This window comes from Varanus komodoensis, unplaced genomic scaffold (assembly GCF_004798865.1).
Source record: "Varanus komodoensis strain SLA01 unplaced genomic scaffold, ASM479886v1 scaffold18_3, whole genome shotgun sequence".
Classification (NCBI taxonomy): domain Eukaryota; kingdom Metazoa; phylum Chordata; class Lepidosauria; order Squamata; family Varanidae; genus Varanus; species Varanus komodoensis.
The window spans coordinates 9698354-9837904 of NW_025335549.1; the positions used below are offsets into that span (position 1 = coordinate 9698354).

A 139551-nucleotide genomic window follows, 5' to 3' on the forward strand; every position below is an offset into this window, starting at 1 on the left:
CGCGTCGTCGTCGCCGGGACGGCATCTTCCTCCTCCTCCTCCTCCTCCCCAGGCAAGCGAGGAGTGCGCAGAGCGACGCCGCTGAAAGGCAAGCAGAGGAGCGGAGAGGAGTCAGCCCAGCCAGGCGTCCTGTGCGCCGGCCGCGGCGCCCAGCTTGGCTCCGTGGGCGGGAGCGCGTCGCCCGCCTCGCCTGACCAGCCGGATCGGGGACCGAGCGTGGGAAAGCGTCCCTCGCCGGGCCCCCGCCCGCCCTGTCTTTTCGGGCTGAGCGGCGAGAGCAGGTGTGTCTGCCTCGCTCTCAGCGTGGCTCTGGGTCCTAGCGCTCGCCTTTTGCAAGACGCACGGACAGACCCGCCGCTCGTTCCCGACGTGTGGGTGTGGAGCTTCTCGATCCGCGTCCAGGTTGCCTCTGCCAGCCGCCCCCGCCGCCTGTGCCTTTAACAGCGGCGAGAAACGAGCGTACGACCTCGGGAGAGTTTCACCTGTTGAATTTCGCTCTGTCCAGCGTTAGAGGCACGGGTGGGCTGGAAAGAGGGAACTGGCAAGCAAGCCCTTCCGAGCTCTTTCAAACATAGCGCACCTTGCAGATGCTAGGATCCAGTTTGCTTTCATATGTTAACATCACTCAGAAGGCGGAAGAGACCCGGTTGGGAAAAAAATGGATAGTTTCCCCATTCTTGCTACCGACCTAAGGAGTGCAATTTTAGATTGCTGCTGCATCTAAAATATCTGTTGTCCTTTATGTTCAAGAAAGGCACACTCTGCCCAAATGCCTTCAGAGTGCAATTCTCCATACACTCACCTCGGAATACGTCTGGGTAGACCAAGTTGACCTACTAGTTCCAGTGGGAGACACTGATCAAAGCTATTGGAATGGATGGGACTTTCCGGATATCTAAATTAGGCAGTTTGGGCCAATATATATCCTATGCAACCCAGTTCCTCACAGCTAGCTTTTGAGCGCACCACCATCTGTGAAATGGGCCCTGCCTAATTCTTGCAGGCTCTGTTTGTGGTTGGCCATTTCCGCAGCTGTTTCATGCTGATAGCTGCCTGCTGGTTCCTGCCAGAGTCCTAAATACTCTTGTGCAAAGGAGTATCTCTCCACTGAATTGACTTACTAAACATGCTCAGGTTTGAAACTGTGAAGAAGGAAGAGATGGCGTGTGCACAAATGATGCAGAGATGGAAGGAGAGAGGGGGAGAAAGGAGAAAAGAAAAGGACACTCCAAAGTGGCCGCCGTGTTTCTGTTTTTTACGGTTCCCCTGTGAAACAGGAAATTACCTGCCCCTGAAGTTTGTCCATTGCCACACCGAGGCTTAGAAAGAGCTGTGTGCTGGTGGTCATGACCGTGCAGCAAGAGCTCCTTCCTCCACATGCCCCATGACCTAACCACACAACCCTTTGCCACAGAGCACAGTTCAGCGCTGGCTCATAACGAGGCGGTCCTGGGTGAGCGGTCTTACTGTGAGTGAGCGGAGTGGGAGGGAGTTCAGTGGAGAACTACAGAACCTGCATGAATCCGGTTCCAGTCTGGGACCTGTGCTCTTCAACATTTTTATTAATGGCTCAGACAAGGAGGTGTAGGTAATGCTGATCAGATTTGCAGATGGCAGAACTGTGCGGGATAGATAATACCTTAAAAGACAGAAACAAAATTAGCTCGGTCTTGATAGACTTGGAGCGCTGGGTTGAAAGCAACAGAATGAAATCCAACAGGGACGAATGCCAAGTTCTAGACCAAGGAAAAATAAACCAAATGCAGAGTTACAAGATGGGAAATACTTGGCTCAAAGTTACTAGCAGTGAGAATGATTTTGGGATTGTACATCACCAGCTGAATACAAGCCAACAATGTGACGTGTTATTGCTTTGGAAAAAAAAAGCAAATGCTATTTTGGGTTGCATTAATTTCAGATCACATGAGGTGCTGGTTCCCCTCTATTCAGCAGTATACAGGCCCCACCTTGATTAATGTGTCTGGTTCTGGTCTCCACAGTTTAAGAAAGATGCAAGTAAATTGGAAAAGGTTCAGAGGAAAACAGCAAAGATGATCTGGGGACTGGAAACAAAGCCCTGTGAGATTGAAAAAAAAACTGGGCACATTTAGCTGGGAGAACAGAAGACTGAGGGGAGGGCTGGCACAGAGAGGAGAGCCAGAATATCTTTTCCATCATGCCAGAGTGCTGGACACAGAATGATGGGCTCAAGTTGCAGGAAGACAGATTCCTGCTGGACATCAGGAAAAGCTTCCTGGCTGTTAGAGGAACCAATAACCCAGGGAAGTTGTGGGCTCCCCCACACTGGAGACACCCATGAGGCAGCTGGATCTGTCAGGGATGCCTGAGCTTGGAGTCCCTCAATGAGCAGGGTTGGACTTGGTGGCCTTATAGGCCTCTTCCAGTTCTACTAGTCTATGAATATTTTAAAAGTTTTAATTGTATTAAATGGTAATAGAACATATTTATTGTATAAAACAGGAAAAGACAGGCCATTTACGGCTGGGGGCACTGGGCTTTGTGGGGCAGGAGCTGCACTGGCTGCCTAATCATGTATGCACTCAAAAGTTGAAGCAAATACTCCAGTCAGTTTCTTTTCTCATGTAAAACTGGGAATGGATGTTGCCCTGCCTAAAAACATAAGGAAAGCCCTGCTGGATCAAAGGCCCACCTAGCCCAGCACTCTGAACACGCGGCAGCAAACCAGCTGCCCACAGGATCCCCCAAGCAGGGTTGGTGCAGGACCTCCTCCTGCCAGGCTCCTCAGCCACTGGTGCAGGCAGGCAGGCCACCTCTGCTCAAGGGGAAGCACACGGCCAGCAAGGCTAGCAGCCACAGATAGCCTCCTCCCTCATGAATCCATCCAGTCCCTTTTTAAAGCCATCCAGATTGGTGGCCCTCACCATTCTCTGTGGCAGCGAATTCCATACTTTAACTGTATGCTGTGGGAAGAAGGACTTCCTTTTAGTTATCCTAAACCCCTCCCCAATCAGCTTCATGGTGTTATGGTTCAAGTGTTACGGGAGAAGGAGAAAAATGTTTCCTTCCCTACTTTCTCCACACCGTGCATTATATTAAACACCTCTGTAACTGCCTCCCCTTATTTGCTGTTTTCCTAAGATGAACAGTCCCAGTTGTTATAGACGTTTCTCAGAGGGGAGTTGCTCCGACCCCCCTGATCATTTTTGTTGCCCTTCTCTGTACTTTTTCCAACTCGATAATGTCCTTTTTCAGGTAAGGTGACCAGAACTGAACACAATATTCCAACTGTGGTCTCACTCAAGATTTGCATAATGGAAGATTTTGGCAGTTCTATTTTCTAGTCATTTCCTAATTATTCCTCGCATGGAGTTTGCCTTCATCACAGCAACTCAGCACTGAGCCAACTTGTTCATCAAGCGGTATACCTCTACCCCAAGATCCCTCTCTTGCTCAGTCAGCACTCGTTCAGATCCCATCAGGGTAAGCTGGGATTTTTTTGCCCCAGTTTGCTTATATTGAACTGCGTTTGCCATTTTGATGCCCATTTTCTCAGCTTGGAGAAATTCCTTTGGCATGCCTCACAATCTCTTCTGGTTTTAACCACCCTAAAAAGTTTAGTGTCATCAGCAAACTTGACTACTTCACTACTTCCTCCTAATTCCAGATCATTTATAAATAGGATGAGAAGCACTGGTCCTAACACAGAACCCTGTGTTCCGCCATTGAGACTGTTTACTGTGCCCCCAGCACTCGCAGTTTTGCCCACACACACACCTTGGCCGTGGAGGTTCTGAACTTCAGCTCTGAAGTCCCTCCCTGTTGCACCACTAATTCAGGGTGGAACCCCAAGGGGCTGGTTGGGGGAAAACGTGCTAGCTTCCATGAGAATAACAGGGAGAAGTGAGGAAAGTGGAAAATGATTCTCCAGTTTTATTTACTTTTAGACCTCACTCATTTATTTAAATAACTTATTTATTCGTTTAAAAACAACACCTCCTTTCCACTTACTAAAACAGCAGCATGACTGTTTACAATCATTTGCATCCAGTTTCAGCCATATCTTGGCAAAGCCAACTGAAATCAGTGGGACTTGACTCAGTGAAATAGAGTTCGGTGCCTAGTTTAGGTATGACTTGACAGCTGTCTGACTGTATAATAAGCTCCCATTGACTTAAGTATGACTAACTCTAGCTTCAGCCCGGAAGCTTTACCCATGTTTTCCCTAAATAGAAGTAGCATATACTTTTCAGTGCTCTTCCTCCCTGAAGCGTAATGCACAGCAGTTTGGCCTGGGCGTAGAATGGAGGAGCCCTGCGGTTCTAAAAGAGGAAAGTGGGCGTTTGTTTAAATATTCCCTTGCCTGCAGATCAGTGTTTGGGTTTCTTTTTTCTTCTCTTTTGTCGGAGATAATTTCTCTGAAAGAAAAAGAAGACGGTTGCCCAGATCCTCTTAAAGAGCCAGGCAGCTCAGAAGACAGGGCAGGCCTGTTCTCGCTCCACTGCAGCCAGAAATGGGCTGTGCTAGGACCCCAGGGGAAGCCTTGCTCGGGTGGTCAAGTGCCGCATGCAGAGATGTGATGGTCCCCTTCCCAAATATAGTCATGAAAGGGTCCGGAGGCAGCTGGGTGCCTGAGGGGAGGCAGCAGCGCAAGCAACTAGTGGCAGACCTGTGTGAAGTTGCGTCATCCTTCCTCCAACGGGCTTCAGCCTGTGGATTTCCGTGGATTTCCGAAGGGCAACAGAAAGCCCACTCCCTAAAGGCAGTGGCTGTGAGAGCGTGCGCTTGCATGCATGCACTTCTCTGAGAAACAGGAAAATGCAACTAAGGGAAGGGGGCATGTTAGAGACCCATTAAAGCCTGGGCGGTATGGATAGGGAGAAATGTTTCCCTGTCTTGTCAGGGCAGCTGCGGCCACCGGTGCCGGGTCCGGTGCTGTTCTCACTGCCAATAGCGCCATTTGCCCTTCCTCCTCTTCCTCCTCCTCGCTCGCACTTATGTGTGTGACCAGCAGAGAGCCAGGGAGCGAGCTGGCAGGGCCATCTTCTGCTTCCTCTCACCATTTCTGTTGCCTGGGCCCTCGTGTGAGATGGCTGAGTACACGGGCTGCAACAGTGAGGAGGAGGAGGAGGCGTGTTCCCGGGGGCTCTTGCCGTGGGTCCCTTCTTGGATGCAGGAGCCCAGCCAGGCCTGCTCTTGCCCGGCTGGCCCTCCCATAAGATGGGGTGAATCCCTGCCGGAGGCAGAGCAGCAAGAGCAGGGGCAATTTTCTTTCCTCCCACCGGGATGGGCCACCATAGGGGCTGGGCAGGTGGGTACTGAAAGGGTTCCTCTCCCGGTGTGGCCTTTGCCAAGTGGGAGAGCAGGGGCAGCTGGGCTGTCTGGCTGCACTGCCCAGCCAGAAGCAGGGCATCTGGTGCTCCAGAGAGGCTGCCTTTTCCAGAGGCTCTCCCTCTGTAGCAAAGCAGCACAGAGACACGGGGCTCTCCAGGGATGCCCTGCCTTTGCGCCTGACTCCGAGAAGGGACCTCAGGAGGCACCCTTCAGGCTGCTTCTCTGACGGGTGGCCTGTGCGGCTTTTTGGAGAGCCCATCCATGCTGCAGCTCATTCTGGGAGACCCCGCAGAGCAAGCCAGAGGGTGGGCGGATGGGCAGGTGTCGGCAGGCACTGGGTCAAGGCAGGAGAGGTGGGGGCCGTGGGGGGAGACTCAGCGGTGGGCAGCTGTGGTGGGCCAGATCCCCTGAAGCCCTGCCTGCAGCCACCCAGTGGGAGGGGTAGATTCAGGGCTGGCAAAAGGAAGCGCCGTTTGGCACGGAGTGTTCCGTGCTTATGGAACTCAGCGCCACAAAGTGGGGCAACAGCCACCAGCACGGATAGACTTCTTTTTTAAGGACCAGCCTAGCCTTCCCCAACCTGGCGCCCTCCAGATACATCGGACTACAACTCCCATCACCCCCAATCATCATGGCCCATGTTCAGGGATGGTAGGGTTTCAAGGTATCTGAAAGAGCATAGGTTGATACTAGGTCTATGATCAGGCTGCCATCCTATTCCCAATTTCCTGGGACTTGGAGGTTTTGAGCTGAATGGCTGTGCTTGGGAAGCTCAAGCAGAGGATGCGGTCACTGACTATGTCAGCAGAGCTCCTTATCCAGTGCAGCTTTTCTTTTGATCTTCACAGGAGCTGAACTCCTTCCCCAGAGTAATCTCACCACCATGGGCCACCATAGTTAGCTCCTCTAAAGCTCAGAACAGAAATTACAAGGGATAAGGAGAAATAGCCTTCCCTGAGCATTGGGTTGAGTGTCACTGAACCACGGGTTGCTGTGGTAATGTGTTGCCTGAACTCAGCTAGGGAAACAAACCATGATGACCATTCCATAGTTCACAACCCAGCAACAAATCATAGGTTCTCTTAATGGGCTATTCATGATTAACGATTTGTGGCTGGCTTCAGACAACCTGATAACCCACATTTCAGTAACAGCCTATGATCAAACAACAACTGCTTTCAACCCATACTAATTCCTTGAGTCTGGGTTATCAAGCTGTACTAGTCAACACAACTTTGGGTATATTTCCATGTATGTTTAGGCAGAACAACCTCATGCAGCTCCCAGCATTTCTCAGCCAGCTATGCTGTCGTAGGATTTTCTTGTCTGAACTTGTACAGAATTGTGTCTTAGCTACTTTCAGAAGGTGTGTATAGAAGTGTACTATGAATGACTAATCATCTGAAGCATCCTGTCTAGGTTGAATTTGCATACAGGTAAAAACAATATTTCTGAGGCATAGCTTTCTCCCACTTCAAATCAGGGATGAGAAACATGTGGCCCTCCAAAAGTTCTAGGTCTGCAGTTCCCATCAGCCTCAGCCATCATAGCTAGTGGTGAGGCATCATGGGAGCTCCAGTCTGGCAAGGGCCAAACGTTCCATGGTCCTGCTCTAAGGCAATATTCATTCAGCTTATAAGACCCAATGAAAGGCTGTTGATGACCCTGAACTGCTGAGGAGCAAACATGGACAAGAAGACCAAGTGATGGTCAAAGGAGAGGAGTCAGAGGCTGCTTCTCCTTTCTAGACTCACACCTGAATTTGCTAACCAGCTAGAGAAGAACTAGCCCGATTTGTTCCTGTGCCTTTCATAGCAGCTTACACTTGTGAACCTCCCAGAGAGCTTTGGCTACTGGGAGCTATGGAAGACACATCAACAGCGTCACACCTTGCACGGCACAGAAGGAAGCATCACCCTCCTTGCCGAGCAGACCGCCTAGTCAGCGGACCAAAGGGCTGTCCGAGTTGGCAGCCCTGCGCCCGCCGCCTCCACCTCCCCTCACCCGCATTCCGAGCAGAAACCAGAGCCTGCCAACAAACGGGCACAGTGAGTCAGGCCCAGTCTGCGGTGGAGCGCGTGGGTCCCAGCCAAAGGACGGATCCAAAGTGCCATGGCCAGCACTGCCTTACCTGCCAGGGAGGGAGAAAGCAGCATTGGCAGCCCTCCTTGGCTGCTTCCTCCAGTTCTCCACTCACGCCGGAACACCGTGTGCCCAGCCAGCACAGCCCCCTTTGAGGACTGCAGCTGTGCCCACCACGCGCCCGAGAACCTTCTGCAATCCGTGGCTGATTCTGGGGTGTCCTTCTTCTCTGCCTGCTCCGTTTGTGAGGGACGCTGGGACGCTGGTCATGCAAGATATAAATACAAAATGAATGGCATAAGAACAGTGAGAATCTAGACTGGCATGGGGGAACTCTGGGTTGCTGTGTGGACCTCGTGGTGCTAACAAACCAGGGTTCGAGAACCACAAACAACCCACAAGAAGAATCCATGGGTTGTTTTGGCATGGCAGGCTCATACAGGTGGCTAAACAAGCCACAATATGTCTCATTAGTGCAGCTGGGATGACTCACCATAACCGTAGTTCAGTGACACCATAGTTCAGCGACAAACTGCAGTTCAGCAACAAGTCAGAGGCACTGAAGGGCATATGATGGGATGTGCCCACTGCTTTAACAGATCTAGTTATGGTTTTGAAAGAACGGACTTGTCCCGGTTGTCTGTTTTAAACGTTTATACTGTATTTTATTGTATCTGTTTCTGTGTTGTATTTGATTCATGTATCGGTGTTTTGTGAATTGTTGTGAACCACCCAGGGAGCTTCAGCTATTGGGTGGTGTAGAAATGAAACGCAGTGGAATGGAAGACGTAGTCACGGTCCTCACTCGGCCAACACCCTGCTCTGTATTTTGTGGGAACCGGGTCCCTGAGCCAGCCTGAGGGGCCACCTCGCTCAGTGCTGTGGGCAGACATGGCTCTCCAGGGTTCTGCGCAGGATGACTTCCTGGCCCCACCCCACCTAGAGAGGCTGAGCTTTGAACCCAGGCCTCGCTGCACGCAGAGCGGGGCTACACCACAGGCCGCAGCTGCTCCTCCCTTGCCTCCCGTGATGCTGCGCTCGCCTCTTCACAAGGCAGGGATGCGGAGCCTTGTGGCTGCAACCGCCTTCAGCCTGGCCATTGGCCCTGCTGGCTGGGGAGGATGGAGACTGGAATCCAACAACATCTGCAAGGCTACATGTTCTCTACCCCATTAAAGAAACTTTTAAAAACAGCAGCACTCATCCCCCCTGTTTCCCCTGTTTGCAAAGAAAACGAAAGCCGATAGTCTGGCCCCTGCATGGCTTAGTGGAGAATGATTGTGATGGCAAACCTGCCCATTAAGTTCAGTGATGTTAGATGCCAGTTCTAAATAAGTCTCTAGAGGACATGCCCCTTTTAAACATGGTGTGAAAGTTGGGATTATTTTCCTGGCAGGTTTTCGTTGCTTTCTACAGATGAAAAGCAGGCAGATATTCAAAAGGGTGGTTGTTTTCCACTGCAGGGGTGTGTGTTGAGAGGTTAACTGTTGTGCTATATAAATTCTGACTGTTTTATGGCCTCTGCAAGAACAGAAGCCCCACCTAAGGCATAAACTAGTGGCTTCCTGATAGGAGAAGCATTGATGAGTCCTCCTGTTCAGTGGTGCTAACAGGGTAGGACCTTAGGGCAGAAAGCCAGGTTCCTCTCAGAAGAAAGTTCAGGAGACTTGGCTTCTCCCAATTTGGAGGACTTTTGTGGACTGATGAAGTGGACCGTGTCCACAGAAGCTTAGGCCAGAATAAGCCCCATCATCTCTAACCCAAATCTCCTTGTTTTCCTTTCTAAAAAGACCTTGATCTGTGGGTGGCCACACTGAGGCACATACCACGAAGAGCTTCACTGTCCGAATTCTGCAGCTCATGGAGCTTGTAATTCTTACCCTTAACTGAGTCCTAGTTTACAGTAAGGCACAGAAGCAGGTCCGACTGGCTTTCTCCAGCTAGTTGGCAACCCTGCAACACTTTGGGAGCAGGAAAAAAACACAAAAGGAAGAGAATTACTCTCTTTCAAAATATTATTCAAATCAGAACCAAAATATTATTCCAGTCCAGTCAGAGGAATGCTTGGGGACTGCACTTTGGGGGGGGGGGAGGACAAAGAGTTTGGAATGGAGCCAAGGGGAACAGGCAGGTCCAAAAATTCCCCAAAGGGACAGCATATTTTAGTCTCAAGTGATCTTGGTGCCAGTGGCTAATCCTTAAGAACCAGGGCAGGCAGGGGGCTGCAGGGAAGCCAGGAAACCACAAAACCATTGGTGCTTGAGGAAAAAGGGGTGAGAACAGGAGAATGGAATGTGTCTTTCTGGGCACCTGCGATGGGCTGGATTTGGCCTTCTGTGCCCGAGACTCCACACTCCTGATCTAAGTAGATCTACAGAAGAGAGTCATTGACAGCAGACCGAATACTGAAAACGCCGTGATATCATCCCCTTTGGATCTGGTGTCAACAGGAACCAGGATCTGTCGGTTACTTGCTTAGACATCAAAAAGGCCAAGCTAAACTTTAACTAAGTCCCTTCATCTTGGTGTTGTTCCCCTCTGCTTAGAGTAGACTGGTGGCAGTTTGCTCCTTTCGATATCGAAGTGCTTATCAGAAACCTCCTCCCCAGCCAGCTGGGTTTCCTTCCCTGGCAAGAGGCAACCCTTTTCATGCCGGCCCAGTGTTGTTTCTGTGTAATTCTCAAAACATCACTGCTGCATTATGCAAGTTATCATGAGCTGAGGCTCTGGAGGTGGGCAGGGAAGGGGGAGAATAACAAGCAGAAGCATTTAAAGGGGCAGCTTCACATGTGCTTGCACCTAGCTGAAATTGAACAGGCACCCTTTTACTGAACAACAATGGGAAACGCTTTTCCTTGGACTTCTTCTGAGAAGGCACCGTATTGTTAAAATGTAGCCTGGTTTGAGAGTAGCATCCCTACTTTGCAGAGGATACCCCTCTTTTAGAAAAACCCCCAGTTTATTTCAGGCATGGACAGAGAGCAAATCTCCAAATGAGCACTGGCCATGGAGGCAGGGGTTTCTGAAAAAAGAAAGAAAGAAAAAGCAAAGTGAAGCCAAGCTGCAAAGTCAGAGGAGAGGCCATAGCAGTATGACATCATCATGAAAAGGCTCTGTAAACTTCCATGAGTGAAGCGTAAACACACAATGTGTGGGTTCACATTGGGTTGTCATTATGTGTGAACCCGGCAACCATAGTGAAGTATGGCACATTTGGTCTCCATGGAACCACGGAGAGAAACGACATCTTCTGAGGTTCCCAGACTTCACCATGGCTTGTTTTCACATCTGAACCCAGAAACAACACTTCTGCGTGGTATCTGTGTTTTATAGAATTTTGCAAGCTCCTGCTTGGATTTGTTGCAGTCCAAAACTTCCTAGCAACTGTTGAGTTGCAGGCAGCAGCACTCTGGTCACCCTGCACTCCTTTTCTGCCTCGCCAGCATGCTGTTTTCAGATGCCCAGCCAGGATGATGGGATCTGGCCAGCATCACAGCATCGTGCTATGCCACCTCCAGCAGCAACAGCCTCGAACACAGCCATGGCTGGCGCTCTGCTCTGGTGGCTGCACTTTATTGGAGTGGCATCTGGAAAACCTCTGTTTGGACCACGCTGGGAGCCAGTGCTTTCCTCTTGGGGTGGGTGCCTATAGCATCCCTGCATCTCTAGATGCAGCAGCACCAGGTTCACCCTAACAGTCCTTGTTTGTGTTCCCCTAATCAACACAAACCCAAGCTCTCTCTCCACCCACACCAGCCATAGGGCGGAGCTACCTTTTAAGTGACCCTGCGTTGCATCACACCAAAACATCCGAGCACTTCTTCTGTTTCATACAGAAGAACAGGGATACTCCCAAGGCGCCCCAAGGTGGCCCTCTGCTCTCTGAAGCCACCTCAGGGTGGAAAGCCTGTAGGAAATGCCCAAGGGATCATAGAGAGATGCTCCTCTTTCATCCAAGCTTGTCAACAGGGAGCTTCTTTCTCAAGGAAGGGAGTGAATTCTACCACAGAGGATCTCCCTGGGCAACCGTTCCTATGGAAACCTGGAACAGGTCCTGCATCACCAGGCAAGAAAAAAGGACCAGACGACATTTCTCAGGAGAAGCCATGGGCCAGATCCATGACAGAGTTAATGAGGATGTGAATGGGAAACAACTGCCAGCCTTCTCTGGGCTACTCTGGAAGATTGCTTCTTCTAGAGCCGAGAGTGGATCATTACAGCAGTGCGCTTGCGGAAACCGCAACTAGAGATGAGCCAAGATACTTATCTCATCGATCTCAGCAAAGAGGCTCAGCTGTGTAAACTGATGCATGCTCAGCCTGTGTTCCAAATTAGGCTCACAAGCAAAATCGACACCACTTTTACTAATCATACAGAAAGCGTATTTAATTTGATAAGTCCTGAGTGGTCTTGATTGCAGTCAAATCAACCACGAATCATCACACGGCCTTTTAAGCATTACCCAATACATTATGGCATGAGGTTTGGTTTGTGCCTTTTCTCAAATGTGCAATGCAGTCTTTAGAGACTATTGTACAAAGCTGATGAAAATGGACTTGGTATCATGACTGGAATGCCTTGGGAGATCTGTGTTCCAGTCCTCACGGTCTGAGAAGCTATTGGAGGCTAGTACTATCAGTGGGGAAATCCAGTGTTCAGACTGCTGGGACAAAGACATCCATCTATTTCTGAATGGAGCCACCTAAGCATCTAGTCCCGCAGAGGCAAGCGCCTGCACAGTGTAGTTGTCAAACCAGTTTCCCTGCATGGTTCCTCAGTCAGACATATTTGCATGTTTAAGTAGACACACCAGCTGACCTGAACTGTCAAGAATTTACCAGATTGACATATCAATAAAGCAATCAGTAATATTTTCCATGCTATGGTTACCAGTATTTCTGATCAGTTTAGAGCATTATGTCATGCCTAAAGACATCAAGGTGCTATTGTACCAAAATTATCTGGAAACTTAACACTCTGCACTGGTGTATGTGACTAGGAGGTTATAAAAATGTCTGTATATGGGAAGTGATTTTGTAGTTGAGTTTGCCTCTACTTGGTAATGCATTATCGTTAGTGACTGCAGGTACTGGGCCACTGATCAATAAAGCCACAGAGGCTCAAATGTCTGGACTTCCCCATGAATCTGAGTGTTCATTCCCTACAAATTGAAAACCGAGATTCTGTCAACACCATCAACCCAATCCCCTGCTATCCAGGGGTACTTGGTGAAATAAAGGGCTGGGAGCCTGAAGATCTCTGGATTACGCAGCTCTGGTTCACTTGTGCTCCCTTCTGAGGCCTAACCTGTCCTTGAATCTTTCTGCCCAAGGCTTTTTTCTGAAAGCAGATGCCCTCCTCTGCCCATAATTCTTTTTTCCAAACAGGGCCGTCTTTAGGAGATACAGTTCTTGAAAGACACACAGAGAGAAACAGAGACAGTCAGACTTTAGAACATATGTCAATTAACCCATGCCAATTGATGAGGTCTTTTTTTTGGGGGGGGGGGCTCTGGACCTGATTCCCAGATCTTTGTAGTAACTAGCAGTGCCCTGGGATCCCCAGATCCAAGATCAGAAATAGTGCTGCAAGCTCAGAGCTGCAAATTAGAGCACCAGCAATCTTTCCTCGCAGCCAGTGTGGAAAGAACTGGGCCCCCTGTTCTCCCAAGAGACAAGAAGGGGTGAAAAGGGGGGTGTTTTGGTGAGCCAGGGGGACGGAGAGTAAAGAGGCCAGCCTCCTTCCCTCCCACTCCCATGCACTCCAGCTAGACCCCAAACAGCCTGTTGTCAGGGAATCCCCGTTTTGCAACCTGCAAGAATGTACACACAGATCCACAGGAATACGGCTCTGTTGTGAACCTCAGCAGTTTTACTGGTGAGCACTCACAGGAAAAGCCACTCAGCAGAGACAAGCCTTTACACCAGTGCTGCCAGGCAGAGGTGCACAACCCAACCACAAGCCCCCAGAACACAGACAGAATTTTTCATAAGTTGCGAGTCAGTTTCAAGGCAGTGATGAGATTCTGAATGGGTGAGAAGGCGAGGACAATGGGGAATATTATCGAAAGGCTGAGAAATCATTAAAGGCATCAGGAAAAAGTCTTGGGTAACAGATATCAGTCAGGAGTTGCAGAAATCTAACAAGTTTAAAAGTTTTGCAAGCAGAGGTACAGAATTCCTTAAGGCAAAGGTGGGCTGCCTGGGGTTTTTTTACATTAGAAAAGGAATGTGCTTCCCCCTGTGGCTTGTCTGATTCTGCATGAATAATGGGACCCCCCCCCCCCCCCGCGGCCAGGGCCACCTGCTTTTCCCAGGCGTGTGGAGCGCAGAGAAAAGTTCTAGTCCCTTTGAGTGGAGAGGAGAAAGGGCGCTGCTGCTGGATTTTATTTCAAAGCACATGCAAAAGCACCTCTTTTTACTTGAGGATTTATTTGGGCTTTCCCAACACTGGGGGGGGGGGGGGAATGCAGGGCGGTGGAGATCACCACCAGTTGGAGGAAGCGTCCAAGTTCTGAGGCATCACCCTAGGACTGTGTCCAAAATTAGGTTGCTGAAACAAGGGAAGCTCAAGACACCCTTCCCCAGCCTGCAGCCCTGGGACTACATACCCAGCATTCCCAGCCAGCATGCCTGGAATGCCCAGGAATGGACCTCTGTAGGAAAGGACTGTGAGCTCATATCAGTTCCATTGCAGAAAACAAAGCCCCAGGTTACTCAGCACCTCCAAGGCTATCAGTGGCACATGATAAATAAACATGTGCCATTGTAAATATTCAGCTGCCCAATAATCACTGAATCCAATTGTGATTTATTCTGAGTCAGGATTTATTCTGATTCTCAGCATTGTACAAACTGGCCTTCAGGATGTAGTTCCATGCATATTAGACTGAAAAAGGCCTAAAACTCCAAGGATCACCCCAGCCAGTCATGATTTTATTTCCCGTCTAAATATGTGTAGGATTGCAACCCAAGCATATAACTTTTGTACTTGCTACTGGCTTGGGGACCAAAGTAGATCTGACAAGCCGGAAATGTGCACATTTCTGGCTCTTGTTGCACAGCTGGAGATTCTTCCATGTTCTTGTTCCTTATTTTGCTTTTCTTTGATTCTCACTGCTCTTGTCCTTCACCATTGGAGCCCTTATCTAGGACAGCAGCCTTAATCTGTACAAATCCGCCTAGGAACTTCCACAGTATCTGCGGCATTTGTGTGTCTCGGTTGGCCACCGTTCTTTACCGTTCTTTAACACTGGCCTGCGGGGTGGGAAATCACACAGCCCAGAGTCTTGTTCTTACAGTGCAGCAGCCACATAATTTTAGACCCTGGATTTTAGGTCTTTGTGCTTTCCTTCAGTTGTGCAATGCACAGCTAACATTTCTCCCCATCCCATGCTTCACAAATGGTTTAATCTTCTTGATACCTGGCAGCAAGAAACCAAAGTATTTTTGTAAATCCAGTGTGCTCACCCTCTCAGCAACATTTTGAGCATATGCACTTTGATATCGACGCATTTAAATCAAAGCACGATCAGGATCAGAAGAATAAATGGAAGTTGCTGCCGTGACGTGGAACACATATACTTGGGAATAAGCACCACTTGGTTGCGGAAAAGGGAAATATATATCATTATGTAAGTAAAAAGAATAAATGAACATATGTACCAGGAACATGATGCCTGGCTAGCTGCCACCTGATGATGATGATGATGCTCAGGCTGGCCTAGGTGTTGACACTGTACCTGAAGGCAACTGCCCACTGCTGGCACTTTCTGGTGGCCACTAGAGCCTTTCCTGGGCTGCAAGACCCGCTGTTCCGGCTGCAAAGTCCTGCCCTGGTTTTACCATTGGGTCCCCAACCTTTTGGGGCCTGTGGACATACTTGGGAATTTTAGAAATTGCTGTGGGCACCATCACAAATTGCCCAATCAGTGGATTGCTGCCTTAGCACCTACTGGGCGCATCTGTGGATCGAAGGTATTCTTTGGACACTGCGATGTTTCTTTAATAGGAGATTGCCTAATGCGGCTCTAAGTGCACATAATTGCTTCTTTTAAACACATATCTTGACAATGTTCGGTAGTGGTATAAACTTGGGAGGTATTTATTGTGAGCCTGTCATTAGGCAGAATGTTCTGCTTCACTACAGACAAGCTCTACAAACAAAAGAGCAATTATAATGATGCTGAGGCTAAAACAGGCAAGTGCTCCACCAGAGCTCCTGCAGGTGCTGAATTGGGGCCCAAGGAGCAGCGTGAGCTTGTCTCTGTCCAGATCATGCAAAGACTCGTCTAGACTGATTCGAGATCGTTGCACATGGAAAACTGCATGCCGAGTAGAAAGGATGCAGTTGAGACTTTTCTGTGCCGTGCTAGCTTTCTAAGAATAGGACTGAATTTTCATGGGTCACCTATAGTCCAAAGTGGCAGAGCGGGACCATCTCAGGGAGAACTAGACTGAGAAGCTGTGCTTACCTTATTCTGAGGGCAGGTGGTGGAGAGTTGTCCAGAATGATTTGCATTTAGAGATGACATTAATAGGATTAGGAACAGGAAGGCCGTGTTTGGATGATAACACATGATATTAGAGCAGGTAAAGAACATGCAGGACAGCAGAGAAAGGAGATGTAAGCTGCCTGGGTTCCCCCCAAGAGGGAAAAGGAGAGATACCATTCATAAATGCACACATAAATATAAATAATTAGTTGCTGAATAAGGAACCACTGTTTTATATTATGACAAAGATTCTCACTTAAAGAGCACCAGTTTTCATGGATCAGAGTGATCTGTGGTTAGTAGATATTTACACAAGCAGATGGGGTGTGAGGGGAAGAATTGTAAACAGCAGAGGCTAAGGGAAAATTAAATGCAACAATATGACATGTGCCAACGATGTTAAATCTTAAAGGGATGTATGTTTGTTACATTCACACAGCAATGTCAATACCACAAGCATTCTGACTTTCCTAAGTCAGTTAAAATCTGTTTTAGTGGGAAAGTTAAGCTATTACATCCAGGGAGGCCAAATGTGATTGCAGAGGCAAATATAGTTGAAGCGCTGAAGGTGAACAGACATATATAAAATACCAAGGTGACTATTCTATTCTACTGGAACTTCAAAGGGAGACTCTAGTATGAAACTGCTGAAATTCAACGTATCAAGAAGTTCAGTTCTGTGGGCTAAACTGAGATAACATCTTTTATGTTTATGTGATAATATCTTTGTGTGTTTGTTTATGCCTTTGCCTTTAACTGTTTATAAGCGCTGATGGCTTTCGCATCATTGCTCACATGATATGCCGTAATACATTCTGCAACAGTGCACAAGAAAACCTCAAATATGCCTCAAGTACAGCGACCCATGGAGAGTTTCTCCGGAACGAGAAAGAGGGAAATGAGACACGTTTAATCGCTTTATTCTAAAACTACTTCTAGAAGTTAGTTTGCATTGAGGGATCTGAATGGCCCAAGGACTCTGTGGAGATTTGATCCAGGCCTCTAATTCCAGCTCACTTTCCAACTTCAACTTCCTATTTCCAGCCAACCACGATGATTCACAACAATGAGGAAATGCCTGTGCATTTCAGCAGCTGCAGGTCAGCCAGTTCTGGGATTTAACCAACACATGACTCCACTGCGAGGTGATTCATTACAAGAGATTTGGTAAACCAGCCAATTGGTGTGTCCCATTTACTAAAGCCATTTTAAACCTGTGACAGATCTGATTGCCACCTTCCTCAGATGCTGCAGACACAGCAGTGAGAAACCGGATGTCCTTCTTTCTCTCATTTCCATTTATCAGTGCAGACGTAGGTTCTGCAAGATGACCATTCTTAGAATTTGCTACATTCCTCTCTCAAACCTTTGAAATTAAAGAAACTCTGCACGGTGTGTACATGAAGTGCAAGTTAGGTTCAGTGGAATGCAGGAAAAACTCGGATGGGGAAGAGAAGAGTATGAACTCAAGAAACAGGTGAGATTTTCTATTATAATTGTACCCTTTGAACTCAAAAAGGAATATTTAAGTTTGGTGCAGGTCCTGCTGGACAGACGAGTTCTGCTGCTTTCAGACTAGGTCAAGAAATATTGCATGGGATGACAGAGGCCATGCCTTCCTATTAAGTTGGATTGCCTGTTGGGAGATGGGTTTTATTACTTCAGGATGGAAGGACATACCCAGAGGAAAGCAAGAATGAAGGAATCTTATCTGTGGAACCAGGCCTTTTCCCTGTAGCCAATGCCTTGCAAATGTCTAGCAGAGAACAGGAATGGCAAGAATAGCATAGTCGTTTTTTTGATTCTGGGATAGTACCTACATCAGCATCTGTCCCAGCCAGTGCCAGCCCCAGTTTTTGGAGGGCTCATGGGCCCACTCCCTCAGCAAGTTTAATCTTAATTTTTCTTCGGATTTGTTTGCTCTTGCTGCAGGTGTACAACTAGAAAAAGGTCTGTCCATTGCAAGGAAGTGGATTTCAGCTCAACACTAGGAGAAATGTCTCTGTTTGACAGTGGGACAGTTGGGCTTGGTAGATATTTATTCAGCAAACAGACAGGGCTCCATCGGGGCTCTTGCAGCTGTACTGAGCAGGGGGCTGGACTAGATGAGGTCCTGTCCAGCTCTTAAATATAATACTGAAACTGTTCTAAAGTTGCTCTTTTACTACTGTGGAAGCCACATGGGATCTATGAATGGCAGGAAGAAAGGGAAAGAAGCGTTCAGAAGTGCAAGAAATGGAAAGTTAGGGACTAGGTTAACTGATGCTTGATGAAGGCCAGAAGTGTTAGCAATACCCAAATGTCCCTTTTTCATTCTATAAAAGCTGGCAGATCCGCACCTGTTGTTTTAGGACTTTCTGATTCTAGGTCTGGAGTTAGCCCCTACAGTACAAATAGCAAATTTGTTATCTGGGTTTGAATTCATAATGTAGCCAAAGCAAAGCCATCCATGCACAAGAAGGAGGTAACTACGTGTTTGTGGAAGCTCAAGGTTTGCAGAAATTCATCAATAAAAAAAAATGAGAACAAAAAATGAAACCTGTGGGAGAGAGTCCCAAAATTAGCACAGTGAAGATTCAGCAGCTAAGAATGCTTGCTGTTGCGGCGATGGGAAGGCCCACGAATTAACATCATTGGGGTCATCATGGCAAAGCTTTTTAAGTGGGAGCATCATGGGCTCACTTTAAAACACAAGATGGCGGTGAAGACCAGTGCCCTGGAAAGGTTTTGCCCCAAGGAGGAAGCTCAAAGGAGATGCAAGCAGGAGCACAAGCAGGCTGCCCCTTGGCAAACCAGCCCCAGCCGTAACCTCCGACTTCTGCCTGAGCACGTGTCACAAGCAAACGCTCTCAGGACAGCTTATGTTGGTAAAACAGCAATTAAAATGAGGGTCTCATGATGCAATTCTTACCATGTTATTCTTTTTCTTCAAGGGCAGAGGAAAAACACACACCAGGAACTCATCCCACATCTGCTAAGATCCAGTGGGATGTTTCACCTCCTCTCTACCTGTTGGTCTTGGCTGCAGGCAATCCAAGAGCCAATGAGGTAAATCCCAGGAACTTTTAAATTAATAATATTATTATCGGTTATTTGTCAACCAAGTTGATCTTCCATTCTATCTCCCGGCTTCCTGGTTTACTGTCTTCCTGGTGTCAAATGTTCAACTGCAAGCTCTGAGAAGCAGGAGCCTCTATTTTGTTATTCCATAAAGTACCACCACATTGCTGGTACAATAGGATATGCCAGATGGATAATAAATAATGTCCCACTTTATGGGCTCCCTAAACTTTCTGTGTAATTTATAGAACAGCTCTGAAAGGAGCATTTCTCTGAAATTTTCACCAGCACGAACTTCCACAATAGATCATGGGAAATCATAAGAAAAATGATGTGGACTCTGAGCCTGTGCAGAATACCGTTTTCCCTCTCGCAACAGGTAGCCTTAGTCATTTGGCTTTCTGCGACGGGGGCAGCATAAAAATGCTATAATAAATAATAAATAAATAAATTTGCAATACAACATACCAGGGGCTCCCAGCCACAAAGGCAGGGCACTTGTCTGTTTTAATCTCCGTATCATTATCGTTGCTCTTTTGTTTGCAGAGCTGGTCTGTAGTTAAGCAGAGCGTTCTGCCTAATGACAGGCCCACAGTAAATATCTCCCAAGTTTATACCAGCCACAGAGGTTTGGGTTTATTTGTGCCGTGCAGCAGAAAGGTTACTAAGGCAATAAACTGAAGCCCAGCAGGTTGCCAGGCAATCTTCTCCTCTCCTCATTCCCCCGCCCCTGATTCTGCCTTTCTCCGGGCCTGAACCCCACAGAAATTCCCATAGCAACACTGAAGGCCAGCTCAGCGCCTGCCACCTCTGAGCGGAGAGCGGCTCCTGGCATCCTGCTTTCCAGCACAGCAGCACTGCCCGGTGACGGAGAAAAGATGTCCTTGATGAATTCGGCCCGCTTCGCCGCTGTTCAAAGGACAAAGCTTCCCACCCATTTGAGAAATGGCAGCTCTGTTGGGTCACGCACCGTTCTTCTTCCCAAACTGCAGCTGCTGAACAATTTTTCAACAGACCCCTTCCTTGCTTCTCTGGAAGAGGATTTGGGGCCCACAGCGAGCGACATCAACTGCATTGCATTGGCTCATTTTTAAAGCAGGGCTGCCGCTGCTGTTTCCTGCTTCTTCTTGGCCAAGAGCAGGCACCTGTGTGTCCATGCTGGGATTCAGGGCAGGATGGCCGTGTGGGAAGGCGGCTTACAAAGGCACTTTCCCCATTTCCTTTTCTCCTGCTGCAAATACCCCCACCCAAAAGCTGTTATTTTGTGCCCAAAGTTCCAAAGCGCCATCAGCTTCTCCTGGTACTGCTCTGGGTGCTTTGCAGTAGCTCAACGATAGTTTGCACAGGGCAGTCATTTAACCCTGGCAACCAAAGGCTTCCCCAAGCCCACGCCCTGCAAAGATCAAGCTTGTCGCATCCCTGATCTGTAGTAACTCATGGGGCACTGTGTCAAGTTGGAACCACCCCTCTGAGCCACCTGGCTCTCGCTGCGGGACTTTAGAGGGCTACTAGGAAACAAAGCGTTTATTCTAAGTGTTTTTATTCTGTACCTGGAGTGGCTTATATACAAGACATGACACACAAGGAGCATATGTTGGGGAGGGAAAAGGAAAAAAAATCTTTCCACCCGTCTGGTGGAATGATCCTGCTTTCACTTTCATCACCTTCTGTGCAGCCTGCAGATCCCACAAGCCAGAGGTCTGTTCACACTAGTGCAATTGGATTGCAGATTAACACCATCTCCCTTTCTTTATTATTAGGAAAGTGACCATCCTTGTGCTTGGTCCAGGTGGAGCTGGGAAAAGTTCCCTAGTCAAAGAAATCCAGAGAGGTGAGTTGAAGAGCAGAAGTTACTTTGAGATAAGACTTGCCTGATGTTCCATGTCAGAACCCAATCTGAGGGCATAGCAGGGTTTAGCATGCAGTAGTAAGGGGTGAGAGTGTGTCTAAGCACGTGCAAAGGGCTTAATGCTAAGTATCACAGCCAGCCTCAAACAGATGGGATAAGAGCAGAGACTAGCTGTAAGGTACAGCTAAGGGTGGCCCTATTTAACGGCCAAGTCCAATTTAAATATAAAGAAACATAGGCATGGAGAGCAAGGGCCTTGAAGCTGCCCATCAACAGTGCCTGGTTTTTATTTAGCTTATTTTTAAACATTAAGCCCCCTTTAAGATTGAAAAGTGGAATAACTGGTACACTGGTCACCAGTGAATAATTTCTAAATTTTGCAATATATAAAATTAGCGTCCCCTTCTGCTTTCTTTTTGATGATGCATTTTTTTGGCAATGGGTAAATGGCCACTCCAGCTGATTTCAGCAGAGAGAGATAATCTCAGGTGTTATTCAAGAAAATCAGCTCTCAGATATTTAAGTGTTATTGTTATTTATAACAATATATATACTGTAGCTATAGTAACTACGTATACTGCTACTACACTGTATAGTAACAGTAACTATAACAGTAACTAACTATTCTAAACAGTACCTATACAGTTACTGCTAAAAACAGCTACTATGACAACAAACACAGCCATGAAGTGTATGCCTGCGACTTCATGTCTTGCTTTCCCTGCTTTATAGTTCTTTCCTGTGAGCTGCTCCCCACCACGAAGCCCAACCAGACAGAGCTCAGGGTGGAGAGGTTTGAGGTGTCCCTCATCGACCTGCCCGGGGGGCAACAGTCATGGCGAACCTGGAAGGACCACTACGGCCTGGCTCACGGGATTATCTTTGTGCTCGACTCCAGTGATGTGGCAAAGATGGATGAGGCCAAGAAGACCCTTTCCCGTGTGTTGGGACACCCGAAGGTTTCGGGAAAGCCTCTTTTACTGTGAGACCTTCCTCCTACACGCACCTTCATGTCCTCTTCCTTTGCAACTTGTGATAGATGGGCAGGGTAAAAGTCTGAATTTGTTCCCACCTTCCAGTTCTTATCAGACCTCCAGAAAACCAATACCATTCCACTCAGTCCATTTCCCCAAGCAGGGAAATGTTCTGGAGTGCAGCTCTTATTTGGTTTGACTTTCATGTCAACTGGTACGTAGCTTCTTGGTGGGATAAAAATACTTTATTTATTGGGTTTATTTATTATATTTATTTATATCCCACCTTTTGTCCTTCCAAGGAACTCAGGGTGACTTACATAATTCTCCTCCTCCTCTCAGCCTTATCCCCAGAACAACAACCCTGTAAGGTAGGCTGGGCTGAGAGTCTGTGACTGGCCCAGGGTCATCCAGCTGGCTCCATGGCTGAGTGGGGACTCGAACCCAGATCTCCTGAGTGCCAGACCTGCACTCTTAAAGTTCAGAAATACTAATGATTCCTTGCAAGAGGAAAAGATGAAGGATATGAATATAAAATAATAGTAAGAAAAATCAATGACAATATTAATAAATATACATAATCACCACCATCTTTATATAATATCTGCTGTTCTTGAAGGTCTCTTGCTTTTCCTCATTCTCTAGCCAGCCACAAAGCTGAACAAAGCTTTAATTCCAACAAAGGGCTTTAAAATAAGTAGGGTCTTCCCTTTTTTTCTTTTTCGTCTCTCTATGTTCTCCTCTGCTTTCTGCATGAACGGTTCAAGGCTGGCAAACAAGCAGGACAAGGGGGAATCTCTCTTGCCTTCTGAGGTCATCGAATGCCTGTCTCTGGAGCAGCTGGTGAATGAAAGCAAGTCCCTGTGTCGTATCGTAAGCACAAGACAACTGTCTTTGCTCACATGGCAGCTTGCATGGAGTTCTTTTCTGGGAAGGACAAAGGAAATTGTTCCTGCACAGCTTCACAGCAGGAGTGCTGAATCCTAGGCCTGCGGGCCAAATCTGAGGACCAACTTCCTCAATTCTCAAATTCTAATTGAGGAAAATGGGTCCGATGAATATGGCTTGTCTTCATCAGCCCCCGTCAGAGGTCCTCAGTATGAAACCCCCAGTAATTCCAGTTATCTATGCATTCCATCCTGCATCTCCCTAGAGAGGAGGGTAGCATCCCTTTCACAGGATTCCAGGGATTTGCAGGTGTAGGGGATAATCCGACTTAGGAGAGGGTGTGGGATCAAGCACAGGGGCCACCTGGATTCCCTAGGAGGGTGTTCAGTTACAGGGCATCCTCCTGAGCATCTCTGGGCAGATCAAAGCCTAAACTCTTTTTGGGGAACTGCAGAGAGCCAAACTAGAGGTGAGAATAAAGGTTAGGGTTTGGGTGTCCCTAACCTCAGGAGAGATGAGGGTTAGGGTGTCCCTAGTCCAAGGAATGAGTTAAGTAGGGGTCAGTGGTGCTCTGGAGGAAAGTGAAGACTGGGGCACGGGGTGCATGGAAGGCACATGCTTCCCCTTGCAAGTCACTTGCTCTCCAGTTTCACTGTCACTTCACGCTTCACTTTGTCTGCCTCCAGGAGCTCTGGTTCCTCCACTGAGGAAGAGTCTTCCTCCAGGAGCACAACTGGCTGCTTCATGTCACCAGAGGGAGGCTGACCTTATCTGACCATACATAAAATTCAGAAATCCATACCAGTACCTCATCTTTATTAGGGCAACCCAAACATCCCAAAAATCACATGTCTCCAGGTCTCTTTATGAGCAATGTCATAAAAAGCACAGCTGGAAATACAGAAGGGAGGAAAGCACACTCGATTCGTAGTCTGAATTTCCTTCCCCTCCATTATCTCCTCTTGATGGTTTTTGGTTCTGCTGCTTGCTTTGAATGGGCCTGAGGATTCAAGCTGACTTAATCTCCCTCTCACAGGAACCCTGCTCAGCTACCAAAAGACTCCCCAAAATCCAGTGCTGGAGCATCGTCCAAGGAATCCACTGGCTCTTGCGCACCATTGCCGTGAACTACGGCACCCTGTGTGGCCGCATCCAGGAAGACGACCCCGAGAGACAGGCGTCAGCAGAGCAGGAGAGGATGGAGAAAGCACAGCGAGCCAGGAGTGGGCCGCAGGGAGACAGGTGCCCATTCACGAGCACATGCCACATCTTTCAAATGTATCACTGGCTTGACCAAGATGGAGCATCACTTTGGTCCTGAGATGAGCGCTCCAATGTGGGCTAGAATCGCATCACAGTGCAATGCTCGTCATAGCCAGCACCAAGTTCGGGATGGTCGGGCATGTGCCAAGGGCCCAGCAGGAGCCCACCAGCCAGAGGCCCCTGGACTTGCTCCTCCTCTCTGATGCTGCAGTCTGATGCCTCTCTCTCTGGTCCAGGTAACAGGGGTGGTGAGAAGATGGAGTGGGAGATGCCACTGCCTGCTTGCTCGCTGGATCTCTGTGGGTCCAGTAAGCAAGTGGGGGCAGTGGTGAGGAAGAGGAGGAGCTGCAAAGCCGCTGATGGCAAGAGCGGTGGGAAGGCCGATTCAGTGAGTGAAGGGGTCTCTTGAAGGTGCTTTGCTTGAGGACCCTCAAAAGCCTGGAGCTCGCTCACAATTCATCTCTGACCCACCCACCATCCTATGAGACAAATCATTCCTATTTACAGACTGTGAACTGAATCTGGACAAGAGTGGTTTCTTGAAGTGGCCATCAGTGGGTCCATAGCCGAGCTGTGTTTGAAAATAAGTTCTTCAGGAACGATGTCAAATATTCTGCTTGGAACTCATTAATAGCCTTCTTCATTGCCTGGGAAGCTTGCAAGGTGGCAGGACTGTCCTTAGCAGCATCGCTTGGTGATTAAATCCTCAGGCTGAAGGAAGAGACGAGCAAGCAGATGGATTGTTTTGTGATTCCTGTGTCTGCTTTTAGGGAGTCACGGACCAGAAGGAAGAGCTGCCCAGAAGAAAGTGCAAAGACAGAAGAAAGAAAAACCACAAAGCTGTCCCAGAATATTTCTGCACAGGTAACCAGCTACACTGCGATATTTTGCTTTTAAAAAGTCCTGCTTCTAGAAATACATGGGTTTGCTTTAATTAGTAGCATGAGGATGATACAGTGCCAGCCAAATAGGCCACCTGGAAGAGATACAATTCTCATCAAATCTGCACCATGACTTCATGTCAGCCTTTCCCCACTTGTATTCTCCCACCCACCGCAATCTGCTTTTTGTAACATCTTGCCTGATGAAGAGAACTGGAGAGTTCAAAAACTTGCACATTTGATTTGACTAACACATCACATTAATTTGGATGTTAGTTAAAACTAAATTTAAATTTGTAATTAACTTTATTCATGTGGTTAGCATTAGGGTTGGAGTTATGCATGCATGCAGAATTAGGGATACAATCCTATGCCAGTTTAGTTCCGAAAAAGACCTACAAATTCTGGCATGTCCCAGCCAGCATAACCTTCTTCTGTCTAAACTTGCACAGGGATGCATTTTAGTTGTTTTTCAGGCCATCGTTTTTCCTTAAAAGCTAAGTAGTGCATAAGAAAGGTATACAACTGAGTTATCACATCTTAAAATATTTACAAATTTGCCTATAAAAGTAATTTCCAAGGCAGCTTTTGAATTTGCATCAATATAATACTCCAGGTACACAAACAGGGCAATGCTATACACGTCTACTCAGAAGTATCCGGTTGCAGCCAAAGTGCAGCCCATTGACTTTTTTCACCCTTTCCTAATAAAATATTCATATTCAACAACTCTTGGTTACTGGGGAAAATTCATTTGAGATGTTTATACAGGATGTCAAATTAGCATTGCTTAGTTTTAAAAGTGCTGCTTCTGGGGAAAATGCATCGAAGAAACATGCTTAAATAGTCATCCATCAATTTGGGACAGAGGAATGCTTGGGGGAAATGTTCCGGTTCAATTCCAGTTTTCCAGAGTGGGAAACCCGCATGGCTGCACTGCAGTCAACCAGGCCTTCTTGGTGTCAGACTTGTCTATTGGGATCCAGCAGTGATGTGCTGACCACCCCTACAGCCAGAACCTAAACACAGACACTGGGCTCAGTGCTGGACCTCATGGTTTGCCACTCCCCAGGAGAAAGGCACAAAAACAGGGGGCTACATAAGTCTCTGGACATCATGATTTTCTCTGCATGAGGCACTAAAACTAATGGTCTGGGAAGCCCAGCCTTCTTTGCCACAGAACAGTCTGGTCCTTTCAGCTCTTTCATGGCCTCCTCCCCCCAGAAGCATATCAGGTCTAGAACCCAGCCTGGAATGCAAGACATAGATCAGCCTTCCGTGACCTCCAGATGTTCTTGGCTAGAGCACCCAGCATCGCTGAACCATTGGCTGTACCGAGAACTGAACATCTGGAAGCCACCAGGTCGAGGAATGCTGAGACAAGAAGGGAGAGAGGTTGCCAACTGAACTTCAGCCTAGCTGGAAGCAGGAGCTGTGCACAGGGAAATGCCCTTGTTATTTGCAGCCTGTGATCCGTTCTCTCCAATCTTGTTACCCCCAGTGGGATTCCTCCTCCGGCCCTTTCCTCAAGCCCCTGCAGCCTCCAGGCTTGGTTTGGGGAGGGAGAGAGACCTGCAGAGGAAGCCCAAACCGTAACAGGCCCATGGGCTGAATGCGGCCTGCAGTTTGTGGGTGCTCCATCTCTGCTCTAGCAGAGAACACAGAGCTATGGCTGAAGAACAGACCTTAACATGCAGGTCACTCATGAAGGAGTTAGCCCCAGAGATTCCCAGGACCCAGGGCAGGTAGGGAGTTAACAGTCAATACCTGTAGCTTCCATTGTCCCAGAAACAGCTCCTGTAGTTTTTTCTGGAGGGGTCAGCGGGGGGCTCAGAACAGGCACTTCATGCTGGAGTAAGAAGAGTTTGGACAGCAAATGGCAAACTTTTGAAATTGCCTCCAAAGGTAGAGCTCCCTGCCACCTGGTCATTTCTATTAAATTTGGGGGGGGGGGGGTATTTTTTGGATAGAAGGAGGAAAAAGCCATTGCATCCAAGAAAAGGAAGGGGAGGGTCAAGCTGAAGATGAAAAAGAAAAGCTTGGCCCCGTCTGAGGACACCTTCACTGCGGACGAGAGTGGCAAAGCAGCAGTGGGCGGGAGCAAAGCTGGAGTGGTCCCCGGCCTCCTGCACAGCAACAAGGTCGCCCAAGAGAATCTCAGGAGTCTGGATACCCCTCCACCCCCACCAGGTAAGCCTGATTTTCTAGCCAAATTTTCAGTGGAGCTGAGACTGATGCATGTAGTATTTTTATACTGCTTTTCTTGTTGTGCCACTGGGACTACAAGGAGCAACTCTGCCACAAACAGCAGATTTAGGAAAAGGCAAAGGATGAGATAGAGAGGGCCAAAACTTCAAAGCTCTGGGTTCAGATCTCACCTCTGCCAGGCAGGTTTGTGGGAATTCTCCATTTCTCAGCTGCAAGGCCATATCTAAAAAAGGAAAGTAATCATTTACTTCAGCAGGGACTGCAAAATGCATCATTAGTTAAATCTACCTTACCAATACTAAGATTTGCAAAGAGATAGGCACTGTTTTAAAAACAATGTTAGTGATAGTTTATTCTGGAAGCACCCATTGTTGGACATGTTCAGAAACAAAGTGGTTTTGCCCTGCTGTGAGATCTTTCCCTTTCATGAGGAGGAGGACAGGAGGTGGCGGGGCAGGGGGGGGGGGCGGGGTCCCTTAGACTCTCTGCACGTGCAAATGTGGTATATCCCTCTTCACCTGCCATTTTCGACTTCTAAATTCATGACTCTGTTTATTGTGCTACTATTGTTTAATTATTTCATGGGCAGCATAGGAAAAGAAAGATGCAATATAAAGGAGGATGCTGGCCCGCACGTCTTTCTTTCTTTTTATATTTATATCCCTCCATATTTCCTGCAAGGAGCTCAAAGCAGCTTACATAATCCTCTTCCTCATTTGCAGTTTTATCCTGGCAAGAACTGTCTGAAGTAGGTCAGGCTGAGATTGACCTATGAGTTTCAGGGCCAAATAGAGACTAGATCCCTGGATCTCCCAAGTCCCAGTCCTGCACTCTATACTATAACTATTATATACTATAATATATATTATATTATATACTATATTATTATTATTATTATTATTATTATTATTATTATTATTACATTTTTATACTGCCCATAGCCAAAGCTCTCTAGGCAGTTCACAGCAATAATCATAGAAGCATACACTCAGGTCACCCATCCCACTTCTGCACAGGCCTGACCCTGCTTAGCTTCCAAGATTAGGCAGTATTATATTACTATAATATATAAGTACTATAACATGCCGGCTTTAGAGACATTTGTCTAGATATTACTGCTGTAGCCCAGCTTTCCACCAAGGAGCTCAAGGTGGCAGTCTTGGCCCTCCTACCCATTCCTGCTGTGTGCTCACTGCAACCTTGTGAAGGAGACTAGACAGAGAATGATTGGTCCATGCTCGCCTGGTCAGCTCCTTATCCAAATGGGGATTCCAACCTGGATTGCTCCAATCCTGTTCCAAGCCTCTAACCCAGGGCTGTTGAACCTCACTTTCAGCCTGAATGGAAGTTTGGAGAAGTTCTCAGGGCTGCATTCAGTGGAGAGTGAGGCCAAAGATTAACGGGGAGTCAACATTTATTTTTATTTTAAGACATTTTTATGCTGCCCCATTCGCCGAAGCCTCGGGGCGGCTTACAACAATAAGTTAAAAATACAAATACAATAAGTTAAAATACAAACATTAAATTATAACCTTAAGTTAAAATGTTTGTAAAATGTAAACATAAAGTTAAAACACAAAAATAACAATATAAAATAAGTCGCCCTGGCCAGAAATACCAGGCAGAAATACCAACATAGCTCTGCTTAAAGCTTTTAGGGCCTGCAGCTAAAATTGAGAAGCTGCATTTCAATGCTTTGGAATTGGGTAAAAACCGCACTCATGCTGGGAACCCACCAAGGTTCAGCCGTGGAGTAAATGGGGTGGAATGGGGTCTATCCATTTGGGGAACCCCGCAGGAATGGATTGGGAGCTGGCTGGGGAGGTCTGGCCTGTGGGCAGGAGGGTCTGTGCCCTACTCTAATTACTGCACTGGACCCAGTTTGGCTCATTCCAAATGCTGAGATTTTATGATCCACTTGGAGTCCGTTGCAGCTCAGTTGGACGAGGGGGAAGGACGAGGGAGAAGAATGGAAGAAAATGTGCTGGCCTTCCTGGAGATTCACGCTGCTATGAGAATTTTGCAGCGTGCTGTAAAGGCTGCCATTGTGTAAAGTTGGCATGTTCCCAGACAAAGTTTCTATAAATCATTCACCCACAATTATACCAGCAAGAAAATAAACTACGCTAGCAAATGCCAGCATGATCAGTATCTTCAACCTGCCAGCTGGCCAATTCTTGCTACTTCTAGCAGGAATATCTTGTCCCCGCAGATCTGCCTATCCAGCTTGCGCCCCCTGCTGCAAAGAGGTTAGTATGTCAGGGGCTATTTATTCTACCTCTCTTCTCTGTATTTCACATCCATTGTGTGATAGTTTTCTCATGTCCAAGAAAAACGGCTCATTTCCATCAGGAGCTTCAGAAACACCATGTTCATCGGGGGTTTTCAGGGCCCGATGACAATTAAAAATGTAAATGAGCAGTATTAAGAAATTGATTATATCTGTAACAGGATCCAGTAGACCATTCGCAAGCATTCATCTCGTAAGACTGCTTACTTGGGAGTATTTTTCACTGAACTCAGTGGGGCTTCTGAGTAAGCAGGGACAACCAGACTTTCAAGGTTGCTACCATGGAAGGTTCCTTGTAGCCTGATTTTTGCAGGTCTTCAACAAACAGACAACCCCCTTTTTATTTCAACAGGAACTTGTCCTATGGCGTCAATTTGTTTTCCCTGCTTTCTGTTTTAGAATGCATTTTTATTTGATACATTTTAAAGTGGCTGCCATTTGTATATGTATTTATTTCTTTAAAGCAATAATATTATACTCTTCAGAAGCAAAACTTCCCAGAATGTCTCATAGACAGATTTTAAAAATCAAGACAATCCCTGCTGTCAGCATTACAATCTAAAAAGTCATGACACAAATGGAAAAAAAGAATGAGGAGGGCAAAGGAAAACGAAGTTCAGGCAATAGATCTTAATGTTACAAAGGTCTCATAATAATTAGCTTTATTGCATTGTTGGTATTTCTAGGAAGGAAAGGAAGTGAATCAAAGGTTGGAAGAGTCAAAAATTACGTTAATAATCTTATCTTGCTTATCTTTTCATCTTCTCTTGGCTGAAAGCATGGTTCATGGATGAGAATTGGGGCAGAGGCTTATCAAGACAAACCTGCCTTCTCAGACAAACTAGTAGTAGCCCTGCTTTATTTCTTAATCCAATGATGTTATATTGCTTGTCACTTTTTACTGCATATTTTCCTGGAGTTGTCTGCCAAATGAATAACTAGGAATGTACTACAGATCAGACTATTGAAAAAGAAGACAAGAATTATAATTGACTGATACTGCTGTGACATTTTCATTCCAATTCCTGCTCTTTTTTCTTCCAGGACAGCGAACAAAGAAGAAAAATAAAATACTAAAAAATAAAATAAAAACTCAAGAATCGTTACAGCTGCAGCCAAATGAGAACCTGTCAAGTACTTTTGGTACATATTTCCAAAACTGGGAATCGGGAAAATAAGTTTTGGGGAGGGCTTTCCATATTTTGATATGACTTCTTGTACCAATAGATTAGGGTAGCTTTCCTCTTGGGACTGAATTGGCCTTTTGAGAACAAAGTTCTCATGGGTTATTATCTGGCACAAATCACTTATTTAGCTGTCTTGTGTGACCTTGGGTAAGCAAGCAGGGTATAATTGTTCTAAAATAAAAACAAATCTCTAAAGGTACTAAGTGTCAGTGCCAGGCGCACCTCTCTGGGGAGCATATTCCATAACTGGGGCACCAGCACAGAGAAGGCCCTTCTCTGGGTAGCCACTCTCCTGATCTCTTTCAAAGAGGGCTCCTGGAGAAGGACCTCCGATCCAGATCTTAGTGGGGAGGCAGATATGTAAGGAAGGAGGCGCTCCTTCAGAGATCCAGGTCCTGAGCCATTTAGGGCATTATACATCACTGTCATTAATACCTTAAATAGGGTATTTCCAGCTCCAAGGTCAGAACACTGCCTCTGACCTCAGATCTGGGGATGGCAAACAGCCTCTGCCCACCCTCAGAGGCCACCAAATTGCTTCCTCTGTCTCCAATGTATATCCCATCTGTTTTGGGACAAAGGATTTGCATTCTTTCAGTATTCATAGCAACAATGACTTTTAAAGAAATCTCTTCTGAGCTATCCTGCAAGTGTAGGAAGAAAAAGAAGGAAGATGCTCCTGTAACAATCTTAGACATGGCTAGAGGTAAATAGGACAAGGTACTCGGAGAAAGATGGAATTTAGAACCCCAGGGTGCCTATACTTACCTTCCCCAACCTGGTGCCTTTCCCTGTCTGTTGGCCTACAATCCCCATAATCCCCAGCCAGCATTGTATACCAGGGAGTCTAAGCCCAGTTGACCAAAATGAAACTTACTTTTAAAGAAATCTGCTTTGTGTTGCACAGCAAATATTTCTGTTCATAATATTGAAAGGAAAATGCCCAAAGCATGAGTCCAAATGTTGCATTTGTAACAGCTAGACTAGTATATGCTAAATACGGAAAGACTGCACGAGCAAGAAAATGGTGTGCAAAACCAAGAGAATTTGTGTAAATCAAGAGAATGGTGTGTGAAATTCTGGGATATGGCTGTCTTGTGTCAATAATAAGGGCACTCAGTGAAAAAAGGAGCTCATAATAGAAATCTGTCATAAAAGTACAGATTTGCCAAGAGGTAAAAAAGAAGGGCTGTTTCAAAACAATCTTAGTGATCTTTTGGGGAAGAAATCATTGTCTCACATGTTCAGAAACAATGTGTTTGTTTGCAGTGTTATTTATTTCTTTTGTGAGTAGATGTGATTTAAGTGTCTCTTAAAAAACTTAAGGGAGCATGCTAATACAGTGGCAGAGGGATTGCTTCAGGCAGTGATACATTCTTAAGAGCAGGTGCCTATCATGACAGTTCCCATAGACAGACCCCCAGGATGACCCCCAAAAGGCAGGCAGCTGTGTTGGTTTGTATTGCGCTCTCCGCCTGGGAATTGCCTAAGCGTGAATGAGCTGATCACAACATTATATTGTTGCTGGGAAAAGGTATTCCTCCCCTTGCCCCGAAGCTACTCTGAGACTGCAGCTAAGCTCAGAGGGGTGGCAATTACATCACAGTCCCTGCTCATCAGAAAGCCCTGGTACTATGGCCCTGTGTACCCTCACTCCACTATCCACCTGGTTCACCTGTGTCTCTTTGTCTTCAGATTTGTATCGGAGAGCCATGCTAGCTCTGAAAATGCAGCAAGAGAGACAGAAGCCACAATCTGCAGCTATTCCCTGAACCATGAGCCCGGGAATTCAAAACAGGTCTCTTGGAAGTGAAAATGCAGCAGCCAAGGACCTAGTTCTGTGGTGTTCCTCTTCAAAGTGTGACATTGTGATATTCAAAGAAGAGGCAAACGGGCTGAATCTCAGGAAGAGTGGAGATCTGAGAAGCTAGAACCCACTGCTGAGATTTGCAGGCTCATCCTAGGGAGAAGGGGAGCCACATTTGCAAAGGAAATATGAGGTTCTGAGGCAGTACCAGAGCCCCCTCTTCTGGCCAGAGGCCAGAATAGCAGCCCTGGTGGTTGCAGGACCAGGCCCGTGGTCAACCGCAGCTACCTGGAATGTCACAAGCACCACCGGGGAGCCCTAAGCAAAGAGCTATATAAGAACCGGCTCTTCCCTTCAGCCGTGGCCTCACCAGCAAAAGTCGCTGGTGGTGTTGTTGGGAGTGCTCTGTGCCTCCTGGAGATTGCCTGTCGCCTTGCTCCTGCCTCTGGATCATGCCTGGGGTCACCTGCTCCAGCTTCCACTCCAGTCCCAGGTATCTGCTTCTCCTCGGCTTGTTTCTTTGGCTTTCAGTGCCTGACTGGCATTGACTGCTCTGCTCTATTTGGATTGGCCTACCTTGCACTTCTGTTGCCCACCTGGACCTCTGGACTGCCTGACTGTGATTTGGACTGGGCCTGTACAGTGTACTGGTTGTCTGGGTCCTGGTGCCCCGACCTGATACCCAGGTGCCCACGCCCTGGATGCTGACAGGCAAGAAGAACGGCCCAGTGGCTCAGATCCTTGGAAGTCACCTGGTTCTCTTAGGGGTGACTAATAGGCAACTCCTTAGCAGTGACACCTGCATCTCCTGCCCATTTAGCAAAAGTGCAGTGCCAGGAATCCTCCAAGACTGGAACTCCCTTCTGGAGAGTCACCAAACCTTAGTCTGTAGAGTTTCCTGCCATAGTCTAAATCTACAATGGCTACATTCTTGTTAGCATGAACAATCCTGTTATTCTTAAAAAAGAAAAATAAATGTTCTTTTGAAAGAACATGTTTTAAAGAAAACCTGAATTTACACACACACACCTTCTTCAAAAAAGGAAAGAGCCCCTTGAAATGTGCATACACATGAGCCGGGCTGAAAAATAAAGAGCAATGGTCCTTGCATGAAAAGCCCAGGGGTGACCCAAACTAACGCAGAGGCACCTGGCAAGATTCAGAAGAAATTCTTGTCACTCTAGCCAAGCTGTTGCCTGACAGGCACCCCCAAAGTGCCCAGGCAGCTCAGCCAGGGCAAAAGCAGTTCCCCATCCAGTTCTGCAGCTGCTCAATGGAGGCCGGCTTGGACCGGGGGGTATGCTGTGAACTCCCTTGCAGGGCTTGCCATCCAAGTGGCTGTGGTGCTGGGCAGCCTGGTCTATACCATGGGCTGGCACTGGAGTTGATCTCGGCGGAGGTGCCAAGCACTCGCACCATGGCTCTAGAGGCCTACTCATGGGTTGGGATGAGGTCTGCCAGGGGTCCTTACTCCCCCGACAAGAGCTGGTGGCAGGGTAGGACCTGCAGTGCTCCCAGGGTGCCTCATCCAAGGCTCTGCTAGGTGCATCGTGGGGAGGGTGGCTTATAAGGCAGAGTGCTGACCTGCATCTCTCTATCCCAGTGCTCTGGAGCATCAGCACAAGGCCGGCACGCCCCGTCCGGCCTTTCTGTGGCCATGGGGCTGCCTGCTGCAGGCTGGCTAGACCTTTGATCTGATCCAGCACAGCTTTTAAATTCTTAAAAGCCTCCAAGGGTCGGTTGCAGAGCTTCAGATACCCGGTCTGAACAGCCACAGGCAGGGAGGTTTGGTTTGCTTCTCTTTTAGCACTGCCAAATGAAAAAGCTGCCTTCCGATGTCATCTTTGAGTGCAGTGATTTGGAGCGCAGACTCTACCTTATGCCTAGTTTCTTAGGATTATCATTATTATTTTAGCCTCACCAATGAGCCTTCTCGGGAATGGGTGTTTTGTGATCTTATTTAAGTATCAACGTTAGGATTTGTGCCTCTTTAAGAAAAGGAGGGAGGCGGAGACCACACGGCAAAGGGCGGTCCCGGGTTTGATCCTGGCTGAGAAGTAGGACGGGCGAGCTCCTGATACTCTGGAGAAGCCGAACTGGCCGAGGACAACCTCCGGAGCCGCCAGGTATTCTTTAACCCTGCCTGGGTCCAAACGTACCCTGTGGGTAAGGTCGCCGGCGCCACGCACCCCGGGCTCACCAGGGTCCCTTCCGGGAGGCTTGGGGCGCCGTCAGCAGGAGGCCCGCTAGGACTGGGTTCCTCCCAAGCCCTGAGCCTTTCGGTGCCCAACAGTGGTACCCGTGCCCGAGGTGGGAGCGCAGAGGAGCGCCGGCTTCCGCGCGCAAAGGCGCATTCCAGAAATCGGGCGAGGGCGCCGAGGCGCGGGGAGAAGCTAAAACCGAGGGTGACCGACCGGTGGAGACGTGCAGGTGGCTCCGAACAGTCCGCCAAATATTTCGCATCGCGGGATAGTGGCGAGCCGCACACGGCCCTTCAGGGACTCTCCGTGTCGCCAGCCTGCGGGGCTCTTGGAAGGCGCTGGGCGGCGCTGGATGCCGCCGCCGGGGGGGAAGTGCGCGGCTCTGTGCGCATGCACACGTGTTTGAAAGCTGGCCACAGTGCTGTGCGTTTTCGCACGGGAAAAAGTCCTACAACTCCCAACGTTCCGGCTGAGAGTTGTGTGGCTCCCCCCGCCCCCCCCCCAACACACACACGCCGTCTAAACATGCATCGGAATGAGCAAGGGAGCCATTCTGTGCAGGTTTAGACACGTCGGCTGGACATACTGGGAATGGGTCGGCCTTTTCTTCTGTCTAAACTGGCAAAGGATTGCAATGCTTTCAGTTTCTTTCTGTTTGCCGCTTAGAAGTGCAGCTCTTGTCTGCTTGTGGCCGTCCCTAACTGCTCTGTGCGAGCAGGGCGTCGCTGGACGTTCAGCTTGTGTCCGTCCTTTTCTTCGGGGACGCTGGGGCAGCAGAGACCTTCCCTGTGCACAGGGAGCCATAAACTCGCAGAACAATAGAGCTGGAAGGATCCAGCCCCCCGCCCAGTGCGGAACTCCGAGTTAAATCTCAGTTAAACCCACTGAAAGGATTGTCCAGCTGCATCTTGAATGCCTGCAGCATGAGAGAGCTCACAGCCTCCCTAGGCAATTGGTTCCACTGTCATACTGCTCTGAGGGTGAGGAAGTTCTGATATCAAGCTGGAATCTGGTCTCCCTAACCAGATGCCTGTTTCCTCAAGCAAATATGGGTGAACTTTTGCAGCCTGGTAAGGGACCTGAATTCTAGTCCAGAAATTTCTCAGTTCAAATTTTCTTTTTTCTTGTGGCTTGGAAGTAGCTAAATGGCCTTAAATAGGGCACTGTTGCTTAACTTACCATCTTCAAAATGAGTTTACTCATATTGCTCTACCTTACAGGGCTGCAGCAAAGATTCATGATCTGCTATACACCAAATATGTTGAACAGTCTAAAGAGCTATCAAATGTGACATATTCATTAATAGTAATAAACAATTTCCCTGTTTGTTCCTTATGGGGAGGAAATGTAACCTTTAGATGATCACACATAGAAGTTTTACCAAACAAAATGTTGTTTTCTCCATGACCTCAAGTGATCACAACAATGTAGCTTAATATGTTAGTTAAAAACAACAGTTAGGGTGAAAGGCTGCTTTAAAACAGACATGTCGGCAGCTCCCAGAAGGTTAAAAAAAAAATCTGTATTCCCGTTGTATGTTTTTGTTTTAAGTGGAATCCTTATGAGTCCAAACAAGGTGATGTACCTGAGGGACATAAAGGCACTTTTATCACCTGGAGGATTCCAGCCCCTTGTCTCCAAGGAATGGCAGTCAGCTGTGGACAGAGATTGCTGTCCTGCTTGCAAGCTAGCCAGCCAACAGCTCTGAGAGGGGCACTTCTTGCAACAGTTCCTGAGGACTGGAAACAATTCACAGATAGAAGGAATGAACCGAAGACGTTTCGGTGGAAAGAAAAGCAACAGAGGCGAAAGGACGGCTCCTGTGGTCTGGATTCTTCCTGGGAGGAGAGGTAAGAGGGCCTTCAGTCAATGCTAATGTACAACATGGTAACCCACCCTCAGGAGCTGAATAAGGGTTGAGTGTGGGCTGTCATTGAACCATCAGTTATTGTGGGTTATAGCATTGTCTGAACCCATCTCTGCTACCAAGCAATGCTTCTCAACCACAAACAATCCAGCTTCCAAAGTGGAATTCGCTCCTCAGGTTGAAAGGGCCTTGAGGACCCAGGCCTAGGCAAAAAATTTTTACTTCTGGGAAGCAAGCTGAGTTCTCTGTCTTTCTCACTCGGCTGCACTGTGTTCACCAGGTTGTCTGCTGCTGCTGCTGCTCCCCTGTGTGGACTCTCCTACGAGGAGCAACTGAAGGTGAGATGTGCTTGCACAGAGTTCATGGGCCAGAGAACCACCCTGCTTCTTGAAAATTAAGTCCCTCCTCAGCCTAGAGCCCTTACAAGGCAAATATGTCTATGGCAAGACAACCAAACTGGCTGATGCTACCGACCAAAGCAGGGGCCTTCTGTAGAGCAGGTCCTAAGAAAGCGGTCTCTCTCAAAGCATCCCTTAAACAGGACAAAATGAGGACCAGAGTGTCTCCGCCAAAGCCTTTATTGAATTTGAGGTGATCCCTCTTAGCCCATCCTGAGCTAGCGGGGATCCGTCTGTCCAGTGGAGACAGACAGAAAGTTCCCACCACTGCTCAGCTGAACCTCTTTGCTCCGATTCATCTGAAAGGAGGGCCCGTAATCCTGCAGGGTCTGCCTGCCGAAGAAGCTCGGTTTAGTCTCTGGATTGCCAACTAAGAAGAACTTGGATAGCAAGATGCCAAAAGAAATTGCTGCCTGTAGAGAAGAGGATGCTGCGTGGCAGAAGCTGATTGTTTGCTGCCTTACGATATATATAGAAACAACGTTAGCCATGTATCCCTTTAAAATAAAGCAACCTTAAGACCTCCCAATTCCCACTTTCCAGGGACAAAGCTATTGGCCGTCACCATCCTACGAAATGCAGAAAAGCTGCCAGGCCCAGCTTCTCCAACCCGGGGGCCTCCAGTTGTCCTGGACTTCAGTCACCATCAGCCCCAGGTAGCATGCTCAGAAAAGCGGGGAATTGTAGTTTGAAACATCTGCGGGGCACCAGGCTAGGAAAGGCTAGTTGGAGGGAGGGCAGTCCCAGGATTGCCGTTGATTAGCTTAGAAGCAAAGCCACTGGGTCTGTGTGTGTGTGTTTTGACAATATCGCTTTTAATTGTGTATCAGCTGACTTTGGGGAGCAAGAGGGTGCCCTCTTTACCCTGATCATGGGTAGGAGAAGGTATGGCTGTGGGGGCCAGCAAGCCAGCAGAGAGAAGAGGGGCCAAATAGCTCACCGTTACCCCCTCTCCTGGCCTCTCCTCCAGGTGGGGGTTTCCTGGCAGCCGTAGGAGCCAGTGCTTGGGTCTGGCGCTCCTGCTGCTGAATGCCAGCTCGGCCCAGAACAAGACCAGCCTCTTCCATGACATGATCATGGATGAGGGGCTGCTCTGGCTTGTGTTATGGAGACCTGGGTGGGGGAGCTGGGATGGGTCACTCTCTCTCAGCGATGACCCCCTGGGTGCTCCACTCCAGGCCAGGGAGAGGGGTGGCCGCAGTCTGTAGGAACATGATCCGGGCATCCTGTCCGCTCGAATGTGGTCCTGAGTGCTTGCACCTTGTGTGGGCACTCGAGACCAGTCAGGGATTCTGCTGGTGTACCTCCCGCTGCACTGCCTGAGCCGACAGAGGTGCTCTGGACTTGGTGTCGAAGACGCCCAGGATGATGGTTCTGAGGGATCTTTACGGAGGCTGCTGTATCTGGGGGTGGCTCAGGACTTCACGGCCGCCATGACAACCATGGGACTGCCTCAACAGGCTTCCCTTGAAACACCTCACACGCAGGCCTGCCTCGCAGGGTTGGCGTGCACCTTCGCAGCATGTCACATGTCTCCACTTAACATAACTTTGCCGTCCTTTTCCTTGTGTGTCTGCCAGGTGAAATATGAGAAAGTGAAGGTGGTTTTGCAGGCTTTGGCGTCTCTCCTTGAGGAGCTTGGTGCAGATCTCACGCAAGCAGAGGACGGACTGTGCTGCCCGCTGCAGCCCGTCATTCCTTCAGTGAGTACTTGGAAAGGAACTGGCCCTGTTGGGCCTGTGACACGGGGCTGCAGCCACCCCGTGGAACCCCCACAGACGTGCCCTGAGCCAGCCAAGGCTGGCCTTCAGTCTCCGGAGGCCTCTGGGTGGAATGGCGCTCCAGCAACCATTCTGAGACAGATGATATTCCACACTGGCTGCAGGCTGATGAGGCCCTCAGCAAAGTGCCACCTGGAGCATCTTCCTGGAAGCCAGCGCCGTACAGTCCCTGCAGCTGCCCAGAACACTTTCCCCACGGCCTTTCCTTGCTTCCTGGTTTCACTGCTGCTTGTTCTCTTTTCCAGCCTGTTATCAATGGTTACAGAAACAAGTCTACATTCTCTGTGAACCACGGACCAGATGGAGACCCCAAAATGGTGGGGTTATATGTAGGAACTGGCAGAGGTTAGTGCAATGCCATGCAGCTCTTGCCTTAGCCCCGGAAGGAGTGTTTTCCCACCTAGCCTGCTACGTCTTCCGTGCTTTGCAGTGTATCTCCTGTTTTTCAGCCAAGAGAGGGGAAGGTCTTTCCTGTCACCTGCTACCTGATCGTTTATTTAATTTTTTATTAAAGGATTCTAGAGATCAAACCAGACCTTTCTGTATGCAAAGTGGGTACCCCCCCCCCCCAAGGCTACCACTCTCTACCTTTAGTTGTAGCTTAGAGCAAAAGACCAGCTCCATCTCTCCTTTGGATGGGGAACTGTTCCAGAAATTGGGATTGGAGGGACACAGAGACTTTCCACCAATTGCACTTGTTTAATTGCATGCCAGTTGCTAAAAACAGTGGTACTTTGTGAAACCATCAGATGGATCAAGTGTGTCAGGTCACACATTAACAAACAATGTTGCGATTCTGCCCTTTTGCTTCAAAACAAAGCAAAACATTCAGAGTTTCTTCTGGAACACTCACAAGGACAAAGTATTAGCCTCTCTGCAGAGATTACTAAAATAAGAGCACTTAAATAAGTTAAATAAGGAACTGCAGAGCACCAAACTGCGTCTTGTGGTCCGTGATATTGATGCTCCATCCACACCGACTGTCTGAGGTTTTTGTTTCGAATGCCTTTGTTTGGTCCTGTCACTCTGCCTGCTGTAATCTCCTTTTGTTCAGCTTCTTCTGAGGTTCTTCCTATCCTCCCTTCCCATTTCCACAGGCAGGGACATGGTTTGTGTGCGGGCCAACCACTTGTTGAACATGCCTCAAGCCCACTTCCAGGTAGCCCAGGTAAGGATGGGGGGGGGGGACGTGTCGGTGGAAGGCCAGTGGGGTGTTTGATTTGTGGCAGAACACCACCTTTCTGTCCCTGTCCTGAAACCAGGAGCATCCTTTGCTGGGTTCAGCCAAGACTAGGGAGGGGCTGTGGCACAGTGGCAGCACCCCTGCCTTGCACATGGAAGGTCGCACGTTCATTCCCCACTGTCTCAGCATGGGGCCGGGAAGGGCCCCTGCCCAAAACCCTGGTGGGACAGTGCTGCCGATCAGTCTGGCCAGGACTGAGCTCGGTGAAGCGAGGGGCTGCCTCCACAGGAGCGTCTCACGCCCGTGTTCCGGTGACGTCGCTCATCTGACCTCTGTTCTCAAATGCAGCGCTACGAGGAGTTCCTCCGTCAGTCCCCGCCGGATTCCTGCCTCCTGTTTCACACTGGGGGCCACTGGCGGGAGGTTGTTGTGCGAAGCAACAGGAAAGGAGATACCGTGGCCATCATTGCCTCCCACCCGCAGCATCTGAGCCCCGTGAGTAGCCGGAGGCTGGGAACAGATGAGAAAGGTTGGCGTGGTGGAGGGACTGAAACCAAGTCCTAAGAGTGAGTCTGCGGGCAGGAGAGGTGCCCGATTTGCAGCCTCCCAGGGTTTTTAGCGCATCATCCCACTGGTGTCCAGACCCCCTTGCTGCTGTGAAATACCCCACACACACTCACACAAACAAGCTAAGTGCATGACCTTTGAGCGGAGTAACCTCAAAGGTCTTCACATGGATTGCTCGTCTCTTGGAAGCTGCTAGCAGTGGAGAAAGAGTCCTGGGCAGTGTGCATTGCTGGGATGCGTGCCTTCAACCCTGCGCATGCACGTGTGTGTGTGTGTGTGCATGTGTGCACACACAGTCTCTTGCTACCATTGCCCGTGGTCCCTGAACTGGAAAGTCTGGCACTCCTGGCGTGCAGGGACCTGCGATGCATTGGCCTCCTTGCCTGCTCAGGGGCAATTCACTCACTCCGAATACACGCTCAGCTTGGTCTTGTTGTGGCTGAAAGCAAGCGTGAGCAAATGCATTTCCTCCCCACTGGCCCTTGTTTTCCATGGGAAGACACTACCAACTAAGGTTTGCACAATATTTGCATTTTCCTGGCAGATTTTCTTTCCTATTGTTCAGCTCAGAAGGCTCCACAGCTCTTTACATGTTTAATTTCCATTTGGTGGCGTTGTATCCTGTTTTTCAAAATATGGACAAACGCAATGTAACAGTTCAAAGCCATGTGTCCAGAATGTGACCAGCCCTCTCCCTGCTCTATAGCTTTGGCCATTTTGCCTAGCTTTTCATTCTTCCTTTGCTTCTTTCACCTGCCCCCTATAAATACATGCCTGTAGCAAATTTGTAACAATGAAGGTTGTAATGCAAGCCTAGATCTCTGTCCAGGCCTCTTAATTCATTGGAAGCCATTCCAGTATCATTCCATGATTGCTGTTAGGCAAATAACATTATTTCTGGTTAAATGCTTTGGCTGCAAACTTCAAAATAAATGTGTGGCTGGTTATTTTGAATCTATATGTAGAACTTAGCCTTTCATGGTTCTTGGCCATGGGCATCTTCCTCTTTGCCCATTTTCTGTCCTCTTTGTTGGCCCCTGTCTCTGTCCTTTTCCTCTTGCCAATGGGCAACCCCTTCTAAGCAGCTTGCCTCCTTTAGGCCTCCTTTCTTGAGTTCCTGCTCAGATACTTCATTCCGTCTGAAGTCTGAGGAATAAAACTAACATAAATCAGTGCTGCTAAGAGCTTGAAGCTCTAGCACAGCAACTGCAGTGTCACAAGTTTTGGTATAAGCAGTATCCATGGATAGAGTCTTTATTCGCTCCATTTTCTTTGTTTATCCCAGGAGGAATGTTGTGCTCAGAAAGAATTGCTGAAGGACTTCTTCACTCATGGCCCAGGAGCAGCCTGTTCTCTGACCTCCCTTTATTTCCAGGAAAGGTAAATGACCTCCACACTGTGTATTGCTTTATGTCCCAGAGCTTAGAAGCGTTGTACTCTCTGTGGCAACTCCAGAATTTGATCCTCAGCCCATTTACTTCGATTGAAACCAAGTTAGACCCATGGAAATCAAGGAACTGGCATCCACGATCTAAACATGCTAATGCTCTCTTCCAAGGACCTTTGAAGCTTGCAGGGGAAGTTGGAAGTAAATTTAAGGCCAGAATGCAACACTGAGGATCTTCCTTGCTCACATGTGCACCCTGTGTGTGTGTGTGTGTGTGTGTGTGTGTGTGTGTGTCTCAGCAAGTTTCTAGCTTTTATGGTTTTGGAGGAAATCTTGAAAACACTCAGCATGAAACAAGGGGCAAAGCAAGCTGAGAACCTCACGCTGCTGAATTTTACCTTTGATGCCGATTCCATACTTGATCAGTAAAATGCAGCCCTGGCTTAATGGGTCTCCCACTTCGGCTTCCCTCTAGCACCATGGTTTGTGCCTCCCATCAGCAGTCCCCTTTCGAGCTGCTCTTTGGAGAACCACATATTTTTGAAGAGATACTGAACCTGAAATTTCGCATCTCTCCAGACGCTTTTTTCCAAGTCAATGCGGCTGGAGCAGAGGTTCTCTACCAGACCATTGGGGAATTGAGTGGAGCAGACAGGAAAGCTGTTCTCCTTGATATCTGCTGTGGAACCGGTGCGTGCTGGTCAGACAGTGGAGAAGAAGGGGATGTAGGGAGGGGACATGGCTCAGTCCAGTAGAGCTCCAGCTTGCATGCAGGTCCAGCCCTCAGTATCTCCAGTTGGACATAGGAAGGCACCCTGCCTGCGACCCTGGAAACTGCTGCCAGTCTGGGCTGACAACAATGCTGAGCTAGATGGAGCGTTGTTCAGACTCCATGGGCTCCATATGTTTGCTGTTACGTGTCTTGGACTTAGAGTGACCCCATGAATGCAAGTCCTCCAAAATGTCCTACCATGACTATGGGGTCAAGCCATCTCATCATTTGTCCTCTTTTAACGCTCCTGCTTTTGACTTTCCCCAGCTTGATTGTCTTCTGCAGGAAGTTTTGTTCCGTATGTAATTACTGAAATTACGAAACCTGTAGATCACCCCGCTCCAAGATTCTGTGATATTTATAGAATATATCCATTAAATTCCAGCTACATATGCCTGCATTCATATATACACCAAGGACTGTGTTCATTTATTATCCTTTGACTTGCATATCCTTAAGAGATAAGCTTCAGTACGGCCTTTGGCAAGTGAATTTGAACCTACAGCAGTGTGGAAACAACTCATGCTTTTCACCAATATTTGATGTTCATTTTTTTTATTTATTTATTTATTTAAACATTTATTAAAATATTTTTCACCCTCCCTTAGGTATTTGAGCATTTCCATAAAGGCCAGGATTTTGCTTTTGATTGGGCAACAAATGGAATTCTGCTTGTTTCCAAAGGCTGGGCAGTGAGCCCCCAGAAAACGTTATGGCGTGTTGCTTAGCTGCTGAAGTCCTTCTCATGCTCCCATCACTGAGGGCAGCTTGGTGGGAACAAGAGAGGCAGCCTTCCCTATCATGGCACCCAGATTGATTGTTTGTTTGTTTGTTTGTTTGTTTATTAAAAGCTTTTCTGTCCCGTCCTCTAAAACATCTTGGGACAGCTTACAAGAAATGATTATGGAATGGATTCCCTGCAGGGGGCACAGTGGGTTCTTCAAAGCTCATTTTTAAACAAGCAAAAAAAAGAGCTTTGTTTCCATGGCGTTGCTATTTAAAATCGCCAGGAGTTGTTGTGCCACTGCTTTTTATTGCTTTGAAGTATCTGAAGTATCTGCCCTTTTATTGGATTAAGATTGGTTTATTTGTATCTTAGGGCAATCTCTGACTGTATCACCCCCTTAGTGCAAATGATGTTGCTCTAGCAAATCTGAACTATATGAAAAGAAGAGTTCAGTACGACATCCGTGGGCTTTGTGCTGAATGCAAATTAACTGAATGGGAATGACTCAGAGTTCAGAACAGCTGCTGTTAAGAAAGCAATCTCTCTGAGGATTCCCATAGTCCTTCCTCTTGGCTCTGGACCTCATCCCAGTTGTGTTTCCCCACTCTGCGAGGTGCAATCGGCCTTTCTCTGGCTGGCCAGGCCTCCAAAGTCATTGGTGTTGAGCTGGTGGACCAGGTGGTAGAAGATGCCAGACGGAATGCAGCATTCAATGGTGTGAGCGCCATTTTGTTGAACAAGATGGTCTTTTGGATGGATGATGCTTTGATGTGGGAGGAAAAAAATATACCAGGCATGCCACCATGGGATGTGTTGGCACTGATGTGCCCTGGTTTTTGTGGTGTTCACTAAATGACCAAGTTCTGGCACAGTTTATTTTTGGTTAACACGTTTTCTTACTGGCAACTGGGATCCCTTTGAAGGAAAGCAAGGCTGCTCTCTTCATTTCCCAAGCACCTTTGGGCTCAGAGACATTCTTAGGAAATGAAGATGGTGGCAGCCAAGGAGAAGAAGGGAGAAGGAACAAGTTGTGGTGAAAACTGTGGATTTCAAGGAGTTGCTGGGTGTCTCATGGCTCAGACTCCCCTTCAGCCTTGTATATGGTACAACCTTGTTAATTGTCTGTTATGACCAGCTGCACGTTCCATGGCAGTCATTTTGTGGTGGTGCCCGTGACAGTCCCTCAAATTGCCAGATGTGCCCCCAGGCCCTCAAAGGTTGCGTCCCTTTGAAATAGGTTGACTTTGGTAGAGAGACAGGTCTTACTCAGCACCCCCCCACACCCCCACAGCTCTTCTGCTATCAGGTGCCAATAAAAAGTATTATCTACCCAATTCTGCTGCTGAGCAGTCAACATTAGTTTCGGTCATGCTTGCTGCCTCTAAGTTCCTTAGACCAGGGTGTTGAACTTCATGCCCAGGGGCCACATTTGGCCTGCTTGGGATCCCACTCTGGTCCCCCAGGTTCTCCCAGATGGCCACACCTCCTTTTCCCAGATTATCAATCCTTTGGTGCTTGCTTGGCTTTTGAACATTCCTTCTCCTACCCACAATTGTACAAGTTGAAAAGTATCCCCTAAGACCGTGTTACTTTCAGCTTCAGAAGGCTGGTATTTCTGGCCCTGCCTCTCTTTGTCCACCCATCCCGAGTACCTTTGTGCAATTACATTCTGGAAGCTGCTAGCAGTGGCTGAAAGAGGTTTCCCACCCCATCTTTGAGCTCAATTGATTCATGGGCAGCCACTCCAGAGAAAAAGCTCTTTTATTCCTCTTCCCTTTGTACCAGCTCCATTGCATTTAGGCCCAAAAAGAAGAAAAGAAGTTCCAAAAAGGGATGGCAAGAAATAACCCCCCAAATACAAAAGCAGCTAAATTGAATCATTAGAATGGTGCATGGTGGTCAGACCTTATTTGTATGCATTCCAGTTATAGCTTTTGGGTTGCTGGTTGCAGAATTTAGCTAATGAGACTTTTTTTGTGGGGGCAACACATTCTAGAATATGAGGAGGTTTACCTCATTGTCCAGAAAACTGGCAGGTGACTCACCTTCCCCATTTAGTCAAACCTTTCCATCCCACTAATGTTAGACAAATCCCACCTTACATGCTGTGGAAGAGAGTCAAATATAGGTGAGGAGGAGTGTGAAGTTCAATTATTCCTCACCCCGCATTTCTGAGACTGGAAGCATCTGTTGTTTCCTTAAAAAGTGACAGCCTCGTCCCTTTTTGGAAATTCACCTCCCACTCTTTTGCTGTCAAACAGCAGAGCTCACTTAATGGAGCTGCAGCTCTTTAGACAGTTCTTTAACAAAAGACTTAAATTCTTCTATCAGCAGATCAGAGGTCACTCTCAAGGTCATCTAGTCTGTCCCAATATTCTGCACTAAAATTCTCTCTTTGGACTCCCACGTATTTCTGTTTGGGCCCTGTCCTGCTTGAAGATCTGTGCTAGGCACATATAGAATGGTTCGGTGAACTTGCTTCCCTCCGTGAACTATTGTTTCCAAACATTTTCTGGTTCTTTCATGTCTTTTATTCCCCTTTCCTGATGAGCTTACTGCTTCTTACAGCAAATTGTCTGTGTGCTTGCTTCTAAATTGCCTACTGAATTCAGAGTCTTTGTCCTGATCGATGCAATTGGTTAAGGTGCTGGGCCTAAGCCTTAGAAAATGAGGGTGCTAGTTTGGCCCTGAATTTCATAAGCTTTAAGGGGACCCTGGAAGGCCCCCTGGCTCAGGCTGAGTTGGATGTAAGGATGCATGTTTAGCCGAGCGAATGTTCCATCCGTGCCTGTGCTGCTGGAAGTTAGGGCAACCCAGTCCCCTTGCAGAGAGCCGTCTTTTGAGGGAGAGCTCTGAAAGAGGGATCTCTCTTCCTTCGCACTTGAGGAGCTGGGAGAGGGCTTCCCTCGGCGCTGCGTCTCCCTCTCCCTGGCAGCCAAACCGAGTGCCTCGTCGCCCGTGCCGTCGACTGATCAGCTCTCTTTCCACAGGGATTGCCAGTGCTGAATTTCACGCCGGGAAGGCGGAAGTCATCCTGCCTCACCTGCTGGCAGCATGGCCAGATGGGCAGCCTCTTGCTGCTGTGGTGAACCCCTCCAGAGCTGGGTTCCGTGAGTTAGCGCTTTCTTTGCCAGATGCAAATCCAAAGCAAAACTGCGGAGGAAATGGGTCCTGCTATCACGCGGGTTGGCCACTTCCTTCTTTGCAGCAAATGAGACGTTGCTGCAGTGGCTTCCCAGTTCTTGAGAGAGAAAACTCCCTCTCGGCTGCAGGGACTCGATTTCCAGCAGGTGCGCAGAGTCATGGTGGGCCAGGAAGACTTGCATGCAGTGGACCGCAGGAGACCAGAGTGGCCCCCTCTAGTCCCCCTCACTTTGCCAGGACAACATGGTTGACCTGGGTCTGCAGGTGACGTTCGCTCCTCTCCAGCTCAGCTGCGCCCCTGGGTGCCTGACAAGCAGCTGGAATGGCCTGGCTGGAGCTGCGAGTGCAGCCTGCTGCTGTTGTCTTCCGCTCTTATCTATGTCCGTTTGACTGAACTATTGGACTGCAGCTTTTCCTAAGAAGAATATGTGCATTGCACCCGAGACATCATAGTGCAGAGTTGAAAGCAGCCTTCCTTAACCTGGCAACCACAGGATGTATTGGACTGCAGTTCCTATCATCCCCAGCCAGCATGTCTGGATGTGGACAGGTAAGGAGCTTTCCCAGCCACCCAAAATTCCAAGCCCTGACTTCCGGTCTGCAAAGCACCTGCTCTGCCACTGTGAGCTACGCTGCCTCCCAAGCACCGTTCGTGTGAGTGGCTCCCTTCTCCCAGTGCGAAAGAATCCTCCTTTGAAAAACTCAAATCAGATTTGGGAACAAATCTCCTTCTGGCATCTTCTTGCTGCCAAAACCCAGCAGTACGTTGTCCGTTCAAAGACTGTTGACCCAGTTCACATGCCGTGTGTGTGTGCCCAGTTCCTCCTGCTGCAAATAGGTGCAAATAGCAAGCCTTTGGTCCAAGGCTTGTTTAGTGTGATGTGTGATCTGGCCTGTGAGGAGAGGAGAGGAGAGGAGAGGAGAGGTGGTGCGTCAAACGCAAGCAAGGGGAGAGGGGCAAGCGTATGGTGCAGGTTTGTTCGTCAAACTCAAGCAGGGGTGGCGAACTGATCTCCTCTGGCATATTTTGGTCTGCACCTTCCACCAGCTTAGCCTGCTGGCCAGTGGCAAGGGGTGGGTGGGGGTGTAGCCCCCCAAATCTGGAGGGCCACAAGTTCCCCCTCCTTCAGCTGTTCAGCCATCCCTTCTTGGAGCAGGAGTGATCAGGCAGCATTCGTGAATTTGGAAATCTTAGCGATGGTGACTCTCAGTACTCCCAGAGACATTGTCTAACCATCAGTGGATCCAGAAAGACTGGTTATCCCTCAGCATCTCTTGGGCTTTATGTTTACAATGGGCAGTGTACTCTTTGTTGTAATGAAGAAAGCCTTCTCTGGAAACACCTCAGGGTTTTTTCTTTCCTGCTCTCTTTTCTGCTCTCCCAGATTACCATGTGGTTAGAGCCATTCGCAACTGCAAGGCCATCCGGACACTGGTGTATGTTTCGTGCAAGCCAGGTGGAGAAAGCTTCAGGAACTTCCTTGAGTAAGGCGCTCAGATGTGGTTTTTTCCCATTTCTGTTAACAGATGCTTACATAGAGAACTCCTGACACAAGTACTTCGGGCTTTTAAAATGTTTGTACAAAGATTGTTGACAGGGAGACTGCAGGCGTAAAGGCTCCGCCATGGTTACCAGGAGTTCCTTATAGAGCAGTCCGAAATATGTTTAAGCAGAAGCAAGTCCCACTGGTTTTCTTGGGCTTTGCTAACAGGTCAAACCCCCCCTTGCCCCATTGCTTGCATCAGCCAGACCGCAGCCCAAAGGCGCTTCCGTGAATTTTATTGATGGTTTTCCCAGTTACAGGCACCTAAAGCCTATTCCGACTTCAACTAGATAGGGGAATTTATGCTCCATAGACAGTAACAGGCTGGACTGTATACCTCACAGAAGGGATCTCCTGGATGAACGGCCTGTGAAGAGCGCAGGGCTGTTGCCCGCTTCCCCAACCGCCCCCATGTTGGCTCATCTCTAAAGCACAACTCTGTCTGAACCACAAGTCTTCCTCGCTTTCCAAAATGAAGCTAACAAATTGCTTATTTGGTTCAACCTGGAGTTTGCCAGTAAAGGGAGAAAGGAAAGGCTTGCTTTCCCCCAGGGAGGCAGACTTAAGCAGCTGGGAATCTCTATCCACACCTCAGAGTGTGTACCTGCTCCTGGTCTTCCAGGGCATGTCCACCTTTACGGTCCCTTTTTGCCTGTCCTTCCATGCACCTGGATTTCCTCTGCTGCTGCTGCTGTTGTAGCTTCCCCTGTGTGTCCAGGCTGATAGCAAGTCCAGCTTCTTTGCCGGTTTACTCTGGGGTGGCAACTGCTCACCGAGATATCAGAGCAGGCATCTTTCCCACCACCTGCTTTTCTAGGGACTGAACTTGGGCCCCTTGGCATGTTAAGCTGCGTGGCTTGGCTCTGAGCATTGGTCTCCCCCCCTCCCCCCCACTGAGAGGAAGGCAAGGCCACCCAGGTGGCATTCAAGGCTGCCGAGGGTTGGGACATAAGTAGAAATTCCATAGGTTATACTGGGATGCTGAGCCTCGGGCCTCTGGACCAAATCCAGTCCACTTGGGGAGACTCCGTCTGGCCCACCAAGAAACTCATGCCCCTGGAATGCCCTTCTTTTTCCCTGCCAACAATTTATTGGCAGTTTCCCAGCTTTTGTTCAGCTTTCCCCCTCCCAAAAGCGTTGAAATGCCCCTCTCAAGCTTAGTTATTGGCAGTGTCAACCTTAAAACATGGTGGTGCTGTCTCCCTGTGCTTTGAACTGTGGTCCTCCCCACCGCTGGAATGTGGCCCCGGAGAAATTAAATTCAGATGAAGAAGGGTTGATGCCCCTGTACTGTGCTTGTGATTGTCTCTTAACAGCACTGCTATAAGCGGGGAGAATGTAACAATTAGTAATTTGCATGCATTGCGGGAGGTGCATTTGCTCTGTGCCTGTGCTTTAAAAGAGAAGCGAGTTAAAATAAGGCATCTTCTAAACAGTCCTTTCCTCTGCTTTCTACTAGGTGTTGCTGCCCATCAGACCCCAAGAAGAAGCTTACAGGGGAGCCCTTCGCTCCTATTTTGGCTGTCCCTGTAGACCTCTTTCCTCACACAACCCACTGTGACGTTGTCTTGCTTTTTGCCCACTGAGTGGCCTTCCAGCTCTTCCTGGCATCTTGTTTTGCCCTTGCAAAATGGTGCTCGGACCACTTTTGAGAGCAAGAACTCACCTTTCACAGCAATGTGCACTCTGAAATAAAACGGGACAAAAACTGAGAGACCTTGGGATGTATTGGACTCTCTAGCATCCAGAAGCTGCTAGGGAGCACGTGTGTTTTTTCCATTTGAATTAAAGCTAGAAAGCATTTTTGTATAACTAATGTGCTTGGCCCAAATAGCCTGTTCTTACATTCAGGGTCTGGGAAGAGAGGAGAAGCAGCAGAAAACATGAAACAGCACTGAGACTGAGAGTGCACCTTTCAGGTGGCTGCCTCATAGTGAGACAGATCATGGATCCATTTAGCCCAGTATTACTGACACTGACCGGTAGTAACTCTCCAGGGTTGTCTTTCCCAGTCCTACTTTGAAATGCTGGGAACTGAGCTGGAATCCACAGTGTGAGGAGCTCTGCTGCAAAGCCACGGACTTTTGTTTCCAAATGTTTATCCTGGTCAAGCTTTCCTCCTCCTCTGGTATTGTGGCTCAGTTCAGATGTGGTCTTGTCTTGCCAGTCCTTCAAATCATGTTTTCTGTTTTTTGTTTGTTTGTTTTCGGAGGGTGTAGATCAGATTGGTCAGTGGGCTTGTGCATTCCTTCATTCAGAGAATTTAGCATGTTGAGACCCATCAGCAGCTGCTCAGCGGATGTCACAAAGAATTGGGGAATTGGATGACTTTGAGCACATTCTCCGCCCAGGAAGTTGTGATCACAATCAAAACCATTTTCACATGTCCTTTCACACAGCCACCCACTCCTGGTTTCCCACCAGTGCTCTTTTAGGTGTGGGAAAGATGTTTCTTTGTTGTTGTCATTAGACAGCTTGCCGCCAGAAATCCTTGCTGATAGATTGGAAATTATCCAGATTCTTGCAATGGGTTTTGCTCCCTTTAGGTAAGGCACTGCACTGCTCTGGCTTGGATGGTTTTTTCTTGATGCTTAAGCTTCCAGGTTTGGCCCCAGCATCTTCAATATATTTATTTGCAGTATTTATATACGGTTAAATATAATAATATCCTTTGGCGGTTAAAGGATCTCCTGTATTAAGCCCGGGAGGCTTGGAGCTACTGAAAGCTAAAGTGGCCTAGGCAGACCAATAGGCTAGCTGTGTGTAACACAGCATGGAAATCTGGGTGGAGCATCTCTTAAAATGGCACGAGGAGCAGTGCCTTGCTGACGGCTGCCTTTGTAAAATGAGCATCAGAAATAGCATGCCTCCTCCACATTCAAGGATCTCCTTCACTGCCCTTCTGCTTCTGCACTTTGAAATGAGCGGGTTTGCTTGTAGGTAAGGTAAGAGCTTGCTTCCGGAGAGCCAGTGTGACTTCGTGTGGAGCTGGGGGGACCCCAGTTCCAGTTCTTACTCACCTTTACAGCACCCTGGATGACTTTGGACCAGGCGCTGACTCTCAGTCTAGCCTACCTCACAGGGTCTTTTGGAGCATGATATAGGAAGAGGCTTACCTCGAGTTTTGTTCTTGCTGCTTCGAGTTTCTTGCAGGAGACACACACACACACACAATAACCATGCAAATTTGTATTCCTTAGACCTTATCTCATTATTTCCTTACTCTTTGCCCATAGTTGCCTGTATTCCTGCCACAACACACCACAATAAGCTGAACATCCCAATGTGTATCATTTGGATAAATATGTGTATTGTGAAGCACACGGTAACACATCTGAAACGCAGAGGAAGGGCATCCTTGCTGCATGCGTGTTTATCTTTCAGCTTGCAAGGAGGCCCTTGGCAGGCTCGCTCTTGACTTTGAAGAGTACACTGTAAATTATTTCATGTTGTGTGGTGTAGAGGCAATATGGTGCGATGGTTAGAGGGCTGGATTAGAACTGGGGGGAGCCAGCGTCTAGTCCCCACTCAGCCACGAAGTTTACCAGGTGACTTCATGGCAATCGCTGATTCTCAGCCTGACCTACTTCACTGGGTTCTTGTGGAGACATAACAGAGAGGAGGAGAATTACACAAATTGCCTTGGGTGCATAATCTGTCCTGCAGACTTCTGGGACTCGGGGTGGAGTGCTGTCCATGCTCTTGGTTACTGCACCCATTTAAAGAAGGAGACATTTTGCTTACCCCAAGCTGTATACAATCCATATGAGTACAGATGGGAAATTTGGGTGGATGAGAAGAGCACAGTGGCTGGTGGATACATTTTATGTATTCATATCATTTCTATACTGCTTTTCCTTTTAAAAAATCTCAAAGTGGTTTACAACTTAAAATTGTGATAAAATACAGTAAACCCATCATTAAAACAACAAAATGAAGATAACAGAATCTCATTAAAATACCCAGGCGTGGCTATCAATGCTAGAGGTCAGAGAAGCACCTGAGCAAACGGATGTCTCTCAAGTTGCCAATAGAAGCAATTCACACTAGAAGGTCACTTGATTTCAGTTATCTTGAGCAGGGGGTGCCACAACTAGAAGTCCCTGCTCCCCTCCATGGATCAGAGAAGCTTCCTCTCTGAAAGCGGAGACCAGGGAGGGTGGCAGGGTGAGCACAGGTCATTTACTTGCACTTGAGAGAAGAAAGCCCCAAGTTCCCAGAGGCAGCCAGTGGTCCTACCTACCCCATCTTCATTTCTATACTCTACTTGAGGATCCAAATAGCTGAAGCACCCAAAGGTCTCACCTGCCTGGCGGATTTAAAAACAAAATTGAGAGGAATTTTGAACAGCAGACATTCCGGCCCTGTGAAAATTGCTTTGGACGATAGGTTTAGAGACTACCGTCTCACTGTCGTCCTGGCAGTGGGACATTAGGACCCAGAGGTGGCTGAACAGGAGAGCTGAATGCCTCTGTCTTTTGTCATCTCTGCCTCTGCAGCCTTCCCTCTGCCGATCTCCTTCAATGGTGACTGACCATCTCCTTCCCCAGCCAGGGCGCCAGACCACCGCAGCGTGACCTCCATGGCCTCTCCCAGGACTATAACCATTGTGGCCCTCTCGGTGGCCCTGGGGCTCTTCTTTGTCTTCATGGGGACCATCAAGCTGACCCCGAGGCTCAGCAAAGATGCTTACAATGAGATGGTGAGTAGAGCAGCGGCGTGGGAGACATCTTGCGGACTGCTGCGTTGTGCTCTGTGAGCAGGGTCGGCTCCAAACCGGGAGACAGCGGCCACTGGAGATGCTCCCAGGGCTGGGAAGGGGGCAGCTGCCACCAAAAATAAAAATAAAACAGAGGCATCTTATCTGGCTGGGAACACAAAACCCCTGGACCTCCCCTCTGCTCCTGCTGCTAAATCCATCCTTACTGTTAGCCAGTGGTTTAGGTATTTTGGCATTTCTTTCTAAGGCTGTTTCCTTCTAGAGCACACAAAAAAAAATCTTAGACAGTGAAGCAGGAGGAAAAACACGAAGAGGGAAAAGACAGCAGGGGCAGTGCTGTACAACAAATCGATCTCTCTGCTCTAAGGAGAAGCGACCCATTGCAATATAAACACCTCTCATTTGGGTTCCACAAGGGGGGGGGGGGGTTGGCGGTGTCCCAGCGTGTGGGTGGTGGGCAGCCAGCTCTCCGGGGGCATCTCTTTGCCTCAGAACAATCCAGAGTGGATCCCCTTCTCACGCACAAGCCAAACAGGATGAGTTGGCCCACATCATGCTGAAATGGCCACAAAGAGTCACTTGCCTGGTTTATGATCTGGGGGGGTGGGGGAGGTGGTGTCATTTTGCATCAAATTGTCTCGTGCTACCTCTGGCAGAGAGCAGTGCAATTCGTTCCCCATCTCTCCCCAAGAGAAGGTTCTAGAAAATGGCAAATGTGAGCCACACTGGCCTGAGATTTCCAGCTAAGAGAAGAGAAGCCGCATCTGACTCCCAATAGCCCTTACCCCTCTTTCCTGCCCATAAGAAATCCACCACTGAACCCCATCTGTGTTGAGTTGCAGGCAGCTGAAGCATCACGGCCCCTCTTGTTCAGACATTCTTTCTCCTCCAGCATGTTTTGCTCACCCTTCATAATTTTATTCCCTTAATGAAGTAACTGGAGTTTCTTGGGCCCCAGGAAGCACAAACAACTGCAAAACTTTCTAGCATGTTCTATTTCTGCCTTGTCGGAGCTCTGAACATGAGCTGAATGAATCTTAGTTGCTCCAGTTGTGTCAAGCTGTCTCCCTGGAGGCTTGACGAAGCGTTTTGGGAAGTGAGGAGTGTAGGAAAATCGCAGCAGTGTTAAAGCATGACAAGCTGAGCATAAAATCTGATGCTCTTCAGACCCTCCTTTCTGGCCCATTCTTTATTTATTTTTATCTTTATTTATTTTTATAGAGCAAGACCATGGTAATGCTAGCAGTAGTGCCTTTGCTTTTAGTGAGCTATTTTTGCTGTGATTGTTTAAATTAAAAAGGGGGTTCATAGCTCGATTCAAAATCCCTCCAACATATGCCAGGTTTCCCTTAACCTGCTCATCATGATGCCTCTCCCAGCCTCCAAACTGGATTAAAAACATATACGTCCACACCTGGAACAATGCTCATTGTTTTCCTGACTAGAGAGAGTTCCAGCAATTGGATATTTGGTGTCTACAACATGACTCATTCATGTAAGAACATGAGAAAGGCCGCGCTAGATTATCCCAAGGGTCCATCTAGTCCAATGCCCTGTTCACTCAGGGCCCAACCAGCTGCCCAAAGGAAACCCACATGCATGAGAGGAGTGCCACAGCATCTTCTCACCCATGTTCCCCAGCAACTGGTGTACGTAGTCATACTACCTCTGATACTATTCAAAGCACAGAGCCATCCAAACTAGCTGCAGTTACAGCCTTCTCCTCCAGGAATTTGTCCAATCCCATTTTTAAGCCATCCAAATTGGGGACCATCACTTCATCCTGTGGAAGTGACTTCCGCAGTTGGATTCTGCACTGTAAGAAGTGCCTTTTATTTCTCCTAACCCTCCCTACCAGTCAGCACGGGTTCTAGTACTCTGGTACATTACTTCCGCGCTTGCAGCACACCAGAAATTCCGTACCCCTCTATTTTGTTTCCTCTTGTTCACTGTTTCTCGAAGCTAATCAGTCCCAGTTGTTGGACTCTTTCCTCACAGACTAGTTGTCCCTGCCCGTTCCTCGTTGTACTTGCACTTCTCTGGACTTTTTCCAAATTGTACAGGAACCCTTTTGAGCTGCTGTTTCCAGAACTGCATGTAGGATTCCATAGATATATATAGCAGCAATATGGTACTGGCAGTTTTTATTAGCAGTTCATTTCTAATTACATCTGATGTTGAATTTGCCTTTCTCACAGCAACCCTACCCTGGGTTAACATTTTCACTGAGCTGTCCAGCACAACCTAAAGATCTTTTTCTCGGTCGCCACAGGTTCAGCTGTGAACCTAATTCCCATTAGAATTTTTTGCCCAAGCATGCATCACTTTCACTTGTAAACCTAGGCCCACGTTTGCCATTTTGAGGCCCGTTCTCTCACTGTTGGCTTTAACCACCCTAAATAGTTTGGTGCCATTAGCAAACTTGGCCACTTTGCTACTAGTTCCTAATTTCATATCATTTATGAATAAGTTGAAATGCTTTGGTTCCAATATGGATCCCTGTGGGATCCCACCGCATATCCCCCCCAAAAAAACACACACGCACACTTCACTGGGAAAAATTCACATTCATTTCTACCCTTTCTGTTCTTTAACCAGTTACTGATCCATAAGAGGACCACTCCTTTTATTCCACGACTGCTAAGTTTGCTTAGGAGTCTTTGTTGAGTGACTTTGTCAAAAGTCTTTTGGAAGTCCAGGTAAGCTACATCTGCGAGATCATCCTACCCTTATGTTTGCTGACACTTCCGAAAAAGGTCAGTGAGGCAGGACATTATGGCAACTATATTGATTCTTTTGAGCAGGACTTGCCCTTTTGTATACCGTATTTTTCGCTCTATAAGATGCACCTGACCATAAGACGCACCTAGTTTTTAAAGGAGGAAAACAAGAAAAAATATTCTGAATCAAATGGTTTACTAAACTATTTAATAAACTATAACAGAATACAGTAATACCGTATTTCAACCTTGTAAAATGAACAGCAGTCAACAGTGGCATTAAGAACCATCATCACTGTCATTAACAAAAGAGAGACTTTAAAGTTCGAGTACTCTTCTAGTTTTCATTGAACCCATAGAACTCATCACCACTAGAGCCAGAATTTATGAAGCTCTGTTGCTCACAATCACTGACATCACTTTCTTAGTCAGTAGTGGAATTATTGAAGGAATCCATAATCTACACCAGTTATACAAGAGCTGCTGCAGACAATTCAATAACAAATCTAAAAAAGCCAGTAATGTCCACGCTGCCCTACTAGTAAATAATACAAAAAAAACTTCTGACAAAAAATGAGATATTGTACAGTAAATCAAACGCACAGCGGACTAAGTAGCCTTTGAAGAATAAACTTCACACACGAAGGTAACGCTGTTCAAATATCCACTGATCCTAAAAAAAATGTGTCTGATCAACTAACAGATAACTGATCCATGGAAAGCTTCCTGATAATCACAGGTACATTCCCCATCACTTCCCCATGGGCTTCATTAAAAGATGGGGTGCCATTTGAAAACACACACCAACCTGTGATTAACAGCTCTCACCTGCACCGGAGGAGGGAGGCGGAGCAGGGTGCACCGAGCGCGTGCCGGCCAGGTGGTGCCACGTGGGGCCGGCAGCGTGCCAGCAGTGGTCTTCCGGGCAGCGCGGCAGAGGCAGGTCTTCCCGGGCGGTGGGGGTGAGCAGTCCGTCTCTCCGTGTGGCCAGCGGGTTAAAGGCCGCGGCTCCTCCTCCTCCACACACCTCCCCCTGAGCGGCACAGCTCTCACCTGCGCGGAGGGGGGGGGCAGAGCAGGCCGTGCCAAGCGCGTGCCAGCCAGGTGGTGCCACGTGATGCAGGCGGCTGGCAGCGTCCCGCACCTCGGGCACACACACATTCGCTCTATAAGATGCACAGACATTTCCCCTTACTTTTGAGGTGGGGGGGAGTGCGTCTTATAGAGGGAAAAATACAGTACTTATTAATTTTTTCTATAATAATGTTTTCAATCATTTTGCCTGGTTAAGATAACCAGCCCGTAATTTCCTAGATCCCCTCACATTCCTTTAAAAAAAATTGTGTTGACCATTCTCCAATCATCTAGTGCAGGCTAATCTTAGTATTACATATTTTTGTTAAAAGATCAGCAATTTCTTATTTAAGTTCTTTAAGAACTCTAGAATGGATACCTGTGACAGTTGAGTTTTTCAGTTTTGCCACTGCTATTTGTCTCAGTTCCTCAGTCTCCCTTCCTTGAAACGTCAGTTTATACATAGATATCTGTCCTGAATCCTACGCTATGAAAACTGATGCAAATGATTCATTCTGGTTCCCAAGAATCTCCTTAGCCTCCTTGAGTAGTCCTTTAGCTCCATTATTGTCCAATGGTCCTACTGCCTCTCTGGCTGGTTTCTTTCCTCTGATCTATTTTAAAAACTTTCTATTGTTGGCCTTTTTGTTGTTACAAATATGCTCCTCAAAAAGCTTTTTATATCTCTCCTTGTTTGCTTGCATCTCCCTCAGGCAAGCTTGCACTCCCTATGTTTCTCCTCATTTGGGTGAGGAAAGGAAGACTTCTTTCTTTGCAAGAGCTGCCCTGACACTGCTCAGCAACGATGCAGGTGACCTCCAGGACTTCAGGCTGTTATGCATACTATTTGAAATTCTATTATTGTGGTATCAATTAATCTCCAAGCATTTTGAAGGGGTTTAACCCTCTCAACTCCCCCTTTCAACTTTCTTTCTACCATTTGCCTCATGTTAAAGAGTTTCCTCTTTTGAAGTCAAATGTGACTGTGTTGGACCTCTTTGGCAATCTTCTACTTAAATGTATATTCAATCGGATAGTTCTGGCTTAAGGGATGATAGCATGTTCCTCATATTAAATTACTTCTGAAGTCACAGAAGTCGCCTACACTGCTCCTCTGGAAGACTCCATGCCTTTTAGTTTTCCATGCCTTTTAGCCAGATGATATTCACTGTCTGAGGTATAGGGCAACCCCTCTTCCAGTGGCCTCTTCCCTGTTCTTCCTGTAGAGTTTATAACCAGAGATGCCTGTATCTCACTGGTTTTCTCCATTCTACCAGGTCCCCATAATGCCCACCATATCTAACTTCTGCTTTAAAACCAGTGTTTGCAATGAAACACCTAACCACAGTACCCTTCTTCAGATGCATGCAGTTTCTGCTTTGGCACTTAGTCCTTTACAGCGGGTTGTCATGTCTCACCATAAGCTTGTGATTTATTTCCTTCCCTCCTCCGTCTGGTCAAACAGAAACATTTCTTCTTCATACCCTAGGGACTATTTAAAAGCTGGATGCTTCCCAGCTCCTGTCAGCTTTCTCCCAGCTTCCATTCACAACAGAGCAGCTGTCTCCCAGGAGCTAAGACCCTCCTGTGTCTTCCCCAAAGACTTCTCTGCATCTCTGAGCTTCTCCAGGCCAGCAACCTTAGCTTTGAAGGAATGAACTTGTCCCCTGAGAGCCAGGAGCTTATTACACCCAGAACTTCTCTGTGTTTGGCAGATAGGCATACATGTGGTACCCAATACAATCTCCTAGATAGCCCCCACACCCCTGCAGGCTGACTACTGAGTTGTTTTGGTGGTGATTGAATCAATAGTACTCGTTTTACATACCTGGAAAACGAATTGGTTTAGTAGGAGAAGGTGAAGGATTTACTTACAGCTGCTAATGTATAGTTTTCAGCTAAAGTATTATGAGAAGGAAAGAAAGAGTCATTTGCCTGACTTCCCCACCCAGTTGCCAAACTCACATAGTTGCTTAACTTGTTTGTGTGCTGATGCTTCAGCACTGGGACTCCTTGTGATTGGAGAGCTTACTTATAAACTCCTAATTTAAATTTGGAATTTACAAGTAAGGCCATTAGCAAAAGGTAAGTTTTTGCCTGCATGACCCTGCACCTTAACTCTGTGCCCAGAGAGCTTCTTTTTTTCCAGATGTTCCCAGGTGAAAGTCACAGGCTACCCAAACTAGAGGCACCCACAGGGACCACATGGTTAGCAGTGGGGGAACTACAAAAGAAATGCCAATACTTACAAATAAATCCATTTTCATTATACCTAATCATACCTCCTTTTTTCTGGTGGTAGCAGCAGCCCTCTGGGTATATATTTCCTGGCAGGTCTAGAGAGAGAATGGAAGCTAATTGTGATAAATAATATTGCTTGGACTTGGCTTATGAACTATATGTGCTGCTTTGTTAGGTATTGCCAAAACTGGAAAAACATTCCAATAAGCCTAACAATACAAGCAAGTTTTCTTTATGTTTACTTAGAAGTAGATCTTGGTGAGAACTATGGGGCTTACTCCCAAATAAGTATACAGTGTGCCTGAATGGCTGGTTAAAGCTCTTTTAAACTAATAAAAGCGTTTTAAGACCATGTTATCTGAAGATGGGGTGGGCAATGTGTGGCTCTGCAGAAGTTTTTGGCCTGCAATCCCTAGGATAGCTCATCACTGGGCAATACTGGCTAAATCTGATGGGAATTGTATGCCAAAACATCAACAGGCCAATGGTTTCCCAACTCTGTCTTAAGATGCCTGGATAAGTTTGTCTGGACACTGGAAGCTGCACTGAAGTGCCTGTTCTCCATGTCATGCAATGCAGTCCTTGGATAAGCCCAAGAAACAGGGCCTTTTCTGTGGTGGTGCCACAGATCTGGAATACTCTTCTGCTTGAGATTAATTAGTTTCCATTACTTTCACCTGAATCACTTTTGTCAGGCATTCTTATTTCAGCAGGGATTTAGTGTGCAGTTTTAGGTGAAGGATGCTTGTTGATTTTATTGTGGTTTTTTGGGGTATATGTACTGTCTGTTTTATATTGGTTTTAATTAATTGGGTATTATTATTACTGTCTTTCATTCTTTGCTGTTGAGGATCCTCAGTGCATCATCATAATCTGCAGACTTTGTATGTATGTTTCCCCTAAACTGGGGTGCAGGGGAAAATTTCAGGGAAAAGGAGCATTTTTAGAACTCCAGAATATTAAAAGACTCAAATTTCATTTGTTTATCTATCTTTAGCTCTGAAGCTGCTATGGAATGTTGGAATACTCAAATTTATTTTGTAGGCAGGCTAAATTGGATCATTTTAGCATTACTAAGCACTACAGAAAAGTTTTCCATTACTTTTTTTTCTTTTAGTGTTCATGGGGATTCTCCACCATTGGGAAATGTCCACTGGAGGTTTGCAGCTGCTGTCCTTACCCTAAATATTCAAAGCCCATCTCAGGAGTTCCTAGGTCTAATGAAGCCTTTCTGTGGTTTGAGAATAGAGTTCAATACTATGTGGCAACAAAGCTTGGGGAAAGGTCCTGCCCCAAGATGAGGGTGAATTTCCTGAATTTCTAACCTCGTAGGGGGAAATATTGGTTGGTCCTTATGGACTTGATTGATATTTCAAGCACAGCTTTCTTTCAGATTGAAGCAGGACTGTACTAGGAGCCTGCGAGTGAGACAAGGGTCCCCCCAGAAATAAGCCGTACGTCCACGGTCAACTGTTACTGAATGCCGCACTCTTGCTGTTTTGATTGCAGAAACGGGCCTACAAAAGCTATGTCCGCGCACTGCCCATGCTCAGGAAGATGGGCGTCAGCTCCATCATTCTCCGCAAGAGCATTGGAGCCCTAGAGGTGGCCTGCGGCATTGTCATGACACTGGTCCCCGGGCGCCCCAAGGACGTAGCCAACTTCGTGCTGCTGCTGCTTGTCCTGGCTGTGCTCTTCTTCCACCAGCTGGTGGGGGACCCCCTCAAACGCTATGCCCATGCCCTAGTCTTTGGGATCCTGCTTACCTGTCGCCTACTGATTGCCCGTCAGCCTGAGGAACAGCTGCTGGAGAAGAGGACCCTGTCCGTGAATGGAGAAGAGCAACCACTCCTTTCAGAAGCTGCCCCAGAGAAGGGCAAAATCAAGGTCTCCTAGTGGGGTGCCTTTGAGGGACACACACAAACTCCCATGCAGCTCTCTCCCCACCCCCCAGAAAACCTAAACAGATTTGTGGGTCTTTTTCTTTTATTTTTCGTAAAGAGTTATCTCTTGGAGCATGGGGGAAATCCTTAATTTTGCCCGCTAAGCAACAACTGGGCTTGTGCACTCCAACCCTTAGAGCTGCCCTCTGCTGTACCCCCCGACACACGTGTAGACGTGACTTCGATTAATGGATCTAGAGGGGAATAAATGTATCTTGTGTTGAGTGTGTGTGTGTATTCGTGTGCTTGTGTGTGAGAGAGAGAGTTGATGGCTGAATCGCTTAACCTGAACTGCCTCGTCACCGGTCTGTATTCTTCTGGAGCAAAAAGAAAGGGGAGGAGGAAATGCTAATCATTTGCTTGCCCGCCTACCCAATTATTTCAGTGTCCAGCACTGAAGCAATGAGCCTCCTTCCTTCTTCTCAAAGCTTCATATGAGCCAATTGGTGCGTTGCACCTCCCTCTCTCAGCAAAGAATAAAGATTGCCCACTAATAAACCCAGACATTGTCTCCCATCCCAAGCCTGTCTGTGCCACTCTTGAAAAATCAGGGACTGATCACTGCCTGCTTACGTACACACCTGCTTTTCTGTCACCCATTACTCTGACCTGAAGGAATGACAAGTGTCCGCAGGCTTGATTTTTGACAGGTGGGATTCATTGTTGTAAGCCGCCCCGAGGATCTGGCGAATGGGGCGGCATAAAAATGTTTTAATAAATAAAATAAATAAAATTGTCCATCCTGCACAGGGAATCTGATGAGCCAAGACATAGTAGTTCTTTAATGCTGCTGTTGGGGTGGGAACAGAAGGAACATTTAAATAGTCACAAGAAATGTATTTTTATTTTTTAAAGTGTGCTGCCTTCCTTGGAATTGTCCAGTTCACATTCTCCTCCTCCTCCTTTCTTTTTCCCCCTTAATTTATTGAAAAAGAAATAAACTTTTTGAAATTTCGAAGAAAACAGCCTTGTAAATTGTTGATTTTATGCGTGAGATATACCTATGATCAAAATGCCTTATAGGACCTATTGCAGTTCATTAATTCCTTGGTGATAGAGCAATGAGTCAGGCACTCCCAACATGACAACAGTGCTATAGAAACTTTAACCACACCTTGAGCTTTGATATGTCATCTGTGAACTTGTTGAAAGAACCACAAGAGGGTTCTACTGCTGTTAGCCCAAAATAACCAGTGGGGTCAGCCCTAAAGCTGATCTTCCTAAATAAACTTTCCAAAACCCATGGTAGTATAATAACTTTATTAAACCAGTCAAAATATCAGCAATTTTGTTGTTAGCTTTCAAGATCTCCAGTTCTCTGGATAAGGCAAGCTCTTATACTATGCAAGTTAAGGTTGTTGGAGTGGGGGATGATTTGTTGAAGTCATCATATCAGCAGTATAAGCCAGTGGTTCCAATATCAGCGAGACTGTGTATCCACTCTGGGCTACAGTCTGAAATTTAAGGAGCTAATCAGCATCATGGTTAGCTGGAAAGGGAAAATATCCTGCAGTGCCCAGTTAATTCAGGGCAACTACACGTCTTAGACTATACCCCAAAATACTCTGCAACATGTAGAGAGTTCTTTGGCATGAAATTGCCAGGAAAGTGTTCTGTTGAGGTAGAAAGTCTGAAAACTCAACTCTGTCCGTGGACTGTGCAGAATTCTTCAGATGTGCCAAAGGAGAACGCTGTCCAATGTACTGAAATGACTGGATGCAAATACACGGACATATATTTTGTTGGCACACTGGTCACGGAAGCAATCAAGCTAGTAACTTGCCAGGTTGCAGAATTTACTTAAATTGACCCAGAACTGTTTGGAACTTCATGGGGTGAAGCCAAGACTAGAACTAACCTATTTCCTGTCTTTCTGATCTGACCCTCTCTGATGACTTTTTGGTTTTAAAATTATACCACTTAAAACTCTTGCAAAGGATAGGAATATGTGGTCTTTCTGATATTGTTGGATTGCAGTTCCTGTTAGCCTGACAAAAAAGGTTAATTTTGCCACCAGAGACTGAAGAAGCTACTTCAGTCTGAAGATGGGTAATTTGATCTGGAATAATGGAATGGTCTGAGTGAGGGGTTTGGGGAAACTTCCAAGAAGAGCCCCTAAAGATGCCAGACATACTTAAGAAGATCTCATATATTCCAAACCACTTGCCCATGGACAAGAAGATGCTGAAAATTTGGTTCTATGCTAATTAATGTTATGGCATTATAATACCTCTAAGATGAAAGCTGGGAAAAATACAGCTGTCTCTTTACAGGTGGTTTCCATAGAGCAGAGCGAGTGTGCAGTGGATTGTGCTTGCACAAATAATGCTACGAGGAAAGGAACAGAGTCAAAGAGCATGCCCAGATGCTCTCCAGGACAAGGGAAATCGCTGTTAGATATCTTGTGTTGCAAATGTGAAAAAAAGAAAGTGTTGCTTGATGTTTGTTGGGCAGGGAAAGACATGACAAGGAGCATGAGTGGTGACTGAGAAGAGGTGTTCGGGCTGATACAACCAAAGACGGCCATGAGTGCAAGGAAGATACACTAGAAAAAAACAGCAAACATGCCCAGATGGTAGACCTTGAGCCACAATTTAGGAAGCGTTTTAAACATTTCATTTAATTCAGAATACTACTTAGGAGTACCTGTCCAAGCCTGAGTGTTTATGTGGCTCATACTTTGCCAGGATTGGAACCATTAGAGTTGATCCAGTGATATTCCTGCTTTTATCTCATCCCATCTTCAACTTAGTATGTCCCAGTAAGTTTTAATACTGTATTTTACCCATAATGACTCTTTGCCAGCAGCAGCAAACATGTTGTTACAACTGGCTAACTTTGGGACAGGCACTGGTGTTCAGCCCAACCCACCTCACAAGGTTGCTGTGAAGATGAAATGGAAGCCACCTTGGGTTCCTTGGAAGAGGAAAAAATGAAGGTCATTTTATAAAATAGTAAACAAAATAAATGCATGGGCTGGATAGATTTTTGAGATGGTGACTGGAAAGTTCAACAAAAGCTAATATGCGGCTCTGTTTAGGCAGGAAACTGGGGAGGAGGGTTACGTGCTTAACTTATTCATCTGAATTGTGTGTGTTGATGACGTTTTGAATAAAAGCGAAGGCGACGGCCAAGTAAATCAGGCTGCATGTGTGCACCGGACAGAGAGAGAGAGAGAGAGAGAGAGACGAAGCCGCCCCCCAGAGAAAGCTTCGCCCTTCTCCCTTCAAAACCAGCAACAGCGTCTCGCCCGTTCACTTTACGCATGCGCGGCTCGCTTCGACTTGGCCCGAGCAGCGCTGCATCGGAGTGGCCCCTCCCACTTGCCGTCCCGACGCTTCTTCTGAAAAATATGATGACATCATCTTTCTGAGCAGTCGAAGCGGAGGAGGAGGGAGGGGGGAATAGTATTCTGAGCATGCTCCTACCAATCAGCGACGCTTGCGGGAGGAGCTGAGCAACCAATGGGAACCAGCCGCTGCGAACGCCAAGGCTTTCCGCCGCCCCGCTCTGGCGGCTGGCTTGTGATGTGCGCCTGCGCATGGGGGGGAAAAAAATTTGAACTGGAGAGCGGTTAAGGTGGAGAGGCTCGTCGCGACAGTTGTCAGGATAGGTGAAAAGGTAGGCCCTGTCGGGGTTTTAAGCGGAGAGGGGGCTGCAGCGGCGGCGGTGGGGCAAGAAGGGGGTCGGTGGGAGTTTTAGATGTTGCTTTAAAAGGGGAGGCGGGTTTTAGGCGCGCAGTTCTGCTCTGGGAGAAAAGGCTCCCAAAAAGCGGAGTGGGGGATGTCGTGAAGTAGGTGCGCTTAGGCGCAGTGAGCTGCGATCTGGTGTAGGTTTGTATGGCGTGGCCTGGCTGGATTTGGGTGCCCTCTCGTCTCCTCTCCTCTGTTCTACTTTCCTTTTTTCTCGGGCCAACACAGCTTGCTTTGTTTCGTGCGTAATACTGCGCTGTCCCTTTATTTTTACATGAAGCTCGGGCCTATTTTCCTCTCGCAAGGAGCCCAAGGCAGTTTACACAGGCGGCCTCCTCTCTATTGTATTTCCATAATTACAGTCTTGCAGGATAGGCTGAGTCGGTGACTAGCCCAAAGTCACCCAGTGAGCTTCTCAGCCAAGTGGGGATTTCAGTCCAGGTCTCCTGAATCCCAGTCCAGCGAGACATTGTCTCTCTTTATGGACAGCCTGGCCTCATTTAGATCTTTTTCTCCCACTGGCCTTCTATTAGGAGAAACTCTCCTGCCAGACTGGGTTAGGAGCCTTGCTAGCGAGCCTGTTTTGTTAACCAGAACTTATCAGTCCTTGTTGGTCAGTTGTGCAATGTGTAGTGGTAAATTCTGAAATTGAGGCACTCATCATAATAGTCCCCATAGCCTCATCTTCGAGGGGCAACAAACTAGTTTCTACAGTTTTCATTTATTCCAGAAAGCAGGTCTTTGGGAAAGCAAATGGGCCTTCATTGTCTATTCAGAACTAACCCACTCCCAAATACTTTACCTTTCCCAGAATATATCATTGCTGGGAAAATTTTTTTCCCTTCAGGTACTATGTGCATTGCAATAAGCACAGAGGGTATTCTGAAGGCAGATGGAGGATAATGGCAGCCTCCCTGCTAATAAAAAAGATTCTGGTGCTGCATCATGAAGAAATTTAATAGGGACAGGTGCCAGGTTCTGCACCTAGGGGAAAAAACCAGATACCATGTTACAAGATAGGAGATAATTGACTCAATAATACTGCAAGTGAGAAGGATCTTGGAACTGTTTTAGATCACAAGCTGAATATGAGTCAACAGTGTGATGTGGCTGCAAAAAGAGCCAATGCTATTCTGGGCTACATTAATAGAAATATTACTTCCAAATCTCATGAAGTAGTACGTCTGCGCTACCCAGTACTGGTTAGCTCTCATCTGGAGTACTGTATCTGGTTCTGGTCACCATATTTTAAGAAATATGCAGACAAGCTGGAAAAGGTTCAGAGAAGGGCAACAAGGATGATCTGGGCACTAAAAACAAACCCCTAGGAGGAGAGATTGAAATAATTGGGCATATGAGAAGAGAAGGCTAAGGAGAGCCAGGATAGCACCCTTCAAGGACTTGAAATGTTGTCACACAGAGGAAGGCCAGAATCTCTTCTTGATAATCCCAGAGTGCAGGACATGGAATAACAGGCTCAAGTAACAGGAAGCCATAATCTGGCTGATCATCAGGAAGAACTTCTTGACTTTTAGAGCAGTACAATAAGGAAACCAATGACCTGTATCTGTTGTAAGCTCTCCCACACAGGAGACATTCAAGAGGCTGCTGGACAGCCATCTGAGTGTAGTGGTTTAACTTGGGGGTCCTGCACTGAGCAGGAAGTTGGACCCAATGGCCCTTTTTGCCCCTTCCAACTCTTGGTTTGTGTTTTATTCAAGTTGTTTACTGTCCCACTGTGACTTATTTTAAAACTTATGCTATCAAGTTGTCTCTGGTTATGGGTCAGATATGACTGAATGGTTGACAATGACAACAATGAATAAAAGCCCTCCAAAATTTCCTATCCATAACATCTCTGGGTTTCTATATGGAGTCAGCCCACCTCTTATTTAGTCTTCCTTTTCTTCTTCTGTTTTTGACTTTTCCTAGCATGATTGTCTTCTCCAAGGAGTCTTGTCTTATGATGTGATTTTAAAACTTAAGTTAACAATAAGCAGTTTAAATAATAAATTAAAGAAAACATGTATGTTTTGTAAAACGCCTTGGAGATATTTTGTCAGACAGAATGTAGCAAACATAGGTACTTTCAATGTAACAAACTTTGTAGTATTCAGTTATGCAGTTATTGCTATTTGGCTTATTTGTATGGGCTTATTTGTCATAGCCTATTTGCTTTTGTTGTGGTTTCACCCCTCTGTTTACAGTTTTTTCCCCCTCATCCATCTATTTGTATATCAACTGAGGATAACACTTTCTCTTTTATATAGTAGACATTAATCCATGAAAGCTTATGCTAGCCTTCTCCTACAGTATGGTACCCTCCAGATATTTTGGACTACATCTCGCAGCATTCCCGACAGCCTTCATAACCTTCACTTCCAACCCTCCTTTGGACAGAAGAACAAGACCTCTGTATACATCCACAAGGTCTTTATCCATCTAAAGGAGATTTTATACATTCCTTGGGGATGCTGTGACTTCAGCAGTGATGTGGGGCTGAACATTTTCCAATGCTATATTATTCCAAGGAAAAATGTCCACACCATGTATGTCTGCATTCATTCATAATTGTCTAGCTGCAATCATGTTAGCATAGAAGTCCATGCCCTATATTTAGCTCATCTAAGGCAAGCATGGACAAACTCTTGTGCTCAGGTGCTCATGGGGAGACTAAAAAATAAGGTATAAAAACCCCTTCTAATGCACAGTCCAGTTTACTCTGGGCTGGCTCTGGACCAGAGTTATACATAATGTATTTGATCCTTGTTGCTAACATTCTTCAGTAACAAATTAAAGGAAACTGAGATTAAAACTTTTGAAAGAAATTTGAAACTAACTTCTCTTGAGCTTTGGAAATTAGAAGTATTTGCATCTACTGCTTATGGCTACTCTGAGCTAAATTGTATTGCCCAAAATACAAGAAGACTAACGTGTAGTATGACTACACTAAATATTGTGGCCAGGAGTATGTTAACAATGCAACAAAAATGATGACGCATTCAACATTTAGAAACCGTTCTGATAAAATACAAGGCTCATGCAGAAAGTCATTACAAAGAAGCAGTGGAACTCATTATTTAGAGCACTGGAAAATTTTCCAGTTCTGCTTTTTCTGCAAAACCCACATCACTGGACTCCTGGCCCTGTATACCACGATTACAAGTTCATTGGAATAATTGAGGTGCTTAGAATGACTTTTCTTTTCTTACAGGTAGCTCTCTGTTAATTTGACGCATCAACTGTGTACATTGTTGGAAAAATGGTTAATACTGGCAAATGAAAATAACTGGACTAGTCTTATACTTCTTTCCTTGGAATCAAAAAGAATGAAGAAAGGCATAAATGAGAAGCCAGAGAAAAATCGGCCAGTTAAATATAGCAAACAAACTGATCTCTCTGCATGTGCAGTAAGTAGCACAAAGAGCGTGGGCAGCAAAAGTACACAGAAACACGGAGATCAGCAGCTATCCGCTGGTGAGGACTGCAGCCAAGAGCCCCTTGAAGAAGCTTTGTGCTATTTGGAGAAAAGTAAGAACCGAAAGAAGGCTAAGTGTTTATCCACCCTATGGCTAGCACCATCCTATGGCCCCTAGAAAGAGCCTGAGGAAATAAAAGAGTGGGAATTCTCCCCCTCACCTCAAAGTAGGAAACTCTGACCTTGGAAAAGGGAGTTTGAGATCTGATCCTTTGTGGTTGATGCCCAAAAAACATGCCAACTGCCATTCAGGGCTGCAAAATGGACCTTGGAGAGAAGGTTGCTGCTTCATTCTATTTTGGCCCGGCCCTATTCTCTCAGGAACGGAGTAGCAACCAAAAATATTTATGACTGGTAGCAGTGCAGTCTAGCAGTTACTGGGCAGACCAGACTAGTCTGTGTTCATCAGAATGCTTATATCCAGGGCTTTTTTTGTCATAGAACGCACCGGAACAGCGTTCCGGCACCTTTTTTTCAATGGATTTTACGAAGTGATTTTGGCGTAGCAGATCAGCAGCAAACATTATTAACATAGTGCCTGCAGGCCGCTGCTCAGGCCTCTGCTCTGTTCCCTTGGGATTGATGTGCGTGCTTACTGCCTGTGGCGAAGTGAGTTCCGGCACTTTTTTTTTTTTTTTTTACAAAAAAAGCACTGCTTATATCTAATAAGTTGGAAATGTTCATAGTTGAGAAATGATTGTACCTGTTCTTCATTTGTATAGAAAAGCCTATATCTGGCAGAGGCATTAATTCATAAAGGCCTAATATACTTATATTGAAATATTTTAATATTAGCCTAGTTATTATTCAAGAGAAATTCACAATTATACTATTTATAAAGCAAAAATGGTAATTTTTATTTTATAAACATATCTATCCATCCTGTTTAAAATCATGTTTTATGTCCTCTGCTTTGTTTAGAGTCATGGACAAAAGCAGGATGAATGTCTTGATCTTAGTATGCCATTAAGAGAATTGTGTATTTCTAATAACCACAGCATCTTTGTGGGCAAACACAATAAATTTTTGCAAATGTTATAATACTACAGTGGGGATGCCTTGTCAACAGAAAAGCTTGTTTTGGTAGGGGAAAGATTTTGGTGTTGCAGGTTTACAGTATACCAAGCCATCACACATGTGTCCTGAGATGCAACCCATGAGAATAATATTTATTGTATAATTCAATCTTTGCACATTTTCACCTTTTCCAGTTAAAAATCGCATTCCTCTGAAGAATGAAGTTTTGCAGGTACACTTGATGACTGTTGAAACGATTGCCCAGGAGAAAGGATTGACACCTGAAGCAATTGACAGCGTGTTGAACATAGCACTCAGTGGCAAATTTGGTAAACAAATTTATATTCTTGTTCCTGTCCTCACTCTCTGGCACTCAAGAGTGTATAAGAACAGCTGCCTTGCCAACTCTTATGACAGCAGCTACTAGCTTGTGATGCATTATCAGTAGATAAGATAGTCTGGAAATTTAAGTATTATGTCTCACATGTCTTCCAGCTGAAGCAGTAAATACTCGACTACTGAAGAATTTGATTCCTTCTTCAGCAATAAGAGAGGATTCTATCATTTCAGCTGTGTCGTGGCTCTGTGTTGGGAAATGTTCTCGGAATACTCAGGTAACTTGGCAAGCACAGTGATGATAATGGCCTGGCTCTTAGCGTTTATATTCTTTCTGGTCTGGCTTATCCTAGTGACTATATGTTTTATTTAATATTTATTTTCTATACTGCCCCACAGCCAAAGCTCTCTGGGAGATTTACAACAACGTATAAAAACAGACAGTAAAGGTGCAATAAAAACATCATAAAACCAGGAAAAATGTTAGTAAGTTTAAAACTGCTAAAAACAGACAATGGCAAAGATGCAAAACACCTGAGATGAGTAATCCCCCTCAAGCCCTAGGTGGTCAAGCAACTCTTTAAAGGACTCAGAGAAGAAGGCTGTCTTAAGCTGGTGCTGAAAAGATGACAATTTTGGCACCGGCCGGGAAGCAGTGAGGAGGTTGTTCTATAGATGAGGCCGCCACACCTCCCTCTTGTTGCTGCCTTCTGTGCTTCCCTCAGAACTTGCACTTGGAAGAAGGCCCCAGAGGCTCAGCACAGTGTATCCTTCTCTGCTCCGAACACACTCCATGACAGCTGTGTTGCATGGCTTACTGAAGTTTCTGTATTTTCCCTGTTAGGTGATCTTCTTAAAATGGCTAATTGCAATGTTTGACTTCATTGATCAGAAGGAAAAGATCAATGCCCTCTATGGCTGCTTCTTCAGCTTTTTGCAAGATGAGAAACTGGTAAGATGAGATCTTACTCTGTCTGATACTGTGTAATATCTCAGGACAGAGAGTGTGTAATGCTTAGAGTACTGGACTGGGACTTGCAAGCTGCAAGTTCTAGTCCCACTTGACTGTGGACCTCACTGTGTGACTTTGGGCCAACTGCTGGCTTTCACTCCAACCTACCTTGCAGAGTTGTGTGAATAAAATGGAGAGGAAGGTTGTGTAAGACGCTTAGGGTTCCTTGAAGAAAAAAGGCAGAATATAAATATGATAACTAAATAAATCTTGATGACAGTCTTGAAAACCCTGCTCTTGAATTGCCCTGCAAGTAACATAGGTGTCTTCCTGCTTCTAATATGCAGCTGTATCATAGCTGAACAATAGATGAGTATTCTTCTAAAACGGTGCTTTTTCACAAGTTGTCTTGGGCAAAGTTCAAATGTTTAAATGCCATTTTGCCCCGAAGTTATGCTAGTAAGATTTGCTGAGTTAAATGCCATCTGCTGTTATGTTTGTGTGGGGATGGTCTGTATAGAGTTTGCCAAATTAACTGCTTTTGTTCAATACTTCTCTTTCTGCAGCTTCCCTTTGTTTGCCATGTGCTTTATTTGCTGACCAGAAGAGAGAATGGTATGATCTTATTTGGAATGTTGCTCTATGTTATGTGCTTGCAAAAAGTATCCTTTAAAAAAATCTTTTCCTTCCTGAGAGGCTTTTCTGTTTGAATAGCTAATCCTTTTTTCATAATTTGGGGTCCAGTCTTTTGACTTGAATTACCTGTAAAATTTCCATCAAAGATTTGTAACCAAAAAATGTTTTATTCCTTCAGTATTCGAGCTGACTTTGTGCACATTCTATTTGCTGTCCTGGTCTTATTTCTAATCTGCTGTTTTGCTTAGGAAAAATATCACTTTACTGTTTTACCTATACCAACTAGAGTCATATACAAAAGTCAGAGTATAAACTTGTAAAATAAGGAATCATTATAGATCTTCATTTGCTTGCCTTTTCCCCAGTGAAACCTTTTCGTGTGAGGAAGCTCCTAGATCTACAAGCCAGGATGGTAAGCTGCTTGAAATTTAAGTCAAGGCACAATTCAGTTTATAAAACCTTTTAGAATCCATGAATCCATAGAAAAATGCCCTGCATTAAAACTATTATATATTATTGCACCCCGCCGTCTAACCTATGCACATGCACACAGAAGTACCATGGAATTTTATTAATATTATTGTTTGTTTTATTAGTGAACAGAGCTTTGCTGTTTCCAATAGAGTAGATTTCATATTTTCCTAGCTGTTATACTTGGACATGACAGGAGTAGAACATCTAACTCCCTTCTGATTTCCATCCAGGGAGCAGAACCTCCTCTTCAAGCTTTGCTATCAATGTACAAGAGCTTTGCTCCTGAAATGGTGTCTGTAACTCTGCCTACAAATGCAAAGGTAAGAAATACAGTGACTGGGAATGAGGACTGTAGTGCATGAGCCGACTGTGTAAAAAAAAACTTAAGTTGGAGTTCTGTGTGGCCAAGAGCAATTGATTGACTGGGGATTGACATGGACATAGCTGCATTCATGTGTATTTGCATGTCAGGCTGCTTAATAAGACTTTAAGGGAAAGCCAAGATCACCGTGTGACCTTCACAATTGCCACAATTGAATGGCTGCATTTGTTGTAATGACTCAACTGTCTCAAACTGACTCAAACATGGTTTTAGAATTCCATCCTGTTTGGTCTACATTGGGCATATGTTGAATAATATTGAAGATGGAGCCATTTATTGAGTAGCATCTATTCAAGACCATCTCAGTCTTTATGTTCAGGCTCGTGCAACCCAACAAGTTATGGCACATGACTGCATATTAAAAGAGCTGCTGGCACACATCTCAGAACCCCACCAATGAATTAACCCATGGTGATTTAACATGATATCTGAACCAGGTCCCCATGTAGTCTCTTTGAGCTGCTCATAGTTAACAAACCATAGTGTGTGAGTGTGCTTGAGTGCACACACTTTGGTTCCACAAGTCAGTTCAATGACAACCCATACGTGCTCTAGCATGTTGTGTCGGCTGAATGCAACCAAAATATAGAAAGTTTTATTAAATCAACTCACTGGCAGATGTCCATTGTTGGCTATCAGGTTAAGGAGATGAAAAGGCTGCTTTGACCCCATGGTTTCAATGCAAATTGCCTGCAGGATGTTGTGACTGTGGCAAATATTATTACCCATTGCAAATGCAGTCTAAATCCTTATCTTTTTATTTGTGGTTAAATTAACTTTTGATCTCCTCCTCCCACAAAAAGATACGGTTTAGGAATTCAGAGAACATGTGGAAAACAGCAATCAGCAATGTAAAACGCCGAATCTATGGAATGCCTACATCCCAGCCAAATTTAGTAGGCACTGGTTGTGTCCAGGCCCAGAAAAGAGTAAGTTATTGGAGAATTCTTGAATGAAGTTATTGGACTATATCTGCTACCTTTTTGCATGAAAATTATTTATTATTCGCAGCTAGTTAGTTTCCCAGACCATATTAGCCTGCCAAACCACACTGTGTCTGCACTAGCAACAGAAATGCCCTATATTTCAGGCCATCTTCTTTCCTGCCCCTCTCTTCCATTGTTTTTACATTTGAATCTGCTCACAGTCCTGAAAGTCTTATCATTGTTTTCTCACATGTTTTTGCCCTGCTAAATGGTTAAGCATGTGCCATCTTAAAGCTTTCCAGCACTCTGGCAGCTTCACTGTCTGACTCCTGTACATTCCCTGCATGTGTCTGCATGGGAAAGTTAACTTGACAAGCAATAGTTGTGTTTTACATGGTATGCCTTTATTTATACCTCCAGAAGCCTAATATTTTGTTTATTGGGTTCCAGTCCATCACAAACAGATTTGAAAAGGACACAACTTTTGATTAAACAGGGTGGATTTGACCTTCCTCACTTATTATCATCAGGTCTATGGGTTGCCTTGCTCTAGATTTTGTTTTTTTCCATTCAGATTAGTTTGTTGTAGGCATAATCCGCAATAGATAAATACATGAATATTTGGGCTGCCTTTGTTGAAGTCTATCCATGATTATTTTAATAATATAAGTATTTCCTCTTATCTATTGAAATGTAGATAGATATAATGGATATGTTACTATGTTTTGTTTTTTTTCAGTTTTGTTTAAAACTTGTAATGTTTAGTTCATTTTATTCTTTTTCCCATTCGCAAAAAGCCTCGGGGCGGCTAACAACATAAACAATTATATAATTAGCCTTAAAAATCCGGAAACATCTCGGCATGTACATAAAAACCCAATAAATACAATCAATAAATTAACAATTGAAATAACTTTTAAATAAAAAGGTCTTGGCCTGGCTCCAAAAAACAAGTAACGACGGTGTCAGGCGGACCTCTCTGGGGAGTGCATTCCATAGGTGGGGTGCCACCGCAGAGAAGGCCCTCCTCCGGGTACTCATCCTCCTAATATCTTTCACGGAGGGCTCCCAGAGAAGGGCCTCTGCTGCAAATCTCAAGGGGCGGGAGGGCATATATGGACGCAAGTGCTCCTTTAGATAACCAAGTCCCAAGCCGTTGACTTAAAAGTACTTAAATGCATTTATCTTCTTTTATGAAGCTTAGGATAGCTTACATGAATTGTTCAGTATTCTCCCGTAGAGACATCAGTTGAATCCACCTTATTATATCATTAGATGCTATCAAACATTGAATCTAAATTGGCAGCAACATGTAACACAAACTTTGCCATAGCTTTTTCTGCTTAGATTCAGCACTAAACACGTAGCCTTACAAAAAGATTGTAAGGGTAGGATGCTGATTGAATTTGGGGTCAGGATTGACGCCGCTGGTATAATCTGGAAACAGGACTATGCGCTACATGTAGTGTTGACTTTCTTGTTTTCTGTACAGAAATGGAATGTGAAGTTGGCACTGCCTGTGTGCAGCAGCAAATCTGGTTACTCAAATGATAGCCAAAAGTCTGACTACACCTATCTCACTCACACCAAATTCTTCCCAGTTGAGCAGTTGCGGACTTTTCCCCAGCTTTTGCAGAACATCCGTTGTTTAGAGGTAAGTGGCACTCGTCAAACTGACTAAGTGTATGCATGGTTGGGAGCAAATTATATTCAGTTCTCCTATTTTCTTAATTTTCCTATCTTGTGAAAAGCAGTTACACGTTTGAGGAAATGTATCTGTGCATATTTTAAACTTTGAGGGTTATGGCTTCAGGTCCCCAGGTAAGTTAGCAAAGTGGATTTCTAATTAGTATGAATAAACTTGTGCCACAAACTATGTTGTTCATCAATATGCTAAATGCTGTATACAGATTCAAAAGAAGACAGTCCCTGACTTCACGCTTATAATCTTCCCTACTTCTACCTTGTTTTGTACTTGAACCCCAAGATTTACCAACTGAAGCCTGGTGCAAACAACAGAGCACTGGAATTAAAGATTCTGAACATAATTTCCTTTTAGTACCAGAACTGAACTAAGTTAGTTCTGTGTAAAATTCCATTTTATTTTCATGTAAAATTCCCTCCTAGTTAGCCAAGCTTTCTTCATCTTGGTAGTATAATTTACAAATGCAGGGGGAAGGAGCCACTGACCTGACTCCTGGTTTTGCAGGATTGCAGGGTGGTTAATAAACTCTGGTGATTTGCTAGTCACATGCTGGGGGGATTAGCATAATTCCCCCCTGGCAGCATAGCAAGTTCTGTCGAGTGAATTCAGGACCCGTGGGTTGGTATAGGGTTGTGGGTAGCTTGTCATCCACAGCAACAAGCCGTCCTGACTGGGTTTGCATGACAAGCTGCATTGCCAAGTGTACTGATAACCATTTCCCTGACATTTCTGGCACACACAGCAGGGGAAATACGCTACTGTGTTTATTTCTCCAGGTGTAGCCCTGTGACCTGGGCGATTTTGCTGCTGCAGACACCAAAGGCAGAAATACCTACTGCTTGAATACAAATCCTTCATAGGCCTACCTTCTGCTCTGAATGATACAGCACAAGGGAAAAGGGACTGAATTCTTGATACTTTTTAAAGTTAAAATGTTTGCAATAATTACTAAAATAGAATTAGTTCAGGCAAGGATTGAATTAAAAGGCATCTGGTCCCTCAGCAGAGCTAATGGAGAGAGCATCGCTGTCCTGTCTGTTCCTCTGCTACAGCCAGATAGAATGGCTGCTAATAGAGGAGATGGGCAGGTAGCAGACATTGGCTGGGCTGGTGTAGTAGCTAAAAGTTCTGCTTGCTCTTGATGAAATGACAATATTGGTGCAACAGTTTCTGTAGCTAGAAGTGAAAATTACTTTGCTTCTGCAAAGGATACAAGGGGCTGTTGGCAGCAAGGGTATGGTCAGGCAAAGGAGAATTGCTGGAGTAAGAAGCTGCGTGTTGAGAAGGTGTGGTTTGAGGTGTATGAATTTAACATAGATTGGAGCTAACCTGTTCAGCTAAGGAATTTCTAAGATAAGCTTTTATCCCTTAGCAGCTATGACTGATCTGTAGTAGGAATGCTTTTTACATAGTGCACGCATGTATTTTCCCAAGGGTCTTGACCCTCTGAATGCAAGAAACAAGAGAGCTTTGGTTCTGTGTTGTCTTTGTATGCTGTTGTCTTAACCGTTTCTTCTCGTGGGTTCTTCTACAGCTTCCTTCCCGAATTGGTTCAATCTTAGGAAGCCCTCTGTTGCTCCACTACATCAACTGTGTCAAAGATGACTCCATTTATCAGAGGATGTATTACTGGATGGGCCAAACATTCAGAGAAGGTAAGCATTCAGAAAAGGTTGAGATCTTGAAGAAGAAATTTAATGCCTTTGTTGGCATGAAAGGTTTTGGCTAAGATCTGCTTCTCACAGGGGTAATTTTGTGTCTGGGTTGTATCACTTCTGGTGAGGCCTCAATTGATTATCTCTCCACATCATAGCAAAACAATTTTCAGGAAGAAAAATTCATGATATCAAGTTTTCTATACTTAATACAGAAGTATTTTATCATATGTGCCCCTACCACTGCAATTTAACATGGTACAGCTCACAAAGACATTACCATCTCAGTGGGCCTAAATAGTGGCCAGGGCATAATGGTAGGTATAGACCATACACAGATAAACAAAAATGGGGTAAGCAGTGAAGAAGGACATTATATTTAACCATTGTTAACCCCTTTCTCTCATCATGATGCAGAATGCCCTTGGTATAAGATTGAAAACCAGCAATATGAACTTGAATTTAAAGACTTCTTGGAGAATGTCTTGGAAGCAGAGAGTTTCTTGCAGGTTAGTTTGCATATGATTCTCATCCCATCATTTCCTAGATGACATTCTGGCCGTCATTGCCATTAGTATCTCAGTTAAGTTGTCTGACATGAGCAGTAGCTATCTGTGGTTGAAAGTTGATGTTTCTAAGTTTTGTTCCTGTCTCCCTCCACCACTGTCCCAGCCCTTGGCTAAGCTATCAAAATTCCATTAAGTCATATTGCTGTGAAAATTGCATGATGTAAGGTTTCCTTCTCATAGAACACTTCTTTTTTATTATATTTACATCCTGCCTTTTTTCCTTTCAAGGAACTTGAGGTGGCTTACATAATTCTCCTCCTCTCAATCTTATCCTCACAGCAACAGTCCTGTGAGGTAGGTTGGGCTGACAGCCTGTGACTGGCCCAAAGTCACCCAGTTGGCTCCATGGCTGAGTGGGGACTAGAACCCAGGTTGTCTGAGTCCCAGTCCCATGCTCTTAAGCACTACACCACTCTTTAACCATATATATTTGCTTGGGCTGGCTATAAGTTGTTTTTTCTAAACTAAAGCCTCATTTTTCAGGTTTCATTGCAGTGTTGGCACTTTGCGATAGATAGGTGGGTTTTGGGTTGCAGTTTGGGCACTCGGTCTCTACAAGGTTCGCCATCACTGCTCTAGAATCTGCAGACTTCTTCTCATGCTCAGCTTGGTCCTGTGAAGCGAGCTGAGGCGAAAGGAAGTCCATGAGCACCCACAGCCCCCTGGTTTGTAACTGGCCACATTCCTCAGCCTGCTTTCCCGGTGACCAGCCTTCTTCCCTGCTCACTGCCACAGCGATGGCACATGCAGAAAAGGAGTGCAGCAAGCAGGAGAGCCAGCCTGGTGTCGTGCTTGCTATCCCTGGCAGCAGGGGCAGGTGTGGGAGAAGGGCACTGCTTGCGCAGCGTGTGGGACCTGGTTTCTGGGCCAGCATCCTGTGAACCGAGTGCCTGTGCTCCCCAGGCGCTCGGACTCTACGCTGCTACAAGGCAAGCCAGTGTCTAGGAAGTCAAAAGGGAATCTGGTGGATTTTCTGCACCGCAAGGATTCCTCACACATCCCTATTCCAAAAGGGTGTAGAAGAGGTCCAAATAAATAATTTCTGTTTTTCTCTGGGATGGGGAAATATTCATCAGGTAGAGTGCATATAAGGGGCTGGCTTACAGTCGCAGTTGTGCCTTTCAGGAAGGCTTCTCATCCTGTGAGGAATTCTTGTACAGGAGCCTGCCGTTCTGGGATGGCTGCTGCTGTCAGTCACAGGTTCTGCAGCTGGTGAGCTGGATCCCCCTTAGCACTTTCTCAGGTATGTGATGCCGCCTATCCAGTTTTATCCTGTTTTGTGAACTTGACTGATAGGCTTACTTTCAGAGTCACTGCTCCTTTCTTCCTTTGCTTTCAGAAATGAAGCCTTATCTCTGCAAGCCATTGACACAGCTTTTCCTCACCTCATCCATTTATTTTAAGGTAATGGAGGGGAAAGGGCCAGTGAGTGTCTTTCTTGTGTAAAAGGTAGCAGATTTCATCCCTGGCCCATTAACAAGATCTTATTGTCACTGGCAGTGATTTCCTGGGACACGAAAGAGCTGGGTTCAATGCTGCTAATGCCTGGGCCAAAGTACAGGACTTATTGAGTGTGCTAGGAGGCAGAGCATTGCTGCAGGTCTGAAGTGCGGTTGATCCACGGTTCATTTTTCTCTTCCCCTTCTTTAGTGTGGTGTTCTTGAAAGCCTGAGGGAGCTGTTACTGAACTGGCTAAACTGGCACATTATGCAAGCAGACACGGCAACAGGGTTGAATGCAGATACCTTGTAAGTATCTTGAAAAAGTCTGTACAAAAAGGTCGAGCACATCGTTGAACATCAGCTAGTCAGGCCCCTCACATGGATGCAGTTGTTGCCCTCTTAATAGATGCCTAATAGGATATCGGTATGCCTAATAGCCTGTATCTTGTCCTGATGCAGAAACACCACCTTTTCTGGCCTGGTCAACTCTGTGGCAGAATTCATCCACTTTGTAGGCTGGCTCTCAACTCTGGCTCTGCGCTTAGAGAAGAACTCTGCGTTCTTGATGCACTTCATCCTGGATTTCTATGAGATAGTATGTAAACTTTTTGTACTGCAAGTCTGTTCACTTTCACCAGCTTAGGATGATGAGAGTTACAGTCTATATACTGGGAGGGCATCATTGTGGTTGACAGTCCTTGGCAAATCTAATGTAGTGATGAGAGACTTGTGGCCCTCCAGATGTTTCGGTCTGTACTCTCATTGGCCTTAGTCAGCACAGCCAACAGGGAGAAGAGCTGTAAACGAAACATCTGGTGGGCTACAGTTTCCCTTTCCCTTCTCTTGTAGGTGTGTGACGTATATCAGAAATTCAACCTGCCATTGGTTGTGATGCCTCCTGCTGGAGTCTTTTATCCAGCATTGCTCAGCATGGACTGTGTTACAGTTGACCGTCTCTGCCATATTATGTACAGGTATCGATAGGGTCACATTTTTCCTATCTTTGGATTTTTCTTTCAAGACCTTATTGGGATGTCCATAATCGCTTGTGTTTTGGATTACCTTTGCCAGTTCAGTCTTCCTGCTTCTGATCTTTAGCATATTTTTATCAAGCCTCATAACTCTCTCTCTCTCCCCCCAACACCCTCCCTCCCCAACACCCTCCCTCCCCCAACACCCTCCCACTAGTTGGTTCTCCAAACAGGAATCATGCTACTGCAAATACATATACAGTACCCAGCTTACTGTTTAGATCTAGGGAAATGTTAAAGGATAGAACTAGCTGGAGGTTTGAGCTGCTGCTGAGAAATTTCACAGTCGATTCCTCTAGGCTTCCTTTAGCAGGTGGAATGTACTGCATGCGGTCCTGCAGTTGAACGGTGAGGAAGTAATTCTTATGGTCGGTGGAGGCAGGCCTCAGTCCAGCATTATGTCAACACACAGTTCAGGGTTTAAATTCAAACTCTTCTTCCTCACTCAGCAATCCTCCTTCATATGATCAGGGCTTTAATGCACATTTACAGCACCATCTAATATATATCTACTGAAAATCAGTTCAGTTCAGTTGGGCTTTCTGCAATGAGGGTGGGGGAGGGAGAGTGAGTGAGTGTAAATACAGATTCACCTTGCTTGTGACTTGCTTTCACATGTTTTCTGGGCAGATAACCATCATTCACTTAACTGTGTGACACACTAGTGAAGCTGTTGTAACTCATTCGAAGTTCATCTATAATCAGATGTCTTAATTCAGAGTCTAAAACTGAAGATGTATATTTGGCTGCCTTTTTTCTTCTTGTGAGGAACTCACGATAACTTAAATAGTTCCACTTTATCATCACAGAAACAACCCTGTGAGCTAGGTCAGGCTGAGACTCTGTGAAAGTCAGTGACCTTCATGGCTAACAGAGACTAGAATCTGAATCGTCCAGATCCCCGGTCCAACAATCTAACCACCACACCACACTTGGCTCTGTACATATCTCCTTTTGTTTCTGTTTTAGGTATCGGACCAACTTGATAGCTGCAAAGCAAAATCAAAAGGCTAAAAAGGTACCATAAATAGAAAGACAAATAATGTTCTATGTTTGGAGTGAAACCAAGTTATTCATTGGTTCCTTCCTCTGATATTCACTATTATCCCACTGACACTCTTTTAACAATTGATTTTGTCTACCTTTCAGATCTTTTCTGTTTGACATGCTCTTAAAATCCGATAGGCTATTTTCTTTTTCCTAAAAAAATTCCTAGCCTGCATCCCTTCTCCCTTCAATAATCTATGACTGGAATGGAATGAGTCTCACATTTTTTTTGTTACGAACTTCATTTTAACTGGACATTCTCTGTACTGCATGTCTACCTAAATTTTCTTTTTTCCTTTATTTAACCTGAAATATCATAGAAGTCTGTATCACAGAGGTTTAATATATATTTACTCATATCAAAAATGAGCTTTCTTATGATTCTGATTTGCACCTTCTCATTATCATTTGCACACTCCTATCTTTGCCCATGATGTGGCTAGATCTGGGAAAGTGAACTGTAGCCAGACCCAGAACTACTCCTGTGGGATTTTGGACACGGACATTGTGAGAAGGCACAGCAGATAATGCGGATTGGCTGCCAGCCTCCTGCTTTCCTCTAGTAGTGCTATGGTGTTCAGAGTGGGAGCAAGCAGCCTTCAAAGACCCTCCGCATATCGCATGGAGGGCAGAGACGTCCTCTCATGATTTCTGGCAATGTGATGGTTCTGTGTGAGACTCTGAAGACCACCTGGGTAGGGCTAGGAATGAGAGGGTGCCCCCTACACATCAGCGAAATCCCAACCCTAAATCATGATTGATCTTGCACTTGTTTCCGAGCTTTCTGAAACCCCAGATTACTGAAAAGATGGTACGTGCCTAATTTCACTCATGTCAAGCAGTAACATGCTTCGTTCCCTTTTTATTTCCAGCCACAAGTGCCTGGCCACCACAATATCGGGATGGCAAGGCTGTATTTGTCTTAGTGGGCCACAAGCTGGGCAGGGATTTAATGACCATGCAGGCTAGAGTGATGCTTCTCTTTGGGAGGAGATGAAGGGGCCAGTTACTGGCCTGGAATGCTTATAGATTGTCTTCCTGTGTCTTGCCAGACCATGCTGCAATTCAAGTTCAGTAGCCAGACTTGCAAGGAGTACAACCAATACATAACAGCCATAGTCGGGTGCCTGTGGACCTCAAATGTATTCCAGAAAGATAACCACCCTCAAGGGCTCAATGTGGACCAAGCAGTACTAGAGAAGACCAGGGTGCAGGACTACAGAAAGGGCTTGAACATAGTTTACCATCCTGCCCTGACAGGTTATGCTATACTCTTCCTGAAGCAGGTAGGAAGATTTTGTATTTTTTGAGTACTATCATCCCTATATCTTTTAGTATCATTCTACTTAAGACTACTGAATCTTGTGTGAGTGTGTTAATTAGTACTTACTGCGATGTCTTTAAACTTTCCTGTTGCATTCCAGTCATCATCACGATACTGCGTTTATGCCCTACCATATTTCAGAACTCTCTGCAGCATTTATGTATTAGTCCAACTAAGACTGTGCATTGAGATCCTGCTTCTGTTAGGGAGCTTCCTAGAAGTGAAAAGTCCAGGAACCCATATCCTTGCTGCAGTTGCCTTCTGCCTTTGGCAAGTGTGCTAGACTGGCATTTGCTGTTCAGTTCACCAGGTGGTGCTGTCATGCAGAAGATTAACAGATTAGCTGAACACTCTCAAAGCTGTTTTCTCTCCAGGTGACATTGGCATGAGTTAGCTTTTTTGATGGGCTTTCACTTACTGAGTTGCACTGTTCTTCAGAAGCAACCCCCATCTAACTCAACCTGTGTGGGCTCACCTCCAAATATCCACTTTGGATTAGTTTTTTCACAGACATATGACTCGGTCTGGGATTTGATCTCATGGCACAATGCGAAGACTTCATATGCCTGTTTTCGACTCATTAGGATCCAAAATACTTCCTCTTTTGTGGTGATATGCACAAGCCAGTTGGTATTTCAGTAGTATGCCATGTTCACCCAGACCGGTTTTTGAGGCTGTTTTGAAAGTGAATGTGTTCTTAGAATTTACTGACTGATTTACTCTGGTAAAAGGGTTTAATTCAAAGGCCCTTAATTTTGAACATCTTTTATTCCCTTCAGGCAGAATCAGAAGACAAAACCCCAAACTTAAGATTAATACAGGTAAAGTGCCTTCCACTTACTTCAAACTGTGGGAAAGCTGTTCTGTCAGCTGGAGCTGGGTTTGGGGGAAGCCTAAAACGGGGAAAGAGAGGCTAAGAGAAGACCAGGTTGCCATTCCTGAGGTACTGGCATCTTGTTGTGCTCCCAAGTTGTATTTGTATTCGCAGCATGCGTCTATATGAATAGAAATGCTAAGTGGAGAACAGCAGGTGCTGCATCTTTGGACATGGCAAGCACTTGGCCTGAACATTTTCTATTCCTGGACTGCATATGGAGCCTTGCAACAGATGTTGTGGTTTCCTTGCCTGCTAGAGGATCTTCATTAAGACCTGTTTAGTTCCCAGTATTGGTTTGAAGATAACATTTCAGAGGGTGAGGTAGCTAGCATGCTTGGGTACATAGTGCCAATAAGTGATGGGGAGTTTCTAGAAAAAGCTGAAATGGAAAATATTCTGATGGCCATAATAGATTGGATTTAAGCATGTTTCATTTATGTGTACTTTTTGTTTTCAATTTACAAGCCCACCATATTTACAAATAAGTACAAACTTTCTTTTTCAAAACTTTGAGAAAGAAGAAGACAAACCCCCAAACTTTAATTAAGAAATCTCTGCTTCACATCACTGATACCAATCTGCAATAAAGGCTTTTTATTTAAGTTTTCTCTTTAACTTTGCTCTGTGGTGCTTTTGTTCTGCCACACAAACATCTTGCTGAAGGGATAGGTGAAGGCATATTTTAATCTTTCTACTGACTCCTATACGAGAAAGAGAAATGCATTTTATAAGCTTCTTGAACAGGTCACATTTGAACTATTTACACATGACGTGTGAAAAGGAAGCAGCACCGGGATGGCAAGGTTTCTGTTACAGCGCAACAGTCACGTAATGGGCATTTCACAGTGGTGTTTGGCCTGCAAGCTGAGGTCCTGGAGTGCTTGCCAAGTAACTGAAAAGATACTGTGTGACAAAAAGCTGCTATAGTTGGTGAATTGTAATGACTCTAACAATTTATCTGCAGGGCAAAAGGTGGGAATGGTACCTGGAATATCTCTACGCGCAAGAGTTACACGGCCTAAAACTCTTCATTGAAAGTAGCATCAGTCGTGTTTCTCAGTCTTCTCTAATGAAAGCAAGCAAATGAATGGAAACAAACTGATTCTTACAGACTCCAACTACCCAAGCTAAAATATTAGATGCTGTTGAACTCCCGTTTATAAGAAGAGTATCTCTCCATATCTTGGCCATTGACACCTTAATGGACAACCCAAGGCTGAACAGCAGGGGTGGAGCTGTATGTTCTTGCCAGTTTGATGGAACTTTCCATCTTTTGGCAAATGGCAGTTTTTAAACTGAAAAGTTTACATGTGCACTCAAGTCAGAAACGGGGCTTACCGAAACATCACTGTTTCAGTTCAGTACTGGAAATACTATGAAAGGTGGGGATTATGGTGACAAACAATTTCCACATTTTGGACAGAAGCAGTATAACCTGTGTAGCACACATACTGTTGGTCTGCGACAGTTGGAACACCTTGGTGTTACATATCATCACAAAACCCCTGCAGCTGTTGCAGTGACTGGCTAAATTCATTTTTCCTGTGTGATTTGTAGCTATGTATATATCTGTATAATATATATTTATAGAACAAAATATGATCTGTAATTTTATGGTTACTGTTTTTATTGTATTAGCACTGAAATTAGATTAAGTACAGGATCTCTTCTGAGGATATAAAGTTTACCTAAAGAACCTGATTGTTTCTTTTCACTGCTAATTCAAATTTTATTTCTTAAGTATGCGCAGCAACATTATCAGAGAACACTTGCAAGCTCTGCCTAAGCCCTTTGGATCCCTACAAAAATGCTTGCAGTTAATAGGGACCATATTCATAGTGAAGCCTACATATCTTATGGTAACAACAACACACGAGTGGTTTACTCAGCGCTGTTGCATGCAGCCATGGATTTGGTAAAGGTTCCAGGGAAAATGGAACTACCCTTCCCACTCCTGTAACATTCATGTCATAACAGCCAGAAGTCAGCAACAACTACAACATAACACGTGTTATAATGTGGCTGCTCCAAGAACCAGTAAGGGTTACAAATACTGCCCAAGGGTTTGGAATGCACATCCTAAGGAACGCTAAAGTAGTGCTCTGATTTTAAAAATGAGATCTGTCCTGATTAGCCTGTTTTTAAACAGATTTTTTCCCTATGTAATCAGAGCTAGTGCTGAATTACTCTAGTAAACTTAACCCTCTATAATGGCTTGCAAAAAGATACAAATTCATGGTAAAAAAAAAAACCCAAGAGAAACAGCAGCAGTGGCGGTTAACTGGCTATGCTATGCTAGTCACAAAGTCATCATGACCCCATGGACAACATTCTTCCAGGCTCTCCTGTCCTCCACCATCCCTCAGAGTCCACCTAAGCTCACACTGACTGCTTCAGTGACTCCATCCAGTCCCCTCATTCTCTGCCGCCCCCTTCTTTTGCCATCTATTGAAGTGTAAAAAAAAAAAAAAAAGATTGTTGTCAACCAGAGGAATGTGTTAGAGCAGGCTGTTTTCCTTTACAAAGTAAGTTTCTAGTCCTCACAACCTGAAGCAACTGGCTCAAAAGCATTGTTGAGGTGTAGCCTTTATTCCCTGGATAGCTCTCTTGCCCTTCTTCACCTTCTCTTCCTGCTTCTCCATTACTTATGTTATCACTGGCCTCCTTGCAATTTCACATTATATAAATTACCCAGTATGTGGTTCAGAATGAATGGTTATATCTTTTATTTCATAAAGTGTTTATATTTGCTTCAAGCTGTTGATTTGGTTCACTGAGCATGCATATTTGGTTCTTCGTGAGCAGCCCTGAGAACAGAACAGCATTTTCTGGTCACCAGCAATACAGGAACAATTTATAATCCAGCACATGCTTTCCCCACACATAATAGATGCTGATAACCCCAGCACCCATCGCTGGAAATCGTGAAGATGCAGTTCTTAGTGCTTAACTGGGGTGGGGGTGGGGGTTCATTATTGCAGTCATGAAGGCATGATTGCTATTCACCTTGTTTTTCTGGGGAAAACACCTTGAGTTTTAGCTTTTGGGGTTCAAGAAGCCACATTCCAGCCAGTTTGTCACTTCACAACCGGATCTTTACGCTGCTGTCATTTGAGAGGTTATAGCTGAAGCTCTGAATCAAAGGTGTGGAACACTTCCCAGAAAACCTTGTTGTTGCACGGTTACCAATTGCTTCTGTGGACTTTGGAGGATGCACAGAAGCCACATCTGCAGAACAGGACCCCACTCCTACAAAGTATGGGACAGCTATTTCTTTTTCCAGTGTTCAGCATGTACACAGATCAGCTGAAAAGTGGTTTAACTCTACCTAAAGACATCTATAAACTGCTTCCAAAGCGGTTAAGCTTCCCTTCTGTTAATTAGAAGCTTTCTTTTTTAATTCCCTTTGAAAAGAGGGAATGGGTACGTCTTCTCATCTTTTATCCTACAGGAGTGTAGCATCGACCTCTTGCTTTGACCTTTCCAATTTGCTTAGCCTTGTCATTTGAAGGGTTTTGACAATTTCTTTTTCCTTGCTTCTTCCTGCTGGAACAGCAAAACTGCTTTCTGTGTGTTCTGGCTCCTCATGTTGGCCTATTTCCTTGTGCCTGTGTTTTGCATCCCTAATGCCATGAATAAATCAGGAGCTGCAGATTTAGAAGGGGGTGCAGCTGGAACCACTTGGAAAAGTGAACTGCTTAAGTGAAGCCTGCCAGTGGGTGACTTCCCAAGGTCTTTTCTTCACTTGCAAAGGGCTGAAGGAACGATCAGAAACTCCAGATCAGACTGACAGCAATTCTCAATTAACTTTAGGGGACTGTCTGGCTAATAACATTTTGTCTCCTTCAGTGTGCAGCTTGTGGCTTGGCTTTGTCACATGTCACTGAGAGCTGCCTGCTTTGTGAAGCAACTTGTGCAGTGCCGGCCTCAGTTCGGTATTCCAAGCCATAACAGGACAAGGCCTGGATGCGGTGGTCATTCTGGGCCTGGGGTGAGACACTTCATAATGTAGCGGGTCATGTGATTCGATGCTCCTCCCGTCACCCAAATCCACCTGCACATAAAAAGCTAACTTGTTAGGGCAATTGTTTGAAGCCTAGTCTTCTCCCTGATAGTTTTCTATGTGCAGGAGGAAAAAATACAGCATACTTAGACGCTCCCAAGTTTGGTCTTGGCTGTCTCTAATGAAAAGGATGGGGTGGCATATGATAACAAAGCTCCCATCTGTCAGGAACCTGGAGAGTTGCTAACCGGGCTAGATAAACAAAATATCCATCTCTGACCATCTTCCTATGTTGCAATATATTTTTCTGCACAAAGTCCCTCTTGCACTACAGCATCAGCTTTAAATGTCATTTGTGCTTCTGAACAAAGTAGGTGTTTGCTAGAATCTAACAATGTGGCATGAGGCTGAAGAGCAGAGAACATGGATTGCTTCTTGTCTCTAGCTTTGAGTATATAACAGTAGTCCTGGCTAGTTTTGTCTGTTCGTGTACTTTTGTCTGACTTCTTCCCATGGTGGCAAACAGGCAAGCTACTCATTAATCTCAGGAGGAAAGCGTCTGTGGGTGGGAGAAAGCTGCAGCAACTTCGATATACTGTGGAGTAAGAGATGGGCTCTTTTATGGATAGTCTTTTCATGCCTTCACAATATTGAATCTAAATACAATTTTTTCCTTTCATTTTTTGTAATGTTCACTCTGGACAGTCACTTCTATCTCGCAGCCTTAGGATCGTGTTAGTCCTTACTCATCTTTACACAGAACCAAGAGTAGTTGCACTTCCTGAGTAAGGACCCATGAAGACATCCTGCTTAATATAACCTGTAATTTCTCAACTTGTATATATCACTAAAATGTGTGTAGCAACTATGAAAAGCAGTAAATGTATAAGTAGGTAATACCTATAATAAATTCCCCTAAATTCTAAAAGATGAAAAGCAAAAAGTTCATTGAGCAGTGATGTGGGCTTTCTGAAAAATGTTGAATTTTTCAGTGGAAAATTAGGTTAATTCATATAGGGTCATTTGCATCAGAAAACTGTCACTTTGCAATTGAAACTTACTAGAAAGTGATTTAATGTATTTATTTGAGTTTGTTTTTGGGTTGTCTGGTTGGCATTTTGCTTAGTCGGAGGTAAATACAGGCAATTTGAGCCCCCCTTTCCATGTTTCAATCTGTTATGTTTCTCCATCACCATCCCTGTAATATTTGACCTCATCACCCCTCTGCATGCACTTGGATACATTCTACTTTCTGCTTTGTCTGATTTCTGCTGACCTTGAAAGAGCACTTTAGTCTTGCACGTTGAGAGAGAATTCACTTCCGAAGCAGATCGTGGAGGGAGCTGAACTACGCCTCTTTGTGCACCCTAAGCCCTGCCCACCTTGGGGAACTCATTTGATTCTCTGTGTGCACAAGCAATTGTGGTCTATTTTGTAAGTCACCTTCATGACTATTTGATCAAAAGGTGGGAGATAAATCTTCTAAATCTTTGGATCCTGCACAAGCTTTTAGAACCTTTCATCCCTGAGCCCGTTTCCTGTTTTTCTCTGGCCTATATGTTGGAGTGGTTCTACTTTACTCAGACCGAGCCACGTAACTCCAGCTGTTTGTTTGCTTTCAATTTTGCCTGTAGGATTTCTATTTGGGGGCAGGGTGAAAAGATTGGGTGGGGGGAGTGAGTATTACTATGGTTTCTTTTATATGTGGTCCACTGGAGAATACAACTGGAGAAATATGTGAACTGATGCACAATGTCCTTCATCTAATTATGATTTTCCAGGACACACGCACACATACGTATGTACGTGTGTGTGTAGTTGCATAATGTTTTTTGCCCGCTGTCATGGAATTAATAGCAACACATTCAGAAAGGAGGACAGACAGCTGTGTGGTGTTCAGTTTACATGTTTTTTTTATCCTATCACATAAGCTGTTTACAATATTTCTGAGGGGCAGAGAGGTCACCCAATTCATTATTATATCATTGATTTGAGGGGAGTTTTATTGCATAATAATATTACAGATGAATAAAACATTTGGAAGGGGAGCATAATTTGTTTTTAACTGATGCATGTGGAGGCTTAGCAAGCACACCTCTGTGTGTGTGTGTGTGTGTGTGTGTGTGTGTGTGTGTGTGTGTGAGAGAGAGAGAGAGAGAGAGAGAGAGAGAGAGAGAGAGAGAGAGAGGCAGGCAGGCAGGCAGGCAGGCAGGCAGGCAGGCAGGCAGGCAGGGGGACGGACAGGCATCTGCTCTCTGCAATCTAGAAGAATTTAAGTATTCTGAGCATGGGTTGCGAGATCAATTGGAGACACACTTTCGGTTGATCAAAAGGTTTTTCATCGAACAATGAAGTATGTGTGGAGTTCTGATATTTGTGTTGCTGCAGGCTTAGCACTTCATTTTCAACACCGGTTTCTTTCCTTTTGGGGAAAAGAGGAAGAAAAGAGTGAGATGCAATTTCCTGCACTCACTCAGATTTTTCTGCATGGACCAATCCCTGTGCTGATTCTTCCCAAACAGGGACTTGGCACCTTTACAGTTGTGTCCTCTTACAGGCAGTTTGGGTCACATTAGTGAGCCTTTTGATGAGCCTATTGGTGTTTCTACAAGTGCTTATTTCAGGCTTTTTACTAACTTCTGCTATTTGTAATGAAGGCAAAAGTCTAATTCACGTCTGATGAATTTGGTCATTTTTCTGCGCTTAAGGTGGAGGTTTCACCCGTGGATTGCAGCTTCCTTAAGGAGGCTCACATCTGCAGTACATTTTAAAAAATATGGTGAAGCAGAAAGGGGGAGAGATTAAAAGTGTGTCTCAACTATGCTTGTGCACAAGTTTTATTAAGTACTGAGACTCTAACAACTATCCTACCCTAACCCATTCTGTAACATTGAGATTCTGAATATGTAGCAGAGCTTGGGAATAAGCAACAGCATCTGCTTCTTCATTCCAGCTATGCAGTGATTAACAGTGTCAAGAAATGCTCTTTGTATGCAGCCAGAGCCTCACTTCATGCTCCGCGCTGCAGCTCCCGTCGTTCCTTATGAGTGGTTATGCTGGGTCGGGTTGATGGGAGTTGTGATCCTCTGAATATGGCTGGGCTACACATTTCCCAACTCTGCTTGAATAACAGTTTTTGTTTTGTTTAAACGATTTACTTAATTGTCCCAGTCGATTAATATGGCTGTGCATTCAAATGGCAAGCAACGTGTGAGGGCACACAGGTGAAAATCTAGCCACTGCCTACCCAAGCACTGCTTCCAGGTTGCAAGTCCTGGGGACTTCTCACGTTGTAAACCGTCCTGAGAGTCATTGCATAAGAACAGTATAAAAATACCTCAAGTAGGTAAGTAAAGAGAATGAACGAGGCACCCCTCATTTAAGGAGCCAGACAAAGGTGGGGTGCCAGGGTTCCACCCAGCTGCTCTCGCAGGCACCAAGTGGCTCTGGTCTTTCCAGGGTTTGTCCAGGGAAGGCGAAGGTCCTGGCGGGCACGTTTCCAGCCTGCATGCTTTTGCGCCCCGCAGCAGTTTCGGCCAGAAGCTGCCACCTCTTTCCCCAAGCGAGGCTCCTGTGCTTTCGGGAAGGCGCAGACGGCACCCAGCAGGTGAAGCGTTCGCGAGGACGCGGAGCGAGGGCCATGGGGAGGGGGGGGGAGGGAGGGCAAGCGTCGCTACCTGCTGAACCTCAGCCTGCCCATGCGGACGCGGGGGACCTGCCCGGGGCGCGACGGGGCGGCCCGGCCTCCCCCGGCCCGCAGGGGATGCTTGCGCGGCGCCCGCGTGCGCCCGCCTCTGCTCCGAGGGGGGGGGGGGCTCCTCGGGGGCAGGGATGCTGCGAGGCGCCGATCCGCGGAGGCGAGGCGAGGCGCGCCGCCCGCCCGCTCGCCGGGCGCGCCTCCCGCCGCCGCCCGCGTGTGCGCGCCTCCAGACCCCGCGCTCCCCGGTTCAGGGCATTTTCGCTCTCGCGGCGGCTGCCTCCTCCAGCGGCCCGGCACGGCGCCCTCGCGGAGCCCCCGCCGCCCCCCGCGGCCTGCGCGCAGAGCTCGGCATGCTTCCCCGGCCCGGAGGGAGGCGGCAGCCGCCCGCTGCCTGGCCCGGCCGGCCGTAGCGTCCCCAGCGCCCGCGCCCGCACGGAAGCCCAGGTAGGCCCGCCGATGCCTCGCCGGCGGACGGCACTTGCGAGCGGGGCTGAGCCGGGACCGCCCGCGCACCCTCCGCCCCGCCGCCCCGGCGTGTGCCCCGCTCGGCAGCGGGGGAGGCGGGGAGGACCCTCCCAGCCAGACGGGGTCCACCCACCCGCTTGATCGCGGTCCTTACGAGCCGTGCCCTTGACGCGCGTCGCTTCGGCAGGGCTGGCCGTCCAGCCGGCCCTGCCCGCTCCCCCGGGGTCGCTGCGCCGCGGGGCGCGGGGTGGCGCCGACCCGGAGCCCGGAGCCTCGCGGGGCGCGCCCCGAGCCGCCCCTTCCGCTGCCTGCCTCGGCGCCGTTGTCCCTCCGCCTGCCCGCCGCCCGCCCCTGCAGTCTGTCAAATCCGCCGTGCGAGGGGCTCGTTTGCACCGGGGGGGGGGCGGGGGGGTGCCACGCAGGCCCGAACTTTGTCTCGCATCTCCTGAGACAAGACAACAAAGAGGTCTCGGGAAACGTTGCAGGCAACACCCTTTCGATGCCTCCCTCTGTGAAAAAAGCGAATTTGCTGCCGCGGGTTGGTAGGCATAGGGTGTGGAAATTAGCTTATGAATCTGGGGACATCTGTAATAGAAGTGGAGGATCTGCGGCCCGCTATGTTGAACTTCAGCACCCATCAGCCCCAGTCAGAATGGCGTATAATCAGCAGTAATGGTAGTTGTACTTCAGCCACATGTGTGGTCTCCACACCTGTTCTGGGAGTGAGTGGCGTGCGCATCCGCTCCTGAGCTGGCTGAGTTTATGGGATCGTTTGTCCTCCCCGGCTGAAGGGGGCAATGGAGCAGAAAAAGAGGCAGAAGGAGGAATGCGTGATGAGGGTATTTGGACTCAGAGCAATTTGGAGTAAGGCAGTTAAAGCAAGTTTAAAAGGCTCTCCCACCCTTTGACCCCAGTCGACAAAACTGGCAGAGACATCCCAGACTTCCCAGTCTCTGCTTAAAAACAGGGCACCGACCTCTGTTAAATGTTGATGTGGTTTGCACAAGGTGTTCATAAGAAACTGCAAAGAGCATCTTGAATAGCCGCTGCTGCCTGTTGCTGCTGCCCTAAAGCAAATCAGTCAGAAAGAAGCAGTGGACAATACATGCATTTGCTGTGGTTCCTTTGTGTGGTTTCATGGCATCATTAATGTGAGTCAAACAGGCTCCCTTTACTTTCAGGAAAGGGACTGGTTTCTTTGAATTGTTCTGTCATGACAATCTGCTGTAATCCCCTGGCCTGGTGCCCTGCAGAAGGTTTGGACTACAACTCCCAGCATGCCTGACCATTGGCCATGCTACCTGAGCCAGGTGGGAGAAGTCCAAACCGTCTGGACCATGCCAGTTTAGGGAAGGCTGGCTTCTACCATTGTTAGTCTTTGAAGCACCACAAACCCCCCCTGTTTTGCTTGCTGCGACAGACCGACACAGTCATTCCTCTGGGGGCTGGAATGTTTGTCACTCACTGCATGCAGCTAGTAAACCAGCCAGAGTTACAGGAACATAAACGGATGTGCTCCGAAATGCAAGGTGGGTGCCTCAAAACTCCGTGCCCAAATGAAGGCCCCATTTGGGCTGCCTTCCCAGCCAGTGCGATCTGAGTGGAGCTTTGTGAGATGCCGCCCCGCTCTTGTCCCCTGGACCAAACAGTCAAGTGGAATGATTCCCCATTGCACCAACGAGTGTTCAAAATGCTCTGGGCAAGTGTCTGAGCTACCCAGAGGCCTTTTCCGAATGCAAGCTGTCAAAAGAAATAATGGTGCGTTTCAAAGCACCACAATAACGTTTTAAGCATTCTCCTTTCTTGCCAACAATAGATTTTTAACCAGCTTTGCTGTTAACTGGGTGTAAATCAGCAAAGGAACAATGTTTAAGAAGTCAGGAGTGGGGGGATTTGAGGCAGAAAATGGTAAATAAGCCCTTTGGCAGTGGCAGCGAAAGACAATGGTTAAAAAGCACAGGCCAGAGGGTCATCACGTCCATCCCCCTGCCCAATGAAGGACTCCAGGGTAGACCATCCCTCTTGGATGGCTGTCCAGTGGTATCTTGAATGCCTCCAGTGTGGGGAGACCACAACTTCCTGGGATAATTGCTTCCTCTGTCATACTGCTCTAACGGTCAGGATATTTTTCCTGATAGCTAGCTGGAATTTGGCTTCCTGTAACATGAGCCTATTATTCTGTGTCCTGCACTCTGGTGTGACTGAGAAGAGATCTTGGCCTTCCTGTTTGTGACAGCCCTTCAAGTCCTTGTAGAGTGCTATCATAGCTCCTCTTACTCTTCTCTTCTCGAGGCTAAACAACCCCACTTCTTTCAATCTCTTTCCATAAGGCTTTGTTTCCAGTCCCCGATCATCCTTCTTGACCTCCTCTGAAGGGTGGCCTTATGGTCCAATAGGCATATTTTGTTCTCTTCTAGCAGCTCTTGGAGGATTGTGATATTTGTGAATGAAATTTCTAATGAGCTTTAGTGGGGATACAAGTATATCCACTGCCTAAGATTTTAGGGGTTACCTCTCAAATTACTGGCATTTTGTGAGGCCCTTTAAATCACCTTTTAATGAACTATCGGAATGATGATTTTCTAGATTCATTACTAGTTCCAAATATTGTAACAACTTCCAAGTTTGGTTTGGCCTGACACGGGAAAACTGTCGTGCGAATGCTCAAAGAACAACCTGCTGTCCACAAAATGCCGACCCACGTGTTGTCAATGTCTGGGTTGTCACATTGTGTGAATACAGCTGTGCCAATGAGCCATAGTTTGATCACCACAAACAATTAGAAGGAGAACCCATGGTTGGCTCTTGGTCTGTTAACTCTGATATTTATGGGTTTACATTACGTGTGAATCCAGAACAGCAGGTTGATCATGGGTTGCTTTACCATAGAGGCAGTAAGAGGACTGTTTAAAAAAAACTGTGCCAGTACCACAGTGCTGCAGAGGGATTTTGGATACAAGGAGGAGTGGGTGAACTGGGGTTGGGGGACCGACATTGGGCTTGTGAAAGAAAAACTGTGGTTTGTTCATCTGCCAGACAGATACGGGCTAGTACATGGCTTAAATAAACCATGGGCTAGTACTATGTATAAAATAGCCCGTGGGTTCACTAAAGTGTGCCAGAGATTCCTGAAAGGAACAAATTCATGGTTAAGAGTCAGATCACAATCCTGTATATGTTTACCCAAGAATAAGTCCCACTTAAAATCTTGCTTTTAAGTAGAGATTTGTGGGATTGTGCTGTCAGTGAAAAAGGGACTTACAGACCAAGTTTATGGGAGCAGGTAAGGAGTCCATATATTTTGGAAATAGGTCAAAATTAGAGAGAGATTTTCTTCTGTAGTGGTTTTAAAGTAATTACTTATCCTTGCCCCTGTTGGGGGAATCCAAATGAATCTTTATAGAGGAAGGTTGCTTATATGTGTCTTTGTGGTATAAAATCAACCCTGCAGTGTCTCTGCACCTCTTGCCCAGAAAGAACCAGAATTCTCATCCCATTTCCTTTTTCCCAAAGCTCCTAATGCGGCTGCTACTTTTAGTTGCAAAGTTAAGCTTGTTACATTGTTAGCATTTCAGTGCATTGAAGCTTTCACTCTGTTGCTCTGCTGGGTTGCAGGAAATGGCCCTGGCTAGTTTTCTTGCATGTCAGTACCCACACCCAAACCTTGTTCTGACTCATGTGCCTTTCTCTTCGTCATATCAATGCTCCATACTCTCCGATACTTCCTGTACCATTATGCCATGTCCCCTCTGCAGTTTTCTCCCAGTGTTTTGTTCATGAATACATTATCAGTTGGTATGTATCTTTTCTTCCCTCAACATCTTCCCTGGAAGTGTACGTGACTGGAAGCCTATAAAACACTCTGTATATGTCCTGGAACCTTGTGGTTGGTAGGTATACCGCTACAGGTTTGGTGAAGGTTTGTCTCTGCAAAGAGGTTTCCTGGGTGTTCTCACCAAGAAAACTGCTGAGGTTTGTAACAGAGAGATCTTCCCATGGATTCTTGCAAAACCAGGATTCCCTGACACCTCCTTGTTCTGCTTCTGACAGGAGAGAGCCAGCAAGGTTAAACAAACAGGCCAGCGTGAAAAAGCAAGTCCCGAGTTTTGATAACAGTAAAGTGAATTTTAGCATGTAGCAAGATTTTTGAAGAATGTATTTTGGGCATCATGCCAGTGGTAAAACTACAAAGGCGGCATTGTAAATCTTGTATAACAAGGCGTTGCAAGCCCAAAGAATCCAGCCTTCTGACGCTGCCATTTTCGGATGTGTGAGAAGGATGGAGCCAGAAACTCAAGAGCAGAGCAACAGAATGATTTCTTCTCTCCTGTGTTGCTGGGACCAGTTGCAGCAGAGTAAACAATCTGTTAAGCATCTAGCGGGTGGAAAGAATATGTCCCTTTTTAGTATATTCTGCCACAGTCATGAGAGCTATATCCTTAGGCTCATTTAAAAAAAAAAAAAAACCCTGCACCTTTCACAGCTGAATTTTGTGACTGTCATAAATGATAGAAATTACACATGCATTTTCCTATTTTTTACATTCTACTAGTAGTGGCAAAGAAAGGGGGTTTCCTGTAACTGTACCCCATTAGATTGCCCTTGGATCTCACCCTGGCAATTTCCCATTTCTTGCTGAGCCCTGGCCATGCATACCCAGGTTGGCTTTGAGATCAAAAGAAGGCTGCGGGTTTTGAGTTCTGCACTGAATGCAGGTGCTGCATTTTGTGCAAGTGGCCAAGCATCACTGCCTTCCATTAGGCCTGGACATCGGAAGACTTTCAGCACGCAGGACACCAGCGAGGGGAGCAAGCAGTTGCAGACACCCCCATCTGGCTGGCGTGTTTCTTTAGCCGTGCCATGGAGCCACGGGTGGCCATGTGGTGCAGCGGCCGTGTTGCTGGGCACGGGAGGGAAAGGAGCTGGGCGTCTTCCCAGAGAACTGAAGGTCTACACTTCTCAGACGTCTTGATTCCGCTTGGGTTTGTTCAGGAATGGGCAAGGGAGGGTGTAGTCTCTGGGTGAACTGTGACGTCCTTCCCTCCAGGAGAAAAGTGAAGAAAGAAGGTTCACCATAAAACTTGTTCGCCTTTCGTTCCCCAGTTTCTCCGTTTTCTGTGCCATTTGCACCATTGCTTTACTGGGTTGTTATTAATGCCCAGCTGTTGTATCCCAGTGTTTTCTGCTCCTCTCCCAGATTCTAGACCAGGTTTGCAGCAGCTTTTCTGATTGTGAAAGCAGTTGTAGACTTGGTGAGATTGCTGGATCTGCAAGCTGGAAACAAGGAAGTCAGTGGCAAGTGGAGGCACGGAGTGGGGTGGGGGGCGCCACCAGGAAACGACTCCTTAAAGAACCAGTGGCTGCCAGAGGTGAGCAGGGGTGTGCGTGCGATCAGGCTAAATTGGACTTACTTCTGAGAAGGTATTTTAAGATCGGCCTATGGGGATGAGCGCTAAGGGCTCGTTATACAGAATATATTGAGTGCAGTGAGGAGCCCCCATTTAATTCTGCTTCCAGCTGATTGTGGTGGAAGAGAAAGGCTGTGGCAAAACTGGGTGGACACGGGTGATCAAGTTCTACAAGGAGAGAAGGAGTTGGAAGGTTTTGCTGTTTCTTTTCTAAAATGACATGATTCCCCAAGGGAATCCATAATAAAAGACTCGAGCTTAGTGCAAAAGCTTGTTTGGCTAAGCCCATAATGGCCTGGGTTTTATCAGCTGGCTTTTCTTCTTTTATACTAATGGCACAGTAGCTCCCTTTATCTGGCAATAGGCACAGCTTGACTGGTGAGGGGTGAAAGCCTGAGCAAATGGGTAGTTCAGCTGTTTAAAGCTCTCGTGCTAAGGCTACTGAACAAGGTTCAGCTTTTTGAACCACCTTAACCCTGGAATCACTGCACACTGGTGTGGTGTTGGCTTGAGGTTCTGGCCAGGGGCTCACCTCCCTCACATTCCAGGGTCTGCCTCGCCTGGGCACAGGGCCCCTGTCCATTTCAGCAGGGCTTATGCAGGAGAGCCAAGTCCTCTTTCCTTCCGCAACATGGTTTCCTCCAGAGGTGTTGGACTAAAACTCCTGTCATCCCCAGCCAGTCTGATGGAAAATTATTTATTTGTTTATTTAATCCAGTCATTTTTTTCTAATGCCCAATAGCTGAGGCTCTCTGGGTGGTTAACAAAATCTAAAATTAAACAAATGTGAAAAAGACATATACCTATGCAAATTAATTTAAAAGAACAAATCCATGATGGCTCTTGGCATTATTCAACACAGATGCATAGCGATGGTACCGAATTGCAGTCCAGCATCTTTGCTGGACTGCCTGTGTGCACAGAGCTCCCCTGTGGCTTAGACCCCCTTAGAACCTCTGCAAAGGAAGGGTGGCAAAACGGAGAAGGAAGGAGCAGCACTCGGAAAGGAGGAATGGAATTATAGCCTGGCACAGGCTGGGAAAAGCTAAACTAGGTAGTACAGGGGGTAGGGGAAGAAACAGAACATTTGAAAAATCAGGCCAGGTCTGAAAGGAATGACTCACTGGAAGGGCAGATGCTGCATATATCAGTTCATCCCTGGACCACTCTGGGACAAAGAATGAATGGCTGACCCCCATGTCTGACAACAGAAAGATCAGTAACTCATAGTTGTCTCTGACCTGGTGGAACGTGCAGGTTCTTGTATGGGCCAAGGGCAGAAATAGAGAGATGTGACACACACTTAGACTGGTCATAAAGGAAGGCTGTGAGAGTGTGAAAATGTTGACACTTGAGCATTTGCAGTGTGGGCTGGTGTGATGTCATCCTTGCCTTTTAAAGCTCCCCCATGGATTGCCCACTGAATATTTGTGTCCTGGCTCCCCAAGCTATCTTTCACCATGACCTCCATTCCTTCAGTGGTGCCATGACCATCAGCTGCTCCACATTCTCCTGCGGTTTTATTTCCTGGAAGTCAGAGCTCCAAGCTGCAATATTCAAGCTGGAATTTTTGCCCTTCCTCTTTGGCTCTCCCCTCTTGCTTTCAGCCCCACCATCACTGGAATGCACTTTCCCCCTGCTCCCCGAGAGCTTTTCCAAAACCAAATCCGGTCCTCGAGGTGAAAGAGGTGCATCATGCTTGCTCACCTCTGCCCCTGCTTAGCACAACTTGCATTAAGAGTGGTTGCTTTTCTTATCCTTTTCAGCTGCTGCATCCAAAAAGCATCTGTCCTCATGTGCACCAGTTCTGATGCAGCCAATGGTCATGCAGGGATGTTCTTTCACCCTCCCCAGATGTCATGAGTGGCATGCCAACGGCCAATCCCGTCGCAACAGCACCTCACAAACCCAGTCTCAGGTAAGAACGACTGTTGTGCCTTTGTCTTTACCTGTTGCTTCCCCTGAAAATCCAAAATACTAAAAGGACAAATCCAAAATACTAAAATGCAGCAAAACAACAGCGAACGTAATTAAGATGTAAGGTTTTCTGTAACAGAGCGCCTTAAGAAGGGTTGTGCTGATTAAGCCAAGGCTTACCTGGGCAAGCGTCCTGTTCCACCAGGGAAGCCTAGAAGCAGGACATGAACACAACAGCACCCCCATTTTGCTTCCCCAGAAACAGACGGGCAGCCGCGTACGGCCTGTGATCCTGGAGGTGGCATGGAGCCATCAGGACCAGTAGCCATGGGCAGACTTAAACTCCACAGATTTCTCTCATCCACTTTTAAAGCTGTCCGGGTGGGTGACCGCTGCTGCAGCTTGTGGTCTGAAATGTTAAGAGCATGACAACATGAGGTGCGAATGCATATTTGTCCTGACTCTCCCACTGCTTTGGGACTGTGCAAGGTTGAGGGCAAAATGGCAGGGCTGAGCTACCAGCTTAAAGCTGACTCTGCTGGGACTCAGGCCCTAAGAGGGGTGATCTTGAGCTTTTCAAAGGGGGTAGAAAGCACCAAGGTTGGGAAAACACCCAGTGACCCATGTGTGAGGGAAAGGGGTTGAAGGAACCCTCCTTTTAGCTCCTGGTCTGAGGTTGACCCCACTGCCTTAGGGTTTTGGGTTTCCCTTGGTTCTTTGCACACACAAAAGACACATCAAACACACCACACGCAAGTCCTGTTGATGCTTTTGGCTTTGCCCCCCACTGGTGCGCTCCGCCCAAAAGGTTACCCACAAGGCAGCTGCCCTGAAAACATTCCTTACAAGCACCACAGCTCCCGTCCTAAGTGGTATTCTTCAAGCCAAGCTTCTCTGAGGCTGGCTTTGTCAAGCTGGGACTTTCCAGATGGGTCTTTCCACAGCCCAGTGGCTGTGCTGGCTGGGGTTGCAGGCCAGCAGCGCCCTCCCACAAGGTGCCCAGGTGCGGGGAGGCTGTGGCAGGAAGCCCTGCAAGCATCCCACGGCTGAGATTTAACCTCCGAGAAGGGAGAGCAAGGGACAGGCAGAGCTGGTGGGTGGGCCGGCCTGATGAAGAGACAGAAGGAGCTTGTCTTCCTTCTCCGTAGGTGGGATTGAGCCTGGAAACATGAGTTTAAAAAAAGTCTGTGGGAGATCAATGGTGATGGGAAAGGAATCCTCTTGGCAGCAACAAAGGCATTTTTGATCCCTTTGTTGTTCAAGGGGTGTGGTGGGCCCCAGGAATTTCTGCCTTCCCCGCAAAGGAGCAGGAACACAAGGAAACTCAGTTGCCGGGGATGGGGGATCCTGTGCCAGGGGCCTTCCCCACTCCTCTCCCTTGGGCACCCACTGGCCCCTGTAGAGAGTCACTCCAAGGATCCAGAGAACCCCATGACTGGGGCAGCTGGGCTCTTTGGGGGGAAACAGGCAGGGCTCCCACACCTTTTGCTTGGCGAGCCAGCTCCCCCGGACGTCTTCTGTTACAATTTCCGGAGGGGTATTCCTGTGAGTCTCTTGCAACAAAGCCGCGAATCTTGTTATACCACCTTAATCTCTGACCCGTTTATTCTGGCATTAGCTTTTGTGGACCACTTGGCCGGATGCCTCGAGTGTTCTGGACCTTCACATGGTTATATCCAGTCCATCTGGTGATCACATTACTAACAGTGGTTATTCACAAACACCCTGAATGATGTAATCCGGTTAACATTTGTAGTGTGATTTTTTTTCTCCAAAAAAATATTTATTTATTTATTTATTTATTTTTCGATGTATATCCTGCCTTTTTCCTACAAAGGGCTCAAGGCAGCTTGCATCATTCTCCTCCTCCACCTTATCCCCACAACAACAACCCTGTGAGGTAGGTTGGGCTGAGGGTCTGTGGCTGGCCCAAAGTCACCCAGTTGGCTCCATGGCTGAGTGGGGACTACAACCCAGGTCGTCTGAGTCCCAGTCCCACACTCTTCACCACTCACCACACTGGCTCTTATTCTGGTGCGTGCCCTTGGCAATAGACTGAAACCTGTCGACGAAGCTGCCGTTTCTCGCTCTAATTTCCCCATGCTCCGCAGTGGCCACTGTGATAGCTTGTCTGGGAGGCTAAAGTGTTCCCCTCGCTCTTTTGTGGCTATCGCCCTTTTCTCATGTCAGATCTGGGTCTGTTTATTATTTCCTAGGGGGACTGGCCCGTTTGCTCCGTGTGGGGTGCAGGAGGGCATTGCGGGCAGAAGTCAGCATAGATCACATGGGAAGTGAACGAGACTCTCATGCTGGCTGTGACGTTGTCAATTTCTGTAATAGGTCTGAGGATCTGCAAATGGCATCTCAGTTCGTTGCAGGGGCTGGCCAGGAAGCGAGCCTGAGGCTGGCTGGCTGTGAGGGAGTGCAGCCCACCACCCAAGGCCTGTGAGAGGGAGGGATGCGTTGCTGCCCGGGATGGGCTGGAGATGCTTGAGTGTTTGGGCCGGGAACTGCAGGTGACAGCCGGTGATGCTGTTCTCAGTGGTGCAGTAGACGAAAAACAGGGAGGATGCAGCTCCGGCACCTTTTCCAGAGCGAGCACCATCATGTTCTCTGGAGTGCCAGAGTGGAACCTCCTTGCTCTGGCATGTGAATGAGATGCTAGCCAGGCTTTTGACTTTTGCAATGGTTTGTGGCTAAACTGTCTCCAGATGGGTAATAGCCTGCAGGACCATCCTAGATAGGTCTGCTCAGAAACAAGCCGGGCATTCAGTGTCCAAGGTGCAGCTGTGGGTCCCCCACTTCCACTGCTGTGCACGGAGAGGCGCCATGCCTGGTAGGTGACTGTCTAGAGGCAGCTGGCTGACCACTGTTGGAAACTGGGTGCTGGGCTAGACTGATCTGATCAAGAAGGCCATTCTTGTGCTCTTGATTTACATGTGATGCTAGCTGCTGGAAAATCCCAGGTGCAAGTGCTCTTCATGATAGCCCCCAGGAAGAACCTAAATACAAGCAGCTGTGTGGATTCTAGTTCTTTCATAAAGCACATGGGTCTTCATTGCGCACTCAAGACCAGGATGCCCAAAATACTTTCCAAATGAATACTAGTAACAAACTATAGCTACTGGGGAAGTCTGTCCCCCCTGCCCAGCTATGGCATTGTAGCTAAGTTCAGAGAGACCAAGACGCCCCGATTAGGGTGGCAGGGTGTATGGATTTCCCCGCTAGTGGAGAGGCCCCGGTGATTTGTTCCGGTGAGTCCTGGTGCAGCGACACCCCTGCTGCTGGGGGTTGACCTTCCTTTCATCTGAGCATCGCAGAGTTGAGCACGACTGTCGCAAGTGCATGCTGGGAGGGCAGAGCCCTGTCCATGGCATTCAGCCTCCCTCTCACACAAGCAGCTCTCTCCCCCCACCCACTCCAACAGCCAAAGAATCAGGCAGCTAGGAGGGAGCTGGAATTCTGTCCGAACAAAGCCTTCATTCACAGGCCAAGCAGTGGCCCCTGCTGCCACCCCCTGCAGATTCCTGGGGGGTCAGCAGAGAGGGCAGCAAGCAGCTCCTTTCTGCCCGCCCGCCCACCCTCGCTCGCCTTGCCCTCCTGGAGCATTTTCTCTTTGCTACCTCTCTCCCTTTCGGATGGCTTTGGGAAGGGTGCTGGTCAACAGGGGCTTTCCCATGGCACCACTGGATGAGTCCTGCTGGGAAACTTTGCTCCTCCACAGGTAAGGGAGTGCTTGTCTGCCAGGGCAGGGCACATGGACAGATCTAAGAATAAAGCTGTTTGCATAAGTCAGGGTGCAGGAAGAGAGAGGCAGGGAGTCGATGCAGGCAGGCCTGTCATTCCTGCAGGAGCAACCCGTTAGCATCTTTATGGCAAGGTGGGGTTTCAGCTTTCAGGGAAGGAGGCAGCAATCCCCATCCGGCTCATCACCTGGCAGCGGTGTCTGGCATCCTTGGTGAGTGCTGAAGGTCTGATGCAAGGTTGCCTCCCGGGCCTGTCCTCCAACTGCACATGGAGGGGATTTGGGTCCTCTCAGAGTTGGCCACTGCAGTAGCTCTGTCCCAAAGAGCCCTAATTGCTTTAGAGTCTTCCCCAATTTAGTGTCCTTCAAGTGCTGGACTGGCCAAGAACCCCTCTGGTTGCGAATGACTGGAGTTGATAGAAGCATAGAATCGAAGAGTTGGAAGGGGTCACGAAGGCCATCGAGTCCAACTCCCTGCTGTTGCAGTTCAATACCTGGAGGATACCAGGTTGGAGGACGTGTGCCCAGCAGGTTTCCCTCCTGGCTTGAGGTGGCTACCTTTGAATCAGGGTTCTGAGCAAGGGTTCTCCTAACCTACTTTCGTAGCGTCAGAATTGGTGCATGGAAAAACACCGGCTCTTGTATCTGAAGGGGTTGGAAGTGAGATGCAGCAGCTGTAGCGTGAATGATTTATAATGCTCATCTTTCTACAATTCCCCCCCCCTCCTTTGTACTGTCTGTTTTCTGCTTTTTAAAAATCTGCGTTGCTTTTGATGCCATGGCAGATCAGGGGTGTTGTAGGGATTGTGAAATTAAAAGCTGTCTTGAGACTGACACATGAAGCTAGCCTCTGTCTATCCATTTTCCTCTTCACTGGATGTCAACAAGGGGACCTTGGCATACATAATACACTCTCTAGAAGAGAGACAGAACTTCCCCACCCAAGCAGCTCTCCCCAAAAATTGCATCAAGCATTGCAAATTTGCACAGGTGTCTGATTTCGCTGAGATTCTATTTGGAAGAAAATGTCCTTTGCTTTTTTAAAAGTCGAAACCAACTTTCCCAACCCTGGTTATGTCAGACTACAACTCTCAGCATGCCCCAGTCAAACACATCCAGAGGGTACCCAGCTGGGGAAGGCTAGTCTGAATGTTTCCAATGAAAACTTTTATGTCTCAGGAATGAAGAATGAATTTGCCAAGGGCAAAGCTTTGTACCCAATTTTCTCTCTCTTAAGATCCCTGAGTCCCATTGCTGGGAATATGATTTTAAAAAGCAAAGCAAAGCAAAGCTAGAATATCGACGTGTGTTTGCATGCAAATCTGACTTGTGTTTGCATGCAATTCCTGGACGATTCCTGCTTCTTCCTCCTCTGCCCCCAGATGAATTACTGCCCCGCCAGAATCCTATTCCCACCCCTTTCCCCAGACTCTGTGGCATTGTTGCTGAGTAGACTGTTCTGGGCATCCTCCCTTGAGCCTTCGTTCCATTAAGAGCTATTTGATCCTTGAGTCTGCCACTTCTGAAGCCCTCAGGGTAGGGGGCTTGATGGCTGCTAATGGAAAACAGTAAATGCTACAAGGCTTTGGGAGAAAGGGATACACTAATGGCTGGCACACGAATTATCACTGCAGGAAGTTTTCTTAGTGAAAATGTCAGCTTTGGTGCTCAAGACAAGGAAGATGTGTCTTTGCAAAAGCACACACTGTGGCGTTGGATTAGTATTATTATTAATTACATTTCTATACTGCCCTGTAGCCAACACTCTCTGGGTGGTTCACAATATTTATGTTACCATCCAGATTTCAGCCAGGCCCAGCTCTGCATAGCTTCCAAGATGAGGCAGAATCAGGCTATATGGAAGCTATAATTTTGGATCACACCAAGAATATAAGAATACAGAAGGTGGTCTTCTCTTGGCTGAGTTCAGGCAAAAGAATAACCCACTCTCAAGGGTGGAGTGTGGGCTGTGTTTGACCCATGGATGCTTGTTGAAACAAGGTTTATTGTGTTTTCTGAAGGCAGCTACCCTAGCCACACTTGGTTAACCACAAAGAAACCAGGAAGAGAACCCATGGTTTGTTGCTGGATTGTGAACTGTAAGCTGGTTGGTTGGTTAAGGTCAGCCAGCTGGGTTCAGACAACCCAATAACCCATGGTTCAACAACACCCTACAATTCAATGGCAACCCACCCTCAACCCAGCATCAACCCATCAGTGAGAGCTGTTGCATTGTCTGAACCCACTCACTGAGGCAGACTATCTAGCCCAGTGTTGACATTCCAGTGGCACAGATAGTAGCCCAGAGGGTCCCAAAATGACCACCTGGAGAATGGCAGGTAATAAAAGCATCACACTTCATTTGATACCTGATATAAGCTAAGTGAATTCGATATGGGAATATAGAGATCTGCTTTATATGCAGTATTACAGTGATGTCATTCTATGCTTTGTAAAAAGAAATACTTAGGAGTGTGTGCGTGCGGGTGTGTGCACAGCACAGTGGGAAGGGCAACATATGTGCTTTTTAAAACAGGCCAGAAGCAAAAAGGAAAGCTATTCTGTACATCCTCAGAGGCACATTGCTCCCAAGTGTTTTTGATTTTTCTTCTAAAGGTGTTCTGATGAGGGAAGAGGCACTCTAGGATCAGAATGTCTGAGCTTCAGGTTGCCGGCACTCCTGAAAACGCATGGTGGGAACTGCAGCTGCGTGTGCACCTGAAATTATCTAGGTGCCGTCAGTCTGCAAAGCGGCAATAAGGAAATGTTGTTGACTCCTGTTTGTGTCGCAAGGCTGCCTGCATATTGATCCCATGTGGGGGCACTCTGCCGTGGCCTTGCCTGACGTGGATTTGAAACGTGCAGGGCAAGGAGTGAAAACAGCAGTGTGTGGGTAGTGGAATTCCCCCAGGATTTCCTCCTCTCCTCCCCTCCCCTCCCCTCCCCTCCCCTCCCAAAACCAGCTTAATGTACTCACTCATCATTGTGGCAAGCTTGGAGTAAATGCACATAGCAAGAAATCTAGGAGGAGGAGGAGGAGGAGGAGGAGGAGTGTTGTGTTTGTGTGTCCATGTGCATAAAGCAAAAAGGTGGCGTGCAGAAGCAATAGGAAAGAGACAAACCGGAAGGGTACAATGATAATTAAAATGAGGTCATGCTTTGTGTATTTCTCCATCAGGGGGATTTTTTCAGCAGCAAACTCAGCATAAAATGTGGGGCTGCAATTCAATGCACACTTTTCGGGCAAGAAGAACAGAATTGCTCAGTTACACTTCTAGATCCTTTGGAGGCTGCATTGCTCGTTGTCGTTTAATGCAGTGGCTTGGGAATCGAAGCCTTGTAGCTGGACAAAAGGGTGGGGGGAGGCAGGGAGCTACCGAAACCACTGTTGATCGGGCGGGGGAATGGAGAGTGGCCTTTGGAACCTGGGAACTTCTGCACCTCCGTGATGCAGCCTGGCAGGGACAAAGCGTCTTGTCAGAATGCTGGATTAGGTGCGTCTGATCCAAGGAGGCGTTTTTCACATCCTGAAGCAGGTTCGTGGAGCACACCTTAAGGAAGTGAGACTGTGCACTTCTGCTACGAAAAATTACGAAGCTGTCAGCAAATTATCAAGATTTTAACAAAAAGCAAAGTTATGGGTCGATTGGCCCATGAGCCAGAAGAGACGCAAGGAGGTACCATGCGTGATTTGCGCAGCTCACTGCTGCCCCCTAGTAGCTTTTTAACAAACAAGGATCATGCTTGATCTACTGCCTTGTCCTGGCTATAGCGAAAGCGGCCCTTTTCAGACTGCTTGTCCATTTGCTCTAAGTAAGGGCGGTTCTCCCGTGTCTCGCGAGGAATACAGGCTGCCTCATTTCTTGCTTCCAGATCCTTTCACCAGGCATGGCACGGAATGAACCAGGCACCATTTTGCATGAAAACACAAAACTCTGCCTCTGAGTTCAAGTTTCACTGCTGCTTAAAGGAGGGTGTCCTTCCATTGAAGGCTCTGCCCACTGCACTAGTCCATGTGGATAACCACCCCTCTGCTCTTTCTTTAGTAGATTGGTTTTGAAATCCTAACTGGCCCAGAGGGCTTCTAACTGAATGTACATATACAGAATAGAAGCTCTGCCTTTGTTTGAAATTCTGCTTGTAGAATGACAGCTGATGCCATACTCAATACTTGTTTACTACCTTTCTGTACCACCCAAGAATTGAAATTCTCCAGGCAGCTCACAGCCATTGAAGCCAGAAAATACAACATAAAACAAACCATAAAAATTTAAAACTAGAGTATAAAACAGAAGTAAAAACCAAAGTCAAGCCTAGCAGGAGTACAGAGATTTAGAAGAAAGCAAGGGATTTTAAACAGAGAGACAAGGACTGAAATTCCTGGAGGAATAAAGACGGTCTTCACCTGACACTGGAAAGAGCACAGCAAATGAGCCCACAAGCCTCCCTGGCAAGTTAGTTGGGGAGCCAGAGCAGAAAACCGCTCTTCTTAGTGGCTGTTTGCCGGGCTCCCACAGAAAGAGCACTGAGGATGATTTTAAGTTCCAGGGAGGTATAAATGGGAGGAAGTGATCCTTCAGGTAACCTGGTCCCAAGCTGTTAGGGCTCTGAAAATACCAGGACCTTGAATTGGGCTGAGGCATGGACAGGCAGCTGGTGCAACTGGTGAAGCTCTTGGCGGAATTTAAACACTTTGCTTGTAATCATCTGCATGTTTAGATAGGGAAAAAAATTCTACAACTTCCAGAATCTCCCAGCCAGCACTGGGGAACAGCTAGAAACACATGCTAAAATTTTATTGTATTTTATTGTATTTTATTTGTGCTGTGAGCCACCCTGAGGCTTCGGCAAGGGGCGGCATAGAAATGTTTTAATAAATAAATAAATAAATAAAATAAAATAAAAAGCAAACGCATACCTTAAAATAAATATGCCATTTTCCATCAGCTTCATTTTCTATATAAGGATAAATTAGTCAACTAAAATACCTTGGATCAAGTGTGTCTCAATTTCACCCTCACGTCCAGTAAGTCTTCTCATCTAGTCTCCCCGTGGCAAACAGGGAAACACAAGTATGAGATGTGCCACGTTATCTTGTTGGTACCCACCAATTGCCTGGATAATGCTGGTCCCTCCGTTTCTGTTTAGGTTAAAACAGCCCAAGATGGCGCTGCACCATCCTGTGTGAGCCAGAAGCCACCAAACAGTGCCACTGGGCCACAGATGCCTCTGGAGATGAATCTTTGCTGGAATGAGATCAAAAAGAAATCACACAACCTCCGGTAAGATGCTTAGGAGATACAGGACAAAGTGCCGTGTTTTTCATCTGGTGTGCGCACCTGGTCATTCACTCTCACGGATGCGAAAGCTAAGCTCAAAATGCCATTCGGGGTCATATCTCCCACATCTTGGTAGTTCCCTATCAGAGCAGAACTTTGGCCAGACAGGCCCTCGCTAGTTCTTCGAGTTTCCTGGTTCCGCTCAGATGATGAGGAACAGGGACAACTAGCCTGCATGGCTGTGCCAGCAGCGAAGTGTCTGGACTGTCCTGCCTCAGTCTGCACCTTGGTTTCCAAACTACCCTTTCAAGGTGCAGGAGCTTTGGCCTCTTTAGCTCCTGATCACCATGGACTGTGTTAGCTTGTGCATAAACAGGAATCTACCGTTGATTTAACACAAATCCGTGGTTTGCTTGTTTGTCTTATCCATGATTTGCCTAACAATTGAATTTGGCTTGTTTTCTCAGAACCTGGTTTGCTTGTTTCCCTCCATCATTCCCTCCATCCCAAATACCTTGTAGCACTGTAGGAAGGCCTTTGGGCAGTTATAGGTAGCATATAACTATGTGCTTAAATGAATAATAAACTGACATGCAGAGTGGCTAATTTTCCGTTCTTGCCTGCCACCTCTCAAGCCTGATAAAACAACCTTGGAACAACCTACGGCACTGAGATGGCACATAGTGGCAACCCATGGCTTAGACAACCCAGAAACCAATCATGAATTCGCGTTCTAGGTTGTTTGTGGTTAGCAAGCCGTGGTTTATTAGTGAGTTGGATTCACACGACATGATGGCCCATTCAACAGCCTTATGTCATGTGGGAACCTGGCCATTACCGCAATTAAAACATTGCACCAACCACGTGCTGCCTACAGTTTAGGATGCAAGCCCTGCTTTGTATTTCCAAGTGCAGAGGAAGTCAGCTCTACTCCTACCTCTATTTCCCATCCCCTCGGCTTCCCTTGCTGCCCTCCCTGGGTCACTCCCTCCTTTCCGCAGGGCTCGCCTGGAGGCTTTCTCGGACCACAGTGGCAAGCTGCAGATTCCCCTGCAGGAGATCATAGACTGGCTTAGTCAGAAAGATGAAGAGCTCTCTGCCCAGCTGCCACTCCGAGGGGATGTGCTGTTGGTGCAGCAGGAGAAGGAGAGGCATGCGGTATGTACATGCTGTTTCCGCCAGCGCCAGCCCTCTCATGAAGCGGGCTGAGGCAGCTGGTTCCAGGGGGGAGGGCAGCAAAATGTTTGTCATTCATTTATTTCTATTGCCAGTTTATTGCCAGGGAAGAGGTTGTGGGATTTGCTTTGTGTTGGCCTTGGGAGGCAAAATCACTCGATTAGCCTGGGGTGCAGTGTGTCCAGGCTCAGGCAGCACATGCCCTTTGGGGAATGTTGCTTCCAGAGGCACTGCTTAGCTAACCCTGGAAAGGAATTCTCAAGCACGTTCACAGCTCTGGGGAAGATGCTAACCCTTAATAGGTCTTCCCCTCACCATCCTACCTGTTGGATTATACAATTAGAAACTATCTGCACTAAAATTAAGATTCTTGATCTGGGGACCCACCACAGAGAAGGCCCTGCTTCCAGTCACCCACTGGCCTAATTGCCTTATATCCCAGTAATGGGGGCGGGGGGATTTGCTTTGCATCTGATAGATGGCTTTTCAGCCAATTCTGGCCATTTTTTCTCAGGAAAGAACAAACGGTATCCCCTGGGGTATTTCAGCTCTTAGCCCTCCCGTCCTGCGTCACTGACTGATTCTCTGTGCAGTGAGGCATGTCAGATTAGCTCCAAAATGTGACATGGTTGGGTGTTGGCCAAGATCAGCAGAGGGCCCACCGCCCTAGCAATTTATCATTTTCAAGCTTGCATGGAGTATTAGAAAAATCAGGTGCAGCCCAAGAGAATGCTTGCTTTGCATGTTCCACCTTCTCAGTTGAGGGGAGCCGGTGGTACCCACCCTGCAAAGACCCTGGAATCAGCACTGCCGTGTCATCTTTTGCCTCTCACCTGACCTGCCTCGCTTCTTTCTCCCTGCGTAGGTATTCATGGAAGAAGTGAAGTCCCGGGGCCCTTATATTTACTCAGTCTTGGAATCTGCTCAAGCCTTCCTGACTCAGCACCCATTTGAAGAAGTGGAAGACTCAAATCCTGACAGCAAAGGTTTGCCCCTGAGCTCATCTTCCTCGGTCTGCATTTTCCAACTGCGGTGTCTGTCCCTGCTCTATTACAGCCCCAGAAGCTGCTGCCCAGTGAACCAGGGGCTATTTACTTCTTCACTGGCTGTCTGGCCTGCCTTGTTGCCACAGAGACATCCCATAATCCCTCCTTGCCCTGGAATCACCATGAGTACAATGGAATGGCATACTTCTGACCTTCGTACAGATTTTATAGGGGTAAACTCTGCTTATGGACTGTCCTTTGGAAGCCTGTTTCAGAATGGTAGCAAAAAGCTGCATTCTGGACAGGAGCAGCCAAAGGCAGCCAAAGGCATCATTCAGTCAGAACTGGGAGGCTGCCTAGGAGAGCTGAGTTTATTAGAACAAGGTGAAAAAGAACAGGAGAGCTCAGAACACCTGGCCCAGGGCCAGTTCCAGCTTCCTTGGGGATGCCCGGCTGGCTCCACCCACTTCTAACTGGTGTTTTCTTGGCTTTTGTGCAGCCTTTCCCCATTCTGAAAAGCTGAAAGCCTCTCCAAAACTTAGTTACTGGCAGCAAGAGCTTTAAGCTAAAATGGGATGGTACATTTGGTATTTCGGCCTTGCCCCTTTTGTCTTGGAGAGTTCCTTCAAGATGACACTGGGACCTCAGCCTGAAAGAGGTTCTGCCTTCTTGCTGTAGAAAGAGAGTTCTTAGCTTTTCATCACTGTTAGTTGCTACACGGGGTAACTGCAAGGAAGAGTTACGATGAGTGGTGTTTTGTTCGGGGTGGCAACCACACCCCCAGATGTTCCATTCCATCCTCCCCACCCCAGACAGCAGCCAGCCAGTGGTCCATCACCACCAAACCAGCTTCATCCTCACTGGCTATCTGAGGTTTTTCCTCCCAATAAGATTTGGGTTTTGCAGGAGCCATTTGGGTACCTCTTTATGCCTTGGAGAGATGCCAGCAATTAATCCTGGGGTGTTCTGCGTGCAAAGTATGTGCTCTGTAACAAAGTGGAGGTTCCTTCCCATCCCTGTGACGGAGAAGGCCCTCCAGAAGATCTGGAGAGCAGCAGGTTGAAGAAGGCTGAGCTGGGGTATCTGAGACCGCAAAGGAAGCATCACCGTCCCATTTTTCTTCTCCCTTTCCTTTGATCCCCCTGCCCTTTTCCTACTCTTCTGCATCTTTTTCTGGATGCCCCTAAAGTCCCTCCCTCCCCCTGATGAAGTTACACCTCCCGCTTATCAGTCTCAAAGGCTGTTCTCCTCACGCTTGTTGCTGCTCGGTTTCTAGATGTCTCCCCAAGACACCGGATCCAGAACATCAGCCGCTTTGTGTGGAAACAGGCAACTGTGGCCAGTGAGCTATGGGAGAAACTCACAGCCCGTTGTGTTGACCAGCACCGCCACATCGAGAGGACCCTGGAGCAGCTGCTGGAGATCAAGGGCACGATGGAGGAGCTCAGCACGACCCTCAACCAGGCAGAAAGTGTGCGAGAGACCTGGGAACCAATTGGGGACCTCTTCATCGACTCTTTGCCAGAGCACATCCAGGCCACCAAGGTAGCCTTTGTCCGTGGACTCATCTTCAACTTTGCCACATGGCCTCGCGGGGGAGGAGGAGGCACGGATGACTCAGTGGCTAGGCTCAACTGACACACGAAGCCCCTGCAAAGTGGTGGTTTAGGATGCCATCAAATGCAACCCCTGCTTCCCAGGTTATAAGTCACCTCGACTATTCTAGTCAACCCTCCACAGTTTACTGTGCCATCCAAACTCAGATGACACACTAAACATTGGTCAAGTTGGAAGACTATAGAGCCCCTTTGCAGAGTGGCGAAAACAGGCTGCTGCTCTGGTCAAGGGGTTTAGTGAATGACAACCAGCCAAGTGTCTGAGCAGCACGTTGGTCCCTGTCATCATTTCTAAGCCTGTTCCTGGCAATTCCAGCTGAGGGAAAGCAGGAATCCGCCGGCGTCCACTGTATGCCACCCACCCAAGTGCCCACTTCCAGCAGTGTCACTGCATCCCTTCGTAGCACTCCAGCAGTGTGCCTGAAATGCTGGGAGGAAGACCGAGGAAGAGGAGGTGTCTCAGGACCCCTGCGGTGCCTGATCATTCATCAGTCACTGCAAGGTCCCCAGGCAACTTTAAAGCCAGGCTGGCTGTGTAACCACCCTGGGTAGTTAAAGTGACACCCAAACCTGCCCAATATGTCTTAGCCCAGCACAGAAGGGGCTGCATACAAATGATGAGAAGCAGCAAACAAAATTGATAAGCTAATACATTTATTAGAATCTGTAGGCCTTCATATGCACCTTTTGAGTCAGTTATGCAGGATTCTTCCCCAGATCAGATATTCAAACCACACTTTAAAGGGGGAATGAAAGGTTCTGGAGCATGGCATTGGTTTTCAGCTTCTCTTAATCTCTATACTTCTGCAGACCTAGCTTGCAGCTTGGGGCCTAGTCACAGGAGAAGAGCTGTAACCCTAGGCCAGTGATGGTGAACCTTTTAGAGACCGAGTATGCAAACTGCAACCCAAAATCCACTTATTCATCACAAAGTGCCAACACTGCAATTAAACCTGAAAACTGAGGTTTTAGTTTACGGCTAATGAGTCGTGGTTCGTGACTTCATCGCCTGGCTCTGCTACTCCTTTCTGAGCATCCGCATGGCCCCTGTGTGTGCTGTTAGAAGATGCTTGGCTGCTGGGGCGATGCTGGGGGTGACTTGGCTCACATGCTGACAGAGAGGGCTCTGTGTGCCCACTGTGGAACGAGTACCATAGGTTCGCCACCACTGCCCTGATCCTACACTAGTGCACACCCCTAACCCTAATATAAGGGTAAAGTTCCATTGAAAAGAGGGTGATGTTGAACAAGCCTTCCTTGTCAAAATCTAACCATCACAATCATGCCAGGACACCTCGTTTTTCTGACCCTAACCCTACCCTGGTGCACACCCCTAACCCTAATATAGGGGTAAGGTCCCGTTGAAAGGAGTGCGATTTTGAAAAAGCCTTCCTTGAGTCGCTTTTTCTGCACAGCTCATCATTTCTGCCCCTTCTAAACACATCCCAACCATCACAATCATGCCAGGACGCCTCGTTTTCTGACCCTAACCCAGTGATGGTGAACCTTGTAGAGCCCAAGTGCCTGGACTGCCCCGCAAGACCCACTTCTTCATCACAAAGTGCCAACACTGTCGTTAAGCCTGAAAACTGATGTTTTAGTTTAGAAAAAACAACTCACACCCAGTCTAAGCAAGTGTATCTATATCTCCTTCGCAGCGCACTGACCGGCCACGCGAATGCTTGGACAAGTTGCGACTCATGAGTCATGGTTCGTGATAATCATCGCCTGGCGCTGCTGCTCCTTTCCGAGCATGCGCATGGCCCCCGTGTGCGCTGTTACCCGATGTTCTGCTGCTGGGGGGACTTGGCTCACGTGCTGCCAGAGAGGGCTCTGCATGCCCGCTGTGGCTCGTGAGCCATAGGTGCCGCTGCCCTGGGCCCTCTCTTTCATCTGGATCAGCCTGCAGCAGTCCTTTCACAGAATAAGAAGGAGGAGAGAAAGTCTTGTCAGCGCTCTCGCGGGCACTGAAACCCTGGTTCCGAGCAGGCCATCAGCAGGGGGCAATATCGAGCTGCCACTTTCGCAAATGACTCCTTGCAATTGGAGGCTCAGAACCATTTGCTGCGTTCCATTTCCGAGAAGCTCTGAAGCAGCATTTCTGGCCTCTGCACAGCCAGAAGTAGCAATCATATTTCCTGCAGCTTAGAGCTCTTCCTGCCAGTAATTCAGCCCAAGGAGGTGCATTTTCAATCTCTTTGAAGAGGGGGAAGACACTGCACAAAGCCCAGGGAACTTCCTAAGGATTGGTGGTTGGCAGGAAGGAGCCAAGCCTACGAAAGGCAGGCGGGGGTGATGTTCCGAGCCCCTGCTGGATGGATCCTTTCACTCCAGAGCTGCCTGATTAATGCCATGTGTAGCCCCACTAAATGTCTTTTCTCTGTAGGTCAGGGTGGTCAGTGCCGCTCATGGACCCCACCATTATTGCTGTCATTGCTGCTGAAGTTGCAGTGATTCCGACTTGTTTTCCAGCACTTGGCAAGCTGTCAAGAGCACATTTCTGCTCAGAAAGGGGCATCACTGAATCCATGAATAAAAGGGGCATGTGTGGATTCAGTGATGCCCTCTTTCTGAGCAGAAAAGTGCTCTTGGCTCCTCCGCAAAACATGCCTCCTGAGAATGCAACAAACGGCTGTTTCAGTTCATCCCCTTTGTCTGCTTTCCTAAATGACGCAAGTATAAAGCTGGTTTGTGTCCCTCTCTGGCTCTCTGCTTCCACCCTGCCCCTCGTCCTTTGCCTTGGGTGGCCTTCCAGCTGTTCAAAGAGGAGCTCTCCCCGATGAAGGACGGAGTGAAGCTTGTGAATGACCTCGCCCACCAGCTTGCCATCTCTGACGTGCACCTGTCGATGGAGAACTCGCGTTCCCTGGAGCAGATCAACACGCGCTGGAAACAGCTGCAGGTGAGGAGTGGCCAGCCAGGGACCTGGAACACGGCAGTCCGTGACCCCGGCATGCCAGCAGCCCCTGCCTCCTGGAGGTTCTTAAAGTCCTCTGCCTGGAGGGCTGCCTTGACCTGGCACCGAAAGGATGGCAAATTTGGTGCCAGGTGGGCTGCAGCAGACGCTGTTGCAAAGGTGGTTCTACTCCCTGGTTATCTGGTTATGCATCCATCCTTCTCTTGATTTTTTTGAAATGCAAAGCTTTTAAAAGAAGTTGCAAAATAGCTCTAAAGATCAGAGTGAGGTGAGGATTATGTCAAGGCCAACATGGAAACTAGCCATTCGGTGCCGACGACAACTGGTTTTGCCATAGACTTACTCTAGGAGCCTCACTCTTCTGGATGGGAAACTCAGCCTGGACTGGGGAAAGCACGCTTGCACCTTGTGGTGAGGATACCTTCAAACTAGTTCTGCTGGTGCAAATATTGTACCGAGCAGCACCTTAAGTTGTAGGTGTGACATTCAGTGCTGCAGCAACTCGTTCTCACTGCCTGCACAATGACACTCGGGTCCTCACACCCACAATCAGGAATGCCACACAGCCTGACATGCAGCTTGTCCAGCTCCCCCCACGTAGTTTGATGGCTCCACACTCTGCCTAGGTATCCGTCAACGATCGGCTGAAGCACCTTCAGGATGCCCACCGGGACTTTGGGCCAGGATCACAGCACTTCCTCTCAAGTACGTGAATGATATTTCTATCTAAAGGGACCGCCGGGTGCTTTCCAGGCCGTGTCCGAACATGCAGCCAGATGCGATGATAAGATTCCGTCATCAAACACAGGATGGGAGGGGTCGTTTTGAACAGTCGCCCACATTTTTAAAAAAGTCTCCCCGACATAAGACAGAACACACTCAAGCTCACTGGGGGGGGGGGGGGGGATGTAGCCCTCACTATTCCCTGTTGTTCTATGGGCAGAAGCACTATGACTTCTATGAGCTCCCCCGCTTCCAAAATGTAGTCCCACCCTGTCGGCAAGCTGGTACTCATCCCTGTGTGTTGTGCTGCATCTGTGCAGAAAGTCATAGGAACAGAACCACAGGTCATGGAAGACACCTTTCCATGAAGGCGTCTTCATGGAAAGTAGAGAAATGCTGAGCATCTCCTCTATTTCTGATGCTTGGGCTGCGGTGGTAAGGCTTGTGTCGTGGAAAGGGCACCACTCCTATGCAAGAGGGGAGGCATCCACATGGCTGAGCCACAGACTCCAGAAATAAAAACAAAAACAAAACCCCTGAATGACCCCCCCCCCCGCCTCAAAACCCAGCTGAACAGATATGTGGCCACCATGACTAGCAGCCCTTGATATCCTCCATCATTGGTCTATCCCCCTCTTAAAGGAATCCAGGATGGCGACGTGGGGTGAAAACAAATTCCATAATTTGATATTATCTAGTATCTTGTGTTCATGCAATAGCTACAGTGCTTGCCTGTATTGTGCCCTGCAGTATGATTGGACTACAACTCCTACCATCCTCAGCCAGCACAGTAGCCATACTGACTAAGCATGATGAGAGGTGCAGGCCGACAGCTCTGCAAGGCACTAGGCTGGGGAAGGCTGATCCATTGAACTGAAACCAAGAAAATGGTTTGGGCAAAGCGTACTCAAAACCCACCAGTGATATCCTGTTATCACCGGCTCAGACATATCTCAGCAATGTGAGAAATGGCAGGCTGAGCATTGCACAGTGCATAAAGATTCATGCACGTGTGTTCACATGCATGTGCTTGGCGTGCAAGATGCAGGCACATTCAGGCCTGCTTGGCACTGATTCTTGCAGAATTGCAACTCATATGCCCAAATGCTAACAAGATATTCCGCACAGTTGGGAGGAAAATATAGGCATTGATTTTTCCAGGGTCAAGGATTGGGGACAAAGAGCTGCTGCTGGTAAAACAGCAACAGGTGCATTGTCTAGGAGATACAAACCAGCCTGTACTTCCAGGAGTCTCCCTTCTGTTTCTCCCCTGCAGCTTCTGTCCAGGTCCCCTGGGAACGGGCAATTTCTCCCAATAAAGTCCCATACTACATCAAGTGAGTAACCGGTTGCATGTCCTTCCCCTCTTGTCCTGCCCATCCATGGAGCCAACTGGGTGACTTTGGGCCAGTCACCGACTCTCAGCCCAACCTACCTCACAGGGTTGTTGTTGTGGGGATAAGATGGAGGAGGAGATGTAAGCTGCCTTGAGCCCTTTGTAGGAAAAAGGCAGGATATAAATCGAAAAATAAATAAATAAATAAATAAATAAATAAATAAATAATGTTGGCACTCCTGCATTCTCTTGCCAATATCTACCTTTCTTACCTACATCCTCTCCTGTTGCAATCATGTTCCCCATGGGACACTGGAGGAGTCCAGGGTTCCCAAGCCTTTTGGGACCTTTGTATTGCTTTTATTTCTTGCCTGCTCTCTCATCTTTGCTGTCGTTCACTTTCTGCACTTAACTGAAATTTGAACAGTTGCCCCTTCCCATACTCTGTGTATCACGGGACTTGTGGAATTTTCCTGGACACCATTTCCCCCATCCTCCAAGTCTTAATAAGATGTAATGGGGGAAACTGCCAACTGTACACAAGTCCAACAGATGTAATAATAGGTGTATTTATTCCTTAGACTCTTAAACTGTGCAATGTTGTGTGTGTGTAAGCCTATGACTATGTGCAGCTACCTTCTGCTTAATTCTTCCCACCTCTGGTTCGTTTCTCCAGCCACCAGGCACAGACAACATGCTGGGACCATCCCAAGATGACCGAGTTGTATCAGACACTAGGTGAGAAATGCTCCGTACCTGTCCAGGTTCCTGCAGCACAGAACAGCCAACACACAGCAGCAGAAAAATCCATGCAGCCAGCATAAAAAGGGTGAAAAGCAACACGGGCACATCTGTAGAAATGGAAGTTCAGCGCCTGTCCAGATAAAAGGGGAAGGTGGTTTGGCAGACTATCCCAGGGAGATAATTCCACTTAATGTTTGCAGGGGGCGAGGGGGGTAAAAGCGTGGATGGGGAACCTGCCTCTCCCGGGATGCTTAAGACCAGCTCACACCATACCCAGCCAGAAGGGCTAATGCTCAGGGACAATGGGAGCTGTCTGCCAACAACATCTGGAGGGAGCAATGGTTTAAGTCCCTGCTATACAGGCAATGATTCTGTTCTTTCATTTCTCCCCAGCTGACCTGAACAACATCAAGTTCTCTGCTTACCGCACAGCCATGAAACTGCGCCGTGTGCAGAAGGCCTTGCGATGTGAGTCCCGGGCTCTTTCCTGGCCCCCTGCTAAGCAGTAACATTGACTCATGTCTGGAAATAAGGAGGGCCCGTTTGCACCATTTTCGGACTGGAAACACGCATCAGCCTCCCCAGACCGGTGCCTCCCAGATATGTTGGACTGCAGCTTCCAGCATGCCCCGTGGTGAGGGCATGCTGGGGGTTGTAATCCAACACACCTGGGGATTTATTTCGGTTGCTGTGTAGCGTCATGGAGGAGAGTCCTAGGTGAGCGAGGCAGCTTCATCCCATGATGAAGATCAGCCTTCCCCAACCTGGAGCCCTACAGCTCCTAGAATCTCTGAGGTCGGGACATGCCGGCTGCACTTCATAGGGCTCCAAGTCCAAACATCTGGATAGCTGCAGGGTGGGGAGCGCTACCTCGGTATGTCTGGTGGTTCTCAGTTAGTGTTGAGATTTTTATGCAGGGCAGTGGCACTGAGGAGGAAGCCTGTGGCGCTCCTTTGACCTCTGTAGGAGGCCATTTCCCAGGCACTGCCAGGTCACCTCCAGAAGCAATTAGGAACACCGGGTGCGCCCAGGTGGACGGCTTCCGGTGCTCCTAATCCCAGCACACTGTGTTCTATGCTGTCTTTCTCTTCTTAGCACAGGGGTGCAGAAGAGGCCACGTGTGGGCTTGGTGGATTCGGGCTCTTGCGCAGTTTTCCCCATTCTAGAAGGTTAAAATGCCTCCCCCAAGGCATAGTTACTGGCAGGAAGAACTTGAAGCTGGAACATGCTGGCTCTTTTGCCTCTTGGCCCGTTAGTCCTTGGCTCTTCCTACCCCTGCCTGAAAGTCCTTCTGCACCTTGCCTGTAACAGATACTTTGGTAATTAAAAAGATGAAGAAATGATGGGGAAATAGAGGAAGACTGTAAAAGGAAGAGGTCCTTGTCAGGAGCTCTCCCTCTGCCTCCGAAGTTCTGCAAATGAGACAAGGTTGGGCAATAAAAGCCACACCTGAAGGCACCCGTGTTTGCCAAATGCAGCATCCTCTTCCCTAGAACCATTTTTCTAATGAAATAGAAGTTTGATGCCTGTGGAACCGATTGGGATGCCCCTCTTTCTCCACCAACTGGCACAGAAGGCACCATTTTCCCCTGCCCTGCCCTGCCCTGCCCTGCATGCCTGCTTCTAAGGGTCCATGCCTTTTGCAACTTAATCAAGATCACAGCAAAAGCAAAGAAAGAAAAAGCCGCCTGGTTTCTCGGGATGCATCTGAAGCGATTCTTTCTTTTCATGCTCTGCTTCTGGTTTTGGCCTCCTGCATCTCCGGGCTGCACAGTGGACATGGTGACACTGCCAACCGCCCTGGAGGTCTTCAATGAGCACGAGCTGCAGCCCAGCGACCACGTGATGGACGTGGTGGAGGTGATCCACTGCCTGACTGCCCTGTACGAGCGGCTCGAAGAGGAGCGGGGCATCCTGGTGAACGTCCCCCTGTGTGTTGACATGACCCTGAACTGGCTGCTCAACGTTTTTGACAGGTACCTGTACAGGCACCCCTACCTGTAAGCTCCAGCAGGGATTACTGCCAGATTCTTTGGAGCCTCGTCACTGGGTATTGCCGTGGGATGCAAAGGGAGGCTACCGAAAGGAGCCTTCTTTCTAGGGGGCCCCTCTCTGTGGGTTGCCCTTTCCCGGGAGAGAAGCTCAGCACCTTCGCCGTGTGCATTTAGATGGCAGGTGAAGGCCTTCCGTCGGGCACTTACTCATTCTTCTGCTGCTTCAATTATCAACTTTGTTGCTGGCTTGTTAATATCCATACTCATAATGTTTTTACGGTTTTGGTGGTTTATATATTGATTTTGTTGTTGCAGGTATTGTTTTGGTGGTTGTTTTGCTATTTTTGTGGTTTGGTTTTGTGTGTTTCATGACATAAACCACCCAGAGGTATTTGCCATTTGGATAATATATACATTTTACCAACATTAAAGTATCAGATGCTTCCTATCATAGGCCGGTCCCAGCTAACACATTCTCTGTTTCTGACTGTAGTTGACTTTAGGGTAGCCTTGTGCACTAGGGATGCTTTGCACTTCAGCTCTCATCAGCCTCTGCAAATGCCCAGGAGTGGTGGCAGCTGTAGTCCAAGCATCTGGAGAGCACCCAGCTGGGGAAGGCTATTCAGGGAGTTCACAAGCAGAGAATGATGGACAAGCCTACCTCTGAAATCCACAAGAAGACAGCCTTAAAAGTTGTGCCTTTGGAGCTGCATCTTCAGGCTTGTTCTCTCTTGTTCCTGAGGACAAGCTTAGAACCATTGGGTGGAGGGGAATCTTCCTAGCTGTGACAGCTGGCAAGGAGGCAGTGGGCTCTTCTGCACTGGAGACCTTTCAGCAGAAGCTGGAAAGCCACCTCGCCAGGCTCCTGTAGTTGCCAAAGATCACTAGGAATTCTCTGCCAAAGAGCACTGTTTCCTCCTTTTCCTTGTCCTTCCACCAGTGGGCAGATAAGATTTTATTCAGGCAAGTCTTTGGCATATAAGCTGGACAGCCTCCAGCTCAGATCCCCAGTGGCACAGGCCTACTGTAACGCCCAGCGGGGTTCATTCTATCTGCAACATTTGCAGGAAAGATTTCCATGCTGCTCTGAAATGGAGTGTCTGTGAACCAAGAAGGAAGGGGTCTGTTTTTCACCCTGTGATTTTTGCCTTTCAGCGGACGCAGTGGGAAGATGCGGGCTCTCTCCTTCAAGACGGGCATCGCATGCCTGTGTGGTACTGAGGTGAAAGAGAAATTCCAGTGTGAGTCAGCTGGGGGAGATGGTTGCTCAAATCGACCAGGGGAGGTTCACAGAATTAGCAAGGCTGGAGAGAGGAAGGGGGAAGCAGTATCTGCAACCCAGCGCATTTGTTTGTGTCCTGGCTGGGTGTCCCACTTTTACAGACAACTCTCTTCTGTTTGGACGTGTCAGATAGAAGACTTGATGAATAAAATTTGCAAATAAAGAACCCTAAGAAAAGTACCCAAAAGAGGACTTGAACAGAGGCAAACATGTCAGCCAATCAGAGCCTTCCCCATTATGCTGGGCTGTATTCCCTTTAAATATAGCCATTATTTCTAAATTTGAATCTGTGTGTGGAAATTGCCATATGCAAATATTGTACAATTCATTGCCCTCTGGTTTGGTGATGGATTTGGGCTGTGATTGTGGGCAGTAGGGATTTTAAGATCCATACAGGATGGTTCACCTCTGCTCTGGAGGACAGAGGAACAAAATATGCAGCTTCTAGATGCAGATTTGAAGTAGTGTCTTTTTTGGCCCAGAGAATTCTCTGCAAGTTATCCTACCCCCTTCCCACCAATCCAAAATCCCCATGAAAGTGGGAACCTATTAAACTAAAATTAAATATGCCATTTCCAGCCTGCTGTTTAAGAATGATGCCTGCCTACCTCCTCCCCCCACCCTCCCTCCCTCCCATGCTTGCCTCTTTCCACAGATGATTGTTCATTCCCCAGAGAGGTTTGCCTGGCGCTGACACTTTTTTCTTTTCCCATTATTTTAATATTTAATCCATTTTAATGTGGTTTTTATATTATTGAATTACTGGATGCTGTGCCCTACTTTATCTGTTGTTTTGTTGTAAACCATCCCAAGATGCCAGTAGATGGACGGTCTATAAGAGCCTTAAATAAATAAAGTCCTGCATTTTTGATAGCTCTATGAAAAGCTGTGCTTTGTCTCTCCCCATCCACTGTGCTCTTCCCCCAGACCTCTTCAGCCAGGTGGCCAATGTGAATGGACTCTGTGACCAGCGGCACCTTGGCATCCTGCTGCATGAGGCCATCCAGGTTCCGCGGCAGCTGGGGGAAGTGGCCGCCTTTGGCGGGAGCAACGTGGAACCCAGTGTCCGCAGCTGCTTCCGCTTCGTAAGTGACATTGACAGCAATGCGCCTGCGCGGACCTTCCAGGAAAAATCCTTCAGTCTGAGGAAGCTGTGCCAGGCGACCTCAGAACGTGCCAGCATCCTAAAAATGATACCGTAGAGTGAGGAAAAGGCCAGAAGAGAGCGGTTAAAATTAGCGAGGGGCAGGATCAGCTCCTCTTGAGTAAAGATTGCAACATCTGGGATTGTTTAGCTTTGGAAAATGCTGTGTGAGGGGAAACATGATAGAGGTGTAGCACATTGTAGATGATGAAGAAGAAAAATTGGGTAAGGACACTTCCTTGCTTCTCCCATGATACTATAACTCCCCCAGTCATTCCATGAAGCTGACCGGTGGTGAGAGATTCAAGACTGATAAAGGCAGTGCCCCTTTATGCAGCACCTGGTGAAACTGGAATTACCATCTAGAAGATGTAGCAAAGGCCATGAATATGGATTGCTTTAAGACAAGGCTAGACAATATTTGGGGGCGGATTCCCACAGGCCGCAGAGTGACCACTCTGTGAGCAGAATGCAGGACTGGACCCTTGGCCTGATCCAGCACTGCTCCTCTGACACTTTTCACCTGCTCTTCCCTCGGGGCATCGGATGCAGTGGCTTGGGGTGGCTTATCCATGGCCGCATCCACGCTGCTTCAGTGACCACTGGAAGCCACATGGGTGGGTCCTTGCTTTGCAGCCAAGACCCTCTGCTCATGTTGTGCCTAACCTGGGGACATTGCTCGTCTTGGGTCCATGGGGCTCCGACCCTCCATCCCAGAGCAATTCCTCAGAGCCCCAGGTATTGTCCGCTTGAAAGGGGTTTTTGTTTCTTAGCTTAAATTGCCATGAAGGGACAATATTTAAGGGACATTCGTACTTGACAGATTGACTCTGTTATTGAAGGAGAAAGAAGATACTGACTTCTACCAAACTTGGGACCTTTTTTACGACTGGCTGGAGAAACGGGACTTGGCTTAGATTTAAAGATGTCTTTAAATTTTTATAAATCAATTTGAATATGATTATAGAATGTTAAAAAGTTATGTTATGGGGGCTGACCCAGTACGTCCGATGTATTTGGTGATTGATCATTTTTTAGTTTTTTAGTTTAAAATCTTAATAAAAATGTGCAAAAAAAAGGGACATTTGTACTTGAGAGGAAAGGGTTAATTCTCCCCTCCCCACCTGGAGCAGAAGTACCCCATTTCTGCTCCAATTTCTCTTGAGTAATTAAAACTTTTCCGGCTGTTTTGGAATGATTGGAGACGGTGCAAATTAATGTCGAGGAATGCATTTATTTTGGAGTTACTGGGATGAGAATTTACTTGGCCAGCTTTGACCAGTGTAATTTGAAGGAATTGAGAATCCCAGGAATGTGCACATATAGATATAAATCAGCACGCGCACATTTGCGCAGGATTGTGCCCCGTGGGCCAGCAGCCCCAGTCAGTTAAGCACTGAGAAACACCCCTTACAGCCGTCACAGCCAAAACATTTGTCGCCATAGCATATGAGAAACCTATTTGGGGCTCTCCTGGCAATCCCACTGTTTCACCTGCAAGCATCCATCGCTGAACTGTCCCATCACCAGTGGCCTACAGATTCCTGTGGTCGCATATCCCCAAATACAAGTATCTTGATTTGATCTAAGCTCAGGATCAGGGCATCTGTAGGACCCGTAAGGTCATCAGGGGGAGCCTTCTGCAGTTCACCCTTGCTTTCTCAGATGAGGTTGGTGGCTTCCAGGGACAGTGGCAATGCAAGCTACAAAATGGTCTCTCTGAAGAGGTTCTGTGGGCATCCATGTTGTTGTTGTTTTGATGCCAGACATAAACCACCTCAATTTTACAAAGTGTTTTGGTCCTCATTTTGATATTTTGTTTTTTATGTGGCTTTGCGATCTGCTGCTATCATTTTTCTAAAGATGATATTGATACTTGTAAATTTAACTGTTTTGCTATATTGATGGATTGCTTGATCTTATAGACGAATAGTCCTACCAGATCATCAAAGCAGTTCACGTCAAATATATTTTTCTATATATTTTCCACTTATGGAAATCACTCTGAAAATTTGATTGAATTTGATTTGATTATAGAAACAATGTGCAGAAAAACATGCATATACCCTATGTTACTTGAAACTATTTTCATTTGTGAAATCATTTTAATGCAACTAAACAATTCTCAAGCTAGGAAGCCAGTAGAACAAAGTACCAGTTTTGAAAGGAGAGAGTGTGTAACAGCGCTGCGGTTCATCCTCCCAGGTGGTGGTCAGCTGCTGCCTTGCCTCCTGTCTCTTCCTCTCTAGGGAAATGGGAAACCGACGATCGAGGCAGCCCAGTTCTTGGAATGGGCTAACCTGGAGCCGCAGTCCATGGTGTGGCTGGCCGTCTTGCACCGGGTGACCATAGCTGAGCAAGTAAAACACCAGACCAAATGCTCCGTCTGCCGGCAATGTCCGATCAAAGGCTTCAGGTACGGATGCTGGGGCAGTCTGTTAGGGTGGCGACAGAAGAAATCACAGGCCGAAGGGATGCAGGCTCCGGCTCACACGCTGCTTCTGGGACACGGCTCCCTGCAAGATCTGGGAGTACACTTCAGAGCCCTCTGTGTCAGGGCTCACTCCTCTTCCACGCAGCCCCCCAACTGTGGGGAGAGACTGCCAATACCTGGATCCCATTTCAGAAAAGCTACCAGAGGGCCTCATTCCAGGGTGGGTAGCCCCCCAAAAATCAAGAGGGCGGAGCAAGTCACCAGTGGATTTTAGCAGAAAGTGCTTCCTGTCAGTCACCAAGGAGATGGAGAAAAATTCCTTCAAGTTTCAGCATGCTCTTGAGGGAAGGCCGGAGATGTAGGACTTTCTGTGCATCATCCCCTTGGTGGTAAGAAATCGGCTCTCTGAGTGCCAAACTGCGCATGACATTGGCCACGTAGCTGGCACTGGATGGGTGTTGTGTATGTTTAAAAGGCTGAATGGTGTGCTCAGCAGACAAAGACTGAGCTTCTTCACAATTAGGGTGGTCTAGAGAGGCATTTAGGGGGCGGTGGCTCAGCAGGTAAGATGCTGAGCTTGTTGACCAGTTCAGCAGTTTGGCAGATCAAATCAATCACCTGTTCCTTGCCCCAGCTCCTGCCAACCTAGCAGTTTGAAAGCATGCAAATCCAAGTAGATAAATAGCTACCACTTCAGTGGGAAGGCAGCAGCGTTCCATGCGCAAAAGCATCTAGTGATGCCGCCACATGTCCACAGAAATGTCTTTGGACAATGCTGGCTCTTTGGCTTAGAAACGGAGATGAGCACCACCCCTAGACGAGCACGCGTGCACAGGGGTAACCTTTACCTTTAGAAGGGCATTTGGACTGACCAGGATCCTGCACTGAGTTGATTGTACTACATGCTTGCTGCCTGCAGATCTCTCCCATTGTGCATACCAAGCACAGAAGAGCACGAGGGGGCCAAAGCATCTCCCCACAGCCATGCACCGACCCGGTCTGGTTCAGCCCTCACCACCTCTAGGCCAGTTCCTTAATTTAAAAAAGAAACAACTGTGCAGCACTGGAACGCACAACAGAACTACACAGGAAGTGGCTTATACAGAGTCAGACCACAAGTCCATGTAGCCCAGTGTTGTTGGCACTGACTGGCAGCAGCTCTCCAAGGTTACAAGCAGGACTTTTCTGTGCCCTGCCTGGAGATCGAAGCAGGGTCTTTCTGCATAAAAAGTGGGTGCTCTTCCAATAATATATGGACACTCCCTCTCAAGCCAGAGCTTTTGGAAGCTGCCTTATCTAACTTGATGTTGCCTGCTCTGACTGGCAGCAGTGGCTGTCCAGCAAGTCAGGCGAGATTCTTTCCCAGCCCTGCTTGGAGATGCTGGGGGTTGAACTGGGACCTTCTGCATGCAGAGAGTCTGCTTATACATGCAACAGGACTGAGCTATGGATGTCCCTTGCCTACATCCCTCATCCTACACCCAGACTCAGCCTTCCCCCACAGTGGGTGCCCTCCATCAAAAGCATTTTCTGTTGCTTCCACGGATCGATCACATTGTCTGAAGCAGCCCTGGCTGCCTCTCGCTGTTCCAGGTACCGCAGCCTGAAGCAATTCAACGTGGACATTTGCCAGACCTGCTTCTTGACGGGGCGAGCCAGCAAGGGCAACAAGCTGCATTATCCTATCATGGAGTACTACACGCCGGTAAGAAAGGGAGGGTGTTGCTTGAAAGAGCTGCCTGAATCCAGTGGCGCTGGCCAGCGGAGGCCATTTGGGCTGCTTGAGTAGCCAGCCCGGAAGCTTTTGCACGAGCGGGCAACCCCAATAAAACTCTCTGTGCTGCCCAAAGAGCCTCATCCTGTTCCTCTGCCGCCGCCCCCCCCCACGCAGTTTCGGCCACGGGGGAAATGCCTTCAGAACGGCCATTCCCAGCAGAGCCCCGGAGCACCTCTGTGTGACCCCGGCACTGCCTGGAAGCATCCGTCTCAGAGGGGATTGCTGATGGGCAGAGAGGCCTTTTTGATCCAGATTCTGGGCGGGAGGGGAGGCCTCTCACACACCCGGGAATCTTGGTGCTGCTGAGGTCACAGAAGAAGCAGCACTCATGCATGTGGTGCCAGAGGGAGAGGGGAAGATGCCAGCTTCCCCACCCCACGGTGGCCCATCTCAGCAGCCATGATAGGTAGGATTAAACGCCCCACCCCTGCACACTGAGACCTGAGCAGGTAGGCAGCTGGTGAGACCACAAAAGCAACGCTGAGGAACTCCCGCTCATGAAAACCACCAATTCAGGCCTCCCAGTGACTCTTAACCACAATTGCTCAACAGTCCCTCCATGTCCAGGAGCAGTATATCTCTAGATATGTGCTGCAGGGGGCAACCTGGTTGGCTTTCTAGCCTGGGCGTGGCCTTTGTGGAAGCATCAGGCTGTCCTCTGTTAGAACAATATGCTAGACCAGATTCACTTCAGGACGCACCTTCTGCAAAGTATTTCTTGCATGTTCTTAGTCTCTTGTCCGTCTCTGCACAGACCACCTCTAGCGAGAACATGAGGGACTTTGCCACCACCCTGAAAAACAAGTTCCGGACAAAGCAGTATTTCAGCAAGCATCCCCAGAGAGGGTACCTGCCCGTCCAGTCTGTGCTGGAGGCAGACTTCATAGACACGTGAGTCGTGGGTCCTCTGCTATGGATGCTCTGTGGTGCCTCCTGGGGAGTGAGATGAAATGGGCTAAGAGAGAAGAGGAGCACAGAGGATCTGGGGAAACAAATACCATATATACCAGCATATAAGGCAATTCACAGGTAAGATGAGGCCGATACTTTGGGCTGTTTTCTTTGTCACTTGTTGGGCATATAAGATGACCCCCCCCCCAACTTTTGCCTCACTGTTTTCAGTTTCAGAAAAATATCCATCTGTATTGGTGTGTAAGGCAACTTGCATATAAGATGAGGGCAGTATTTTGGGTTGTTTCTCTATGCCGGCTGTATAGGATGACCCCCAATTTTTGCTTCGCTATTTTTGGTTCAAGAGTCACCTTATATGCTGCTATATACGGTAAGCATTCTATCGGTGGGGATGGTATCCTGGAGTGGGTCATCTTAGAGGAATACCTGACCCGTTTCCAGTTATAGGTGACAATTCTAAAGCTCACTTGCACGAGCTTCACTTGCTTAACAAGAAAGGTGCCATCTGTCCCCCAGTGCAAAGGAACCTGGATTGGGGAAGGTGGCAGAGCCCAAGCTTTGCATGCAGGCGATTTCAGGCTCGATTCTAGTTTTTAAAAGGGTCTGATAGCAGGTGATGAGAAGGACACCCCCCCCCCCCCCCGCTTGGCCTGAGACCTGGAGAACACTGCTATTCCTGGTGGACAGGTCCATGGTCCTCTTCCAGCCCAAGGGTCAAATTCCATTTTGGAGAAGCTCTGCATATTTTAGCCTGCTCTAGAAAAATAGGCCTTAAGTGAGGTGTTCTATCTTGTGGTACAAACAGAATAAAAGGTAGGAACCCACCAAACAATTAGTGGTTGAAGGAGAGGGCATGGGGTCTGGGAAGGGGAACCCCATGGGGCTGGATCTGGCCCCTAGTCCTGAAGTTTCCCCACTAGGCAAGACAGACAAATGGTCTTCCTACCACCCTGTGCTGGGGATCACAGTAGCCCAATGTAGTATATTCTTCCCCAACCTGGTACCTTCCAGACAGTTTGGCCTGCTAGTCTCAGGGTTCCTGACATTCGTGCTAGCCAAAGGGGTTGATGGGAGCTGAAGTCCAAGCTGCCTGGGCAGAGGGGACCAGGTTGGAGTGAGCCGGCAGAGAGTATTCTCACGTCCAGCACATCTCTGTGTGAACGACATCGATGCCATGTTGTTGATCCCTCCCGGGTAGCTGCTGTGAATGTTCCCCGTGAATCCTTCTTGACTTCTTTGTGTCCCTTCCAGGCCGGCCTCCTCTCCGATGTTGCCTCATGCGGACACCCACTCTCGAATCGAGCACTTCGCCAGCAGGTACCTTTGGGATCAGGCCAAAGATGGTGGGTTGTGCAGGGAAGAGGTGGCAAGATGGGTGCAGTGGATGCAGATTGTGTGGCGAACGTGCCAAGCAGCGGAGAGGCAGGCGATTACATTCACCTTTCCAGCCCTTTGGAAGGTCCGTAGTTCAGGGGTGGAGCACCCATTCTGCATGCAGAGGGCTCCGGGTTCAACCTGCCTGGAGTCCCGGCGTATCACTGCCAACAGATACAGCAGTGCAGAAAAGCTGGCTCGGTGCAAGGCCGCTCCCTGTGTCCCTCTTCCTTCTCCAGCATCACCACAGCCACTCTGAAGAAGAATGGTGCTCCCTTTAAGAACGGGAAGCCCAAATTCCCAGAGGAACATTTTTTTCCATGCCAGCAAAACAGAGCCTTTTTGTTCAGGGAAAACAGGCACCTGCATCCCACACGTGGGGGCCAACCAGGAGAGCAGCTGGTAGCGTCATCCAAATGCTGCTGGCAGACTCCTGCCAGAGTCCGGTGGAGCAGGGGAACATTTACACGCTCGGTCACATACCTGGAATTTCCTATGCTCAAGAGACTGGCTGCTTTTCTTTCACCAATATAGTATGTGTGTGTGTGTGCACGCACACACGTGTGCATGCAGCTATTACCATGTTTCCCCAAAAATAATACCAGGTCTTATATTAATTTTTGCTCCAAAAGATGCATTAGTGGTTATTTCCAGGTGATGTCTTATTTTTTCATGTACAACAATCTACATTTATTCATTTATTCATGTACAAAAATCTACATTTATTCAAACACAGTCATGCTATCTTCTTCTGAAACATTGTCATAACTCTCCAAACCCCGAATTGTGTTGCGACAGATGTACTGAATGCACCTCTGGCTGACAATCTTAACTGGGACTTTTGGGTGGGGGGATAGGGTTTATATTGCAAGCATTCGGAAAAAACATGATAGGGCTTATTTTCTGGTTAGGTCTTATTTTCGGGGAAACAGGGCAGAAATTTTCTTGTCCTTCCACATCAGTTCATGTGTCCTGTTCTGTTTCATGCAGGCTTGCAGAGATGGAAAGCCAGAATTCCTCCTTCTACAATGACAGTCTCTCTCCAGATGATAGCCTGTGAGTTGCTACTTCTCTCTCTTTCACTCTCTCTCTCTTGACTACATTTCTGTCAAAATCCAGATGCCTCTTGCCCTTGCCACATAATCAGAGACCCCTTTGAGCCAGTGCAGTCATAAGCATTTGCATTCAGTGGGACTGAATCTGTGGCTGTTTGACTGCTCCTGAAACCGCATCCCAGCACTTCTGGAGGCTGGAAAAGGCTGCCCTTCTTCGCTTCGGCAGAAGAGGGTTCCACAGGGGCATTGCTGCACCACTCCAAAATTTTCCCGTGGCTGAGCAGGAAGGCAGCATGCAAGTCCCCGCTGTCTAGCTTCTCCCACTTGCGAATGCAAGAGGCTGTTTCAGAGGCACGCTGGCTCGTTGTTTATGCATGTGATTGACAATCTGGCTTTTCATCAAAGGGATACTCAGTGGCTAAGTAATAAGACCAAGAATTTTTTCCAAAAACTGAAACAATCATTGCAACAAGCAAGTTAAAAGTGTATCTAAAAATGTAACAAGAAATAATACTGAATCCTCCAGGACCTCCTCCTGCTACAGGCCTTGTACAAGCCCAAGCCTGTCGAAACAAGAATGCTTTTACCTTTCTGCCTAAAGAGGGAGCCACCTGGTCTCCCAAAGCAGGGAGTTTTGGAGCCCGGGACCAAGAGAAGGGATGCTCTTATGGAGGAACATGGGCTTTCCGAGGCATTGCTTAGAATGCCGTAGAGCGCAGCCGACAGAAGATGGGATATTATGCCTCATTTCACAGCCACGCTTTTTCCGGCATACTGAGATTTTCTCTCTGCAGTGGAGGATGCTTGTCCCATCTGCATCAGTGCTACTTAGAGGCAACGGGAGGGAGGCCAGCCCCCAGCTGACGGGCTGTTTCCCCAGCAACCGGCCCCTGCACGCACACTCGTTTCTCACACTGGCTGCCACAGGGGTGTACGTGCAACAGCGAAAGGAAAAGTGGAGACCAGATCAAAGTGCCGAAGTAGTGGAACAAGAAAGAAGGGGCAGAGGCCCTGCAGAACTGAGACGCCCTCCTTGCTGGGCCGCGCGGAGGACGGAGGGGACTCTGAGCAAGGTCATCTCCGGGGCATACTTGCCGTCTGTTCAGGGCTCTCCCGTTTGTGGCAGGCTCTGAGTGGCCCTGGGCAGCTGCCGCTTTTACTTCCCACAGTGCTGCAGAGCAAAACTGCACAGGGGCATGCTGGGAAATTAAAATGGCAGCTCGGCCTTGCTGCCTGGTGCTGCCTGGTGCTCTGGAGCAGGAAGACCAACCAGCACTGTCTTTGCCCAAGGAGCCAAGACGCTAGTGCCAGCTCGGCTGCCTCGACGCTCCAGGCAAGGGCACTGCTCTTGGCATCCACCAGACTCTGCTGGTGTCTTGTTTTGTTTTTTCACACTGTCTCTTTAAATTAATTAATATGTTTAAAATGGGATGCTGCTGCTGATGATGATGCTGATGGGGGACAGGCATGCTGCAATGCAAAGGACTGTCCTCAGCATCATAATGATTTTTCATTCTGGGCACCTGCCGAACCTCTGCCTCGCGCTTGGCTCCTTGGGCAGGTCATTTTTCTTTCAGTCTTGGAAGTGACAGTGCTGTGACCCGCCAGCTCCACCATGGCAGTCATTTCATGAATGGGCATGCCCTAGCCCCGTGGCAACCACTTTGAGAAAGTGCCCACGATACTTCGTCAGCATCCCCAGTGTGTCCACCGGGTCAAAACAAATGCAGACCACTGCTGCAAAGTCATCTTCCTGGGAGGGACTCCAGCAGCTCGCCTCATGCCTTACCTCTCTGTCACATCTCTTTCCACTGGCTCAACCTCATCGCAGCTCTATCCGCAACAGGGACGAGGACCAGTATCTCTTGCGCCATTCCAGCCCCATCACAGACCGAGAACCCATCAGCAGCCAGCAGGACCAGGACGGCAAGGACACGGATGATAAGGGGAAGCTGGAGAGAATCTTGGCTCACCTGGAAGATGAAAACAGGTAAATGCGTGTGACTGATCGGGTTCCCACCGTGCTCACTGTTCCAGATCTGCCTTTGCAAGGAGCGAGAGAAGACCTCTGAAATCTTGAGGTGTAAAAGGCACAGAATTTCCTTAACAGTGGCTGCATTTGTTAATGCGATTATGATTTGATTTAATAATAATTGCAGTTGGGAATTTCTTCTGATAAATCAGGGCTGTTAACTCTCTCTCAGCCTGGAGAAAAAAATCCGATTTTGGGAATTTTGCAAGAGCTACTGAAATCAAAAGGGGCGAGGTCAAAAGACCAGCATAGTTTAACCTGAAGCATTGAGTGCCAGTAGCTAAGCCTTAGAAGAAGCATCTGAACCTTGTTGTTTGGTTGGGAGACAGTGCAAAAGTCTAGAAACCACCAATCAATGGATGGTTGAGGGAAGGGGGTATAACCTTTTAGGGAGCCGAACTGGGTGCCCAGGTGTGCGAGTCTGAGCTCTTGCATCCCTTCAGTGACTGAACTACAAAATTTCTGCTGGGAACTGTGAGCACTTCTGATGCTCATCAGTCATGAGTATCGGTGAAGCACTCGGTCTTGGCAGATTCTGGCTTCATCTTCATCCAGGAATGTTTCTGCAGGGTTCTCCAGGGAGAGCTGAGACGTCTGAAGTGGCAGCACGAGGAGGCAGCGGCATCAGCAGAAGGAACCGCTGACGCAGCACAGGATCCGCACAGCGAAGAGCTCCTGGCAGAGGCCCGGATCCTTCGGCAGCACAAAAGTCGCCTGGAGACTCGGATGCAGATCTTGGAGGACCACAACAAGCAGCTGGAATCTCAGTTGCATCGCCTGAGGGAGCTGCTTCTGCAGGTGCTGGCTGTGGGCTGAGTCCCAGGGCTGTGCGCACAGGCACACCTGTCATGCAGCCATACCTGTCAGATATTCAAGGTGGCATACAGCCCTCACGACTAGCAACAGTCCATGGCCTCGTCTCCTGGGAATGTGTCTCTTCAACACGTCCACCCGGAGGCCATCAGTTCAGTTTGTGATAGAGCATTCCATAACTGAACCATGCGTTGTGTGAATGTGTGCCTTTTTGTGTCTGTCCTGAATGATCTCCCATGTGAATGATCTCCCATCACTGAGATTTATAGCATGGCCCTGTGGGTTCTAGTACCGTGAGAAAAAGAGCGATGTGTCTCCCTATCCATTTTCTCCAGCCCTCATGTGTTCCTGCCGCTCTTTCTTGTCCTTCCCTCCCCAGGCTAAAAAGCCCCAAACACGGTGACCTTTTCTCATGGGGGTCCCTGGATCTTTTAGGGTTGTGTCGTACAGGAAAGATGGAACGATGACAGGTGGGAAGCTGGCAAGAGCCATCCTAACCTCTCCTATCTCTGCAGCCGCCGGGCGATTCCAAAGGAGATGGCTCAGCAGCCTCCTCCCTTGCATCCTCTCCCCACACGTCAGAGGGGAGCCAGCCCAGGGAAAAGGAGCCGAGCACTCCCAACACAGAAACGGCAGGTGAGAGCATGCCGCCGCGAGGCCTCCTTCAGTTGCCTCCCCGGGGCTGCTCTAGGGTTTCTTCCTGGGCTATTCCACTTCTGCCAAACAGGCTCTGCCTTCCTGCTGCCGTGGATGCATGGGAAGTCTTTTGCAACTGCACTGGAATGGTTTTTTTGGCCTTTGCTAATTTAGGGGGAAGCCTGAGAGCCTCAGGCCTGTGGGGTCAGGGGGAGTTAACTCCTGGCAAAAATCGCCCCTCTCAAGCTGCGATTTGTATTTGCACAGAAAGTGTCTGTTGCTAGTAAATTCACCGTTGCACAGGAAGTCTCCTGGTGGGTGGTAGTGGGGACAGCCCTGCCAACTCTCAGCCCACGCACACACTTCCGGGTTGCATCTCCTGCTTTGCCTCTAGGACACCAACACTTTCCCTTTCTGCCCAGAAAGCTGCAGCTCGGGCTTAAGTTTTTGAAATGAAAGCTCTGGGGGCAAACTCTTTTCCACAAGGAAGGCCTGGTTCCTGATGTTAAGGGGTGCCATGGGGAGGGGTTGGGGTCATTCCATAGGAAATAAGCCTGTTGAACAGGTAAAGAGGTAGCGTAACTTTCGTTGCTAGAGAGCAGGAGCCTGGCAGAGGAAACGCATGTTTGGGTTAGGCTGTGGCTTGGCCTCTCTTCTTCCTGATCTCCGAGTCCTCAGTGGTCTCAGGTCGAGACCTGTCCTGCAGTGTTAACCATGACTTTTCAGCTGATTGTTTTCTCTTTCCCCATTTTTCCTTCTCTCAGATGAAGTGGAGGTGAGCCCGCAGGACGTGGGCTTATGCCTGGAGGACATCATGGAGAAGTTGCGGAATGCCTTCCCCAACTCTGGAGGTACGGAGCAGGAAATCCTGCATCGGCATCAGAGATGGGAAGCTGTTCTCTTGTTTGGGGCTGTGAATTCCTGCTGGAACCTGACCATTTCTGCAGTGCATGGACCCAGCTGGTCCCACTGAAAATAGGGTATACGCACATGTCCCGCTCTCTGTCTCTCAGACCCCCTTGGACAGAAGCATGAAAGACTCTATACGGGGCTGGGGAGGGCAGGTACAGAAAGAATAAAAAGGCAAGTCAACTGTACTTTTGCGCCAGGCTGCTAATTGATGTAAATGCCTCCACCAAACAGTTAGAGCAGTCTTGTGGTAGTGCTGGTGTGGGGTAAATAAAAACCTATAAAGCTTCTAGGGGAAAATGCATGAGGATTAAAAAAAACCCTCCAATAATGGCCCAGTCATGTATGAGCAGGCTGTCTGGCCGCAACATGCTGTTTGTTGGGAGAGGCCTGATAAATCAGTCACGAGCGGGAAAGGGAGGAAACATTTTGGAAGGAAGCGTGTCTTGTTGTCTGGATTCCTGAATAGGAGCCACTCTGTACTGCAACATTTTATTGCAGGTCCCATTTGCAATCAGTTTTGACAAGTTGAAGAGCTATTTAAGAGGCAGAATTTCTCCTAAGGAAACCTGGGAACAAAGGAGCAGAGAATGCTCTAATCCCTAGACAATAGAGGCCTTGTTTTGTTTTATATATTTTTTATAATTTTTTACCCCGCCCATTAGCCACATGGCTTTCTGGGCAGATTACAACAGTAAAACCATATAAAAACAGTATAAAAACTCAAATTATAATAATAAAGCAGTAAGACAATAAAAGTGTACCCACCTCAACTTAACAAAACTAGTGATTTCATAAAAGGCATGCCATGATCTATTAAAATACCATTAAAAACAGATTAATAGTTAAAGACCAGTGAAATGAAAAGGTCTTCGCCAGGCAAACCTCTCTAGGGAGCTTATTCCAAAGTTGGGGTGCCACTCCCAAAAAGGCCCTTCTTCTTGTTGCCACCTTCCTTATTTCCTGAGGAGGGGCTCCCTCAGAAGTAGGTTCCTATGGGGAGGGGTGCTCCTTTAGATTCCCTGGCCCCAAAACTTCCTTTTGCTAAAAGCCATGAAAAACAAAATAAGCTTCAGTCTGTGATTTCAGACACAGCCCCTTTTTCTCCTGACAGGACAAAGACCTCACCCCTTGGCCTTCCTGAAGAAGTCTCTCAAGTTCTCCTAGATGCTTTTCAGTTCTGAGAATGGGCAGCAGCTGGTATTAGCCATTGCATTAAGATTTGCTCCTAGCTTGGTTGCTTATGATGTTGGTGTCCTGCGATCCCATCCTCTAACTGAATTTTATCGCTTTGCTTGTGTGTCCTTATTAATCACACTTTCTTTTGCCCCAAAAGGGCATCATCAACCAAATGCTTCCCCCCGCCCCAATATGTCTTTACAGGAGGCAGGGATATCTCCTGGGCAAGACATGAATGAAAAGAAATGAAGAGACATTTTGTGGCTCAGCTTATTTTTATGTATGTTTTGAAGCACAAAGATAAATGACATTTACACCTCTGCCCTGCTCCCCTTCCTGGCATCAGCCGGTCTGCGGTGGCTTGCAAGTCCTTTGTGCATGATGATATAACACTATTTGATCCGTGTGGCTGCCCTGCACAGGTCGGGCTGCCTCTGAAATCCCAGAGAGCAGAGACCACGCAGATGGTTGCAGGCTCCGTCCCAGCTTCTCTGATGAGGGCTGGGAAAGATCCGTTCCTGAAAGCTTGATGGGCTAAAGCCAGTCTCTGTACACCAACCTTCCTCCAAATCTGTCTTGTGCAGAGTCTTTCCTCGCCCTTCAGGCATCATTGGTCACGCCACAGGTGTGATCTGAGTTGTGGTGCGACACAGGGCAGTCCTGAGTGTGTCCGTGTCAGCTATCCTAAGGCAGCCTCCGCCGTTCCAGACTGAGCATTTCAGGAAGAAGGTTAGGGGGGAAAGTGTAACTCCAAGTCACAGTGGAATTGGGTGCGCTGTCACTGGTAGCATCATGAGCCCATGCCCAGAAAAGCTGGCACCATTCAAATGGATTGCTCTTTTAAAAAAACAAGTGTTTAAAACTGGAAGTGGTGAATGACTAGATAAATGCACGTCCACTTCAAAGCACTGCAATTTTTTTCTTTCAAAAAGGGTGCCAAACCTGACAGAGGTGTTCAGGCACAAGGGAAGGTGTTCTGTAGACAAGAAGACATGCAGACAGTTCTATTTAAGAGTCCTCTTTGCAGCTGCTGCTAACACCAAGGAGCGTTTTGCTAAAGTGAGTAGTCTTGTGTCTGAGCTACTAATTTCAGCACTAAAAATGAAGGACAGTGCAAGACAGGACAGGACAGAAGGCTAGCAGTGGTGCAGGTTGCTAGCCCTGCCGTCCAATACGGATGCTCCAGTGTAGATAATACCTACAGGATGCGACGCAATGTGTGTGCAAGCCCTTAGCATCACACCACCCAACCAAATCCAGCCCTTAAGCTTGCTTCCAGCATCAGCTTCCACTAATTCCACTGGACATGACCGAGCGCGGTTTTCTCTTTCAGGTCCAACTTCCCTTATCTAACAAGCCCTGCAAGCAAGAGGCTTCGTCTAACCTCGGGAGCAGCCACGCTCCCTTCTGCTCAACCATGTTCTTCCCCCGTGTGGCAAGCTTCACGCGGACCCTTAAGGAGCCGCCCTTCACCAGAAGGTTATCAGAATCGTCGCAGGCTTTGGCTCCCAGTCCTCAGCCATTCCAGAGCACTTTTTTGAAGGGCTGCCTGGAGCCACCCAGAGCTGGACAAAGTCAACAGTGGGTGTTGTTAGAAGCCTGGATTCCAGGAACTTGGAAAGGACAGGAGCCTCTGGTGGGTGCAGAGAGCCACCTTTCTGTGCAAATCGCTATGAAGAGTGTTTTCTTCTCTACAGTTTGTGGACGACAACTGCCTTTGGTGGGCTGCTTTTGGGTTGTGTCAGGACGTGACCCATCGCAGATTTTGCTCACGTCTGTGGCATCCCACCAGATGGTGACTGAACAAGTCAGCAGGGGGAAGTCCCAGGACCCACCAGAAAAAATCCGAAAACTTTTTTATGGAAAAGAAAGAGAAACTTCTACATAAAAGCTGGGTATGTTGTGAAAGGAGCTTGCAAACAACTGGATGTGTCTGTGTCTTTGAGCTCAGTGCAAAGTAGCAAAATGATCCGGAAGAAATCTCACAGGAATGGCTATTGAGGGAGAAGGCAGGCTTTAAAACACACTGTTCCAACAGCAGTAGCAAGCCTTACACGAGAGAAGCTTTATAACAGAGAGCCTTATTGTTTTAATTTACATATTTATATATTATATATAATATATATAAATGCATATTATATATACTGTATTTAAGTGCTGTTCTGGACTCCCTCATGCATTAAATTCTAATACCTTGTTATCTGTTTATTTTGGCTTTGCTGTTTTGGTCTGTTCTGAGCTCTGTGACTGATAAAGTCAACTCTCCCTCCTTCGTTCTTCCCGGACACTTTTTCAGAAGCTGGGTTTGTGTGGTTTCATTTTGCAGTTGGAATGATCTCCACCCGAGTGGCCTCTTGAGAAACAGGGAGTCTGGCCGTCCTGCATCCACAAGGGTTGCTGATCCCATCATGGCACGGGAAAAGTCCTTCGCAGTCGGATCAGCTCATGTGAGAAATCTGACAAGTGCTCAGCTGTCCTGCAGTCACTGGCAGAGCACTCTTAACTGCATTCCGTGTTGGATCTCCCATAAGTTAGGTGATGATCAAGGGAAATGCAATTCAGAACTTCCTGCCAAAGTGCATTAAAGCCACGTACCTCTGTGCTTTGGGTGAACAACCCCCCCTTCATAAAATTCTCCTCCTGAGCTGTGCATAGGCCTGGAGCAGTGCGACTTCTTACCCTGGAAAATAAACAGGTGCCCTGTTGCCATTCAGGCAAATTGCAACTATTCAGAAGGCTGAGGTTTTATTCTGGGGTGGAAGGAGAAGAGAGCCATACCGTGAGTGAATGCTGTCTATTTCTCTTGGACCTTCAGTTAGTCGAGTTGCTTCCACTCAGACAGGTTGGGTCCCACTGGAACAATTAAGCATGGAGGGAGCCACTGCCTGGTTTGAAGTGAGCTCTGATCTAACCTATTATGGATCAGACAGCACATGACGCTTGCTTTTGGCAGCGTGGCAATGAAGGTGTTTGGCATCAAGGGGGTGGAAGTCCTGCCCCTGTTTTTCCTGAGGGTGGTGCAAGGTGTGGCTGTGAGCCACACAGATAGCAGAGTTTCACTGTCATCTCCAGAAGGCCGCAAGCAGAAAGAAAAGGGACTCACATGCCTAGCATGCAAAAAGGGAAATAAGCATTAGAAGCAGTGGCCTGGGGAGGTCAGCTCCCCTTGTGTGGACGGGTGTAGTATGGATGCCCTTCCAAAGCACACTGGACTTGCACCAAGTGCGCTGTGCAAGGACCTGCACAAACAGTCCATATCTGCCTGCACCTCGGACACAGAGTGGCAGGATCGACTCATTCGGACCCCTCAGGAGCCCTGTGCATCCGATTCCTGTTCAAATTGTCATCTTTCCTGCTCTTCTCACCAGGAATGTGGCCAATGCTCAGCACGGTCTGATCAGTCAGGATTTTCCCCACCATTAGCCTCTGGAGATCCAGCAAGATCAGGTGGCTTTGGAGCTTCCAGGTTTCCCTTAGAGTTGCTCTGGGTCATGTGCAATAAACTTGCAGGGCATGGGGGGGACGGGGAGGCAAGGGCTATTGAAATATTTTAGATTTTAGAGATATGCTCCAAAGCAAGTCTTGTGGCTGTGCATAAAGGTGTTTTTCATGGACTGTGGCTGTGGATTGTAAGATGCATGCAACACAGATTGTAAACGTGTATTGGAGACACTGCAGGCCATGGAATGTGCATGCATGTATGTTTGTTGCAGGTTCTCTGTGGATGTTGTGTAAACTGCAGAGTATAAGCGACGCTCTGCCCAACGAAAACATAAAAGGACTTAGAAAGCTGCCTCGGCTATAGAACAACCCCATAAAAATGCAAGATTTGTGGCGGGTGTTGTCCAGTTCCTGGCAGGCAGTGTGGCTTGTTGGCTCCTGGCTGTAGCTTTGTAGATTGTCAGGAATGTTCTGTATGCCAAGAGCGCTGTAGGTTGAAAGGGCGGTTGGAGCAAGTTGTGTGTCAGTTATGTGGAGTTGCTAGATTACTACAGCAGGTTGTCTGTTGAGCTTCATGGAGGATGCCAAGTGGGGGGGAATATCCAAGGAATGAGCAGAATTGTATTGCGATGGTTCTTAAAGGAAACAGAGGTCACTGAGATGGCCGGCACCACCAGCTGTCCTGTGGGCGTGTGGTTGTGTGCAAACAAAAAGCACGTTGTTCAGGATTCTGTCATGGTGAACCTGCAGTCCAGAGCAGGGAAGTTTTTCATGGTCACTTACCAGTCCTTCCTGCCGAGGACTTGCCCTGTTTGAGCCTTGAAATAACCCTGCTGAAATAATTGGTGTAATTATTTCTGATTGTATCTTCTTTTTAAAAACGTGACGAACCGTAGTCTTCAGCAGGGAGTGAAATTCCCCTGGTGCCATGAGCCAGAGCAGATGAGAACGCAGGTGAGGCATAAACATGCTTAACGTAGTGGTGGGCGATGTGTGGCCCTCCGGATGCAGATGGACTGCAACTCCCATCATCCCTCACTATGGGCTATGCTACCTAAGATGGATGGCCCTGTAGCCCAACATTTGGAGGGCCAACTTGACTCTTTTGGTATGTTGCATTTCCTTTTTCGCTGCTTCTGCAAAAAAGCGGGCAGGGGGTATCTTTTGCTCCTTCCCCTGGCGAGATGCAGGGGCTGTGCATCATTCCGCCTGGGTGGGTCCCAGCAGAGGGAACCCAGCAGGGAAAGGACGCCCTTCTCCGACAGTGCCATCTTAGTTTATGGTCAGCAGCAGTGCTGGTCCCAGCAGGACCCAGAGTGCGTGTGTGCAAAGGAGCGACAGGAGTTGTGTGCTTGCACAGAATGGGGAGACTTCTGCAACTAGGAGCCCTCCGGACTGACGGTTCAAGCCCACCCAGCTCTGCTTAGCATGGTAGTGGCTCACAAATAGGGAGGCCATCAGGCTGGGGAAGGCTGGAAGGAGAAATCTGGGGCAGGCAGCAGAGGTGAGGAGAGCAACACCTCCTAAAACATTCCCTTTCCTTCGATTCTTAAAGATATCAGGAGCCAGTCTTGCATCTGGCCACTCTGTCTATATTTCTTGCTTTATGTGTTTTAAGCATAAGGGCTTTTCTCCCAAGTATCCTGGGAAATGTAGTTCCATAAGAGTCATTCCAAGTCCTTTTTCAGAGTGAGAGCCTGAGGTTCTGTGGCTGAAGGTGATGCCAGTTAAGCAGACCTGAAATTGATCTAATTCTCTGAGAAGACACACACTTTTCTTGGATTTGCTAGTGATTGAAATATGCTTAGTGCCAGATTAGCTTTGCTCTTGCAGGGATGCTGTGCCGTGGAGGTTTGCCTGCTCTCTGTTGGTGATAAAGGAGCTTCTTGGATTTTGCATGTGGGAATAGTCACAGCTACCTCAGCTCCTCTACAACAGCAGAAGACAGAATATAGGAGCAATATTATCAGCAGGACATGGTGAGGGCACAATCCTATGCATGCTTAAACAGAAAGAAGTCCTAGACTTCTGTCAAAATGTGCATAGGATTGCTCCCTAAACTCTATGTCCAGTAAACTAACTTGCAAAGACGGCACATCCTCAAATGCAGTTTAAAAATTTCTAACCTAAACCAATAAATGTGGGTCGCTTTCCTCCATGGTGCTAAGATAAGGAGTTCTCTAACTTTTTATTGGTGTTGAGAGTTATTACTACTTGTACTAAACAGCAACTGAGGTGGCTTACCATTTAACAATAAGACAATTTTCTGATAAGACAGGCAAGTAAAACTTTGTGCCTTCTCCTCCCTGCTCCCTAACCAGAAAGATCTGAGCTCAACAGAATTTGTGTTGCTTTTTAAATGTATATAATTTAACTTTCCGGTGTGTGCATAGGCAGGTTGTGATGTAAAGTTCAGTGATTTCTGGAAAAATAATTGCTGTAAGTA

The 139551-nt window shown here is 47.3% G+C and overlaps 5 protein-coding genes across 10 annotated transcripts; all 5 read left to right on the forward strand.

The window, feature by feature from the left end:
- The first annotated feature begins 2925 nt into the window (after positions 1-2925).
- ARL13A (ADP ribosylation factor like GTPase 13A) lies at positions 2926-32773 on the forward strand. 2 transcript variants are annotated; one of them, XM_044427452.1, is made up of 11 exons: positions 2926-3462; positions 17196-17366; positions 18823-18937; positions 20710-20780; positions 21531-21780; positions 22540-22645; positions 23697-23902; positions 24694-24787; positions 26775-26994; positions 30347-30445; positions 32185-32773. In XM_044427452.1, the coding sequence occupies exons 3-11, from the start codon at positions 18879-18881 to the stop codon at positions 32259-32261; spliced, it is 1182 nt and encodes a 393-aa protein (XP_044283387.1). In that variant the 5' UTR covers positions 2926-3462; positions 17196-17366; positions 18823-18878; the 3' UTR covers positions 32262-32773. The 2 variants fall into 2 exon arrangements, with proteins under 2 accessions (XP_044283387.1, XP_044283386.1); XM_044427451.1 differs by lacking the exon at positions 2926-3462 and having other exon boundaries at positions 14177-17366.
- A 1561-nt stretch (positions 32774-34334) lies between these two features.
- TRMT2B (tRNA methyltransferase 2 homolog B) lies at positions 34335-49863 on the forward strand. Of its 3 annotated transcripts, XM_044427492.1 has the most exons (13): positions 34335-34422; positions 36049-36347; positions 36645-36702; positions 38343-38465; positions 38789-38888; positions 39641-39711; positions 40075-40221; positions 41579-41673; positions 42156-42370; positions 43793-43894; positions 46170-46289; positions 47709-47808; positions 49327-49863. In XM_044427492.1, the coding sequence occupies exons 2-13, from the start codon at positions 36142-36144 to the stop codon at positions 49451-49453; spliced, it is 1464 nt and encodes a 487-aa protein (XP_044283427.1). In that variant the 5' UTR covers positions 34335-34422; positions 36049-36141; the 3' UTR covers positions 49454-49863. The 3 variants fall into 3 exon arrangements, 2 of the variants coding, with proteins under 2 accessions (XP_044283427.1, XP_044283426.1); XR_006414464.1 differs by lacking the exons at positions 47709-47808; positions 49327-49863 and having other exon boundaries at positions 43793-44282; positions 46170-46241; XM_044427491.1 differs by lacking the exons at positions 47709-47808; positions 49327-49863 and having other exon boundaries at positions 46170-47228.
- Positions 49864-49865: 2 nt separating this feature from the next.
- Positions 49866-61507, forward strand: TMEM35A (transmembrane protein 35A). The gene is made up of 3 exons (XM_044427493.1): positions 49866-50413; positions 52367-52569; positions 60132-61507. The coding sequence occupies exons 2-3, from the start codon at positions 52450-52452 to the stop codon at positions 60516-60518; spliced, it is 507 nt and encodes a 168-aa protein (XP_044283428.1). The 5' UTR covers positions 49866-50413; positions 52367-52449; the 3' UTR covers positions 60519-61507.
- Positions 61508-64082: 2575 nt separating this feature from the next.
- On the forward strand, positions 64083-83780 carry CENPI (centromere protein I). 2 transcript variants are annotated; one of them, XM_044427539.1, is made up of 21 exons: positions 64083-64186; positions 67472-67788; positions 68947-69081; positions 69248-69366; positions 69933-70040; positions 70607-70655; positions 71042-71088; positions 71381-71470; positions 72336-72461; positions 73951-74112; positions 75698-75818; positions 76236-76327; positions 77513-77630; positions 77727-77791; positions 78038-78135; positions 78289-78424; positions 78679-78803; positions 79830-79878; positions 80960-81193; positions 82011-82052; positions 83073-83780. In XM_044427539.1, exons 2-21 carry the CDS (start codon positions 67587-67589, stop codon positions 83193-83195), a joined length of 2241 nt encoding a protein of 746 aa, XP_044283474.1. In that variant the 5' UTR covers positions 64083-64186; positions 67472-67586; the 3' UTR covers positions 83196-83780. The 2 variants fall into 2 exon arrangements, with proteins under 2 accessions (XP_044283474.1, XP_044283473.1); XM_044427538.1 differs by lacking the exon at positions 64083-64186 and adding an exon at positions 66563-66687.
- Positions 83781-107657: 23877 nt separating this feature from the next.
- On the forward strand, positions 107658-135870 carry DRP2 (dystrophin related protein 2). 2 transcript variants are annotated; one of them, XM_044427485.1, is made up of 22 exons: positions 107658-107783; positions 108667-108787; positions 110064-110332; positions 113159-113305; positions 113947-114025; positions 115320-115380; positions 116056-116117; positions 116517-116591; positions 117898-118099; positions 119273-119358; positions 120327-120484; positions 122793-122959; positions 124571-124682; positions 125509-125645; positions 126918-126983; positions 128031-128096; positions 129927-130085; positions 130697-130925; positions 131456-131576; positions 132341-132427; positions 133600-133685; positions 134998-135870. In XM_044427485.1, exons 2-21 carry the CDS (start codon positions 108673-108675, stop codon positions 133650-133652), a joined length of 2451 nt encoding a protein of 816 aa, XP_044283420.1. In that variant the 5' UTR covers positions 107658-107783; positions 108667-108672; the 3' UTR covers positions 133653-133685; positions 134998-135870. The 2 variants fall into 2 exon arrangements, with proteins under 2 accessions (XP_044283420.1, XP_044283421.1); XM_044427486.1 differs by lacking the exons at positions 126918-126983; positions 128031-128096; positions 129927-130085; ... (3 more) ...; positions 133600-133685; positions 134998-135870 and having other exon boundaries at positions 125509-125649.
- The last annotated feature ends 3681 nt before the right edge of the window (positions 135871-139551 follow it).

What these genes read in the sequence shown, in the direction of transcription:
- DRP2 (XM_044427485.1), top strand. Translation starts at nt 108,673, where the DNA reads ATGGAAGAAGTGAAGTCCCGGGGCCCTTATATTTACTCAGTCTTGGAA. An exon ending in ATCACAGCACTTCCTCTCAA is followed by an intron (nt 114,026 to 115,319) that starts GTACGTGAATGA and finishes TCTCCCCTGCAG; the next exon opens with CTTCTGTCCAGGTCCCCTGG. An exon ending in TGCCTTCCCCAACTCTGGAG is followed by an intron (nt 132,428 to 133,599) that starts GTACGGAGCAGG and finishes TTCTCCTGACAG; the next exon opens with GACAAAGACCTCACCCCTTG.
- ARL13A (XM_044427452.1), top strand. Translation starts at nt 18,879, where the DNA reads ATGTTTCACCTCCTCTCTACCTGTTGGTCTTGGCTGCAGGCAATCCAA. An exon ending in CCCAGAATATTTCTGCACAG is followed by an intron (nt 24,788 to 26,774) that starts GTAACCAGCTAC and finishes TTTTTTGGATAG; the next exon opens with AAGGAGGAAAAAGCCATTGC. An exon ending in TACCCCTCCACCCCCACCAG is followed by an intron (nt 26,995 to 30,346) that starts GTAAGCCTGATT and finishes TTTTTCTTCCAG; the next exon opens with GACAGCGAACAAAGAAGAAA.
- TRMT2B (XM_044427491.1), top strand. Translation starts at nt 36,142, where the DNA reads ATGGCAGTCAGCTGTGGACAGAGATTGCTGTCCTGCTTGCAAGCTAGC. An exon ending in TCCCTTTATTTCCAGGAAAG is followed by an intron (nt 41,674 to 42,155) that starts GTAAATGACCTC and finishes GCTTCCCTCTAG; the next exon opens with CACCATGGTTTGTGCCTCCC. An exon ending in TGATATCTGCTGTGGAACCG is followed by an intron (nt 42,371 to 43,792) that starts GTGCGTGCTGGT and finishes CCACTCTGCGAG; the next exon opens with GTGCAATCGGCCTTTCTCTG.
- CENPI (XM_044427539.1), top strand. Translation starts at nt 67,587, where the DNA reads ATGAAGAAAGGCATAAATGAGAAGCCAGAGAAAAATCGGCCAGTTAAA. An exon ending in GGGTTGAATGCAGATACCTT is followed by an intron (nt 78,136 to 78,288) that starts GTAAGTATCTTG and finishes GTCCTGATGCAG; the next exon opens with AAACACCACCTTTTCTGGCC. An exon ending in TCCTGGATTTCTATGAGATA is followed by an intron (nt 78,425 to 78,678) that starts GTATGTAAACTT and finishes CTTCTCTTGTAG; the next exon opens with GTGTGTGACGTATATCAGAA.
- TMEM35A (XM_044427493.1), top strand. Translation starts at nt 52,450, where the DNA reads ATGGCCTCTCCCAGGACTATAACCATTGTGGCCCTCTCGGTGGCCCTG. An exon ending in AAGATGCTTACAATGAGATG is followed by an intron (nt 52,570 to 60,131) that starts GTGAGTAGAGCA and finishes TTTTGATTGCAG; the next exon opens with AAACGGGCCTACAAAAGCTA.